General features: G+C 45.1%; 1 protein-coding gene across 2 annotated transcripts; it reads right to left on the bottom strand.

Moving 5' to 3' along the window:
* Positions 1 to 23,974: 23,974 nt before the first annotated feature.
* On the bottom strand, positions 23,975 to 107,801 carry RABL6 (RAB, member RAS oncogene family like 6). Of its 2 annotated transcripts, none has more exons than XM_082264422.1 (15): positions 107,620 to 107,801; positions 82,347 to 82,481; positions 79,276 to 79,323; positions 75,849 to 75,904; positions 75,439 to 75,530; positions 72,148 to 72,288; positions 63,883 to 63,988; positions 57,915 to 58,018; positions 53,522 to 53,847; positions 48,024 to 48,177; positions 42,847 to 43,044; positions 36,994 to 37,213; positions 28,124 to 28,289; positions 27,389 to 27,447; positions 23,975 to 24,189 (listed from the first exon to the last, which is right to left on the bottom strand). In XM_082264422.1, the coding sequence occupies exons 1-15, from the start codon at positions 107,747 to 107,749 to the stop codon at positions 23,995 to 23,997; spliced, it is 2,130 nt and encodes a 709-aa protein (XP_082120548.1). In that variant the 5' UTR covers positions 107,750 to 107,801; the 3' UTR covers positions 23,975 to 23,994. The 2 variants fall into 2 exon arrangements, with proteins under 2 accessions (XP_082120548.1, XP_082120549.1); XM_082264423.1 differs by having other exon boundaries at positions 48,024 to 48,174.
* Between the last annotated feature and the right edge of the window lie 12,835 nt (positions 107,802 to 120,636).

Below are 120,636 nucleotides of genomic sequence, written 5' to 3'. Positions count from 1 at the left end.
CTCTAACAGTGATCATGGCTGCTCTGCTGCACCAGCTCTGGAACAGGCTCCATTTACAGATCACCTGGCATTTTTCTCAATGAATGCAAGGCGTTCTCTGATTGGATGAGGTAAAGGGCCAGGGCGATGACGTCACGATCTCCACCTGTCGGAGAACGGTTTGCATTCACTGAGAAACATACAAGGTGTGCGTTGAATGGCGGCTGTGCCAAGCAGGTGACCCCCCCTGTGGTTACTTTAAAACAGGGCAGCCGCTGGCACAGTTGCGATCATTTTAGTAGCGATAGCGATTGTGAGCCTTCACAGGGATCTCACAGATATGGAATATGTATATTTACATTGATCCTAATTGGGACCAGTGAAACTATGCAATAAAATCCATTTATATGGCACGGTGAATGATCTTTTCGATCTTGATATTTTTCTTCAAGACACTAAATTGATTGACAATACGATTGCGCATAAAATTGTTGGTGTACGACCACCGTTAAATAAAAGCTGCTTGATCAGGTTGTTTTTGATCTCATGTTTTGGGGGATCCCACATCCAATCACTGGCCGATCGCTCCCAGAGAGAAAAACCGACCAATATTCAGTACCTGATTTATAAGGGGGCAAAACAGACAATAACCCCACGTCCTCTACTACAAGCAGCCCCCTGATAAAATATAATTAATAAAAAATGGGTTTCCTTTGTTAAAAATTTACCTTGGGAATCAATCTTTGGCCTGCAATCCTAAAAGTTTTTCTTCTTATATTAAATACGTTTTAAATACATTTCGATGGCTCAAGCGAACCATACTTAAAGTGGAACTTAACTCTCCCAATCAACATTGATTTTTTAATCCTCATTCTGCTAGCATTAGCAAATAGATAAGAAAGTATTTCATAATTAATTGTTTTAAACTTTTTTTTTTTTTTTACATTTCTTCAGTTACTTCCTAGATTCTTGCTCCTGATGACGTCAATGCTGACGAAACGCATTGAGCTGGACCGTACGTCACTCAGTCACTTCCGCTAGAGTGGTCCCGCACTTTGGAACGCATCCATACCCGGACATCCGGATCGTACGCTATACAAGCGGCTTGCACAATCAAAGTAAAGTTGTGAGTGGATATTTACTTTTATTAATAAATACATTGAAGTTACTACACTATGGTCGGTCTATCTTCCTTTATGTGGGGCACCGTATGAGGCACCCCAGAAACATCGGGAAGGGTTTGAGTGTAGCGTGGAGGCATCCATCTATACCAGGACCAGTACCAGAAACATAGACCGGTTGGAGTTTCTAGAGGGATAGCCGCAGGATCACCTGGATCATCCATACTGCTGTGCAGAGCTTGCTACCCCATCACAGGGGAAAGCATTGCGGTGAGTGCAATTCCAATAGGGGCAAGGTTATCACCACACTGAGCACAGCCAAGTAAGAGAAAAGCACAGCACCACCGTCTCACTTACCTCCCTTTTGGCTTCTTATATATTTGGGAACACCACAAGCACCATAAGGACCACGAATTGATAACACTTATTCTTTTTGGACTGTTTTGGCACTATAGCAACTTTAAAGAGTAACATGGCTGATTGCATATTTCAGCACACAGAATTAGGACTTTGGTTGTATTTGGATTGAAGGACTTATTTATTTATTTACTTAATAATTTATTTATCACCATTACTAATTCATCAATTTTTTCACATATAACACTGCAGCACCTTATTTTCTTTTTGATATTTCATGTAAAGGAATAATTCAGCATTATCACTGGTTTTGACATACACTACTTATTTATAATATTTGTTTGCTGAACCATATGTGGCAGCACAGAGCACAAGAGCACTTTATAAGTTAAATTGTATGCTAATTGAATGCATAAGTGTGTTTTACTATATGTTGTACCATATGTTATACATTACACCACTAGCACCTTAATATTTATCTAATATATATTTATTTATGCATTCAATTCTATTATAACTGATATCATGCACTAGTACTAAATATACAGGAATCTTATAGATCAGCATACATCAGAAGAAGCACTCACATCGTTTATCATTAACATTTCAGTTTCATACTTCACACCTGGGTGAGAAGTATTTAAGGAAGGCTGCAACTTCAATTCTCTCTTTTTAGTATATTCATTTCCTATTTGCGCGGGATTACCACACCATTATCAGTACTGCACATTTCCCTGGGATGCAATTTTGACAGCACATTCATTGAATGGGCTGCAAATCGCACTGGAACAGTAGCACTACTTTTTCAAAATGCGCTGCACCAAACCGCATAGTATTGCAGCACCATGCGATTTGGTGCACGCAGATGCGCTTCACTTCCAATCTGCATTTGGAGTGCCACTAACCACTTGCTGACTGCCCCATAGCAAATTTACTGCTGCAGGACAGCCGATCTTTGCAAAACCACGCAAATATACAGTACGTAATTCTGCACTTCTGGGTAGGGGGCCGCCGCGTCTGCTGTGATTAGTCATAACAGAAGCCGATCAGCAGGTGCTAGCCAATGGATGTCCGCCGGCACCTGCTCATCGTCGAGGACGGAGGACAGACGATGTAAACAAGGCAGAACTCTGTCCTGACAGTGGAGATGCGATGGATTTTGTTTCCCTGCGAAGCAGGGAAAAAAAATTATCGCATCCCTTAGTAAACACAGCACAATAGTACACAAAAAACACTGGTTAGGCAGTGGCACACATTTATCCCTTTGATCACCCTAGATGTTTAACCCCTTCCCCGCCAATGTCATTAGTAGAGTGACAGTGCATATTTTTAGCACTGATCACTGTATTAGTGTCACTGGTTCCCACGAAGTGGCAAAATTGTCAGTTAGTGTCAGTTTGTCCGCTGCAATTTTTCACAGTTCCACTATAAGTCGCTGATCACCGCCATTATTGTTATTAAAAAATAAATAAATAAAAATTCCAGTATGTATCCCCATAGTAGATGCTATAACTTTTGCACAAACCAGCAGAATGCATATTAGCCTAAATTTACAGTGCTTTAAAAAAGTATTCATACCCCTTGAAATGTTCCACATTTTGTCATGTTACAACCAAAAATATCAATGTATTTTATTAAGATTTTATGTGGAAAGTGACACAGATTTGTTTTTTTTACAAATAAATATGTGAAAAGTGTGGCATGCATTTGTATTCAGCCCCTCTTTACTCTGACACCCCTAACTAAAATCTAGTGGAACCAATTACCTTCAGAAGTCACCTAATTAGAAAATAGAGGTTTTTTTTTGTATAATGTGTTCATATTTGAACACAGTATTTGATTACCATTGTGATATTGTCTCCCTTTAGATTTTTGATGCCTTTGTGAGCTAGAAAATGTACACATTGAATCATTTTGCCCTGTCCTGAGGAAGCGGTAAAGCCGTGAAACACGTCAACGACAAAGTTGGACATCAGTTCATATAGATGCTCAACTAACCTTTTATGTAGATACTTACCATACATTTATCAATAGAGGATGGTGCCCCCAGGAAACAGTCTTGGTTTGAATTAGATTCCACTAAAAATCTCTGTTTCTATAGATTGTATTTAGTCAGCTGTGTACCCAGCTTTCAAGTTGGGATTTTGACAGCAATGAATGGAAGTGCTCAGAGCTGAGCGCTTCCAATTCACAGTACTACAGCAGAGAAGATCAGAAAAATGGATGTTTCCTTATCTCCCCCTACTCGTCATTCTGATAGTAGTACATCGAATACTCCCCTCCCCCCAGGCTGACAATGCTGCTGTACAAAGGTGCTCCTGTGCTCCTTCATGCAGAGTGGAGGCACTCTAAAGCAGGAGGGGTGTTACTGGCAGGATCACCAAGTAAAATCAGAAAAACACCTAAAAAAAGAAAACTAATGCAGCCACCACATTTGAGGATAATCTGACTTTTAGGAAGTCAGATTACAGCAGCTGAAAAAAAAAGGAATTTGGAGATTTGGAGGAGGCTGAGGGCAATAGAAGGGACTTTCCTGAATTGAGAATACATACTTGTAAAGATTTGTTTAGTGTCACTTGAAGGGAAAGCCCAAATTGGCAATCGGACTCTGTCTGAATACACAATATTGTCATAAGTATTGGGACACCTGCCATTCCACACACATGAACTTTAATGGCATCCCAGACCCTGTCCGTAGGGTTCAATATTGAGTTGGCCCCTTTCTTTGCAGCTATAACAGCTTTAACTCCTCTGGGAAGGCTGTCCACAATGGTTTAGGAGTGTGTCTATGGGAATGTTTGACCATTCTTCCAGAAGCACATATGTGAGGTCAGGCACTGATGTTGGACAAGAAGGCCTGGCTCGCAGTCCCTGCGCTAATTCATCCCAAAGGAGTTCAGTCGGGTTGAGGTCAGGACTCTGTGCAGCCCAGTCAAGTTCCTCCACCCCAAACTCGCTCATCCATGTCTTTATGCACCTTGCTTTGTAAACTGATGCGCAGTCATGTTGGAACAGGAAGGGGCCATCCCCAAACTGTTCCCACAGAGTTGAGAGCATGAAATTGTCCAAAATGTCTTGGTATGCTGATGCCTTAAGGCCCCTTTCACACAGGCTTTCCGATCATGTCCGCCTGTCAGTTTTTCAGGCGAACCTGATCGGATGCTGCCCTATGGAGCAATGGATGTCATCAGTGACATGTCCGCTGACACCTTCTGTTATCCAATCTGATCCTGTCTGTGAAATCCGGACGGATGGAAACCCTATTTTCCATCGATCATGTGGATCGGATCAGATAGGATCGGATGAAAATGGACAGGCGGTGGGGGGAGGGGATTTGACAGGGGAGCTGGGATTTGACAGCTCCATCTCAGCACAGTGAGCGGAGACGGACCTGTCATCTGCCTGCTCAGCGGGGATTGGCAGATCGATCCCCGCTGAGCAAAACGGAGTCCGCCGGACGGAAAGCCCGTGTGAAAGGACCCTAAGAGTTCCCTTCACTGAAACCAAGGGGCTGAGCCCAACCCCTGAAAAACCCCACATCATAATCTCCCCCTCCACCAAATGATTTGGACCAGTGTACAAAGCAAAGTCCATAAAATCTGGACCTCAACCAGATAGAACACCTTTGGGATGAATTAGTGTGCAGACTGTGAGCCAGGCCTTCTTGTCCAACATCGGTGCCTGACCTCACAAATGCGCTTCTGGAAGAATGGTCAAACATGCCCATAGACACACTCCTAAACCTTGTGGACAGCCTTCCCAGAAGAGTTGAAGCTGTTATAGCAGCAAAGGGTGGGCCAACTCAATATTGAACCCTACGGACTAAGACTGGGATGCCAATAAAGTTTATGTGCATGTAAAGGCAGGCGTCCCAATACTTTTGACAATATAGTGTAGAATCTTTGCACTTGTGTTCCTTTGACAATGCTTGCACCTTTGGTATTATGAGAGCGGGTACAGAACATGTTTTATTGGGTTACGATGTGCCTCCTATTGTGCTGCTGGATCAGTACATTGACATGTGATCTGTAAGTGACATTAGTCGTACGGATACCCCATACAGCCGGAGCCTCCCTCCAACACTGTGCAGGAGCAGCCTGTGGGGGATCGGGTCTCTGCTAATGTGTGACAGCTCAGGATTGTGTAATGACTTGCTGGCACTGTATTGTGTTTACCGGGAGTCCAGGCAACGGCAGGCCTGGGCTTGTGCGCTGGAGCTGTATGGCTTACACTGTACACGGCCACTGCGGACAGTTCTCACGCACCGTCCAGTACAAATATTTGATAAATGTGACAATGTCCTGGCAGCGTCCCTTCATCAGCCGCAGATTTATAGGTAAAGCTGGACTCCGGGCAAACAGAAATACACAGATAATACTCAGGAAAAATAAATATTGTTGTGCTGCTCCTTTAAATAAATACTATTCTGATGTATAAATGCCATAAATGTGCAAATATGCCAAAGTAATAATAAATGCACTGTGCCTTTAAATAAATCACATAAAATGTCCAAAATTTGAAAAATTGTGCAAATATGCGAATAAATAAATGAAAACAGTAATTTATCAAAGTTCATACCATGTGTCTTCAGATATCCACTTGACCTCCAAAAGGATTACCTCCCTTAATGACCAGGCCATTTTTTGCAAAACGGCACTGCGTTAGTTTAACCACTTTACCACCGGAGGATTTTCCTGCTTTACGTCCAGGCCACTTTTTGCGATTCGGCACTGTGCGACTTTAACTGACAATTGCGCGGTCATGCAACGCCGTACCCAAACGAAATTTACGTCCTTTCTTTCCCACAAACAGAGCTTTCTTTTGGTGGTATTTGATCACCTCTGCGCTTTTCATTTTTTGCGATATTAATAGAAAAAATGCGACAATTTTGAAAAAATAACAATATTTTTTTACTTTGACAGTTAAAAAATATCATATATATTCAATTTTTGTCATATATTTAGGCCAAAATGTATATAGCTACATGTCTTTGACAAAAAAAATTCTCAATGAGCGTATTTTTAACCGCTTTAAGACCGGAAGATTTTACCCCATTCCCGACCATGCCATATTTTGCGATTCGGCACTGCGTTAATTTAACGGACAATTGCGCGGTCGTGTGATGCTGTACCCAAATTGATGTCCTTTTTTTCCCCACAAATAGAGCTTTCTTTTGGTGGTATTTGATCACCTGTGCGATTTTAAATTTTTGCGCTGTAAACAAAAAAAGAGCGACAATTTTGAAAAAATAACAATATTTTTCTCATTTTTTTATATGAAATTCCCCCCAAAAAATGTAAAAATCAAAATGTTTTAACATTTGAAGCCAATTTGTTTTCTGCTACATATTTTTGGTAAAAAAAATCGCAATAAGCGTATTTTGATTGGTTTGCGCAAAAGTTATCGCAGCTACTAACTACGGGAAATTTATGTCATTTTTATTGTTTTTTTTTTTTAAACTAGTAATGGCGGCGATCTGGCGGTGATCTGCGACATTGCAGCGGACAGATCGGACCCCTAACTGACATTTGACACTTTTGGGGGTACCAGTGACATTACTACTGTAATCAGTGCTATAAATATGCACTGTTACTGTAAAAATTACACTGGCAGGGAAGGGGTTAACTTTTATTGGTGATCAAGGGGTTAATGTATGCCTGGTGCTTACTGATGTGTGTGGGGGGAGGGGACTGTGTGACACAGGCACAGATCGCAGGTTCAGCTATGCTGAATCCTGCAATCTGTCCCTGCCTGTCACTTAGGAGATCCGCCTGCTTTGTTTACACAAGTGGGCGAATCTCCACACACGATCCCCGACGATCGGGGAAGAGCGGCGGTGATCACCGCCTCTCCTCCCCTGGCCAAACTCCCGCTGTGACTGAATACAGCTGGAGCGAGCCTCCGGCGGCACGCGCACGCCGCCCACAAGGGGAGGAGTCCAGCGACGTAGGTCTACGTCGCTGGACAATATCAAACCACTTTGCCGCAGTAGAGTCAACGTGAGCGGTCGGCAAGTGGTTAACTGACAATTGCACAGTCGTGCGATGCTGTACCCAAATAAAATCAATCTCATTTTTTCACACAAATAGAGCTTTCTTTTGGTGGTATTTGATCACCTCTGCCTCTTTTAATTTTTTTATTTGCACTACCCAATAAAAAGATTTAAAACATCTAATTTCTTCATAAATTGAGACCAATATGTATTGCGCTACATGTTTTTGGTAAAAAAAATCCCAATAAGTGTATATTGATTGGTTTGTGCAAAAGTTAGTGTATACTATGGAATAAAAACTGGAATTTTAATTTTTTTCTATACTAGTAATGGCGGCAATCAATGACTTATAGCGGGACTGCGATATTGTGGAGGACAATCTGACACTAACTGACACTTTGTGGGAACCAGTGACACTATTACAGTGATGGAAAGGGGTTAAACATCTAGGGCCATCAAAGGGTTACATGTGTGCCTAGCAATTGTTTTTGTGTGTACTCTGTGCTGCTTTCACTAAGGGATGTGCTGGGTTTTATTCCAGCACATCCCAGGTGACAGGACAGGGCTTTGCCTTGTTTACTTAGGCAGAGCTCCATCCAGTCTGTCTCCTGGCTGTTTAGCGGGTGCCGCCGGGCATCCATTGGCTGGCACCTGCTGATCAGATTCTGCTGTAACTTCTTCAGCAGAAGCGTCATGCCCCCTACCCGGAAGATCAGAATCACACATACAGTATCTCCCAAAAGTGAGTACAGTACACCCCTCACATTTTTGTAAATATTTTATTATATCTTTTCATGTGACAACACTGAAGAAATGACACTTTGCTACAATGTAAAGTAGTGAGTGTACAGCTTGTATAACAGTGTAAATTTGCTGTCCCCTCAAAATAACTCAACACACAGCCATTAATGTCTAAACCGCTGGTATCAAAAGAGAGTACACCCCCAAGTGACAATGTCCAAATTGGGCCCAATTAGCCATTTTTCCTCCCTGGTGTCATGTGACTGGTTAGTGTTACAAGGTCTCAGGTGTGAATGGGGAGCAGGTGTGTTAAATTTGGTGTTATCGCTCTCACTGTCTCATACTGGTCACTGGAAGTTCAACATGGCACCTCATGGCAAAGAACTCTCTGAGGATCCAAAAAAAATAATTGTTGCTCTACATAAAGATGGCCTAGGCTATAAGAAGATTTATATATAAAGAAAGTCCCGCGCTATGGAAATAAAAGGGAAAAATGGGGCTGCAGCCTCCCTAAAATATAGCCAAGGCTTTATCAAGGATATAAATAAGCAGGGGTAGGGAAATGGCGCTGCCCAATTGGGGTGGATATAATAAAGATGCACTCTAGTGGGTGTCACAGGTAAGAAAATTAATATATGTATATCACATCAATAAATTTGAAATTATACATTATAAATCATACATGGAACTCATCAATAGCCACAATATAAAATAAAGTGCTTAGTGCCGTGGTCTATTGAAGTAAGGTGACTATGTGACATAAAGTGCAAACCATATAAAGGTGATAGTATTGGTGGCTCGTGGGAGATGTAGTAGGAACTCAATATATAATCAAATACAACTGAAGACAAATACCATATAAAGTGATGGTATTTAGTAGGAACTCAATATATAATAAGATACAACTGGTGACAATACAAAAATAAATGTAAAATATTAGAATTATATTAGAATGGAACAAATTCAATTTCTTTAAGGAGGGAAAGCGTGTGGGAAAGCGAGATGGTATAGAGCGGGGATTTGAATGTGGAGGGACGGAGCAACTGCCGGGATAGAGATCATGCTATGTTGCCTACCGGAGTCGCCATGGATAACTCAGAGTGAGTGGACACCTAATTAGAGGGACCACTGCTGTGGTGTCGCAGGGTCTGATGATAGCGCCTTGCGGCCATTACTCGTTGCTACCACTAGAGACTGAGCCCTTAGGAACTACCTAAACAGCTACTTTGTAGCTCCATTACTGCCTGCAGGCCTTACTGACTGTCTACAAGCACACCAACGGTTATTGGGCCCCAATGATTAGCCAGCTGAAGAGTCAGAAGTAAGGACTGCCTCTTACCGGTTGCTACCCAGAGACCTTTTGCCCTCTTTTACTTAGTTGAAGAGTCTAACAAAAATAATATCTGCGCTTGGTATTAGGACTAAATATAGTCAGCCGGCACCAATAGGTAAGATTGTAAACCCACAGCAATATAGTAATAACGGGGGTGCAGCGGCAGTACTGATAATGTTCAGTCCAATAAAGGAATGTCTATATGCAATGGTAACAGAAAAGACAATCCCCACACCAAATGCTGTGAATCCTGAAAGCACACGTCACCACTGTGTCGGGAGAGGAGATCCTCCTTACCAGAAAGTAATGACCCGATCGTCCGGGATCTAGTGAGGAGATCCGCCCGCTTTGTTTACACGATCTCCTATGTGACAGGCAGGGTCAGATTACAGGATTCAGCATAGCTGAACCTGCGATCTGTGCCTGTGTCACACAGTCCCCTCCCCCTACACACGTCAGTAAGCACCAGGCATACATTAACCCTTTGATCACCAATAAAAGTTAACCCCTTCCCTGCCAGTGTAATTTTTACAGTAACAGTGCATATTTATAGCACTGATTACTGTAGTAATGTCACTGGTACCCCCAAAAGTGTAAAAAATGTCAGTTAGGGGTCCGATCTGTCCGCCGCAATGTCGCAGTCCCGCAAAAAAAAATCGCAGATCGCCGCCATTACTAGTTTAAAAAAAAAACAATAAAAATGACATAAATTTCCCGTAGTTAGTAGTAATCAAAATATGCTTATTGCGATTTTTTTTACCAAAAATATGTAGCAGAAAACAAATTGGCCTAAAATGTTAAAAAATTTTGATTTTTAAATTTGGGGGGGAATTTCATAAAAAAAATTTGAAAAATATTGTTATTTTATCAAAATTGTCGCTCTTTTTTTGTTTATAGCGCAAAAATTTAAAATTGCACAGGTGATCAAATACCACCAAAAGAAACCTCTATTTGTGGGGAAAAAAAAGGACATCAATTTAATTTGGGTACAGCATCACACGACCACGCAATTGTCCCTTATAGTAATGCAGTGCCGAATCGCAAAATATGGCCTGGTCGGGAATGGGGTAAAATCTTCCGGTCTTAAAGCGGTTAAAAATACCCTCATTGAGAATTTTTTTGTCAAAGACATGTAGCTAATTACATTTTGGCCTAAATATATGACAAAAATTGAATATATTGGATATTTTTTAACTGTCAAAGTAGAAAAATATTGTTATTTTTTCAAAATTGTCGCTTTTTTTTATTAATATCGCAAAAAATAAAAACCGCACAGGTAATCAATAACACCAAAAGAAAGCTCTGTTTGTGGGAAAAAAAGGATGTAAATTTTGTTTGGGTACGGCGTTGCATGACCGCGCAATTGTCAGTTAAAGTCGCACAGTGCAGAATCGCAAAAAGTGGCCTGGACGTAAAGCAAGAAAATCCTCCGGTGGTAAAGTGGTTAATAGAAAAAGTGCCTTTACCACTAAACAGGCGTGTCTATTTTCTAGTAGTAACCCACAGCCAGGTAAACATATTTATACTTGTTTCTTTATACGTGCATTTAGTGATTTTTATTCAACCAGGTGAGTTAGAGGGGCTGAGGTTGTCCTTTGAGTTGAGGTGCAGAACAGAGAACTTAAAATTACAAAGCTGCTCCTTCAGGGGTAGCGCCAGTCTTATGGGAAAACTTGGGTGGAAATGAATGATCTGGCAACGCTGTCTATTTAGGCCTCATGCACATGGGCGGATTGGCCAGTACAGTGTACAGAATGGGCATATTGCCACGCCTGGGAGTCAAAAGTGCAGCATACATCTTGATGCCAGCAGCCCTTCAAAATCAATGATAGGCTAAAATCAATGGTTGGCTGTACGTGGTATGCATACAACTTTGTACATAAGTACCGCTTTGAATAGGCAGTATTTCAGCCTCTTTTTGATTTTCATAGGCTGTTGGCAGCACTTCTGGGGCTGTACTTCACATGTGCGACCAGGAGCATCCATACTGAATGTAAACAAACAATGGAGGCCACAGCCATTGGATCTCTGTAGGCCTACATCTGTAGAGGGTGGGAATGTTTCGGTAAATTCAAAGGGCCAAGATGGATGAGTCCACTATGTCTGGAAGTGTGTTCATTCTTTAACCTTTTGCTGCCTGTGTTGTGACGGGAGTCACTTTGGTTGAGGGGCCTGTGCACCGCAGCTTACCTTAGAGAGGTTGGGGAATCCCTATCTCAGCTCCCTAGGCCCCTCTTATGTGTAAGTCACCCTGTGCCTATTAGTGACACAGGGTGACCAAGGAAATGATAGACAGCTACTTAAGGGACACTGAGAATGTGGTTTGGGTTGCTTCAAATGGGACAGTAATATTTGTCAACCATATATCTATGTGAAGACTTTTCCTGGCCTGTTTGATTCTGAACATGTTCATTGAAGGAGCTAGTCACATTGGCCTCTGTTCCATGTTCGTTAATGTCAGAGATGGACAGTCTGTCACTGGTGGTCTCTCCCTGTTGTCTGTGTATTGAGGTGTGATGTGTATTCTGTTAAGCCTGTCGGTCCCATTGTTAATTGTTAATGAGCTCACATATTGTTTCTGTCCAGATGGCTAAATAATTAGTTCAGGTTAATTCTATTTCTGTATACAATTTCATCTGCATATGATAATGTAATCAGGCACGTGACCTGATGGGGTAATTTGATCAGGAGGGGGAGGTCCTCATGTGTGTATAAATTGTGTGAGACTGTCAATAAGGAGTTAGTTGTTTTCAGATACCTACAAGCTAAGTTGTCGGCTAGTTTTGTATGTAGGGCGGCTGGAATATCTGATACAGTATCTTTGTTCAAGACTGGAGGAAGCCATATACTGACGGAAGCCCACAAACACAGTGTGGGTCGTGGTTCCGTTACAGCAAAAAGGGTGAGCTTTGCAGCCAACAAACCACACGTGTGTCCATGGACAGCCAAGGTTTTTGTGCTGAGAGCACCACTCACTGCATGCTCCCAGCACAGTGACTGAGCTGTCATTGCTCCCGATCTCCAGATTGATTGAGAGGCGGCGACTCAACGAGATGGGTTCCCGGTCATGTGACCACTATGACAGCCAATGACAGTCTCCACTGGGCCTAAAGACCCTGTTAACGGGGATGCCCGGGAAGGGGTTGAAGGTGCAGGCTCTGGAACAGTATTTCCCTCTTTTTCAGAACTGCCCTACACAAGCGTGGGCTCAAGGGGTGTCCTAACATCTACTATACACTCTGTGGATGTAGGGTTTGCGTGGCAACCATAGCAACAATTATATAGGTTACATCATTATTTAAAAGGAAGAAATAAATGTGTCTAATTACACCATGCACAGCCCCCGGCTAATTAGGCACTTCCAGAAACTCTTGGCTTGTTCCTGGCCCTAGAGTAAAGCCGTTTAGAGCTATTGAATCAGCCCTTGTCGGGGGCTTGGTGGAATTGCCGATATTGTATAAAAACTAGTATTTTCCAGCGAAACTAAATTTAGAGCCAGTGGAAGGAGGGGTGTTCCCAGACCGAGAGAGAATCCAATGTTTCCATAGCAACAGGTTCCTCTAGGCTGCTGCACAAATACATAAAGCAAACCATGCCTATTTATGAGGACAATCCTAGTGCATGGGGTCCCGGCCAAGAGCGCCAAGGTGTCACCAGGCGGGAGAGACTCCATTTTAGTTCAGGGCAAAGCTGCGGAGCAAAGGATGCTGGGACATGTCCTTCACACCTGCATTCTGTAACATGGTTAATTAAGAGTAATGCTGTGTGAAAAAATCTTTTAGATGACTCACTAGAGTTAATAATCAGAACAACCCATAAAAATAATCGGTTTTCTGCCACGTTATGCATTAAGTGGATATGGTTTGATGTTCGAGTGATCCTGTGCTTTGTCCATGTAGGTACGCCTGGAATTACACCCTGCACTATAAGGGTTAAAGGCCCAATAAGTCAAGGGCAGCGTTTCTAAACCTTTTTTCAGTCACGTCCCAGACACAAAAGATCAGCTCTGAGGAAAAGGGCTTAACTCCCAAAATGCATTAGCTTTTCTATCTAAAGCAGGGATCCTCAAACTACAGCCCTCCAGCTGTTGTGGAACTATACATCCCATGAGGCATTGTAAAACTCTGACATTCACAGACATGATGGGAATTGTAGTTCCTGAACAACTGGAGGGCCATAGTTTGAAGACCCCTGATCTAAAGTTTTCACAATGGGACTTACTGGAGCATATGACTTACAAGCTTGATGATCTTTTGTGTTTGTTAGTATCCATTTGTTATTTGGAATTTAAAAAATGTTATGGTGGTAATGTAAGAGGAGTACCTTCTTCTGTGTGTTTTATGCTACATTTTTGGCTGGGAACATGTTACCACCCCCCCCCATCCATGCATCCAGCCCCCTAATCTATATGCGGGGCGCCGGAGGCATGGAGTTTAATGGGGCTTTTTTTTTTTTAACCATGTGATTAGAGCCAGAGGTTCTCACAGGCTAAAAAAAAGGGTGGACTCGGGGCGCAGAGCAGTGCGCCCTGAGCCCACCCAGTTGTGTGACAATAGCGAATGAAAATTCGATATTGTCACACGGATCCTCCTCCTGGCCAATCAGGAAGTGGGTTTTGAGACCCGTTTCCCGATTGGCCGAAAGTAGAAGCCATGCTATTAGGCACGGAGGGGGAGGGAGGAGACGCAGAAAATGGGGGAAGAAGCCAAAGCCGCCGCCGCCTGCTGCTGCATCCAGGGTGAGTGAGCAGTGGGGGGGGGGGGGGTCCTGCCTTGTCTTCTCTGTCCTCTCCTGTCTCACTGTGGGGTGGGGATGGTGTGCGGCCTGGTGTGGTCCGGGGGGGTATGGTTCGGACGGTCTACCGCCCCCCCTACCTGGCCCATGGAGACCCAGCCGCCACTGTCTATCACCCTGATCAATGTTCCCACTACAGGCTGCTGAGGTCTGCACATAATTTACCAAAGGGCGCAGGTTGTGTATCAGGACTTTAAGAGATTGTTTACACTGGTGGCCATCATTACCAACCCCCTGAAAAACAATCAGCAGTAGATTACTTTTCAGAAACATTTGACAGAGGGTTTGGAGGTGATTTGTCATCTCCTGGATGCCTCGTTTAACTCATTGAAAACATGCATTACACGCACTTTGCAGCAGGGGGTGGTTGCACAGTCCTGTTCACTTAAATGTATCACAACTTACAGTAGTGGTGCAGTCCAGTCAAGTTCCTCCACCCCAAACTCGCTCATCCATGTCTTTATGGACCTTGCTTTGTGCACTGGTGTGCAGTCATGTTGGAACAGGAAGGGGCCATCCTCAAACTGTTCCCACAAAGTTTGGAGCATGAAATTGTCCAAAATGTCTTGGTATGCCGACGCCTTAAGAGTTCCCTCAAAGAGAACTAGGGGGCCAAGCCCAACCCCTGAAAAACAACCCCACACCATAATCCCCCCTCCACCAAATGATTTGAAGCACAAAGCAAGGTCCATAAAAGACATGGATGAGCACGTTTGGGGTGGAGGAACTTGACTGGCCTGCACTGATTCTAGACCTCAACCCGATAGAACACCTTTGGTATAAATTAGAGCAGAGACTGCAAGCCAGGCCTTCTGGTCCAACCTCAGTGCCTGACCTCACAAAGGCGCTTCTGGAAGAATGGTCAAACATTCCCACAGACACACTCCTAAACCTTGTGGACAGCCTTCCCAGAAGAGTTGAAGCTGTTAGAGCTGCAAAGGGTGGGCCAACTCAATATTGAACCCTACGGACTAAGACTGGGATGCCATTAAATTTCATGTGCATGTAAAGGCAGGTGTCCCAATACTTTTGACAATATAGTGTATTTTCTATTAATGAGAAACCTGACCCTGGTATGATGCACATAACCACCCTATTCTGGCAGGGATGGATAAGAGGCAGACAGAGCTCCGGTCCGGTAATATGATTTGGTCTCAGTGACGACTTGAGTGTAGAGAAGAGGCAGCAGCTGTCCCTCCTCTACACTGATGATTGGGTCCTATGCCAACTTATGAACGGAATGGAATGTCCTCAGCATAGGCAAGTATAGGCATCTTTTCTTTCACAGGGTCAATGTAATAGTCTTAGAATAAGGTGGGTGAAAGGTTTAGCCTAAGGCCCCTTTCACACGCTCCGTCCGTCGGAGCCAGTTTTTCTCAGCGGGGGATCGATCCGGCGATCCCCCGCTGAGCAGGAGGATGACAGCTGTGTCTCCACGCTGTGTGCGGAGACACAGCTGTCAGTTCCCCATGCATCTCTATGGGGGAAATCAGATTGGAACGGACCGTCGGTCCGTTCTCATCCGATCCGCTGGACAGATGGAAAAACGAAATTTTTGTAAAATCTTACCGTAAAATTCCTTTCTCTGAGTCCTCCGACAGTCGCCGCCCACTCATTCAGTCTTCACTCAGCCCCCATAGGTGTGTCTATGTAAATTACTGTTTTTAACAAGTCTTATGCCTAGCTTGCTCCTATGGATAAATGAGTAGGCGGCGACTGTAGGAGGACGTAAGAGAAATAGGGTTTCCATCCGTCCAGATTTGAAGGATCGGATGTCAGCGGACATGTCTCCACTGACATCCGATGCCCCATAGGGATGCATGGGGGGACCGTTCAGATAAGCCAAAAAAATGGACAGGCGGATCTGAACAGTCCCCCTGTGTGAAAGAGCCCTTAGTTAGAATTTGACTGGAATTAAACTGTAAAGGGTAATTCCACTTTCGTGGGGGGGGGGGGGAATCAGCAAATAAAAAAAAAAAAATATAGCGTATACAATTGCGACACAAATCATATTATAATTGAATGTTATTAAAAATGACCTTTCCTATCATCTGTAGCTGTTGTAATTTTCTGGAAATGCAATGCAAAATGCAATAACCTGGAGCTGTTCTATACACATAATGTGTACTGACCACACCCTAGAAACATCATTTCCTGCTTGTGTGATTGGCTCACTGATTTTCCCAGAAGTCTGCACTAAGATACAAGTCAGATTTCTGGCATCCCCTGCAACATAAATGTCATTTTTGGTGAGATACTCCCAATAGGAACACGTTAAGCTTTAAGGCTGAACTCCAGGTATGATCTTTATTGCATGCTTACATTGGTTCCGCTTGGCACAATATATTTATGTAAATGTCAAGCCTGAGGAGCTGCTCTGAAAGCTGACAATCTCTGTAAAAGTCAGCGCTAATACAGCGATGGCCGCAATCTTCCAGGTCCTGTGACAAGCAGCTTCCCCTCTGCACTTTGACAACAGGGGGTCATTTTTCTGGGCACTGCTGCCATTCATAGGACATTTTCTATTTTTTTTTTTTTTTATTAATATACAAACCAATCCAATCAGAGAATGCCTTATATTGATTGAACAAAATAAAAATACAAGGCATTCTGTGAATGGTGGCAGAGCCAAGTGAGCGACCCCTTGTGGTCAGTAAGCAGTGGTGCAGTCACTCTCATAGAATCTGAACAGGAACCTGGAAGCAAACGGCTATCACTGTAGTAGAGACGATTACTACAGTGATTACTGGCTTCCCCAGCAGCCCCTCCTTTGTGGGAAATGCATACTTACATTGGTCCACCTTGGCTCTATGTATGTAGTAAATATCATACTTTTGGTTAAGCTTTAATTTATCCAGTGAGATACAAGGTTAAACCTAAACTGATTTTCAGTTCGACTAGAGCTACATGGGTGATATTCAGTAGCTCAATCACACCACAAAAAATGCCAAGAGTAGTGATCAATTGCTAGACAGATAAAACCCCCCGCTCCCAGTGATGGGAGCTACACAAGAAGCGTGAAGTAGCAACTGGAGCACTTTGTGAGATTTATCGCTACTGCATGCTACTTCTGAAGATTGCCTATTAGGAAACCATATGTTAAAACTGTTTAGCAATTAAAGTGGAAGTAAAAGCAAAACCTACTCTCAGCCACATTCCACAGTATCTCACAAAAGTGAGTACACCCCTCACATTTTTGTAAATATTTTATTATATCTTTTCATGTGACAACACTGAAGAAATGACACTTTGCTACAATGTAAAGTAGTGAGTGTACAGCTTGTATAACAGTGTAAATTTGCTGTCCCCTCAAAATAACTCAACACACAGCCATTAAGGTCTAAACCGCTAGCAACAAAATTGAGTACACCCCTAAGTGAAAATGTCCAAATTAGCCATTTTCCTTCCTGGTGTCATGTGACTTGTTAGTGTTACAAGGTCTCAGCTCAGGTGTGAACGGGGAGCAAGTGTGTTAAATGTGGTGTTCTCGCTCTCACTCTCTCATACTGGTCACTGGAAGTTCAACATGGCACCTCATGGCAAAGAACTCTCTGAGGGGGTCGGTGCTCAGACCATACGCCGCACACTGCATCAAATTGGTCTGTCACCCCAGAAGGAAGCCTCTTCTAAAGATGATGCACAAGAAAGCCCGCAAACAGTTTGCGGAAGACAAGCAGACTAAGGACATGGATTACTGGAACCATGTCCTGTGGTCTGACAAGACCAAGATAAAAATTATTTGGTTCAGATGGTGTCAAACGTGTGTGACAGCAACCAGGTGAGGAGTACAAAGACAAGTGTGTCTTACCTACAGTCAAGCATGGTGGTGGGAGTGTTATGGTCTGGGGCTGCATGAGTGCTGCCGGCACTGGGCAGCTACAGTTCATTGAGGGAACCATGAATGCCAACATGTACTGTGACATACTGAAGAAGAGCATGATACCCTCCCTTCGGAGACTGGGCCGTAGGGCAGTATTCCAACATTATAACGACCCCAAACACACCTCCAAGACGACCACTGCCTTGCTGAGGGTAAAGGTGATGGACTGGTCAAGCATGTCTCCAGACCTAAACCCTATTGAGCATCTGTGGGGCATTCTCAAACGGAAGGTGGAGGAGCGCAAGGTCTCTAACATCCACCAGCTCCGTCATGAAGGAGAAGAAGAGAACTCTAATAGCAACCTGTGAAGCTCTGGTGAACTCCATGTCCAGGAGGGTTAAGACAGTGCTGGAAAATAATGGTGGCCACACAAAATATTGACACTTTGGGCCCAATTTGGACAATGTCACATAGGGGTGTACTCACTTTTGTTGCCAGCGGTTTAGACATTAATGGCTGTGTGTTGAGTTATTTTGAGGGGACAGCAAATTTACACAGTTATACAAGCTGTACACTCACTACTTTACATTGTAGCAAAGTGTAATCTCTTCAGTGTTGTCACATGAAAAGATATAATAGATTTACAAAAATGTGAGGGGTGTATTCACTTTAGTGAGATACTGAAAGTATGATCTATCTGTGTACTGGAAAAAAAAATCACTATACCTTTCTGTACTGTGGCCTCCTGTCCCACACTGAGCTGTCAATGGCTTCAGTGTGTGGGAGTGTGCAGGAGAGGCAGAACGGAAGCCCCATAGTAAGTCTATGAGTGACATCACTTCCCAGGCACTGTCGGCTTTCTCTCTGTACACAGAGGGCGCCGCTGGAGACCAGCCCGGAGCGGCTGCATAACAGGCAAGTATAGCAATTTTTTCTTTACAAGGCTAGATAAATTAGTCTTAGAATGTGGCTGAGAGTCGGTTTAGCATTAGTCAGGTTTTGCCTTTACTTCCACTTTAATATCTAGCAAGACTGAGCTACTAAGACTTGCCATGCATCGTTAGCCTCAGCTGTAATATTTTATCTGAAGTCCATTTTTTAAAAGACCAACATTGGTATTTGTTTTCTGCCCCATATTTAGATTCCTGGTCTTGGGTTCACTACTTGGAGATTCACTGACCTGAAACAAGGATGTAGGACTGGAATGCAAACATCACCAGGTGCATGCATGTTCCAGGGCAATGATTTCTTGGGTAGTGAAGTCAGGATCTTGATGAGCAGGGCCTATAATTCTATTTTCACCGGCTCACTTTAGTGTATAATCCTTTCCTGGCAGAAATATGGGTACAACTTCTGAACATTTTTGCATGGGTGTCCTGAAGAACCTTTGGGTTCAATACTTCTCTTACCCTGCAGGAAAGTCAGTAGTCATTATCTATTTGTTCAGGCTCAGTGGCTCAAAGAATTGAAGCCAGATGATCAGCATTAAAGCTGGGTAGCTAGCATTTGCAGAATGAGAGGTTGACAATGGAGGTCTCCAAACTTTCTAAACAAAGGGCCAGTTTATGGTCCTCCAGGCTTTAGGGAAACCAGACTATGGCCAGTGGGAGTAGAAAATGTCCCAGCATCAGCGTAAGTAAACAATGCACCATTAATAGGAGAAATAGCGTCCCCTCACCGGCGCCAGTGGGTGGAATGGCGTTCCCTCACTGGCGCCAGTGGGTGGAATGGCGTCCCCTCACTGGCGCCAGTGGGTGGAATGGCGTCCCCTCACTGGCGCCAGTGGGTGGAATGGCGTCCCCTCACTGGCGCCAGTGGGTGGAATGGCGTCCCCGTCATGGGCGCCAGTGGGTGGAATGGCGTCCCCGTCATGGGCGCCAGTGGGTGGAATGGCATCCCCGTCACGGGCGCCAGTGGGTGGAATGGCATCCCCGTCACTGGCGCCAGTGGGTGGAATGGCGCCCCGTCACTGGCGCCAGTGGGTGGAATGGCGCCCCGTCACTGGCGCCAGTGGGTGGAATGGCGCCCCAAGGGCTGGATAAAGCCAAGCAAAAGGCCACCATCTGGCCGTGGGCCACAGTTTAGAGACCACCGGCCTAGGCTATTGGTCATATAAATTCTGCTGGGAGGGTTTCTAGTACAGATCGACTATTCCTCCCGTTCAGCAAAGATCACATGGATAAATGCTTTGGCCTTCACATGTCTTTAGTGGTAAAGAGAACCTAGAACGGCATTTTCCTTTTTGTTCCTCTTTATTCAACCTAGAAAGCCTTTTGAATTTAGGTCCTTGAGTATGTTTTCCTTGTCACTTTAAATCTGCATCCATAGCTTTCAAGTAAAAACTGTATGAATCATAGGATGGTAAGAAGAAAGACACCAGACATTACACACAATGTATTTAATTTATTTTGCCCATTGCGCAATGACATACAGTTGCTTTGACACCCAGGACAGCCCTAGACTGTGGATGCCATAGCTATCAAAAGATGAACAAAATGGCTACCTTGACTCAATCCACGATTGTACCATGCCAAATCGCAACCACCGATCAACCCCTGGGACCAAATAAAACTCAACTTTTTATGGAAATAGAACTCTCCTTTTCCCACTCTGATCAATGAAATGTTCAGAATCCTGTATCAAGAACATTATGAAAGGGAATGCACACTGATACAGTCATCTGCCACCATCACCAGGGCCTGAAACATGTCTGAAGGAGAACAGTCTGTGCTGCCAAAAGTGACCAATCACAGGAAGGACCTAGTTTCTAGGGACAACACAGACATTTTCGTATCAGACCCTTTGATAAAGGCTGCCCACTCTGTGGTTTTGCTAAGCGGTTTTGTTCTCCAAGCTGGGACAATAAGACAGCATCAAACTCAATTGATAAAAGGTCAGTAAACACAGCAATATGATAGAGGGAACAACTGTCCAAAATGAACATATAGTGTAAAGAAGTCTTTGAGAGAAGGTGGAAGATAGAAGACAACTAGCCAGCTACAATAATAGGAAAAACATATATATTCAGGAATTGTTTAAAGATTTGTAATACAAGTACACCTGTCCCCTCCTCCCCCAGGACATAAAGAGGGTGTCAACACTTTTCAAAGCCTGCCAATCTGCTGACTCCATGCCACTGTCCCAACTTCTACTTGCATTTTGCACAACTAAGAAATGCCCACCCCAAAGTCTTGTGTATGCCCATTTAAGTGCCCTTTCTTTCTGCTTATCAGCTTAAGAACCACTGGCCTTTGATCACATGGAGCTCCTTTTCTCCCTATACATGTCAAAAGGAATGCAAAAACAGCTTAGGAGTTCAAATTCAGGGGAGAAGCTCCTATGAAGGAACTCCAATTAAACATAAGGGGTTGATTTACTAAAACTGGAGAGTGCAAAATCTGTTGTAGGTATGCATGGTAGCCAATCAGCTTCTAACTTCAGCTTGTTCAATTAAAACTGGAAGCTGATTGGTTTTTAAGCAGAGCTGCACCAGATTTTGCACTCTACAGTTTTAGCAAATCAACCCCTTAGAATAATCCCGATGTAAGCAGAATCACCTGAAAGCCTGCTGCATTTGCCTAAGCCATCACAAAAGTGTCCGCTCCCACTGCAAGTGTGATTTTAACTTTCAGTTGGTGTGCAACAAGTCAGACTATTAGCTATATATATCCCCGGAAGAGTTCAAGCAGGGACTTGATAATGGCCTGCATTACCTACAGTAAAACAAATATAAGGTGCTGTCTGTACACAAGTAGTCGCTCAAGAAGCTGAAACGACTTCTAGGAGCTGAAGTCAAAACAAAGATAAGAAGTAATGTGTGCCTCATACCTCTGTGATAGCTTTAACTCCTAATAAGCGTTAAATCTGCTATTATAACATAAGCTGAACTGCATCTCCTAATTCTGATATTCACAATTTGGTCATTCTTTGCACATCTGAATAGTAAAGAATGCATGTAAAACCATGGATTGGCTGCAGTTTTTAAAGACAGGCTGTGGCTACTATAACTGGCTAAAAATACTAATTATAGAGATATTTAACAGCAAAGAAAAATCTGGAAAATTCTGTGAACTAAGGAACAGACTTCAGCAGTTTTGGAATGTTGGCTATACTCCATAGACTCAAACTGAAACGTGGATTAGGGTTGAGTGGATTATGCCTTTAAATAGACTGATCTAATTAAAGTGGTTGTAAAGGCTCAAGGTTTTTTATCCTCATGCATTGTATGCATGAAGGTATCTGTGTGTAGCAGTGCTCTCAACCCCCCTAATACTTACCTGAGCCCCATCCTGATCCAGCAATGTGCACAAGAGAAGCAGCTCTCCTGGCTCTCTGCCTCCTCATTGGCTGATATAGCAGTGGTAGCCATTGTCAATCACAGCCAGTGAGCCAATGAGGAGAGAGCAGGGGTGTGCTCCGTGTGTGAATGGTCGGAAGCAAGCCTGCTTGGTTGCAGGAGGGAGGAGCCAGGAGAGCAGTCGTCGAACCTGAGAAGAGGAGAATCAGGGCTGCTCTGTGCAAAACCATTGCACAAAGCAGGCAAGTATAACATATTTGTTTTTTCAAACCATATCCCTTTAAGGCCAGGGGATTCCCTGCCTGTGGGCCAATCAATAGCCCACATCTACTACGATCGGGGTTAAGAACAAGCAATGGTGGTGGTTTTATATGGAAGGAAGTCAATACAAGAAAAACTGGAATGAGTTTATAATTTCATACAACCAGAATGAATGAAAAAAAATGTAGGAAACATTATGGGCCAAAAAATTAAAATTTGGTCACCAGTAAACGTATTTCATCACTTCAAACGCACATGAGAGCGAAAACAGTCAAATGTAACTAGGGACAAACAACCACAGGACCGCACCACAAAAACAAAGTTGAGAGAAGGAAAAAAAAAATACAAAAGAAAAACCAAAAACACGAAATCTTATAATTCAACGGCTTTCCCACACCATTGTGAATTTAAAAGAAAAACCAATAACTCTCTGCCTCCCCCCCTTGAAATCTTCATCCAACTGGGAAGAGCCTGGAAATATTGGTGGCAGATTAAAATGTCTGCCCTGATGTCAAGAAGAGATAACGAGTACCGCCTGCAGAAAGTTACAGTCTCCTGATTTAAATGCACTTCCCTGGTGTAAAGAACAAAAAAAAAAGCACTTAAATTAGGGAACGAAGGAGAACGGTGGCCTTAAAAAGAAAGGAGTGACCTACAGAAGCAAACTTGTTGCAATAAAAACGAATGTCAGTTGTGGATATGCGGCGGTCAGACACATGCTGGTAAAAGTGACTTTGGCCCTTCCAAAGACCACCAAAGGTTAGAACTATTCAGAACCAGGCAAGTTCACTAGTGAGACCGCAGTGTTACATGGAAGTGCAAAGAGTTTTCAAGCAGCATGTGGTATAGTGCAGAAACGGCCAATGTTGTGTTTTTGGTTTGTAAAAGTATATGATCATGGACAACCATCCATTGACTCCCGTTAATTATCTCTGCTCACACTGGTGATAACCATTACAGATCCAGGCAACGTTCTCATTTGTTTTGTCCATGAGTAGAAAGAGAATAAGGTCTTTTTGAGTGGGCAATAAAAATAGGTTCCTCCTGAGTGTGACTGCCACTCGAGCGTTCTTCTCATTAGCTGAGCTCTGGGTGAAGTGATATGATCCATGGAAGAGGAAGATGAAGAGAAGATGAAAGAGTCTGGTTGGTAAATGGTTCTTCTCCACCTATTAACTCTCGTACTCCCCACTGGGGGTGCCATCATACAAAAGAACAAGGTTGTGCTTGCTCTAAAATAAGTATGTGGTGAGGGAGGCAGAGGATCAGGATCCATGAGCACACATCTTGATGGACCACCTAGAGCTCCTCGTATTCCCCACCTGCGCGTGGCAGACTTGGAGCTGCTCCACCAAGAAAGGCCTCCAGTTCATCAAAGTCATCTTTTTCCTTTGTCTTCTTCGATTTTTTCTTTTTCTCCTCTTTCCCCTCTTCTTTGTCTTTGCTTTTCTTGTGTTTACTCTTTTTCTTGCTAGATTTTTCCTCTTCTGGAGCCTGGTAGTAAAGAAGAGAATCTTTATTGACAAAAGACTTGCACCCCACCAGTGTTAATTTCGTCGACTAAAACCGACTAAAACGTTTTCGTCGACTAAATTAACACTATTTTAGATGACTAAAATACGACTAAAACTATAATGGCATTTTAGTCAAAAGACTATAACTAAAACTAAATCGAAATTTGCTGCCAAAATGAACACTGGTGCATGTTCAAAGCTTAATACCATAAATAATAACATATTAGATTTTTCACTCCAGGACCAGCAGTAGTATATAATGAGTTTGGAAATTGTAGAGAAATGCTTAAATAATGCATTACAAATTACAATTGAACTACACCCATTCCATTATAGATGACTAAAATGTACTGGAGTTTTAGTCGACTAAAATGTACTGGAGTTTTAGTCGACTAAAATGTACTGGAGTTTTAGTCGACTAAAATGTACTGGAGTTTTAGTCGACTAAAATGTACTGGAGTTTTAGTCGACTAAAATGTAGGACGTTTTAGTCGACCAAAATGTAGGACGTTTTAGTCGACTAAATACGACTAAAATTAAAACACTTGCAGAAGACTAAAATGGGACTAAAACTAAAATGCCATTTTAGTCCTAAGACTAAAACTAATTTGAAATTTGCTGCCAAAATTAACACTGCACCCCACAGTAAAAAATGTTGAAGGGCAAACATCCTTAAAAGTATGGGGTTAACTTTTTTCCCAGAATCATACTTGCCTAGCTGGACGCAGCATCTGTCCCCCGCCACCTCTATGACTGAGAACGCAGCCATTTAACACTGCAGATCGCTCAGTACTCATAGCTCACCCAGCAGAGAGCCGCTGACTCTGCTCTGCACCACCCCCCCCCCCCCCACTGTCTCAAACGTGCTCTGGGCTGTGGAGGGGGCGGGAGCAGCTGGCTCAGGCTCTCAGCGGCTCACTGAGAGGCTGAGCCGGGTGGCGGTCCAGGCATGTGGGCAGATCCAGACTCTATTGACAAGATCCTGCCTGAGCCTGAACCGGCTCTGTGACATCAGCAGACAGCAAATTTCAGCCTGCTCTCTGCTAAAAATGGGTCACAGGAGTGCAGAATGAACTGTACTCCTGTGACCCACAGGAGAAGTACAGCCTAACATGTTTTGGTTGTACTTCTCCTTTAAAAAATAGAATCCATAGATAAATTTAATTGCAACTAGCTAATTATTCAATTGGCACATAAACTGAATTAGTTTAAATTTTGCTTCAAGTAGTTGTAGTTCAGAAAAGTCCTACCAGACACCACATCCAAGTCCTTCGCTATGCAAGACCATAACCTGGTCTAGAACCTACTCCAGCCTTTGATTGGGTAATTAATTCAAAGCAGCAGCACAGTGATGAGATTACCATTCTGTGCTCTTCTCCAGCGCACAGCGTTGTGTGATGTTGTACAGCAGGGGGTCTCCAAACTTTCAGAACAAAGGACCAATTTACTGTTCTTCAAACATTGAGAGGGCCAGACTGTGGCCAGTGGGAGAAGAAAAAGCCCTGGTCACAACAGGAGTAAAGAATGCCCTATCACTGGTATTAGTGGGAGGAGTACTGCCCCATTGTTGGTATTAAGAGAAGAAATAGTGTCCCATCATTGGTGTCACATGGTGCCACATTGTTGGTATCAGAGGACAGGATATTACCCTATCATTGGTATTACTGGGAAAAAAATAGTACAAATTCTGGATGGACCCTCTGCACACTGTTATACATCCTTTCCAGCAAACTATGCCATGGAAAACAGGGAATTTTTAGTTCACACATATTGCAATACATGCTTTAAGCTGGCCAACTGTGTCAAAGTAATCCCCCTAAAGGCCTTATGGCCCTCTCCCCACCTTGTGTTATTATGCTCCAGGTTGGCATGGTGTCCACCATAGCATTTACTGTGATAAAGAAGTGTAGGACTAGCCATAAGAGGGATTACTTTGGCGCAGTTGGTCAGCTTAAAGCATGCATTTCAATATATGTGACCTATATATCCCTATTTTTCATTGCATAGTTTGCTGAAATCGATGTATAGCAGTGTGCAAAGGGTCCATCAAGAATTTGTAGTGTTAATCTGTGATCACACCCCTTTAGCACCTGATAGTTTGAATACATGTACAATCTACTGGGATTTGAGCACAAGTATATCTTTTCTCTAGTGGAAAAAAAAGGACCCTAAAGTTGGTGTGAGTGGGAGGAAGTGTCCCTATCATTGGTGTCAGTGGGAAGAATAGTGCCCCATTGTTGGGGTCACTTAGTTATAGTGCCCTATTGTTCATATCAGTGACAGGAACTATGCCTCGTTGTTGGTGTAGAAGGAATATTGCCCTGTATCAGTAGGAGGAATAGTATCCCAAGGGCTGATAAAGGCAAGCAAAGGGCCACATCCGGCCCCCTGGCCTAAGTTTGGAGACCACTATTGCACAGTCCTGATTGCCTCTCCCTAGAGTTGTGTTGTGCAGATAATTATAAAAACCTAATATCAAGAGCAATGTGGATAACTTTTGTCAAATTCTTTAATGGATCCTTAAAATAGAGAGAAGATATTACAACTTTGTCCAATTCCAGGCTGAAGAAAAGGTCGGAGGGAATGCAGGAGTTGGATCTCCTGTCTGGCTGGGGTGGTGGGGCACAAGACTGACTGAACAGAAAGGATAATCTTTTGGGGAGTCAAACTGTTCTTATATATGTAGTACAACATTGGATAAAAGGAAGCTGTCTGACGCTTGGCCAAAAGTGGGCCTGTCACTGTGAGCCCATTCGTTCTACCCAACAGCTAAGCCCAAATATTCACTCTCCTCAAAATGTTATATGCCCAAATCTATTTCTGTACATCCTTACTAAATAAACTACAGCAATAGTTCCACCAGACTGATTTACATCACTTTGAATAATGGTATGCTAAACAAGCACATGAAGATACGCTCATCCTGCCACTATATTTAGGTCTGTAAATGGAGGGCTACATTTGGACGTAATTCTTTATAGAATGAAATCTGCTTAGTCTAAATCGGAGTGGCAGCTCAGCAGAAGCTGAGGACAGGTCTCCATGATGGCAGCTTGTTAACTGTCTGCAGTCTTACATAACAGTGACAAGAATGCCAGCAAGTGAAGGCAGCAAGCTGCTCCAGAGACATCATGATTTAATCAGAATGAATGCTTTATTTCATTAACAGGTTATGTCACCTCTTTGCTCTTCTTCTTCTTTTTCTTCTTCTCTTTGCTTATCTTATTACTTTCTTTATCTAGGAGAGAAGATTCAGATATGGATCAGTTCCACTGTATATTTACTATACATATACACACAAAATCTTTGTCATTTATTAAATGTTCACTAGTAAACGAAATTTTTCCCAAAGCTCTATGTGATCTTATAGAGATAGGAGTCTTGCGCTATCACGGATTGATTTATTTAAATTAAAAATGTCTCCCTGATGCAGCAAGTACAGAAATCTGTTACCTTTTACAGTAAGCGAAAGAATATATTGTGGGGGGGGGGGGGGGGGGGAAGCACTGCGCTTCAGAGATCTCCAAGTATATGGTATGCTAATATATTACATAAATATTATTCATGTTGGGTGTAATATATATATATATATATATATATAAACCTAAGAGATGTTGGTGTAACAAAATTATCATGTGATCGCTAGATAGCAATGCCAACGCAGCTTGCTTTGCAGCACCCTTTGTCTTATTGAAACGGTTGAGCTTTCTCACTAAGGATGAGTTACAGCTGCGATTACTCACTATTGTATTGTACTAGGAGTATTGTAAACTCCTAAATGAAGGAAGGATTATATCAAATGTAAGCCCTAAGCCAAATGGTAGATCTAATGAAAGGTTTGTGGCACTTGATGCTGTCAGTAAGAATAAAAGAAGGGCACACATTATGCAAGAAGGATGCAGCTTCTATCTTACCTTCCTCGCTGTCCTTCGGCTCTTTCTCCTCAAACCCTAAACCAAACAGATCACCTTCTCTCATTTTAAAAGAGGCTGTTGGAGGCTTTACTGGCTCAGAAGGACGAGAGGACATGGTCTCTTCACTGGAGCTGTCTGACAGGTTATTCAGCACAGGTAATGAATCCTGAAGAAATACACAAAGCCAATAAGCAAAAAGAGAGATACAATAGATACAAATTTACGTAAAATTTGCATTTATTCACATATACAGTGCATCCGGAAAGTATTCACAGGTCACAGCGCTTCCGTTTTTCCACATTTTATTATGTTACAGCCTTATTCTAAAATTGATTAAATTCATTATTTTCCTCAAAATTCTACAAACAATATCCCTTAATGACAACGTGAATGAAGTTTGTTTGAAATTTTGGCAAATTTATTAAAAATAAATAATGAAAAAAATCTCATGTACATAAGTATTCGCAACCTTTGCTCAATACTTTGTTGAAGCACCTTTGGCACAAATTACAGCCCTTAAGTCTTTTTGAGTATGATGCTACAAGCTCGGCACACCAATTTTTGGGCAGTTTCTCCCATTTTTCTTTGCAGGACCTCTCAAGCTCCGTCAGGTTGGATGGGAGCATCCGCGCACAGCCATTTTTGGGTTCAAGTCTGGGCTCTGCCTGGGCCACTCAAGGACATTCGTAGAGTTGTCCCGTAGCCAGGGCTGCTGATAGAAATCGCGGGGCCCCTCACAGACTACCTGACAGGGCCCCCCAAGAAAATATTAAAGCTATATTTAGCTAAAAATACAATAAAATCATTATTAGCAGAAACAAATACAACATAACTAACTGAATTCCAGCTAAATCTAAAAGAAAAAACTGAGTTAATAAATAAAAATGAAGATGAGATGAAAAAAATATAAAGGCTGGGCAGTTAGAGCTCTGGATCAGAGAGACAGAGGGAGAGAAACAAAGGTACAGAGATAACAAACTCAGGAGCATAGCTAACATTAGAGCCAGGGCTGGGAGGGGGGCCCACACAGGGAGGGGGATTAGTGAGGGACAACTGTCTCTTTCTCAGAAGATAAAAGCTGGCAGCAGGGAGAGACCAGCTTTCAGCTGCTGAAGGAAGAGTTCATCACTAAGCCCCCTCCCTGTTTGGGCCTCCTACTAAATCCAAAGGGGGGCACACAGAAAATGCTGAGGGTAACCTAGCTGTTTTGAAATTGCACTGGGGTGGCTCTGAAATAAATTGCCGCCAGTGATATCCCTACCCCATTTTAAAGCAGTGGTGATGGGAACTCAGGCCTCATATACATGGAGGCTAAAAATAAGCTGGGCATAAAATGTCTGCACCCGAGGAGCTACAGGTGTCACTATATACAGCCTTCTATACAAGTTAATGTTCTCTTGATAAAAGCTGATGCTTCAGATACTGTATATAGATGTTGCAGTTCATCTCACTGCTCCTCTCTGAACTCTCTTCTGTTCTCTGTCTCTTTCTTTCTCTCTTCCCTCCCTCATTCATTCTGTTCCTCTTTCTTCTTCCCTCCCTTATTTGTTCACTCTGTTCCTCTTTCTTTCTTTCGTTATCTCATCCTTTCCTCTCTCTTCATATATCTTTCTGCTCTCTCTTTTTCCCTTTCTGTCCATCTCTCTCTCTCTATATATATATATATATATTCTCTATCTCTCTCTCTGCTGTATCTCTATCTTTTCAGTCTCTCTCTCTCTATCTATCTTTATTCTGTATTATATAATCTTTATCTCTCTGTCTCTTTCTTTATCTTCATCTCTGCCCCTCTCTCTTTCTCTCATCTCTTTATCTCTCTCTCTCTGCCCCTCTCTCTTTCTCTCATCTCTTTATCTCTCTCTCTCTGCCCCTCTCTTTCTACCTACCTCTCTGCTTCTTTCTCCATCTTTATCTTATATTATACAATATATATTATATTTATCTATCTGTCTCTCTCTCTCTCTCTCTCTCTGCCCCTCCAGCTGTAATTCTTTCTATATCTTGTTTTCTCTATCTGTGGCTTTCAGAGTCTCTTTCCCCTTCCATCTCTCTCTCTCTCCTTCTTTCTCCATTTCTCTCTCTTTCTCTATCTGTCTCTCTCCATCTCTTTCTTTCCATCTCTCTTTCTCTGTCTCTCCATCTCTCTCCCCATCTATATATCTATCTCTCTTCTCCTCTCAGTCTCTCTCTCCCCATCTCTCTCTCTCTCTGTCTGGGATTGGAGTTTTTAGATAAAGTGAAAGCAGTGATTTTTAGGGCAGTGTCACAATGCTTCCCACCTCTGGCAGAGAGAACCCTCTTTCTTCATTCATTACATATTGAATTCCTGATACTTTCCCTTGTAACAGAAGTGACAGGATGCATTCAATGACACTGCTATATGGTTAGTTAGCATTTTATTTGCAACCTGAAAAAAAACGTTTCTGTTTTCAGACAGCTTGATTGAAAAGCACACATGTCAAAGCATAACTTTTTTCTATTAACTATAGAAGCCTTTAGGCTGACTTGGGAAATAATAACAGGCAAACACATATTTAGGTACAGCAATCCTGCAAATGTTCACAAAGTTAAACAAATAAAGAGACAATCTGGACTTTCCTTCCTTTATAGCCCTGCCTGACTTTATGTGAAATAAATGTGTCTTCAGACAGTCAGACACACCTGTTCTGCTATGTTAGGCACTGGCAGCCCCACCATCACCAACCTCCTCAGTTCCTTCCTGCAGTGCTGCTTCCTGTGGAGAAATGTCGGCAGTGCTGCTTCCTCTCCACCTCACAGCTTCCACGGGGAGGAGAGCTGAGTGCTGTGAGCAGGGGAAGATAGATCACTCCGCCAGGGCAGGGAAGGCAATATACAGAGAATCCTCTGCAGGGCAGGCACTGAATTGACATGCGCCCGAAATAGGAGAAGTAGTCCCTCCCACACAGTAACAGCACATCACTGCAGAGGGGCCCAGAAAAAGGAAAAACTCACCCAGCTAAGTCATTAGGAGGTGCTGCCTGGTTTTAATTCAGAAAGGCTTTTTTTTATTCTGCACTGTGTGTTTGATTTTTAGATTGCCCGGGCCCCCCTGCTGAGCTGAGGACTCAGGGCCCGGTACAACAGGGCTGGTTGTACTGGCTTATCAGCGGCCCTGCCCGTAGCAACTCTTTTCTTATCTTGGCTGTGTGCTTAGGGCCGTTGTCCTGTTGGAAGATGAACCTTCAACCCAGTTTGAGGTTCAGAGCACTCTGGAGCAGGTCTTTATCAAGGATGTCTCTGTACATTGCTGCATTCATCTTTCCCTCGATCCTGACTAGTCTCCCAGTTCCTGCTGCTGAAAATAATCCCCACAGCATGATGCTGCCATGCTTCACTGTAGGGATGGTATTGGACATACCATCCATTGGTGCAGGCAGTGCCTAATTTCCTCCAGACATGATGCTTGCCATTCAGGCCAAAGAGTTCAATCTTTGTTTCATCAGACCAGAAAATTTTGTTTCTAATGGTTTGGGAGCCCTTCAGGTTGGTAAACTCCAGGTGGAATTGGGCTGTCATGTGCCTTTTACTGAGGAGTGGCTTCCATCTGGCCACTCTATTATACAGGCCTGTTTGGTGGAGTGCTGCAGAGATGGTTGTTCTTCTGGAAGGTTCTCTCTCAACAGAGAAATGCTGGAGCTCTGTCAGAGTGTCCATCGTGTTCTTGGTCACCTCCCTGACTAAGGCCCTTCTCCCCAGATTGCTCAGTTTTGCCAGGCGTCCCTCTCTAGGAAGAGTCCTGGTGGTTTCAAAGTTCTTCCATTTACCGATCATATGGAGGCCACTGTGCTCACTGGGACCTTCAATTCTGCAGAAATTTTTCTGTACCCTTCCCCAGATCTGTGGTCTACAGACAATTGCTTCAACCTAATGGCTTGGTTTGTGCTCTGAAATGCACTGTTAACGGACCTTATATAGACAGGTGTGTGCCTTTCCAAATCATGTCCAATCAACTGAATTTACCACAGGTGGACTCCAATCAAGTTGTAGAAACATCTCAAGGATGATCAGTGGAAAAAGGATGCACCTGAGCTAAATTTTGAGTAACCTGGCAAAGGCTGTGAATACTTATGTACAAGTGATTTTTTTTTTATTTTTTAATACAAAAAATTTTTTTTTTAATACATTTTCAAAGATTTCAAACAAAGTTCTTTCACCTTGTCATTATAGGGTATCATTTGTAGAATTATGAGGAAAATAATGAGGGCTGTAACAAACAAAATGTGGAAAAAGTGAAGGGCTGTGAATATTTTCCGGATGCACAGTACATATATATATATAATTTGCAAGCATCTCAAATATTGTGCAAGTATCTCACAAGTATTTACATATTTATTATACATTCACATCAGTCCTTGCCCTCAAAAAGCTTACAATCTAAGGTCCCTAACTTACATTCATACATACACATACAAGGGATAATTTAGACATAGCAGCATAGATAGACTGGGAGAGGGATGAGACAAGATTGGAAGCCAATCACATGTGCTGCATGCAAATGTATTGACAAGGAAGTTATTACCTTTTGTATTACTCGCCGCTCTCTTTTAGATTGTAAGCGGTCTATTTGTATTGGAACTGTTCTGTTTCCCTTTATATTGTAAAGCACTGCAAAAATTGTTGGCACTATACAGTATAACGGCCTGTTCACACAAACGTGCAATAGAATGCTCAAAAAGTGGATGTGCATTGCCTTTCACTGATGTGTGTTGACATGCATATTTATGTGCATTAAATTGACATTCATTTTGCAGGTTACTTCCTCTGACACCACATCAGTTTCCTGTTTGTGGGCAAAAAAGAAACCCCACAGAGGTGATCAAATACCACCAAAGAAAGATCGGTTTGTGGAAAAAAAAGAAAAAAAAAGAGGATATCAATTTTATTTGGGTACAGCGTCGCAAGACCGTGCAATTGGTAAAGTAACAGTGCCGTTTTGCAAAAAATGTCCTGGTCATGAAGGGGGGTACAAGTTTCCGGGGCTGAAATGGTTAACAGGCCCAATTGTGACTGTGCTAGCTTTAGGAGTAGGAGGATGCAGATGACGAGACTGGGGGCAAGCCAAACAGCGCTATTGAGCGCATCCATTGCTCACACAACATGAGAGTAAAGGGCAGTTTTGGACCTTATACCAGGATTTACGATGTTATTCCTCTTATTCGATTGTGCATTTTAACGCAACGCACATTGCACCAGCACTGTGGTGTAAACAAGACACAAACAATTGTTTTCTGTGTCCTTGAGGCGGGAAAAAGACCAGGGGCTTTGATCCCACGACGCCCCCTTCAGACATCAGAAGGGAGCGTGAAGATCAGCACTGGGGTCCGGACCCCTTTACATTACACAGCCCCTGTACCTCTGCACCCCTTTACATTACACAGCCTCTGTACCTCTGCACCCCTTTACATTACGTAGCCCCTGTAGCTCTGCACCCCTTTACATTACACAGCCTCTGTACCTCTGCACCCCTTTACATTACGTAGCCCCTGTACCTCTGCACCCCTTTACATTAAACTGCCCCTACACCTCTGGACCCCATTACATTATAACCGCTGTACCTCTGCACCCCTTTACATTACACAGCCCCTACATCTCTGCACCCCTTTACATTAGGCAGCCCCTGTACCTCTGGACCCCATTACATTAGGCAGCCCCTGGACCACTTTACATTACGTAGCCCCCACACTTCTGGACCCCTTTTGCAGAGGGGAAGACACAGGAGCGGAGCAGGACAGAGGCAAAACTGGAGAGAGAAACAGCAGTGCCAGTGCTAAATATACAGCAGGAGCTGCTGGTGTTAACTTTCCAAGTTAACCTATTAGCCCTGAATCCCAAGGCTTGCAGTTGGCCGGGAAACTCAGGGCTATAGTATGCAGTTTGCACATCGTGATTGGTTGCTAGACGGTCCTAGAAACCAATCACGGTGTGCAAACTGCATACTATAACTCCGAGTTCCCAGCCAACCCCAGGCCTTGGGACTCAAGGCTAATAAGTTCTCATGAGCAATATGGGACCTGTGGCTTTTTGAGGGCCCCCTTGGGGTTAAAGCCTGGGTCAGCCCCCCCCCCAAAGCCTGGGTCAGCCCCCCCCCCCCCATGCCACTGGCCTTAGTTCAATATAATAGTACAAAAAAAAGGTAGGAGAAGGCAGCTTAGAGAGTAGGGGGCAGAAGTCATTAGTCTGCTGCTGCTCCTTCACTGTTCAGTCAGCAGGCTTCAGGTGAAAGAGCATTTTACTGCATTCCATAAAGTGTCACTAAACCCAGGACCCTGCATTTACTATATCTGGTCTCCCACAGTACACAGAACATGGAAATGCAATTCTTTTCATAGATATAAACTGCTAAATACCTTTTCTTATCAGCAGTTAGAGCAGTCAATGTCTGCTTAAAGCTTACAGGAGGAGTTTTCATTCTTCCCTGATTGTCCTATGAGACTGCAGGACCCCTGACCCTCTTGTCTGGACAGTGCTGATTGGCCCTGGGCTGATCGCATGCACTCTCCCAAGGAAATATAAAACTCTCTAGCAATACACACCAAACTGAGCATGTGCTGCTTGCCCCCAGGGCCCTGTTCTGTCAGCAGATGGATTGGGGACAGTGGAAGGAGAGGATCAGAGAAGACAGGATCAAACAACCTTTTTACACAAAACAGGGGATTAACCCCTTATGTTACACAGGGAGTATAACAAGCATGCTTTACTGCATATACAGACTGATTTTACTGTTGTGGGCTTAGTAACACTTTAATTGTAAGAGGTGATATCCAACTGGCTGCGTTGTGTAAATTGTAGGACTGTATGCAAATTTATACAAATTGTTTGGCATGTAAAACTTTTTCCATATATACCGTTCAGCTATAACCTTTATGACCACTGACAGGTTGAGTATGCAACATTATCTTGTTTTAATGGCATCTGAATGTCTGTGGGATATTGTAGGCAGCAAGTAAACATGTCCCTGAAGAAAAATAGGCATCAGTTTGTTGTGTATGGGGCTTTGTAGCCGCAGACTGGTCAGGGTGCCCATGCTGACCCGTCTCCACAGCCAACATCTAATGGGCACTTGAGCATCAGAACTGAACCGTGGAGCAATGGAAGAAGGTGAAAGGAAAAGGTGGGGGGCTACACTCAATACACTACAGTCACTAAATCCCAGTGCTACTGTGCATATACATCTGTATGACTCAAAATGTAACTGCTCAGCTCATGCCCAGGAGCTGGCATGCATGAGCGGAGGGGCAGCGTTCTCATCCAACATACAGGCAGGTTGTGGCTTTTTCTAATGCAGGCAGTTTGTATATGGTTTTTAACAATGCTATGTCAAGGAAAATTCCACACTATATAGCATTTTTTCTTGGGTTCTATGGTGGAGTTACCATTAGACATAGACAACTTATCTTCATAGTAAAAGTGCATATTGACCTTTTTTTTGTCTAAAGAGGTCACATTGGACTGGTGAGTGTTTTATGTATAAGAGCAAAATTTTTTTTTTATGGTGAAGGTGCAATAGTGAAAGAGCACTGAAGATTTATGGACTTAAAGCGGAGTTTCACCCTGGAATACTTTTTTTTAATAAAAATACAGTCAGGGCTAGTACATTCCACAATGGATAGCCTCTGATCTGTCCCGGGTTGCACTTACCTTTTAGGAGAAATACTTACCTTGAAAATGTATTGTCCAGCGCTGCCATCTCAGGTGTGGGCAGCTTGAATCCAGCGCGATCCTCTTCTGTGTCCTCTTCCTTCTTCTTCGGTCCCACGATGCACTGCACCCACCCCGCCGTCACTTACGGTGCCGCAACGTCATCCCTCCACAGCTTCTGGGCATGCATAAGTTATGGATAATCTTCGTATGTATTTAGCCATTTGCCTTCACTTAAGCTTAATGTGTATCTACTGTCAACATTTAAGATCATATATTAATTTCCACATTAAAATTCAATTTTTTCTAGCCTACTCCTATTAATCAGAATCTTGAAGTTTGCAAAATTACTTTGTGAAGATCCCCATACATTTACTTCCCTGGATTCTTTGACACACAATTACTGTATCCTGCGAGTTGCACTGCTGTGCCTCACATTTCACAGAGCCTGCCTTCTGAAAGACAAAAGGCGCTGGGAGGAGGAGTTTCAGGAGGCGGAGTCAGTACAGGAATCACTGCTTGCAGATAGCAAGGTACCATGGGATATGTAGTCCTCAGAAATTGAACGTAAACCAAAGGAATGCGCAGAGAAGCTGCAAAGCATGCACAGAATCCAGGAAATTGTAGAAAGAGATGGCCAGCAGACAGGGAGAACTCATGAAAGGAACATTTTCAAGTAAGCTTATAATGGATTGTCAAATAAAACTATTGTTTGTATTGACATTACAATGCTGATAAAACAGGAATGTATGCTGTGACAGATCTTCTTTAAATCTGAAACCCAAACCACCAGAAATATGAAGGCTGCCTACCCTACTGGTGGAAAATTATGCAAGAAGCCTTAACATTCCACATTTATAACTGCCTCCTGAACGTGATGGTGATCCTCTGACTTCAAATGTACAACCAAGGACAAGTATGTGAAGTCTAAACATTTGGTCTGCATACTTCTGTGACAGTGACTCAGTAAGTACTAAACCTACTGAATCACAGTGACAAGCAATAATTTCCAGACCAAATGACCAATGCCCCCCATCCTGCCCACATAATACATTTCAGGCGCTATAAAACAAACAAAGGTGTTTAAATTATTACAGTTAATTTGCTTTAGAAAGCAGCCACAGGCTGATTAGAAAAGTCTGTTCCCTGCCAGAATGTTGCAGAGGTGGACCCTTGGAAGCAGTGGTTTAACCATTCTGGCTTCATCTCACCTGAGACTTGGAAACATGGTTTGAATCTTCACTATCAAAATCTGGGTCATCCATGACAAAGGAAAGCATTTGTGTGGCTATCGGACCCTCCTGGTCACTGTCTGAATCCTCTTGCACCTTGACTTTTGCTTTCCTGGATTTGCTAGATGCCGGTGCAAGGGTGGAGGCCGACACTGGTTTTTCGGGGTGAGTTGAAGGTGCTGAGACTTTAGAGGGATTCCTGAAATATAAAAGAACTACAAAATAATCAACTGGAAGAACAACAAAATTCCTTTTGACAAAAAGAAAAAAAAAAACCTGGGAGATAAAATTGCTCCCCAGTTGCTCTGCAATTGTTTAGATCAAGGCACCCTGTTATCAAGAATAAAAAAAAATAAACATTTTAAATAAATTATATTTCTAAGTTGAAGAAAAATGACAGAATGTATATATAAGGTATATGTAGACTTTCATCCAACCAGTAGGTGGAGCACTATCCACCTTCACACACAAGGGAATCAGAGCAGCTACTCCTCCCTTATTGGATAGGTGCTCTGGGGGGGAATTCTCTTATGTATTTTTTTTTTTAAAGATATAAATATTTACAGGGCTTTTTTTCAGGGGGAACGTGGGGGAATGCAGTTCCGGCACCTCCAACACCGAATGTATTTAGGTGCAAGGGGTGCTAGGGTGTGCTGGTCTATTGATGATGGCCGCTGGGGGATCTATTGTCGCTAGTGGGGATTTTTGCGTGGGGGTCTATTGTTGCTGGGAGGGATCTACTGTTGAGAGCGAGGTCTATTGCTGCTGGAGTATCTAATGTTGCTGCCGTAGGTCTATTGTCGCTGGGGTAGATCTATTGTTGGTGGGGTGGTATGTTGTTGTTGGGGGCATTGTTATGTGGGTGATCTCTTGTTCTCTTGTTTCTGGGGAGGGGGGTCGACTGTTGCTGGTTGAGGGATCTATTTTGCTGCTTTTATTGTTATAATTAACAAGTTCAATACAAATTACTTAGCACCGCAGAATGAAACTTGGTTCTGTGTTCTCTAAAAGGGGCAGTACTGGGAGGTGGATAGGGGGTGGGACCAAGGGATGTGCTTGGGGGTGGGTAGGGGGTGGAGACAAGGGGCGACTCTGAAGTGGGGAGTTCCTGCACCTACTCCTACTCTCGGAGGCATAAAAAAGCCCTGGATATATATATATATATATATATATATATATATATACACACACATACATATATATACACACATACATATATACACACACACACACACACGCACACCACAATATATCTATCTATACACACATACACATATTATATTATATATCTCTCTCTATCTATCTCTATATATATATATATATATATATATATATATATATATATATATTTATATACATAGAGATAGAGATATATATATATATATATATATATATATATATATATATCTCTATCTATAGATATATTTATATATGTATCTCTCTATCCATCCATCCATCTATCTATCTCCATCTATAGATTTAACTATCTCCATCTATAGATTTATCTATCTATATCTCTCTCTATCACATATATATATATATCTATATATCTATTATATATATATATATATATATAATATATATATATGTGATAGAGAGAGATATAGATAGATAAATCTATAGATGGAGATAGTTAAATCTATAGATGGAGATAGATAGATGGATGGATGGATAGAGAGATACATATATAAATATATCTATAGATAGAGATAAAAAAAGATAAAAATATAGAAGTGGATTATTATTGCACATCATACTACTATAGCAGGGATCCTCAAACTATGGCCCTCCAGCTGTTGCGGAACTACACATCTCATGAGGCATTGTAAAACTCTGACATTCACAGACATGACTAGGCATGATGGGAATTGTAGTTCCTGAACAACTGGAGGGCCACAGTTTGCAGACCCCTGTACTATAGCTTCCCTTTAATATAAATTGCTGTCCAGCTAATGTGTAAGGGGAATTAATGTAGAATTCTGGATTGCTATAACAGATCATTACTGCCATTTCCTGTGTCCAGTGAAGATTTAAGAGCCGACAAGATGTTGGTGCAGTAGTACAAGATATTACCAGCTGGCAGGACAAAACGCAGCAATAAATTCTGTAAGTGAATTACTATGATCAATACTGTACTACATTAAAGAATACAGCTCAGAGGTTGTCCTAAAGAGACCTGCATTCAATGCAGTAGGTTATGCCCTCTGTGTATCCACAGAGTTATTACTCCTCGTTAGTGGCTGTGGATAGGAAGGGATGTGCTGATGCCTTTCAGTGCAGAAGAGAAGGAAAAGCCATTCTGCAAAATGATAATGCTAAAACGGATCAGTGAAGCGTCAAGAGTATATTGTACAATATTTTCAAGGAGTTTCTCCATAGCTGCAAACCTTACAGAGAAGTTGTTTCCTGAAGCATGAAAAAGCGGTCTCTTAAAAACGGAAATTATTGCTTTCCACTTTCCAGTTCAACATACACTCCCGGAATGTGTAGGCTGCAGAAAATGAAGCTGGGTACCAGGATGATATAACTCCAGGGTGCATTTGCAGGAGTCAACATCAATAGAAGCCACCCAACGACCAGGAGAGAGGTCTCTGGTCTCAGAATTGCCAGAGGGGATGACAGAAACAGAGGAGAGAGGGAATGTTGACTTGACAGTGCTGGAGGAAAGATAATTCATTTTTACTGTAAAGCCACAGTCCACCATTGCCCACCTACCTTTAAAATATTCTCTCTATGTTTTCCTTAACCACTTGCTACCCAAGCCCTCTCCTATATGTAAAAATCATCATTTTTTGCTAGATTACGCAGAATGTCCAAACATTATATATGTTTTTTAGCAGAGACCCTAGGGAATAAAATGGCAAAGCACCGTCCCCCCTTCTCATGATTGTTTTTACATGACAGGGAATCACCGGCAAAAAAAGAGAATATCTGAATATCATCATTTAGATATCCCCACTCAAAGTCTATGACGTCGTTGGGCGAAAAGTGGTTAAAGTGGATGTAAACCTCAGACATTAAATATGAACAAAGCAGATCACTCGATTCAGAGCACTGTCATTTCTGGCTGCTGCCTCGTTCCTCTGCTATCTGCATGGATCACTTTTGACACGTTTTCCAAAAGAAAAAAGGTGACAGCGAAGGGATCGCCAGCATACAGCCTGTTATCAACAGCCTCAGCTCTGTTCCTGTGTACTGTGTGAAGGGGGGTTTCTCTCTTTCCTCCAAATCAGAGATCTGCAATGTGTAACGTCAGCTTCCAACCCCCTGCTTTTCAGAGCTGAGAGATCCTGTGTAAATTCTGCACTTTGAATGCCTGTAGAGAAGATAAGACTGCAGATAAAAAGGTACAACTTATGCAGGAGGATTTGTTTCATCTATGTGTATCACCTGAGGCCAGTCACTTCACTAGGTATATGTAAGGGTTTACAACCACTTTAAATCCAGTAGTCTTTTGGTTGGTCATGTGACATCACAGGTCATCTCCTTCATCTGGAGTAGGTGGTTTTACCCCAGCACAGAACGTGCAGCAGAACTGCAAGCCTAAGTTTTTTTGGACTGCTTTTTTCAAATGACATGATTTTCTCAGGATCCAAAAGAGAAGACTGACTCAGTAGTGATGCAGCAAAAGAAGACCAGCCAGTGCACACACATATGCAACACTAGGTTACTAATCCCTTGCACCAGGAAACAGCGCTTGCCATATACCTGAACTTGGATGAGTAGAAGTCTGCTCCAGAAGGTAGTTAACCGCTTGAAGACTAGGCCTTTTTCGGACATTTGTTGCTTACAAGAAAAAAATCTGTATTTTTTGCTAGAAAACTACTTAGAATCCCCAAACATCTATATTAATAAAATGCAAGTGTCTCTGCATCCAGATTCCCTGTGTCCGTGGGATTGCCACACTATTAAAAGGGGACTCTGTCCACACTATTATTAAAGGGGACTCTGACCACACTATTATTAAAGGGGACTCTGACCACACTATTATTAAAGGGGACTCTGACCACACTATTATTAAAGGGGACTCTGACCACATATGTTCTAGGGCCCGTTAATTTAACGGGCTTAATGTCTAGTTATATATACACACCGTATTTTCCGGCGTATAAGACGACCCCCAACATTTCCAGTTAAAATATAGAGTTTGGGATATACTCGCCGTATAAGACTACAAGCCGAGCCGATACAGCTCACCTTCCTTTCCTCTCTGCCCTGCTGTAGCCATGAAACTGTGTATCCCCATTAAAGCTGCTATCTGAAAGCTGCTATCCCTACATGCTGATCCAGTGTCCATCTCCCAGTACTCCACACCGCTCACCTTCCTCTCCTCTCCGCCCGCTGTAGCCATCCATCCATGCAGCTCCGTCATCTAAGGGATAATATGCGGCTGTATCGGCTCGGCTTGTTCTGCCAAAATCCGGCGCATGCGCATTTGCGGCAGGGATACCAACTCTCACAGGGAGACCTAGCAGGCCTCAGGAGCGAGACGCAGGGACGCAAAGAAGGTAGAGTAATAGGATACAAGGGCGGGCGGGTCAGACGGGTGAAAGAGGCATGTGTTCCCGACACATCTGCTCACATCGCCGCTCTCTCTCTCTTTTTTCCATACCCCGGGCATACCGGTGATGTTTTTGAGCCCCCCCTCCACCGCATATTCTCCAGTTTCGGCCTATAAGACGATACCCGGCGTATAAGATGACCCCCGACTTTTGAGAAGATTTCCAGGGGTTAAATAGTCGTCTTATACGCCGGAAAATACGGTAATATATATATTTTAGCAGAGACCCTAGAGAATAAAATGGCGGTCATTGCAATATTTTATGTCACACTGTATTTGTGGACTGGTCTTGGAAATGCAATTTTTTGGGAAAAAATACACTTTAATGAATTAAAAAAAACAAAACCCTAAAGTTAGCCCATTTTTTTGTATAATGTGAAAGATGATGTTACGCCAAGTAAATATATATCCAACAACCAACATGTCATGCTTTAAAATTGCGCACGCTCGTGAAATGGCGACAAACTAAGCTACTTAAAAATCTCCATATGCAATGCTTTAAACATTTTTACAGGTTACCTGTTTAGAGTTACAAAGGAGGTCTAGTGCTAGAATTAATGCTCTTGCTCCAACGATGGTGGCAAAACCTCACGTGTGGTTTGAACACGGTTTACATTTGTGGGAGTGACTTACGTTTGCTTCTGCATGCGAGCACGGAGGGATGGGGCACTTTAAATTTGTTTTCCTTTTCTTATTTATTTTACTTTTTATTTTTTCACTGTACTCTTTATGGAGGGATCTAGACCCCAAACCCCTCTTCTGCACTTGAAAGTATTCACGATGCCAAGATCAGCATTTATGAATACTTTCAAATTTTTAAAACTGGTGCCTTTAAGACTCCAGTAAACCCAGAAGTGACAAGGCTTCTGGGTTACTACATCAGAGACCCGTTCAAAGCAGATTCCAGCTTTGTTTGGGTCTCCAGCCAGCCGGCAGACATGCCGGCTAGTCACTCGGGTCTCCCGGTGGGACAGGAGATCCCGGGGCAGAGCAGTGGGAGGGGGGACGTCCCCTACCACTGCTTGTAATAACAGCTAAGCGGCTGCTTAGCTGCATCGGTTGGTATTACAAGAAAGCTGACCATCGGCCCTAAAAAATGGTACCGGGGTGATGCCTGCATCTACAGGCATCACCCTGGTACAACCACTTAAAGCAAATGGTTAAAACTTTTTGCCTGGACTTGGGCTTTAATCCAAGTCCTCAACGCTGCAATTTAACATTTCGAATTAGCCACCATGCAATGGGATCTCACCAAAAAAAAAAAAACTCACCAAGAATATAACTCAGAGTCTATGTCTTCGTCTCCAGCTACTTGCACAGAGGAAATGGGTCCTTCCTCGTCGCTGGACAGAGTGATGTTCTTGCTGGGGATGAGAGCGAGTGTAGATTTTGGGGCTACTTTATCATCAGGATCCAAATCATCCTGGAAGCCAGCCACCATGGGATTTGAGCCCGGTACATCCGCATCACTGTACAGAGATAAAGAAGTTTCAGTGCAGGGAAAAAGCATTTAGTAAATTATGGAAGGTTTGAGTCACACACCAAGATGGGGTAAAAGGGAGACATGACAAAGGACAAATATTGCAGGACATAAAAGAAAAAATACTTGCTATTGCAGCCAGTATTCACATTTTAGCTACAATCAATTCATTCAGCAATAGCTTTGACATTACTTATGTTATTAAAGTGAAAAATGCATTATTTCTGCCCTATATTTACTGCGACACAATTTTTCATAGTACGAAGCAAGGAGAAGTTATGTTTGACTGAAATAAAAGCATTTTTAAAATGTTTGTAAGGCCCCGTTCACATTGCCGCGATCCGACTTGGGGGGGCGACCTCCGAGGTCGCGGTGCGAGCAGAGCGCCGCGACCTCGGAGCGGCCGCCACGGACTTCATAACATTGAAGTCTATGGCGGTCGCCTCCGGGTCGCCCCAAAGAAGCTCCGGACCCTTTTTCTAAGTCGGAGCGACTTGTGTCGCTCCTATTAGAACGGGTCCGCAGCTTCCCTATGGAAGGCGACCTACGGCGACCTGTGAGGCGACCAGGTCGCCTTAGTGTGAACGGGGACTAAAGGTTCAAAATTATAAATTTTTGTTTAAATAACAAACATGTCATACCCACCTGCTTTGTGCAATGGTTTTGCACAGAGCAGCCCCAATCCTCCTCCTCTCAGGTGCCCTGCCAGTGCTCCTTGCTACTCCCCCCTGCTGAGTGCCCCCATAGTAAGCTGCTTGCTCTGGGAGCACTCATGCCTGCTCAGTCCTGAGCGGCCTCTGTGTATCTTTGAGACACAGAGTGTGGTTCAAGCCTCGCCCCCCCCCCCCCCACTCCATCCAATGGCTCCCACTGCTGTGTCTCAGCCAATGAGAAGGCAGAGACCTGAGACAGCTTCTGCTCTTATGCACATCACTCGATCAGTAGGGGGGCTGCGGGGGGAGCTGCACACTGAAGGTTTTTTACCTTCATGCATATCTTCAGCCTTTAGAACCACTTTAAACAGGTTTGTCATTGTATTACAAGACTACAAAAATCCAACCTCGAACTAATGAAAAAAAAAGGGTGGAGAAAGGAGTCAATAAGGGTTATAGTTAAATATGGGTGTTTTAAAGTTGTTGTAAACCCACTTTGATGACTTTTACCTATAGGTAAGCCTATAATAAGGCTTACCTATAGGTGCTTTAAATATCTCCTAAATTTGCACTGTTTAGCAGATATTTACAGTGCATGCAGCCGATGACGTCATCGGCGCATGCACTCTGAAAAAACGGCCGCCCGTGCCGTTTCTTCAGAGCCCTGTGCCATGCCTGGCGGCTCCCACGCGCATGCACAGGAGTGATGTCACGCAGCTCCGGCCAGTAATACAGCCGGAGTCCACAGACCTGGAAGGAAGACGGGCGAAGATGGATGCGGCCGGCAGTGGGGACATCGCGGGCTTCGTTGCAGGTAAGTGTCACATAATGTGCTAGTAGTATGCATTTACTTTGCAGGGAAAAAAAAAAAAAGGAAGAGTTTACTTCCTCTTTAAATAGATTTTATTTTTTTTATAGGCACCCTTTGTAGCACATCACAACAAGTCACTGAGATAAGAGAGGAATGAGAGGATGCTGCAAAGGGTGCAGTTAAACAGCATTGTCACTGCTAATTCTCAAACCTGTAGCTTGTCAATCAGTACCTGGCCACGCCTAGTCCTGCCCACTGTTTTCAGGATTGACAGCACTGCCTCTGCTGCTAAAACCCTCCCACTGTGAGCTGCAGTGACTGACAGTGGGAGCGTGAGACACAAAGGAGAATTAAACTCAGGGAAGGTAAATGTGTAATAATTATTTTATCTCTTTGTGTCTCATTAGAAAGTAACTGAAATTTGGACCTGTTTTGACTGTCGCACAGGAGACTTTAAATGTGCTTTACCTGAAGCCCTAGTACACCCATAGTGCAGAAATGGTTAATAAACACCTCCCCCAGATTAAATTAATACATTAAAACATTAATGACGGACCAATAACCCTATGCAAATGCTGACAAGTTTGCACAGTACATTCTCCCTAGTCTACACTTTCTTTCCATATTTTACTCTGCATTAACAAAATATGCTTCTCTTATTGATGCAGACAACAATCATCTGTCAGTGTTGAACAGAAGCATCAACTCCTATTATATTCCAAGCCATTCTGGAATTCAGTGATAACTCACAAAGCCATCACCTGATATCCATCCATACCAATCTGTGTTACCACTGAGGTCTCTGAAACATTACCGAATCCCTCAGTCTGTCTTCCAAGACCAATTAAAATATCAATTTCTGGTTCTATCCTTGAGTATTTCCTTTACCCGGTGCAATGTCTAATACACACAACACATAAATCACATTTAAATCTACCAATGTTGCTAAAGGAGAGATCTATTTCTAAAGCCACGAATCAAAGGGGTGAAAATTTATCACTACTCTCGTAATGATAAATTAAGATTCATAAGGTGAACTAAAGAGGAGTAGCTAACAAACCCTCTGAGAAAAGTGGGTGGAAGGCGGATCTGCGGTCTTGCCACATGTGATCTGTGTGAAAACAATAGGTCACAAACATTTAATACACGTTGCTTCTGTGACATTAGCAGAGAAAAGTTCTAGAATTGCTGCACTCCTCGAAATCCTTTATCGTATATCATAAAAACATCACAGACACCATGGGGATATGACAGAGGGAACATGTTTCATGCTAGAAGCAGCGCTTACCCCAACGGATGAGAAAGCGCTGCTACTAGCGTGAAACATGTTCCATCTGTGATATCCCCATGGTGTCTGATGTTTTCATGATAAACAATAAAGGATTTCGAGGAGTGCATCGATTTCAAACTTTTCTTTGACGGCATTAATAGACGGGCTGTACTGGCACCCTTGAACCACTCTTGCAAGGTGTTTCTTTTTAACTCACCTGGAGCTGCTATTTGGAACTTTGTTTTTTGTGACATTATGAATGCACTGCCTGCAACACTTCTGACTGCTTCTGTTAAAAAGCTTGGTTCACCTTTTCAGAAAAAATGAAAAGCTGGACACTGTACACCCTCTGCACTCCCCGCTGTACTTACCTCAGTTGACGATGAGCGGTCCTTGCCCACGTAGCTGATACAGCAGCCTGGGAATATGAAATCCCTGCTCTTCTCCTTCTTTTTGCAGCGTTTCTGGGACAGATCAGAGCGATTCTCATTGGTCAGCAACAGCACAGAGCATCGCTGAGATCCTTTCAGGAAGCACTGAAGAAGAGACAGGAGCAGGGTTCCAAATCTCAGGACTGCTGCGCCAGCTGTGTGGGCACTGACACTAACCCACAGAGGTAAATACAGTGAGGACCTGGGTGGTGGTGGGGAGGATATACAGTGTTAGTTCACCTTTTCATTTTATAAAAATGTGAACCCTTTAAATTATATTTCTTGGTGCTGAAAAACAAGCAAATAAACATTTTGATGTTTGGCAATCTGTAATACTTTATCAACCTCAACAAGACAGAATATAACTAAATGCTTCAGCTAAACCCCCCACGGTTATTGCCTTTTGTTTCACTTGACTCTCCCTTCTAGACTGTAAGCTCTAACGAGCAGGGCCCTATAATTCCTCCTGTATTGAGTTGTATTGTAACTGTATTGTCTTCCCTCACATTGTAAAGCGCTGCGCAAACTGTTGGCGCTATATAAATCCTGTATAATAATCTAATAATAATAATAAACCCAGTGGTATACAGTATAAGTGACGCAGTTCATCACACAAAAATCCAACTAGATGGCTACAGGAACCTCATATCCCTAGCCTAATGTCTTTACTTTGGGCCTCTTTCACAGTGCCCTGCTGCGGTTACCCTGCAAGTTACCTGCACTTTCCGATAGACTTCTATTAAGCCCCGTACACACGCGTCGAAAATCGGCAGGGAATTTTCGTCCAACGTCCGATCTGCCGATTTACGGCTTGTTAGTATGATGCTCCGACAACCGACTCCAACTTTTCGGCCAAAGAAAATCTGGTGTGCCGGCTATAAAATTTTTGTCCGCCGTCAAAACACGCCCGATTTTCGTGCAGTCAGTACAGTTCGACAGGGAAAAGTCTTATGAGCAAGTCTGGGAATGCTCAGAGAAGAAAGAACACAAAGAAAGCAAACCAACACATGACATCACTTCTGAAGCAGATTTTTGTTGGGCGAGAAAATTTGTGTGCAGTCTAGGCACATTCCAACCAACAAAACACCACTCTGGACAAAAGACGGACGATCGGTCGGCCGATAATCGTTGCATGTGTACGGGGCTTTAGATCGGGTGTTTTTGGTGTGTTTTGAATATGCACCAAAAACACCAAATTTAATAGAAGCCTATGAGAAAGGGTGGGTAGCCTGCAGGAAAACTGTGGGTACAGTGCGCTGCGAGGAAGCCCCAGCAGGGCAAGGCGAGAGAGCCCTTACTCTACAAAAGCCACATCTGACCTCAATATTACGATTGAAAAAGACTGGAACACACATGGACAACAAAATTCTACTCTTTGAGTGTTGCAGCCATACAAGCCAATTTTAAAATATCGTACTACTGTTATCTGGTCTCTGGCACATAAGCCAAATTTGTTCTTGAACACACGCCTACGGTTTCAAAGGATGCAATAAACTGGACATTCAGATACACATATGGTGGTAAATGCTTAATTCCGCACAGCTACTGGATCAAGGTTTTCAATATCCAGAAATTGGAGGAGATGCGACCTCTCCAGATCCCAGAAAAACACATAAAGGTCTGTCAGGCATTAATAATGCCCAATTCAGGTTTTTTTTACATGCCCCCACAGCAGCTAAACAATCAATCTGTGGGCATAGACATTACCTAAAACATGTTAAAATATTAGGCTGGAATTGGGCTTTAAAATGCAAATTTTCTGATACAAGCAAAAATGTTGGTTAATATGGCATAGCCACCTACCTATCGCTGTCTCTCCTGTCTCGGGGAGGGGGTCTTTCTGGTTCCTTTGGAGTTGCGCTGTCCTCCAGGAAGCTGCGATCTAAGCTCTCATCAGGAACGAAATCCTCCACACTCTGGACTTTCACTAGATGATCAGCATGAGTTGGAGTTTCTACTGGTGTAGGAGAGCAAAAGATTATGGGTAATGAAACAAAGCACAATAACAAAGCTTCAAAAAAATACCTTTTTCGTTACTTTTAGGATTTTTTATGTAATTCATAGGCGATAAATCCATGAGTGGCGACCGCTGTAAAATGCTACCTCAAGAATCTCACCTGCTCCTAGTTAATCATTAAAAATCATTCTCACCTTGCAAAATGGCTGCTTGACATTACTAGTTTTTAAAAATGTACAGGCTGTTTTCTCCCCACAAAACCAATATTACAGAAATTAGAGATGTACTGAAATTTTGGCTGCCGAAACATATCGGCTGAAAATGGTGTTTTCGGCATTTTGCCGATAAAGAAAAAGATGCCGATAATGGCGCAGAAAAAGCAGGTGATTTTGCTGTAATTTTACTGTGCCTACGGTTTGTTTTTTATAGTCACGGGACTCAAAAACCACATCAAAAACATAACACGTGCATTATTGATGCGTTTTAGATGCATTTCAATGGGGAGGTGTGTTTTTGGTTCGGTGAAGATATACATAAAAGGGATGCATTTTTCTTGAGCTTTTCTTGCGCTAAAGGTGCCGATAATGGCCGACAAATATTCATTTAAATTCATGATATTAATTAAAAAGTCAAATATAATACAATTTTTAAAAAGAATATATATATATATTTCTTTATAAGAAGCTGTAATTTTCGGTTCTTGGCCGAACGCATCCTGAATTTTTGGTACCAAGATTTCCATTCGGTGCACCTCTAACAGAAATGTTCCCAATACCTTTAGGACCTTCCTTCTCTTTCACAAAATAGCTGTCTGAAGGATGTCACTAAAACTTAACAGCGATAAATCCTTTAGATTTACCACACTGACAAGGCCCCCCGAGATACCTTCCATCTATATGCCCAGCTAAGTACCTCCCCTTCTTGGCTCGAGGTCTAAAGAGCAGTCTCTTCCCTTGCAAGCATGATTTCAACAGGTGAACTGCAAATCCAGGAAAATAAAAAAAGAGGAATTTTGAAAGTACCTGTAAATTCCATATTTTGGAGTATAGTACATGACACAGGCAAAATATTCATAGACCCTGGCTTGCAGGCTCGTACTTCAGGTGAATGGACACTGGCATACCCTATTGATTCTGCACCCTCTTGGACTGGCATAGCAGGGTTCGACTCTGGTTCAGAAATGTGAGTAGGAGAAGAGGCAGTGCGTTTTTAAACCCTGGACAAAGATGGCTCTACGAAGGCCATAATATGTCCAAGAAATTGTGACGAAGATGCAGATAATTCTTCTTTTGTCAGGTAGACTGCTTGTTGCGTGCCTGAAATGGAGCTAGATTCTAGCTGCTAGAATCTGATACGGAGGCTGAAATTAGAACCAGTCACACTGAAATTGAATGTTGTATGATCCTTCAGCAGAACAAATGTTCACCTGCTGTTTTGAATTGGGTCAGTTTCCCCTGGTCTAGGCCAAAGCTACAAGGTTATTTCCCCGTGGGGTACTCACCGAGTAACTTGTGGAAGATAGGGTAAGAGTGTTCAGAGTATGCGATGACCAAGGGGTAGACTGTCCTACAAAAGGGATGAAGTGCCTGAGTACCTTATTAGGGCTCTAGGCGGAAGAGGCGTTTGTGCGACCAGTGGTGTGATGTAACACCTGTTGAATTTTAGCGCCAAGTTTGAAAGGTTTGCACCGTGAAATGAATACATTCCAAACATAGCCCCATTTTAAAAGTAAGGGTGAGGGATACAGGGTCACCCTGTCTTACTGTCCATGAAGCTACACTGAACATGAAGTCCAATTTTTGCCTGTAATGGCGGGTATACCCCAAAGGGGTCTTTCCGACACTGGGTTGCATAGTGATGGATCATGGCCCTGGACCTGTATAGCACCCTGTGGCTAACAATGTGTGAGCACCCAATGCAGGATCCAGGGCCTGAAGAAACAATACGGGATTTGCCCACAGCGTGGGGTATGGGTACAGCTCCCACGGTTTTACTGTGGTTGCATCGACACTGCTTCTGTATAAGCAATAGACGACAGTGAAATGTTGATTAGGGCATTCTAAGAAAAAAATAAAGAAAAATAGAAAACTAGCAAGGCAGAGAGAGAAAAGAAGGAGAAGAGGTCCATTACCTTTAGAAACTAGCATGGAGCGGGGCAGGGTTCTAGGGGGGTGTGTCCTTAAAAGCTTGCTAGTATCCAATCACCTGAAGGCACAAGCCTATAATGGTGTATGAACAAGTTGCCTGTCCTATAAAATTAAGAAATAATGGGCTCCACTCACAAAAGCATCTCGCATGCGACATTGAGGTGTCCAGAAAAATGTTGCCTAAATATCGCATGAAATCCTGATCCTGTCAATTCACTAAACTGCTTTGAGGCATTTACCCCAACACGCTGAAAACGCTCGATTTATACCACATGAACAGGCGTTACACTCAATTCACAGAGTAATGCGATTTGGGTTTTGAGCTCTAGAGAACCAAGGTTTTTTATAATAATAGGTTAATGATTCCTATGTGTGGTTGTGCCAACATCCCTGGTAATATGACAAGTGGTTATTTGGTTCCTCGGACCAGTGTGTGGGACTTTGAGGCAGTAAAGTAAGAAGCAAAAAGCAATAATATTGCTTTTTGCTTCTTACTTTACTGCCTCAAAGTCCCACACACTGGTCCGAGGAACCAAATAACCACTTGACACTCAATTCACAGAAGAAAATAAATAATTAAATGCATGTAGTAATTAAAGTTGTTCTAAAGGCAGAATTTTTTTTTATCTTAATGCATACTATGCATTAGGATAACAAACTTTTAGCGTGCAGCAGCCCCCCTCATACTTACCTGAGCCCCATCTCGATCCAGTAACGTTGCACGAGAACCTCAGCGGCCCAGGACTCTCCCTCCTGATTGGCTGCAAAATTGGCTCCCGCTGCTGTCAATCAAAGCCAGTGAGCCAATCAGGAGAGAGAGGGTGGGGGCCAAACCGAAGCTCCCTGTCTGAATGGAAACACGGTGCAGCGGCTCAGCTTGGGTGCCCCTATAGCAAGCTGTTTGCTATGGGGGATACTCAGCAATAGGGAGGGGCCAGGAGCACCGGCGAGGGACCAGAGAAGAGGTTTCAGGCTGCTCTGTGCAAAACCACTGCACAGAGCAGGCAAGTATAAAAAGTTTGTTATTTTTAAACAACGAAAACCAAGACTTTAATATCACTTTAAAGCGGAGTTCCACCCAAAAGTGGAACTTCCACTTTAAGTACTCCTGACCCCCTGACATGTCACATTTGGCATGTAATTTTTTTTGGGGGGGGGGGAGCAGGTACCTAGTTTTGACAGGTACCCGCTCCCACTTCCGCTCAGGCCAGCTAGGCTGCTCGAGCGGAAGTTCTCCCTCCCTGCAATCTTCTGGGACACGTCAGAGGTCCCAGAAGATTGCACGGCCATTCAGGACGCGCAGCCGCAAGCTGTTACACCCGGGTGCTCACACTAGTGATGCTGGCACCGCCGAGAGGAAAGGGAGAGGATCGGTGCTTCGGGTGGCCGCATCGCTGGATCATGGGACAGGTGAGTGTGTTTAATAAAAGTCAGCAGCTACACATGCCTACACTTCCTTGCAGCATCTAAGGAATGTGTAGGCTTTACTGGGTTGTTAAGGAGCAGGTGGCCGCGGGAATTGGAAAAAAAAAATGGGGTGGTGTTCCCCTCAAAATCCATACCAGACCCTTATCCCAGGGGGGGGGGGGGTGAGCTCCCCCCATCTGACAGCTTCGCTGCTAAAGGAACTATCTTGCCACCCCCTAATTTTTTTTTAGCAGCGAGAGGCGATGGAGCTGTAAGACGGCGGGGTCTAGTATGGATTATTTTTTTTTACTTATGGCATAGGGTTTCCCTCGAAATCCATACCAGGCAAGAAAAGGCCTGGTATGAATTGGGGGGGGGGGGGGTTTGGGGAACTCCTGCGCTCTTTTTTCACAATTTTTCACTGTTGGAAATTCTTTTATTTATATTCAGCTGTCGGTGGGGAACCCCGGTGACAGCTGACTCATCAGTTGGTAAGGATGCAGCAGCTGCCCACTCTAACAACCAGCTATTTACTAATAGTTATATTTCTGCAAGCTTTTACTACTAGAATACCGCATCACGTCAAAATAGTGCATGTGGTATTTTAGTAGCTTTTTTTGTGAATGTCAAGAAAATTTGTATAAAAAACGCTGAGCGGTATCTTACTGCATTTCTTAAAGTGGTATATGCCGCTTTGTGAATGCAGCCCTTTATTCTTTGTCAGTAATATGCAAAAACACACAAAGTTAACTCCAAACAGATATGAAAAACACCAATTAAAATTATGTATTCATAAAATATATATAATTAAACATCTATTTAAATTCTGCTAATGCACTTTGTATTCGCCTCTTGTAATCCTCCATAAAGCAGCACTTGATAGCTACATGCACATCTGCTGACAAGAAATATGGCAACTCAATGAGAGAGCAAACGAATGAGGTCTTTACCATGCAGATGACCCTTCACTTTCCAATCACAGGCTGGAGACAGAGAGGTCATCAGGCTTTAATGCTGTCCCGGTTCACACTTGTGCGATGCGGGAAGGCTGCGAATTTGCAGCCTGTTCGCACATCGCATCCGCACATCTGGCAGTTCACATTGCCATATGCGATACGCAGGGGGTGTCAAATAAATGTTAACGACACCCCCAGTTTGATCGCATATCGCAGTGCGATCTGACAGTTCGCACAGGATCGGATCGCACAAGTGTGAACCACTGTGCGATCCGATCCTGATGCGGCTGGAAAAAAGGGTCCTGTGCGTCTTTTGTGCGGGTGCAGTGCGAATTTCAGCCATACAAAGTGTATGGTTGAATTCGCACCGCACATCCGATCGCATGTAATGAAGGAGCAGTACGCTCCGATATTACATGCGATCGCCGCACTCGCAAGAGTGTGAACCGGCCCTCAAACAGACTCTAGAAAAAGGTCACAAACCTGGCTGTTCAGAGCGATAGGGTTGGGTGCATCTCGGGACTGGAAGGACCTAAATACAAATCCTTTGGCATGTTAAACCTTTTTAATATATGAATTTAAATTGTGCATGCAGCTACTTGTCTGGAATTCAGCTTTTTAAATATGCCAATCTTAAGAGAAATACAAGGGCTGAAATTGCATGAAATGTGAATTTTCTCCTGTCTGTTGCCTTAAAACCTGGCAGTCACAGACCACAGGGAGGCAACTAGGATTTTCAGAAAGAAAGGTCAGGAACAACTGCCTACATGCTTCTTGCATGATAGCTTTTAGTTTACCAAAAACATTGGCTTCCCTGCCGGTCTAGGGACCCACCTGGTTTGGCTGGTGGACTCTCGGTTGTAGAAGATCCAAAGAGCCTTGACATGAAACCACGCTTCTGCTGAGACTGCTGGGACAGCGGTGGAGAGGACACTGTAGATGGAGATGGGCCAGAAGTGTCAGCGACTTCAGCTGCTGGAGGTGGCGGAGAAGCAGCCAGAGTAGGAGTGGGCATCTGAAGTGGAGTGCCAGCGCCAGAGCTGTCCGGAGACCCAGAGGTGATGGGGACCACAGGAGACTGTGAGCCGGAAGACGGACTCTGCCCATTGGTTGCTACTGGAGATGCCAGGCGCATAGTATTCTCTAACATCTCTAGAAATCTGAGGGGAACATACAGAAAATATTGAACATTTATCTGACAGATTGTGCAAATCTAAAAGACGTCATCAGACTCTCAATAACTAAACAGAACGGATGGAGAGAGAAGATCATCTCGCTAATGAGGCCGGTGTGAGTGGGAGGACGTGGCGCATGCCTGAAGATGCCAGATTGGCTAAAAACACACAGAAAAGTAGAACAAATGCAGAACATTTACACACGTCTATAATAATTAAGCCCCATACACACAGGTGTCAAAAGGTTACCACATGCTACCAAATGCTTCGGATTTGAAGAGGACATAGAGCTGAATGACTAAACTTAAAGGAAGCCTTATTTCTATCTTTTACCGGATAAGCACATATTTTAAGTTATTGCTGCAGTTAATTATACAGTCATTCATTTTAGATATGATTTTCGCATGTTGACATACTTTTTACAATTACGGTTATTATATTTAATGAAAACTTTTTTTAGTTTACCCACATATTCTCCACTACTCTCTGCTTAAGTGCCGGTTGACACTGTTCCGACTTGTCAGGCGACAAGAAGTGGTCCATGCTGTGCAACAGTAACCGTTCTAATAGGAGCGACTCAAGTCGCTCCGACTTAGAAAAAAGTTCCTGCACCTTTTTTTTTGCAAAGTCGGAGCGACTTGCATTGACTTCCATTATGTGAAGTCGTTGCAAGCAGCGCCGAAGTCGCGGTGCACGGACAACAGCATTAGTCGCCCGTAGTCGTGTCTAATCAGTGTGAACCGACACTAACAGTTTAGATATTAAAAGAGAAGTTTGGGATTAGAAACTTAATATTAGTACTCACCTAGGTGGATGCAGCATCAATCTGATGATGTATCTATTCCCCACCACCTCTAGACCGAGAACTGAGCAATCAGAGACCACTGATTGCTCAGTTCTCAGACTTCAGAGAACCAGTGACCGTCAGTCTATGGCTCTCTGCTCTGCCCCTCCAGAACACCCCGGAGTGCTGGGCTGTGCAGGGGGTGGGAGCAGCTGGGCTCAGGCTCTCAGATGTGTGCTGAGAGGCTGAGCCTGCTGATGGTACAGGCATCTGGTGATTCCGACATTAAAGTCGAGACCTCTCCAGAGCCTGGACCAGCAGAGTGACGTCAGCCAACAGCAGGTTTTAGGCCACGGTCGGCTAAATGTGTGTGTAGAACAAAGTGCATTCCTGTGATCCCCAGGAAAGGAAGGGCTGAAAGAGATTTGGCCCTACTTCTCCTTGAACTACATGGGTAGTGCAATGTTTTTAGTGACCCAGCAGATTAATAGACTTGTATTGTGAGAAGGTGCTCTCCTGTAGCTCTGTTTGTCTGCTGGAGCTCCCAAGGCCTCCAGTTATGGAGTAGCATACGGCCTTCTTTCCTTTCTCCCAAGAAGCAGTGATGGGGCTTAAGAATGGGGGAAAAAAGTCAACCAACCTGTGTTGATTCAGACATAGACCAATTCAGATCTTACAACCCAGATTTGATTTAGGGATCCAGCCGGTGAACAGGGGGGAGCACAGGAAAGGTAGGAGGGGTGTCTGCATGCTTGCTCGCAGCATGGCTACAACTAAATCCAGCCATAGTCTTTATTTAACTTAATTTAAAAAAAGTTGCTAAACAGGGTGGATGGATAGATCTCCTGAGTGGGAACTGTGGAACTGGGAATGCAGCTGATTGGCTGCAGTTAATCGTCTACCAAAATGTATCTGTCTTGCTCCTTCAATTATCAGATAGATAGATGTTGGGCATTAGGCTGGCCATACATTATACAATCTTCCTGAAATTTACCTTCAACTATGTAGTACAAAGACCTGCCTAATTGGACACAAGTGAAAGTGTTGCTTAGCTTTGACCTCATATGTGGTTTGTGGCAAATCTAACAGAAAATTGTACCTGCAAACTGAACATGTATGGCCTGCCTTAGGGCACTGTCAGGGCTTCCAAATAATCAAATTCCAAACATTTTATCAGAAACCAGAGGAAATAGGATCAGTGATCCAATCTCTGCTCGATAAAGACAGGGCGTGTTCCCTCTTCTGTTACTCACTGCAGTCTTTTTAACCTAATCTCTATTTCACAATGCAGGTACAAATCAGCCTTCCAAAGGCTGCTGTTGCTACCAGGAGACCACTACCTGCTAAAAGCAAGTGGTAAACATGAACCGCTTATATGTATTTTTGATTCAGTTGACTGAGGAAAAAAGATTTAATTTCATAAAATAAAGTAAAAACATAAAATATGTACAGCACATGCAAAAAAAAACCAACTATACAAATCTGGCTTTTTTTACAGTATCTAGTATGCAAGCCCAGCATCTGGCAACCTTGCTTTATGAATGCCACTTATGTCGCGTATAGTGAAAAGGTTTTACGCAAAAAAAAAAAAAAAAAACTTTTACTTGTCCCGCTGCCCACACTGCCAAACTCTGCTACATTGAAGAGTTTAAATCTGCAGAAAGGTCTTCAACATCCTGTTTCCGGTTGTATAGGATGTTGGCTGTGCTCTGTGGTTTCTTTTGCACAAAGGTGCTGGCAGAAAGAAACACAGAGTACAGTGTGGAAAGCCAGGATCTAAAATGTTGAATGTTCAACATTTAGAAAGCTTAGATCTTCAATTCAATGGAGTTTGGTAGCATGAGCAGTGGGACAGATAAGGAATGACTGCTTTGTTTCCACCTGCTTCACTTCTTCTTGGTGCCATATTGTTAGCTCAAGAGCAAAGGGATTTATGTTATATGTCACACACTTCCAAACTGAAAGTAAATAAACAGATTTTATTAGATGACAAAAAGGTAGGGGCGCCACACACCGAGCCCTGCTAGTGTGTAGATTATGGCTTCAGTCTATCTCCTCTTGGCCAAGCCCCCTCTGACATGTTTTACCCAACTCACTGAGCCTAATCAGAGGTCCTCTGATTAGGCCCCGTGGGTGGGACGAAATGCGTCAGCAAGGTGTGGCCAGGAGGAGCTAGGTTAAAGCTGTAATCTACACTGTGTTGCTCACTAGTTGGTTTCGGTGTAAGGCGACTCTACCTTTTGTCTTCTGATGTGCCTGCAACAGCGTGGATGAGCTTTTCTCAACGCCGACACCCGACAGCACTATGGATCGCAGAGGAAAGTTTGTAGCGGTGCTCTAAGCCAGTGGTCCTCAACTCCGGTCCTCAGGGCCCACTAACAGGCCAGATTTTAAGTATTACCTTGGGGAGATGCAGACTAGAGTACTGCAATCACTGAGAAGCAAATGATATCACCTGGGATGTATTTCAGTTATCTTGCAATCCTGGCCTGTTAGTGGGCCCTGTAGGCCAGGGTTGAGGACCACTGCTCTAAGCCATTTTGCTCAGAGGTCACAGTGAACAGATTTTATGTTTAGTTTGCAAATGTTGTCAGCACATTATCCAGTGTCGTAAAAGCTTGTGATCATGTCTAAATGCAAACAACTCAACCTGCCACATGGGGGGACCCAAACTGATCTCTTTTGCAACACCCCATCAAGAACCTGTCCTGACATTTTTCTGAGCCTCACCAAATGGGCCAAAAATAGCTCCAAAACTCTCATTTTTAGACATTTAAAAAGTTACCATAAATTTCTGAAAATATTGGACAAACATGCTAGCGACCTTTGTTCGGTATTCTGATGGTTGAGACAGGCTCAGCTACAAAAGTCAAGGAAATGATTTGCCTTGCAAGAAGAAATAAGCTGATACATAACCCAATATTCCTAATTTTCTGAAACCGTGGGGTTTATTTACTAAAACTGGAGTGCGCAAAATATCTGGTGCAGCTCTGCACAGAAACCAATCAGCTTCCAGGTTTGTTTTTTTTGCCAAAGCCTAAGTGAACTCACTGAAGTTAGAAGCTGATTGGCTACCATGCACAGGTGCACCAGATTTTGCACTCTCCGGTTTTATTAAATCAACCCCACTGCCTCCAAGGAAGCAAACAGGGAGTGTCCCTATTTCATCATGGGAAACAAGTCCTTCCCCCTTCCTCTAATATTCCTTGTCATTCAGCTACAAAATACAGCAGAAAACCCTTGAAACAGCATGTGAAAGTTAACCTACATTTCGTAATTCTGATCCTCCGTCTCTTGTTGCACATTCAGCTCTTCCAGAGTAGCATCAATGTCCAGCTGATTTGTCTCTAACTGTCGTAACAAGGTTTCTCTCTGCAAGATGCAAGTTAAATGTTCAGAATCAGGATGCAGGATGCCTGTAGAGCTTACCGCCAGTAACCCTGTCTGTATAATACAAGCGCACAATGCTATACCACATTATGAATGAGGACACCTTTGACCCGTTCCTTTCCAAAAGGGCAAGAGGTGGAATTCTGTAACAAGTCGATACAGAATTCCAGCCACACAAGGGTTAAGAGTGTCAGATTCCAACCACATATTAATAAATAAGCTAGAGCATGTATCACTTCTTTGGAGGACGATCGTTTTACAAAGCCACTTACAGGTACTGCACAAGTAACTAGCTAGGTAACTCCATACAAGGAGCAGATCTCAGGTGTACACAGTAAAAACACCAGTCACTTGTCTATCTGCAAAGTCCATCATATGTGGGCTTAATTCTAAAACCCAGCGTAAAGATAGGTATGCTGCCCCAATGTCTGCCACTGTTCAAGTGAAAGCAAACATCTGTAATTGCAACGTCATCAAATGGGAATAAAGGTGAAGAAGTAAAAGGGAAGAGAGAGTAATGGAAGGAAGGAAAGGATATGGAGACGTGAGAATGGAATAGAAGCTCTAAGTTGAAACTCTGGTATCCAGAAACGCAATGGGGAGATTTATTAGGGGCCAATTCACATTATATGCGGTGACAGATGTTTTCCGCATGGTAAAATGTGCGTCAACGCAGGACCACATGAAAAAAAACACAATTGTTTCCTATGTGTCCCATTCACACTGCAACACAGCTTAGTGCTGCGATAAGATGTAGAAATGCTTCCTTTTATCCCCAGGCCAAATCGCACTGCAATGTCGCGCGACACCAGACATTGCAGTGAATGAATGTGTACATTTTGTACTCTTCAAATAAAGATCCTTTGCACAGCTGCACCAATGATCTGGTAACTTAAGCTTGTTCAATTAAAGTGATGGTTAAGCCACTATAGTATATTCATGCCGTCCCCTGTTAAATAATGATGTGTCCCAGTGTCTATTCTATATAAAAAAGTGGCCAATTTCTACCTTTTATCAGGGTGTATTCCGGCGTTAATGTGACTCCTCGCCTCTCTCCTCTCCCAGGCTGACAGTGGGAGGGTCCGAGAACTCCTGCTGTTGTCAGCCAGGGATGAGAGAGAGCCGAGTAGTCACGTGAGCGTCAGGAGACGCTCTGATATAAGGTAGCAATTAGCAACTTTTTATATAGCACAGACACTGGAACACACATTGTTATTTAACAGGGAATGGCATAATTATACTATAGTTCTTACTGCAGCAGGAGGGGAGCAGAGCAGCACTGTCACAAGCTGACAGGAAGGGAGGGGGGGGAAGAGGACAGAGCAGGGCGGTTTTTTTAGGTAATACAGGGGGCCAAATTACACAGCACAAACACGGTGCAGTTATTCATGCTTTAATGAAACCGGATCCATTTTTTTTTTTTTTGGGGTAACGAACGCATTAGGCTTTGACAGTAAAACCTAGAAGCTGATTGGTTACTATGCACAGCTGCTCCAGGTTCTGTGTGCACAAGTTTTAGTAAATCCCCCCCCCCAAATGGTCACTTCTCTGCTGACTTAGGGAATTCCAGTAGGCGTGAGCCAAAGCTCTGACTTACAGTTATAACGCAAGGTTGCAGAGAAAAAACTCTGCTGAGAATTAAAGTTATTTGAACGTGTTCAATAATGTCTGCTATCGCATAACGTTTTTTTCTCAACAAAACTCACTACAACTGCATCGCATGCTAGTTTCTGTATCATGCGATTCGGTGTGGGCAAACGCAGTTCAAGAAACCTGGTGTGAACTAGCCCTTAAAAGTAGAACTTTAGGCAAAAATGTGTTTTTTTACTTACCGTAAAATCCATTTCTCTGATGTTCATTGACGGACACAGCTCCTGATCTTCTTAACAATTAGGTATACTGCCCCCCTACAGGAGTAGGACACCAAGCAGAAAAAAAGTCTGGCTACGCCTATGGGCAGTCCCAGGGGGTATACACCCACTCTCAGCTATAGGCAGTCAGTTTTGTTGCAAGCAGTGTCAGAAGAAATCCAACTCCACAGAGGGGTGGGTGCTGTGTCCATCAATGAACATCAGAGAAATGGATTTTATGGTAAGTCAAAAATACCAATTTCTCTTTCCTTCATTGACGAACACCATTAGGTGGTGGGAACAGCGAAAAATAACTACCTAAGGCTAAACTTTAGCCAACCAGCTAAACAGGAGCTCAGCCAAAACAACTGGAGCCCACCTGAAAAGAACAATACACCCTCAAAGAGGACCAGGTCCTCTAAACAGCAGCCTGCAAAACTTTGCGGCCAAAGGAAGCATCCGCAGATGCCAACACATCCACTTTATATAACTTTTTGAAAATGTGCAGCGACGACCAGGTGACCACCTGCATCACTGACGCCTGATGACAGAAGGCCTAGGAGGCACTGAGCCCCTGAGAAAAATGGGCTTGGATCCACCAGAGGAGGCCCTGAACGGCTTTGATCCCTTGTCAGTCGCCCGAGGGCCGAAAAAAACTTCTTACGAGCCGAGAATGATGGCCCACACCTACGACAAGGGTCCTTGCCCTTCATAACCTGCAGAAGAAAGGTACTCCCCCCCCCCCCCCCCCAGTGAGACTTTTAATGATGTCATCCAGGGTAGCTCCAAACAGGCAATCTCCTTTAAAAGGAAGATCAGTCAAGGCCTTCTTAGAAGTCTGGTCCACAGACCAGCATTTGAGCCAAAAAATACGCCGGAGGACCACTGCTGAAACAGAGAGCCTAGCGACTAGGGGAGCCGCATCCAAAGAGGCATCACAGATAAAACTGCAGCCCCTGGCCCAACTGGTCCCCCAGCTTAGCAAAGGCAGGGGGGAACTGCTCCCCCTCCAGGTCACGGTGTAAAAGCTTAGCCCACTCCATCAGAGTTTGTGACACCTCTGTAATGGTAAATATCGGCCTCAGTGACAAACCAGCCAGGATGTACACATTGCGGGCCACAGCCTCCACTTTCCTGTCGTCTGGGTCCTTAAAGACCAGGAAATCTTCAACCGGAATCATGGTTGCCTTGTTCAATCTTTAAACCGGAGGGTCCACCATCGGTGTAACAGTCCATTTTTTAAGAAGGGACTCCTCATAGGGGTACTGCATAGCAAATTGCTTAGGGACCACAAGGGGACGTTTTGTACATTTCCACTCTTTAGAAACAATTCTGTCAAAATAGGAGGGGAAAGGAAACACCTTTCCTGCTCTGGATGGCTTGTGAGTGCCAAAGGGAACCAACACCTCTGTTGCAGCTTCAGCTGCGTCCTCCATCTTTAAGTTCTCATGCACAGATACAATCAGTGCATCCACCAGCACCTTTTTGTGCGCGGTTGCAGAAGTGGAGGAATCTTCCTCACTATTTGAGAACTTAGGGCACGTGGTCGCAGACCCAGCAGAGTGTCCCACGACCACGGCAGCCAAATCAGATTCAGGATCTGGAGGAGACAGATGAGACCCAAAAATCACCTCCACCCGGGACCCAAAGGGAATGCAGTCAGTGCATCGATGGATGGTAGGGACCCGGAGGGCCCCACAGCCTCTGAGAGGGGATCAGGTGGGGAACTGTGCTCCAAAGACTCCATGAGTCAAAAGGTGGAATCAAAGTTAAAGGTATAAAAACACCACTAAGGGACACCCCCACCGCTCCGGCAGCACCACTCGGTCGCCAGTAACAGAGCACCTAATCGATCCTCAGCAGAGAGAGAGAGGACCCCACCAGACTCACCACCCAGCAGAAACAGACACCTGCAGCCACCAGGAAAATCTGCACTCCACGTGCAGCAATCAGGAAGTGAAAAGATCCAGGAGTCAGCACCAGGGGATGACGAGCGGCTCCCACCTTCAAAATAGCCGTCCACAGGGCTCAACTGTCATGGCCGCCACTATTTTCAATGGCAAACACTGCAAAATGGCCATCGGACCACACAAACATGGCCGCCGTGCATTGAGCACACAGGCTACACCAAAATGGCTCCCAGGGAATCAGGAGGCACCATGAGGCTCCCAGGAGGGATCCCTAGGGCTCAGAAAATGGGACAGGCAGGAAGGGGGGCCCCTGGCAGGAGCCCCCACCTGGGAAAGCCCCCCCTCCCACAGCCGATCTCCAGCAGCGCACAGCCCCCTGATCCCGTCTCCAGCACAGCACCCTGTCCCCACCCCAGGCGGTGGACAAGGCCACCCAATAGCCCAAGCGTCAGTAAAGAGGGGGGGGGGGCGCTTTGGCCAACAGAGACCGCCAGACTGATGAGGGGGGTGCCTAACGGGAAAGAGGGGCCCACATCCACCCGAAAACCCACCAGGTGGAGAGGGGGAACAGTCACCACTTACCATACCAGGTGGGCACAGCTCCAGACAGAACCTCCTCTCCATCAAAATGGGGGGGGGGCTGTCAGGCCAGGAGGAACGATGCGACTCGGGACAAGACCAGGTTGTATGCGACCTCGCAAGGCGTTTAACTCACAGGCAAGCCCCTGTCCGGTGGGGCGATGTCGGGACTGACCTAGTGCGGAGCTGAGGTCTGCGCACATTCACTAGCCAGACTGGGGTGACCACTGGCTCTAGATTATCCAGCCCATCACCCAGTCCAGCAGAGTTGATTGTAGATCTCACAGGAAAAAAAATCAGGAGAAAAAAATCTACCTAAAAAGAAAAAATTACCAGAGATCCCAGCAAGGAACTAGGGTCCTTACTCCTGACTAGGCAGAAAAAAACTGAGTACCTATAGCAAGAGAGAGGGAGTATATCCCCTGGAACTGCCCAAAGGCATAGCCAGACTTTTTTTATGCCTAGTGTCCTATTCCCGTAGGGAGCAGTATAACCCAAAGGTTAAGAAGAACAGTAGCTGTGTCCGTCAATGAATGAAAGAGAAACAGCCTTTTTACACAATGCAGAGGATTAACCTCTTAGGTTCCACAGTGAGTATAACAAGCATGCTTCACTGCATTTTTTTGGCTAAAAGTAACGAAATTTTGTGAAATTTCCTTGCTCTCTGCAGTGGTTTTGCACAGAGCAGCCCGGATTTCCTCTTCTCGGGTACCTCTTCAGCTCTCCTGCCTCTCCCTCCTGTTGAGTGCCCCCATTGGGGCACCTGAGCCGTACCACATCCATGCCCCCTCTCTCTATCGATTGGCTCACTGACTTGGTGCCATCTCAGCCAATTAGGAGGGAGAGTCTCGGGCAGCCGAGACACTCCTGCAACATCGCTGGATAGAGAAGGGCTCAGGTAAGTATTGGGGGGCTGAGGAGGGCTGCTGCACACAGAAGGTTTTTTATCTTAAAGAATAGAATGCATTAAGGTAAAAAAACCTTTTGACTTTACAATCACTTTAAGCTTAAAAAAAAAAAAAAAAAAAAGAAGGTCCTACTTCCTGTTTTGCCCTCCATGCCCCTAAATATTTACCTGTCTCCTCTCACTGATCCAGCACTGTCGCCAGCTACAGCACCACTGCTCTCTTCCTGGTCTCACAGGAGACACAGGCAGCAGCAGGAGCCCTAGGCTCCTGATGCTGTCAGTCAAAACCTGTGAGGAGGGAGCAGGGGCATGTTTATGGACGCACACATCCTGACTTGTGAGCACTGTTGCCCCCTTATTAGCTGGCTCACTGAGGGGGCACTCTGACGAGACAAGGAGCGGAGAGCTCCAGCAGAGGACCTCAGAGGAGGAGGAAATAGGAGACCACTCTGTGCAATATCATTGCACGGAGAAGGTAAGTGCAACTTTTTTATTTTAAAGGAAAAAAAAAAAAACTTTGCCTTTACTAATCACTTTATTTTTGAAAAAACAGAGAATGAATCCTAAAGGATAAAAATGATTTAGGTATGAGGGTCTTACCTGGAGCTGGAGGAAAGGGATGTTAAAGAATTTGTGCAAATATTTCAGCCCAAAGCTGTTCTTCATGGAAGACTCAGCATAGCGAATATAGGAAGAGCCAGGCCGTCTGTACAGAGAAGCAAAGGACAAGGGAGAGGATGATCATCCAAGGCAGCAATCTCCAATGGCAAGAAAATCAAGACATAAAAAACATTACCTGATAACATAGACAGGATCAGACAAAGGAAAACAGCAACTCACATAAAGGAATTACATAGGGCAGTCATGTCACAGTCCCCCACCTGGAATGTTCCAGCTCAAATCACATGGCACTGGGGTTGGGAAGGGCTTGTACATGCTTCTATTCAACAATAAAGCTTTGAAATAGTTCTGAAAAGTAACCTGTCAAGCAGGAATATGGATGTGCTGATCCGTTTTGGAAGGTTCAGTCTGCGGGGCTGCCATCATTTCCCGTTTCACTACCAACTAAGTAACTGACCTAGAACAAGCCTGCGCATATCAGCAACATGTGACTCAGGCATGACCCAAGGATAGAGAAGACAGCTCCAGAGCTTGCACATTAAAAAAAAAGTCAATTGTCATACTTCTTGACAGGTTGTTAAGCCCTTTCCTATCTCTTACTTCTATTTAATGCTTGCAAAAGAAAAAGAAAGTCAATGAGCAACCCTAGAGTGTAAAATCGATCTGTGAATAGCTAATGCCATCCAGAGAAACCTGCAACTGCACTTAATTCTATCACAAAGAAAAATAAATATACGCTGACAGTTACAAAGGCCAGGTAACAACATGGGCACCTACCGACTGCAGCTTTTAGTCCCTAAAATCTATTGAATTGTTGGGCCGTTCTTTCTTGGTAGTGTCAAAGTTTGCCTGACCCTCTCCCCTATATTACTATTGGCCCGTGTGACTTTAAAAAAGGGCTCAGCTTCTAGATTTGCAGTCAAAGATTGTGCTTTACTGCACCTTATCAAGTCTGAAAAATTAACCGACTCTCTGAAAACAATGCACTCACTCCTTGTGTAGATAATAATGTATCTGAACATTTAAAAAGAACTTGAAGTGGGATAAATGCATGGAATTACATCATTGGCCTTTTTTTTTTTTTTTTTAAATACTAGAGGTTTGGTTGTTGGCTTCAGTACTTGGAGACAGTACCCTATAGACAGTGCCCTATAGGGCAGTGATGGCGAACCTTGGCACTCCAGATGTTTTGGAACTACATTTCCCATGATGCTCATGTACTCTGCAGTGTAGTTGAGCATCGTGGGAAATATAGTTACAAAACATCTGGAGTTCACCATCACTGCCCTATAGCATGCATACTCAGAGGCAGCAACTTAGAAAACACTTTAGCCACACATACCATCTCTTTAAATTTTGTATGCACTTAGACTGGGTTCACACATAAGTGATGCGGGAACCAGTGTGATCCCATGTCACTCGCAGGCAGTTCACACTGCCCTCTGCGGGTGTCAATAGAAAGTTAATGACACCCCCAGATCGGTTCGCAGACGGCAGTGTGAAATCCTATGCGATCCGATTCCAGTGTGGACCAAAAAAAAAAAAGGGTCTTGCACCATTTTGGTGGTGCATTTGGTGGCTCAACTCGCATCGCACAGACATTGCATGTGATCTGCACAGCAATGAGGTTCGAATCACATGCAATGTCTGTGTTTGCACCAGTATGAACCCAGCCTTAATGTGCGTGCCACTTCTCTTACTATATCTTTATTAAGGTTATGCTCTTTAACATGTACCAATGCTGTTTTACCGCTTCCCACGCCTGATTATTCTTTTGTTCTTCCAATAAAGAACCCAAATAAACCCTTTGTAAAAGAAAACACTTTATATGAGGCAGGGAACCAGTATTTAGGGATTAACAATGTCATCCCCGATGCATCCTTACTCCTTTAACCACTTCCCACAAACTGACGTACGTGTACGTTGGTTTGAAGAAGTGGTTGTACCAGGGTGATGCCTCTAGCTACAGGCTACCGTTTTTTAGACCCAGCAGTCGGCTTTCTGAAAACAACAACCAATGCGGCTCAGCAGCTACTCGGTCCTCAACCCAGTGAGCGGGAGGGGATGCCCCCTTCCCGCCGATCTGCCTGGGTTTTCCGTCCCACCAGGAGACCCGAGCAACCAGCCGACACGATCAGCTTCGATTGGCTCTCCGATCATGTAAAGTGTCAACGGCGCCGATTTAAAAAACTGTCAGTATTCAAAAATGCAGATTTAGGGTTTTGAATACTTTATAGTGTAGTGGAGGGGTCTGGGTTCTTTTAGACCCCAGATCCCTCTATAAAGAGTACCTGTCATTGCCTATTACTGTCACAAGGGATGTTTACATGCCTTGTGACAGTAATAAAACGTGATCAGATTGTTTTTTTTTTTTAAAACAGTGTTAAAAATAAAAAAAGAAATATAATAAATAGGAAAAAACGGAATTTTTGTAAAATCTTACCTGTAAAATTCCTTTCTCTGAGTCCTCCGACAGTCGCCGCCTCTTCATATTCGTCACATATGGGGGTATTAGACTTTGCTCCGAAGGAGTAGCTAGGCAACAGAATATGTTAATAAAGCTTTTAACATATCCAACATATCCCACCCTCAAGGGGTGGTCCCCTCAGTCAATACCCTCCTACTTCCTGCAACCATATCTCAGTTTTAGTGGAATAGCAGTAGAGTATACAACCAAACCCCAAAAGAGGGGCGGGGGCGGCGACTGTCGGAGGACTCAGAGAAAGGAATTTTACAGGTAAGATTTTACAAAAATTCCGTTTTCTCTTACGTCCTCCGACAGTCGCCGCCTCTTCATATTCGTCACATATGGGGACGTCCCAAAGCAGTGCAAACATGAGGGGTGGGAAACACATCCGCGCCGAAAGGCAACGCAGTTTCCACATCAAGAAAGGAACCTTACCAAAGATAGGAAACCAGCTGGGCAACAGCAAAAAACAAGTGCTCAACAGGAGCAACAACCCAGGAAAAGGCAAAAACCAGGGGATACAAAACTCATCCCAACAGCCAGGAGTCCCCAACAAGGGACCCTAGGGAACAGCCGCACTAAGAACCTTGCGGCCAAAGGAAGCATCCGCCGATGCCCGAACATCTACTTTGTAGAATTTTGTGAAAGTGTGCACGGTCGACCAAGTCGCCGCCTTACACACCTGGGCTACAGAAGCCCCATGACGACAGGCCCAAGACGTACTCAGAGATCTAGTAGAGTGCGCCATCACAGGCACAGGGGGAACCTTCCCCTGCAAGGCATAGGCCTGTTCAATGGTCTGTCTGATCCATTTAGCGATGGTAGAGGCCGAAGCCGCCATGCCCTTCCGAGGACCCTCTGGAAGAACAAACAAGGAGTCCGTTTTACGAAAAGACTCAGTCGATCGAAGGTAAACCCTGATCGCCCGAACAACATCCAAAGAGTGCAATCTCACCTCCTGTGGATGTTTAGGCTTCGTGCACAACGAAGGCAAAACAATGTCCTCATTAAGACGGAATTCCGAAACACGTTTCGGAAGAAAGGAAGGATTAGGTCGCAAGACCACCTTATCCAAATGAATAACCAAGTACGGAGACTTGCAGGACAAAGCCGCCAGTTCCGACACTCTGCGAGCCGAAGTGATCGCCACCAAAAAGGCGACCTTTTTGGATAACATAGACAACGAGATCTCCCTGATCTGTTCAAAAGGAGCACGTTGTAACACAGATAGCACGAGATTCAAGTCCCAAGGGGGCAGAGGATCCCTCCTAGGAGGAACCAGATGCCGCACACCCTGAATAAAGGTGCCAACCAAAAGGTTGGATGCCACGGGACGTTGAAACAGAACGGCCAGAGCAGACACCTGACCTTTTATCGTAGCCAGCGCCAAGCGCTGATCAACACCCGCTTGAAGGAAAGACAGCACACGGGACACCGAGTACGTGCGGGGTGAAAACCCCCTGGACTCACACCAGGCAAAATAGGCCTTCCAAGTACGGTAGTAAACCTTCCCAGAGGAAGACTTCCTCGCGTTGATTAAAGTATGAACGACCTCCGGAGAGAGACCCCTCTCCTTCAGGACCTCGGTTTCAACAGCCAGGCCGTCAAAGCCAGCGACTGTAAAGCAGGATGGTATATCGGTCCTTGAGACAGTAGATCGTCTCGAAGAGGCAGACGCCACGGGGCGTCGACCGCCAGATTCACGAGGTCTGCGTACCAGGACCGGCGAGGCCAGTCCGGTGCCACAAGAATCACCGTGTTGCGTTCCGATTGAAACCTGCGAAGGAACCTGGACAGCAACTGGATCGGTGGAAACGCATACATCAGTCTGTACTGATGCCACGGGGCCACTAACGCGTCCGACGCGTCTGCCCGAGGGTCGCGCGTCCGTGCCACGAACCTCCCCACCTTGTTGTTGAGACGAGACGCGAACAGGTCCACATCTGGAAGACCCCACTTCGCGCACAACATCTGGAAGACAGCCGGGTGGAGAGACCATTCCCCCTGATCCAGGGTCTGGCGACTCAGATAGTCCGCCTGCCAGTTCTCCACCCCCGGAATGTGAACCGCCGTTATCGCCGGGACATGAGTCTCGGCCCAAGATAGAATGTCGGCCACTTCCCGAGCCGCTCGGGCACTCCTGGTGCCCCCTTGGTGGTTGATGTAGGCCACCGCCGTGGCATTGTCCGTCTGCACCCGAACCGGGCAGCCCTGCAGCCGGTCCGTCCAGCGACGAAGACAGAGACTTATCGCACGCAATTCCAGAATGTTGATCGGAAGGGAGGACTCCCCCTCCGACCAAGTTCCCTGGGCGGACAGAACGCCCAGAACACCACCCCAGCCCGACAGGCTGGCATCCGTGGTGATTACCGTCCACGAGATAGGACGAAACGACTTGCCCCCGGACACCATCGGGGACTGGAGCCACCACAGAAGGTCTTTCCTGGTGCGATGACTCAACGAGATCTGAAGATCCAGAGATTGAGGTCGCCCGTCCCACTTGGACAGGATCTCCGCTTGGAGACCCCGCGTGTGAAACTGGGCGAAGGGAATCAACCTCGAAGGCCGAGACCATCAATCCCAGACATCTCATGTACGTCCGTAGAGACGATTGCGGAACATCCCGGAGGGACCTGACTTCCTCCTGAAGAGTTCTGAGTTTGTCTTCCGGCAGGAAGACCTTCGCCTGCACCGAGTCCAAAATCATTCCCAGGTAGGGAAGACGAACAGACGGACTCAGTGCCGACTTTGGAAAATTTATCGTCCAACCAAACTCCTGCAGAGTTTGCATCGTGACAGACAGGTCCTGCTCCAGACCCTGGCTGGTCGCAGACCGAACCAGAATGTCGTCCAGATACCCCAGGACAGAAATGCCCTGGGCCCTCAATAATGCCAGAACCGGTGCAAGCACCTTGGTGAAGACCCGCGGAGCCGAGGCAAGGCCAAAAGGCAACGCCACGAACTGGTAGTGATCCGCCGCAATGGCAAATCGAAGGTACCTCTGGTGACCCTCGAAGATGGGGATGTGAAGATACGCATCCTTCAAATCGATGGAGGCCATGAATTCCCCCGGAACCAGGGCAGCCACCACCGACCGCAGGGATTCCATGCGGAACTTGCGAACCCGCACAGAGCAGTGCAGAGCCTTCAAGTCCAGAATCGGACGAACCTTGCCCTCCTTCCTGGGCACGGTGAACAGGTTTGAATAAAACCCCCGAAATCTGTCCCGATGAGGCACCGGAACCACCACTCCCTGAGCCCTCAGGTCCTGCACCGCCAGGTGTAGGTCCCGCAGGCGCTCCGGAGACAGTTGAAGATTTGAAGGAAAAAATCTGCTCTCCGGCCGAGAGAGAAACTTACTTGGTACCGCAAAAGGTTTGCGCAGATCGCGCCATTGATCCTTAACCGCGCGCTGAAAATCAGCATTGCAGGGGAAAACCTGTGGCGTCCTGCGTTTCCTTTGCGTCCCATAAGCCGCCAAGGCAGCGGGGGGACACACTTCGTCCTGCAAACGCAGCGTTTGCTTAATAGAAGCAATCAACTCATCCATGATTGCAAGCTCTTCAGGCGAGCCAGGGGGAGAATTATCAACCCCCTCAACTTCAGCCTCCACCTCAGACCCCACTAGATCAAGAGAGGAGCGGGACCCCGATAGGGAAGCCCCTGCTAGAACAGCCCCATCACCTTCCCCTCAGAATCAGAGGAGAGCACAACTCTGGGCCTTTTGGTAGATTGAGCAGCCACCAGCATTTGCACCTGAGCAGCAAGGCCAGCCACAATAGTGGCTAAATCCCCCCCTGGGGGGGAAGCAGCGGTCCCCTGGCTTTCCACCAATACTGTAGGAAATTTGCCCTCCTGAGAATCCATTGCCCCTGTAATGCCAGACAACCAAGGGTTAACTGCCCCTTTCAGCAAGCGCGGCAAGCGCAGCCCACCGCGTCACACTAAGCACAATGAGACCCCCACAGGGATATGTAAACTGAACACAGGCAATGGATAGCAAGAAACAGAAGGATAAAACCTGAGGAGACCCTCGCCGCTGCTGCTGCCTCGATCGGTGTTCCTGGGAAGAGGAAGTGATGCTGCTAGGGCGCTCTATGTAAACCTATGGAGGCTACAAGAAAATGGCCGCCATGCATGTAAAACATGCGGCCGGAGCGAGGGCAGGCAAAATGGCGTCTTTTGGCGCCGAAACCGTCGCCCCACAGTGCAGTAATGCACACATGTCTGTATGTAAAAAAACAGAACCGATCGCTGCAGCGATCGCTGTAAGTGCCCAAACATGCCATAAAACATGCCCCACAGCACACAGCTTTCCACACTGATCATGCTGACACCCATAGTGCCACACAACTCCCCCCCCCCTTGCAGCCCACAGCATGCAGCCGAGAGATAGGGAGACAAACAGTGTGAATAGAGGCAGGTTACACAGTCCCAGACTGACACCCCTCCAGACAGACAGGTCCCCACATAAATACACTTACCTCACCACGGTGTGGGGGACCCGCACAGGCGAACAAGCCGCTACACATGAGGCAGGGAGAGTCGCATACAAGACGCTCCGAACGTGGGTTAAGAAACCGCACAGCGTCCAGTGAGGTAGCCACCTCACCAAGCATCCCTGCACCGAACAGGGATGGGTCGTTCACTATGCCAGGAGCGTTACCTGGCTGAACGCTCGATGGCAGACTGGGAAGCCACTGACCCACGACCTGCGACCAGGGGGATCAGCCCGAGACCCAGTCCGCATGATCCTCTTCGTCCGAAGAACTAACTAACGCTGAAAAAACAACAGCTAAGTAAAGGTAGAGAGAAAAACTCAATCAAAATATTAAAAAGAAGAAAGAGTCTGGGACATAAAGTCCCAGCACAGAGAGAGCCAGCCACTCCTGACAAGCTAGACATTAAAACTGAGATATGGTTGCAGGAAGTAGGAGGGTATTGACTGAGGGGACCACCCCTTGAGGGTGGGATATGTTGGATATGTTAAAAGCTTTATTAACATATTCTGTTGCCTAGCTACTCCTTCGGAGCAAAGTCTAATACCCCCATATGTGACGAATATGAAGAGGCGGCGACTGTCGGAGGACGTAAGAGAAAACAGTATTTTTTGCTAGAAAATTACTCAGAACCCCAAAACATTATATATATTATTTTTAGCAAAGACTCTGGAGAATAAAATGTCGTTGAGATGTTTTTTGTTATACGGTATTTGCGCAGCGGTCTTTCAAATGCATGGTTTTTGGAAAAATACACTTCACTGAATTAAAAAAAAAAAAAAACTAAACAGTAAAGTTAGCCAAATTTTAAAGTTAGCACACTCGGAGAAAGGCGACAAACTACGGTACTTAAAAATCTCCATAGGGGACGGTTTAAAATGTTTCACCAGTTACCAGTTTAGAGTTACAGAGAAGGTCTTTTGCTAGAATTATTTTTCTCGCTCTGATGATCGTGGTGATACCTCACATGTGTGATTTGAACACTGTTTACATTTGCAGGTGCGACTTACCTATGCGTTTTCTTTGGTGCGCAAGCTCAAGGGGATGGGGACACTTTAAAAATATATATATTTTAACTTGTAAACATGTGCCAAAAATAGGCTTGGTCTTTAAGTGGTTAATTAGAGTACATGCATTGAGCAACAAAGTTGTTTCTAGTGGTTAATCAACAAAAAACTATATTTATTGCAATAACAAAAACACCTAAAAAAATAAATAAATAAATACTTGAAGGATAGGGAAAAATTTTTTTTTGCAACATCACACAACATCTCTCACCTGTTAAGGCCCTGGATACAATCCCGCACATCATCAGGCAAAATGACGCGGTGTTCCCCCATGTCCCGATAATTGCCAAGAACACACACTGGCACATGGCTTGGTACCTTGGGCAGCTCCTTAATAATGTAGTTAAATGTCCTGAAAACCCAACAGGGCAGAGAATCAGGTCTGAGGAAGAATAAGTGTTATCCACAATGTTCCTCGATGGTAGAACCCACCCAATGAAGAGGAGCATCTTTACAGCAACCAACCACTGTTGGGATTCCAACCACAGGTCAGTGGGGAACCCACACCTCCCCGATACTACTAATTCTAAAGCCAACTGGCAATGCGGAAGCTGAATAATTAGGCCGTGACGTGTGTTGTCTCTACTTCTCGATTGTTGCTGCACTAAGCTAGTCTTAGCATAATTGTCACTCACATAGTTAAACCCATACGGGACTACTACAGTTGCTAGGTCATTGAAAAGCAGAGGGATCTTAAAGTGGAGATCCAGTCACTTGTAAAAATAAAAGTCAGCAGCTCCAAGAGTTGGCGGCTGACTTTTAAAAAAGAGCCCATCACCTGTCCCAGGATCAAGCGGTGAGCATACCCCAGGCGGTCTCACCAGCGGTCTTCGGTCCCCCGTGCTGGCATCACTATGGGCACCCAGCTGTGACAGCTTGTGGCTTCACAGCCGGGTGCCAACTGCCCATCGTGAGTGATAGATATAGTCTTCTGGAACCTGTCAAGTGTCCCAGAAGACTGCAGGGGGAGGAAGGAAGGAGAACCTCTGTAGCCGAGCTCAAACGGAAGTGGGAAGCAGGTGCCTGTCAAAATCAGATACCCGCTCCGATCCCCCCCCCGGCTCCTGAAAAGTGCCAATTGTGCAAGAGGAGTGGGGGACGAGTCCTTAAAGCGGAACTTCCACTTTTGTGTGGAGTTCTGCTGTAAAGCAGAGCTCTAGTCAAATGTTAAAAGAAAGATAAGGTAAAGCAGGGATCTCCAAACTACGGCCCTCCTGTTGTTGCATAACTACACCCATCCAATGAGGCATTGTAAAGCTCTGAATTCACAGACATGACTAGGCATGATGGGAATTGTAGTTCCTAAAAAACTGGAGGGCCATAGTTTGCAGACCCCTGTGTTAGAGGGTCAGTTCAACTTTACTAAAAAAAAAAAAAAACTGCCTATGCAAATAAGGGATGTCTGAAGATAAAAAAAACCTGCTGTGCAGTTTTGACCAAAATTGAATGATGCCCTTGTGCTATAGGTGTAGGCCATTTATGTACCTCATGAAGCCTGGCCTGATAACTCCCAGAATGTTGTTAGGATGTTGCTAAGCAAGGCCTAGCTATTACTGTTCATCTTCACAGTAATGCGGTAGCTCTGAGCTCACTCCTATGATTTTGTCAAATGGGTGCCCAAATGAAAGACAGTATGGCAGTGGCAGGAGTCCGCATGTTCTGTGTATGCCATGGCTTGTACATTCTCCCTAGGTTTGTGGATGTCCTCCAGTTACTCTAATTTCCTCCTATGATCTAAAACAGGGGTAGGCAACCTTTGAGAGGTGGAGATTTACCTGAACTACATGGTAGCGATCAAAGATCACCAGGTTGCAACAACCTTTTCTTTCACCCTTTTTTTTTTTAAAGAAATGAACTAGCAAGGCCCTAATAAAAAAATCAGTGGCATGAAAAAAGTATATAAACAAATGTCACTGCAAAAAAAAAAAAAGGTATATATTTTTATGTATTTTCAGCCTGCCCCTGTCCAGTCATGTGATCTTCCCGTTATCAGCCAGTGGTGGCTGCAGAGGACAGAGGACTTGTGAACGCTAAAACCTGGAGCGGTGATGTCACCCATAGGTTTCCATGTCCCAGCCATTGTTCTTCAACCACTTTAAGACTGGCTAATGTAAATATACAATGGCCGTTTAAAGTGGTATACCAGGATGATGCCTGCAGCTACAGGCATCATCCCAGTATTTTTTTTTTGGGCAGGCAATGCTGCTTTTTTTTGTAAAAGTCATCCAAGCGAGTAATTAGAAAAAATATGTCGATCTGTACCTAAATCAGAGCAGCTCCCGGCACTTAGCTGACTCCTTGCTCTCTCCTCTGCCCGCCTGGCAGCTCCAGCGGGCGGGGCAGAGCACTTCCACTGACGTCAGCCGGGGAGGAGGGGAAAGGAGGAGAGAGAGAGCCGAGCGGTCAGGTGATCGCCGGGAGCCATTCTGATTTAGGTACAGATCGGCATATTTTTTCTCTAAGGCACAGGGGCACTTATTGTTATACTACAGAAAGGATGGCATACACTTAAATTAAATATAAGAGCAGCAGGAGGGGAGGGGGTGGGGGACAGAGGACAGAGCAGGGCTGCAGCTGACGGAGGCACGTAAACTGACCACGGTGTCAGGGCTCAGCAGCCATGATATACCGTGGTCCGTTTACAGTGGGGAGGGTAGAAAATGGTAGGATCAGCCAGGTTTTTTAGGCGATACAGGGGGCCAAAAGACACAGCACGAGCACGGTGCTGTATAAAATGCATTAGCTGTCACTGGTCACTAATGCATCAGTGACCAATGGCAGGACATTAACTCCTTCATACAGCACAATACTATGTCATTATAACCCCTTCACCCCCCCAATCATTTAACCAAACATTACCCTTGTTATTACTTATATTTATAATGCTCCCTCACGGTGCCGCTCTCTTCCTTTCCTACCTCCCAGCCTCTGAATGACAGCGAGTCAGAGGCCAGGACTAGACATCATCTGTTGGGTGGAGATCACTGCACCTGACAGAATGTATTCCTTCTACGCTAGTGCAAGAGTGCACTCGGCACCCCGCTGCAGCTCTGCATGTGTGCTGTATGATCTGATTTGGGTAGCGGCTCAGCTCAGCTCGGCTGTTGCTGTAGATTGCTGCTCTGATGTGACATGTGGCAAACTCGATCAGAAGCTGGCAGCATGTCAGGTTGCGATCTGTCAGATTATTATTATTATTATATAGGATTTATATAGTTTACGCAGTGCTTTATTGGTCCCGATTGACAGGTGGCCGACCCCTGATCTAAAATATATTGAAAGGTTCTTAGACTGTGTGTAACTTTATTGCTGTAATTGAGATATAAAACAGTAAGTTGTTCTAAAGCAGACAGATATCAGATTCACATTCTCTGTACAATGCTACACAGTTAGTTTGATATTATGAATTTAGAAATTAAAAACTACAATGACCCAGTATGTGCTTGAAAAAGGGATAAGGGCGAAGAATAAAGCATAGAGCATTTCTTATTAATATACATACCACTGCTTGGTAATGTCAAACATCATGATCACCCCATTGCAGTTCTTGTAAACATCCAAAAACTCTGCATCCAGCGCCAGGTCAGCATCCCCCTGGATGGAGAAAAGCACACACCATTGACATTCAGATATATACGCCTTCTTCAAATGTGGAACACATGACAGTAGTCCAAGTCAATTGACTTCTATTCTACCAAGCATTGTTAAAGGTCCTGTTACCTTTCCTATATCAGAAACTGGTAATAATGCCAGGACAGAAGGCTGCAAGAAACAGTTACACAAGCCCTGGATACCTCATGTTCTGCACAGTTGTGTACCTTGATGGTCAGATTTGTATAAATTATAAGCTGCTCTTCTGCAAAGTATTTTTATTTTTTTGTCTCCAGTGGATGTAAACTCATGAGTCCTCACCTCTTGAGGCTCGTTTTCCAACTTCAGTCCACCTTCTCCTCGCTTCTTGCCTTTCCCTGGGCAATAAAAACAAAATAAATAAACCCTTACACAGATACAGAAGACATCTATATCACCCTGCTTTTCTATATAGCTCCACTGTGGCCCTCAACATACAGGGTTTTTTTTTTGGCTTTTTTTTTTGAGTAGCAAAAATGTTATACTCACCTGCTCTGTGTAATGGTTTTGCACAGAGCAGCCCTGATCCTCTTCTGTTTGAGTCCCCCACTGGCGGTCCTGCCTCCCCCCATGACGAGTACCCCCAATAGCAAGCCTCTTGCTATGGGAGCACCCAAACAGGCTCACTCCTGAGCCATACTCCTGTGTGTCTATTTACACACACAGCTCAGCTTGGCCCTGCTCTCTCCTCATTGGCTCACTGGCTGTGATTGACAGCAGCATGAGCCAAATGGCATGGAATGCACTAAGGTAAAAAAAACCTTGAGCCTTTACAACCACTTTAAAACATTTTTTACCCTGCAATAAGGTAAAAAAAATGCCTCACTACCTGATCTTGCCCCCCCCCCCCCCCAATTCACCTGACTCCTCTCACTGCTCTAGCAGTGTAGCTACAGCACTGCACTGCTCACTTGTTGTTCCTCAAGAAAACACTGAGAGGCTCCTGCAGCTTTCAGTCAAACAAATGAGGAGAGAGTAGTGGGGGCTTGGCTTACCAGTGCTGTATTTTTCAATAGATGTACACAGCCTAGCTTGGCAGCATGCGTGCATGGGTGCTCCTTTAGCATCCGGCTTGCTAAGGCGGCACACAGAGGAGTGGACAGTGTCAGCGTGGGGCTACCAAAAAAGAGGTAAGGGACCACCCTGTGCAATATCATTACAAAAAGCAGGTAGGTATAACATCTTTTTTATTTTAATATAATATTGTTTAAAATCACTAAAAATATCTTAAATCAGTAGGCAACATAATAGGTTCACATTGAAGCAGGCAGAATAAGCCTTTTGCAAGCATCCCCTGGTTATGCATGGATCCCCCCCACCGACCTCAGGGAGTACAGTGGTAATGGCTTGCAAGAGGGTGGAACCAATGCGCTATCAATGGAGTAAACTGTGTTTAACTGGACTAATAGATATCGGAGGGATGGTGTAAAGCTCATCAAATAATGAAACAGATGGATGAAAGGAATGATAAAGGACCAAAAAAGGTGCTGCCAATCTTATAGTGTCCCCACTATCAGTAAAGTATGAAGAAAAATAGGAAATAAATTGGCGCTCCTTATGAAGGTAAAGAAATTATATGATACTACAAACTGGTGCTGAGATGAGAAGCACACTCAGGGTATCCAAAATGTAAAAATGGAGATAATATCTGTGCAAGGGGCACAGTAGCATAAACACAAATGTGTGGTGTTTGTGGCAACTTAAAACATGAATAAGATGTAAAACAGTATTTGGCAATAGATGCAAACAATGAAAAGTGCTCAGGTGCAGTATATCAAAAATACAGGCCTAATGATAATGAGAATAGTGTCACCATTGAGTGTGTTGTAAAGTGATCAAGTGCAATCAATCCATGAATAGGCCAAAAATACGTGCCACTAAATGATAGATAAATAACAAAAAAGCAAAGTGAAAGCAATGAATGCAATCTATATAGACAGTAAAAAAATCAAGGAATGAATATAATATATAAATCATCCAAAAGTGCAAAATAATGCAATAAGGTGATGTGCTGACAATAGAATGAGGTGAATAAGGTGATTTTAGTGACTCTTCTTTATATAGGTGGTGACTCTTGTGGTTTAAATGTTGTCTGTAGAGACAGCATATTCACCCAGGTGAGCTAAATCCTTATCTGAGTGTAATGGCCGCTCACCTCCAAAAACACTCAAATGAGCGTTTTGTGATGTAAAGCACTGGCTGAAGGGAGAAGATGGAACCTAGTATTTCTCCACAAAGGTAGAATTGGGTAGAATCCTCTTCAGCTTCTCCCAATTCACAGGGGCCAAAGAGCGGGGACCTCTCACTTCTGTTAGGGGGGTGCTGTCATTGATCTGATGATGCACCGTCTCTTTAAGGATGTTAGTCACAGATGGTGGTCCTCCTGTATGGATCTCGCTTATTCAAGGGACAATGAAAGGGGGGCTCTCATAGTGTAGTAGTTAAACAATGCTTTATTAAAAAATGTAGACAATCACAGTAAAAAACACAGCGTGATAGCATCCCTTGATAAAGTCATGAGGTTGTGACGCAACACGTCGGGAGGAGCCGGTTAACGTCACTTCCGGTCTACGCCGAGACCGGAAGCATCGGATATACCGCATCGGCGGATCTGCAACGCTGTGTTTTTTACTGTGAGTGCCTACATTTTTTAATAAAGCATTGTTTTTTAACTACTACACTATGAGAGAGTATCATAATTTCTTGACCTTCATAAGGAGCGCCGATTTATTTCCTATTTTATCAGTGGTAATGGCTTGTCTTTCCCTATAACCAGAAATTTTAGGGCTTTTGCCTGGCTTCAGTACTGAACTGTGTCATCAAGAAAATGTGAGCAAGGTACACTTTAATCTGCCTGCTCTGCTATAAAGTCAACCTGCTATTTTGCTTAGTACGGGCACGTTAAAGGGATTGTAAAGGCAGAAGGTTTTTTTTATCTTTATGTATTAAAGAGGAGGTAAACCCAATGAAAAAAAAAAAAAACCTGTAAAGACCTGCTTCCTGGATCGCGTCCTCCATCCACCCGATTGGCCGGAGGCGCGATTACATCACTCCCGCGCATGCGCGCGGGAGCTGTCGTTCACGGCACTGGGCTCTGAAGGAACGGCACGGGTGGCCGTTCCTTCAGAGCGCATGTCCCGATGACGTCATCGGCTGCATGCACTGTAAAATATCTCCTAAACGGTGCATGTTTAGGAGATATTTATAGCACCTATAGGTAAGTCTTAATTTAGGCTTACCTATAGGTAAATGTCAACAAAGTGGGTTTACAACCTCTTTAAGATAAAAAAATAAAAAAAAACGTTCTGTGTACAGCATCCCCCCTAATACTTACCTGAGCCCATCTTTATCTAGCAATGTTGTAGGAGTGTCTAAGCAGCACAGCACAATTGGCTCCCGCTGCTGTCAAAGGCAGTCAGCCAATAATGAGAGAGAGGGGGCGGGGCCTGGGTCGCAGCACTGTGTCCGAATGGACACAGGGAGCTGTGACTCGGCTCGGGTGCCCCCATAGCAAGCAGGAGCACAGGAGAGGGACCCGAGAAGAGGAGGTTCCGGGTCACTCTGTGCAAAACCACTTCACAGAGCAGGGAGAAAAACATGTTTGTTATTTAAAACACAAAACAAAAAAAACAAGACTTTACAATCAATCACTTTAAGTAAACTTCATTGCCAAAAAATAAACATGTTATCTAGTAAAAGAGGAACTCACCTTTATCGACCACATCCCAAACCTCCACTTTCACTATGTCATCAGTGGCTGAAAATAAAATAAACAAAAATACATGTTTTATACATGAGTTTAATCCAGTCTATCTGCAGCTTTCAATAAATTAATATGTGGAGATGTATGATCCTGTAATGAAGGTCCTTGTTCAGGCACTTCCTGGTATAGGGCAAAAGCATTATGTTCCCATTTCCCAACTGTGGCTCTTGGTTGTCCCCCTGCCACATCCATGCCTGGTGGAGACGATAAGCAGCTGTGCCAACACACATTGTGCAAGCATAGTCAACTGTTGTCACTATAAGAACAAATGGCCTGGGATTTTCCATAGAGCAGGCATTACTAAATGGTGGACCATGGTTCAGATCCAGACAGTGGTGGTCACCACTTAGGAGCCAGCTCTTTCCCCTAGCCTCCGCCACTGTAATTTTCACAGCAGAGAGGAAGGAGAGAGCGGGAGCTGCCAATGTTAACTTTTCATGTAACTGGTTGCTAGGACTGCCCTGTATGTTAGCAACCAATCACCAGCTTGTTAATATGAAAAGTTATCACCAGCAGTTCCTTCCCTCTGTCCAGTGCTGCTATGCCTCCCACCCTCTGGTTCTGTTGTGTGCCTCTGTGAGGTAAGAGAATGAGAGGCTAGGACATGGCTGTGAAGGAGGCCACAAGAGGACACCTCTGTGGGGGGGGGGGGGGTGAAGGAGGGCAGAGGAGGACACTACTTTCGGAGGGTGAAAGGGGGCAAAAGGAGGTCATTACTGTTGGAGGGGGGGGGGGGGGGAAGGAGGTCATGACTGTGGGAGGGGGCAAAGGAAGTCATGACTGTGGGAGGGGGCAAAGGAAGTCATGACTGTGGGAGGGGGCAAAGGAAGTCATGACTGTGGGAGGGGGCAAAGGAAGTCGTGACTGTGGGAGGGGGCAAAGGAAGTCGTGACTGTGGGAGGGGGCAAAGGAAGTCGTGACTGTGGGAGGGGGCAAAGGAAGTCGTGACTGTGGGAGGGGGCAAAGGAAGTCGTGACTGTGGGAGGGGGCAAAGGAAGTCGTGACTGTGGGAGGGGGCAAAGGAAGTCGTGACTGTGGGAGGGGGCAAAGGAAGTCGTGACTGTGGGAGGGGGCAAAGGAAGTCGTGACTGTGGGAGGGGGCAAAGGAAGTCGTGACTGTGGGAGGGGGCAAAGGAAGTCGTGACTGTGGGAGGGGGCAAAGGAAGTCGTGACTGTGGGAGGGGGCAAAGGAAGTCGTGACTGTGGGAGGGGGCAAAGGAAGTCGTGACTGTGGGAGGGGGCAAAGGAAGTCGTGACTGTGGGAGGGGGCAAAGGAAGTCGTGACTGTGGGAGGGGGCAAAGGAAGTCGTGACTGTGGGAGGGGGCAAAGGAAGTCATGACTGTGGGAGGGGGCAAAGGTAGTCATGACTGTGGGAGGGGGCAAAGGAAGTCATGACTGTGGGAGGGTGGGGCAAAGGAGAAAACTGCTGTGGAGGGAAGAAAGGGGAGGGGCAGAAGAGGACATTGCTGTGGGACGAGGGCGGGGGCAGAGGAGCACACTGTTGACACTGTTGTGAGGGGGGGGCAGAGGACAACACTGATTTGGGGAGTGACGGGGGGGGGGGGGGGGAGGAGGACACTGATTTGGAGGGTGAAGGGGCAGAGGAGGACACTGGTTTGGAGAGTGAAGGAGGCAGAGGACCCAACGGGGGGGGGGGGGGGGGAAGTGATCGGAACAGGGACAGGGAACACAACGTTGGGGGGGGGGGTGATAGGAACAGGGACAGAGGACACTGTTTGGGGGGGGGCGATGATGTGAATGGGGTTGAGGACACTGCTGTGAATGAAGGGGGGTGTGATGTGAGGGGGGTTCAGAAGACTACTGTGAAGGAGATGGAGAGTGATGTGAAGGGGGCCTGCCTGAGAACACTACTGTGAAGGATGAACTGTGATATAAGGTGATTGTGATATGCAGGGGGACCTTAGGACACTGAATTGAGAATGGGATTGAGATATGAGGAGGGGGGGGGGTGTGAGGTGAAGGATCTGAGTCATCGCACGAACATGCAATTCGGGCCTCTGCTGTAAGAATTTTTTTCTGAACGGACCTCTGAATGGAGTTCATGTAGACAGGAAATAGCCGCAAGAGATTGGGAGCACCCAAATGGAAGAAAGGATGGTAAAAATGGAAAACCAATATTTTGTGAGGGGAAACAAAACGACGATTATTTATGATGCCGAGCGGAATATCATTCAGAAATGGATTTACATCTACTTAAAAAGGGCAGCATCAATCCATACAAAAATTATATTTAGTTGGTGTAGTCACTTAACGGCTTCATATGAATTCTTATACTGTAACAACCGCAGACCTTATAAAAATAATTATCCATGGACATCATAGCATAAAAAATACATCCATTATAGAGAAAAATGGCCACCCTGTGCCATCTCCAGTCACTGCAGACTATGCAGATCTGTAGCACTGCGATCATGCATGCTTGAACAAGCCTTGTCACATCATTCAGTCAGTGTGTGGGAGGACGAGCCATAGGGGCTCAGTGGAAGGGTGACGGCATCATGAGAGATGCTAGTAAAGAGCTAGGAGTACAGGACACAGAGAGAAATGCATAAAGGGAGGGGGCGGAAAACAATACCAGGATAAGCAATCCAACTGTAAATTATATGAAGACAATGAGGACAGAGAATGGGAAAGACAAGTTCTAGCCTGTGGCCAGGGGAGATAAAGCAGAGACAAAATAAAAAAAGACCGTGGGAGGAAAAAAAGACGGCAAAAGTTAGAAGAAAAACAAGAGAGGCAAGAGAGAAAGAGAAAACTAAAAAATAGTGTAATAAAAGAAAAACAGTAAAAAAAAGAACAAATTATAGCGTGTGTGCACTGGAGAGCGATAGAAAGAAGAGGAGAGAGAAAGAAAAACTAAAACTGGAAAAGATCCAAATAGAGGAAGAGAGGTGATGAAAGTTACCAAATTAATATAACGAATACTAGTGAAATGCAAGAGTCCACCAAAGGAGCAGATGACAGAGGCACAAGACAGGCTGGACACAGCACTTACTCTTGTAGTTCCAATGTATGCTGGTGACCTGGATCTCCTGAGTGGGAATATACTCCTCTACAAACTTTTTTCCCTGCAGCCGATGCCATAGAGTTGTCTTTCCGGTGTTCCTGTCCCCCCGAATAACTATCTTCACTAGAAAACAAGAGAAGCAAAAAAAAATTAAACACCCAAAATGCCAATGACAGAGTTCAGTTCACAGCTACATATACTATATATATATATATATATATATATATATATATATATATATTCTTGTGCATTCTCAAAGCAGTCACTTGTACTTATGCCTCGTACACACGCAACGATTATCTGCCGACCGATCGGCCGTCTTTTGTCCAAGTTGTGTTTTGTTGGTTGGAATGTGCCTAGACTGCACACGAATTTTCTCGGCCAACAAAATTCTACTTCAGAAGTGATGTCATGTGCTGGTTTACTTTCCGTGTGTTTTTTCTTCTCTGAGCATGGATTTCTTCTCTGAGCATGCATCAGATTTTTGTCTGCCGAAATCTGTACTGACTGACCGAAAATCGGCCGTTGTGTGGATGGCCAACAAAAATTTTATAGCCTGCACACCAGATTTTATTCCGCCGAAAAGTCGGAGTCGGTTGTCGAAAGCATCATACTAACAAGCCGAAAATCGGCAGATCGGACGTTGGACGAAGATTCCCTGCCAATTTTCGACACATGTGTACGAGGCATTAGTAGGAGGTTAGGGTGTTGGAATTTTATGGACATAGAACTAGCCCAAACAACCTCGAAGTGAGAAGCAAACCTGCCCCTTATTGATGTGGCGACACCTTTATCTTCAGGATCCGTTAACCATGAAGCTGTTCCTTTTGAACTACAAATTGAGGCTGGCCATCATGAGGCTATCAGCTGATTACATCACCAAAATTTCCTATTATCTTCAGCATTCCTTGGTTTTCTATTCATAATCGCTCTATCAACTGGATCCAACCATTGCAAGGAACATTGTAAAGAAATTTGCCAAACAAGTCCTCCACTGACCAAAAAATCACAAGTAGGGATGCACCGATCCGACTTTTTTGCACCCGATACCGATACCTGGCGTTGTGAAATCGCCGATACAGATACCGGAACCGATTCGGAGCTACACACAAAGCAAGCGGCTGCAGTACAGAGCAAAGCCGCTGCTTCATGTGTACGGCTCCTCCATTCACAGGCGGAGTGCATCTGATATCACTCCGCCTGTGAGCCGGACCTATAAAGGAAGTAGCGGCTCCCATCCCATACTACTACTGCACCTAGTAAGGGATGGCTGAGCCATTACCAAGCAAAAACCGGATCGGCCAGTGGATCAGTCAATGTTACCGATCCCTTGATCCATCTAAAATGGCCATATCGGCACCGATATCCGATCCAAATATCGGATCGGTGCATCCCTAATCACAAGGTGATGTGGTAACTACCTAGTCATATTACAAACTGCCTCTACAGTACCATGAGGGCATCTGTTATAAAAAAGAACGCTGACCAGTCGCGTCCCTGTCCCACAGAACTGCTCCCAAAAGCAAAAAACTCTTTTGGTCGCCTCTACTCTCTGTCGGAGCCTGAATTTAAGGCACTCAAGAGTTCCTTGATGAGAACTTAAAGAATGGCTTTATAACACATTCCATGCTTCCTAGGGGCTATGGGTTCCAATAAATTGCTTAGGATCCTCCTAAGCACATTAATCCCAATTACACGAATGGCTTTTTGAATCCGACAAATGATTTTTTGAATCTGCTCAGGTGGAAGCCCTCAGGTTGGTTTAGGATTCCAAACTTGCTGGTCATTTTGGAGTTATTTAAGAAAGAGGAACTTTTATAATGTTCCTTTTGGTGGCCCGGTTACAAGAGAGATGTCAAAAGCTTTGTGGCCTTGTGTCTGACCTGTGCAGGCAGTAAGACATCCCGATCTTTTCCTTTGGGGTTACGCCAACCACTCCCTGGTCCATTAAGACCATAGGGATGATGAACTTCTATTGACTTTGTGGTCATTAAACCTCTTTCGAAAGAGATAACTAGTATTTTGGTTGTTGACCATCTCCCTAGGTTTGCTCATTTTATACCAGTTAAGGGGTTCTCACTGATGAACAAAGTGCAGAGCTGATGGATCGATAAGTCTTTAAAGTGTTGCTAAACCCAGGACCCTGCATTCACTATATCTGCTTTCCCACAGTACACAGAACATGGAAATGCAATTATTTTAGTAAATATAAAAACTGTTAAATGCCCTTTCTTATCAGCAGTATATTGCAGTCTCATGACTTCTATGAGTGTCTGGTTGAAGCTTGTAGGAGGAGTTTTCATTCTACTTTGACTGTCTTAGGAGGCTGCATGACCCCCGACCCTCTATGTAGACAGTGCTAATTGGCCAGGTGGTTATCACATGCACCATCCCAAAAAAAAAAAAAAACTGCATGTGCAGAGTGACTCCAAAGGATCTGTCTGATCAGGAGATGAATTGGACTGTGTAAGAAGGGGAGGATCAGAGAAGACAGGACCAAACAGCCTTTCTACACAATGTGGATCAACCCCTTAGGTTCCACAGTGAGTACAACAAACATGCTTAATTGCATAGCTTAGTAACAAGGGCTCGACAAACCCCAGGCACCAGGTCACATTGGCGACTAGAATTAGCAGCCTGGCGCCTGGGTTACCCACTGCGGCAGGTGTCTTGTCGCCAGACATCCAACATCTCCTGCGAGGTGCGGGAGACTCCAGCATGCGGGCTGCGGCTCCCTGACACCTGCAAGTGCCGGGCCCACAACATGCGGGAGACTCCTGCACATAGCAGGAGACTTGGGATGTCCAGCGACAGAACGGTGCCTGTCAGCTGTGACAGAACGGAGCCAATGCTTCCTGTATAGTTCCAGCTATGTCCTGTCACAGGCAGAGTGATATCAAATGCACTCCGCCTGTGAGAGAAGAGATAAAGGAAGCATCAGCTCTGTATGCTTCCTCCAGCGCCGCTCCTCATACTCTCCGCCAGCAGTACCCGCCAGCAGCACCAGCCAACCAGCCTTTTTTTGTTCAATCTAGAGGTTCAAACACCGGTCGGAGCCGCTGTACTAATTATGAGGTTAGTATAGCGATCTCCCCTGCTTGGCTGCTGTGTTTTGGCAAGACAAGATTGACAAGAGAATTCCACCGGAGTTTTCCCTCACAAACCTGGCCCTAAATTGTCCAGGGGCCGACCTGGAAGGAGGGAAGTACTTTCAGGATCTGGATCTTAACCCATGGACCTCACATGCTTCAGGCAGTAAGCTCTTTTGACTATGCCACTTGAAATCTTATCTGCTTGATCCCTTGGAAAATCTTACTTTATATCTTGTTTCTAGTGAATCATGAACTCTTTACTCCTTCCATGAACTTCCTACTTAAGCCATGTCTCTGTACATTCTGTTTTGTCAGATTATTTTGCTCCTTGCGTTCCTGCTGCGGTCTGTATCTTCACTACCATGCGCTACCGACATTTGGCTTGCTCATCAGCTATGCTTCCACTCGACGCCAACTTGCAAGCACTCATTACCAACCTTTGGCTTGCTCTTTAACTATGCTTCTGCTTGATCCCAACCTGCTACATCTGTTACAAGACCCCGGTTTGCTCATCTCCTGGGTAGGGTTATCCTGAAGACTATGGCCTGGCACTACCATGTTGTGAAACCAGCTCTGATGACGGCCAGTACGTGCTAAGATTCTGTACCTCGGGTGAGCCCACATCACCAGCCAGGGGCCCTGCTTGCATACTGCTGCTGCGGATTACTGTGTGAATCTTGCTACTGCAATAGCTACTGGCCTCTGACGGTACAGACAACACACAACAAAAAAAAAGGAAGCACAGACGTGCTGGAAAAAATAGCAAAATTTCCCCTCTATTACTTTTCTGGTGGCAACCCAAAATTTGGGATTTTCTTTTACTTTCAATGATAATGGTAAAAAGCAGGGCTCAACAAACCCCGGGCGCCAGGTCGCATTGGCGACTAGAATTAGCAACCTGGCGTCTGGGGTGCACTCCAAGAGGTGTCCGGTCCCTTTTGCGCCCCCCCCCCCCCCAACCACTCACCGAGTGCACAGACTTCCGCGCCGTCTGAAAATTGAGGCCGCGGCCTTTCGGCCTTCTTCAGTGAGAGAACGGGGAACTGGCACCCTCTTGTGGTGGCTGGGAGTTTGACAAGCAGAAACTAATGGCTATTTCCCCTGCCTGTCCATCTTCTTCCCCAAGAGGAGATGAGAGGGAAGTTTTTGCAGGCTTAATCTCCCTGTCCACTTACCTTTGCTTAAAAGGTAAGTGGACAGGGAGTGTGGCGATTATTACTATTATTATTATTATTAATTATTATTTTTTTTTAACTTATTAAAAAAAATCTTTTTTTTTTTTTTAATTAAAAAAAATTTTCTTTTTTTCAATTATAAAAAATATATATTTTTCTATTTTTTTTTTATCAATTATTATAAAAAAAATTATATAATATAATTTTTTTTTTTTCCTCATCGCCATGCCACAGCTGAAGGCCCCTTTCACACGGGCTGTCTGATCAGGTCTGCCTGTCAGTTTCTCAGGCAGACCTGATGGGACCCTTCAGTCTCCTATATGGAGCGGTAATCTGCCACCATCTGATCATGTCTGCTAAAAACAGACGGATGGTGATTCTATTTTCTATCCATCCCGACCGTGGATCGGATCAGATGGCATCGGATGGAAACAGACAGACAGTCTGTTTCCATCCGATTGCGCTATAGAGGAGAGTGGGGTTCTAGTCGTCTTTGTGTAAATTTAGTACATTATTTTTTGGAAATAAAGCTTGGTTGTTTGTTCCCTCTATTCAAAATTTAAAAAAAAGTTTTGTTATATTTTAAGATCCAAGATAGGATGGAGATACCCTTTTTGTTTGAGGGCTGCAAACGGGTTGGAGGAAAAACCAGTGGGATCATTTCACCACAGAGAATGGTGCAACAGCTACTCCAGGATAGCCTGGGAATTTGATAATGTATAGTGACACAGGTAGGTTGAAAGTAATGAATAGGGGAAGGGGCTGAGAGAGAAATTCTAGTTTTTAGCCCCTGGAAACCATCTCCCACAACCAAGCATCCGAGCTGCAGGTTGCCCAAATGTCCACAAAAGCAAACAGATATCCCCCCATTTTGGAAAGAGAAGGTGAGACCCTTATACTGAGGAAGACTTATATAATAGTTTGGAGAACTTGGAAGTCCATTGTTCGTGGGCGGACAAGGAGCCAGACTTGGATTGGTCTTTGAAGATTGAGGCCTGAAAGTAAAGAAAAGAGCTCTTCTTGGTCTTTGAGGAGTGAACAATCCCAAGCTGAGCCCTACAGTATGCTTTTTCTCTTAAAGATGATGGGTACTCTTGCCTACAGTGACATCCATGCTAAGGGTATCCAGGGTGACCTTGAAAAGACACTGTCCCCTTAACCACTTAAGCCCCGGAAGATTTTACCCCCTTCCTGACCAGGGGGTATTTTGCGATTCGGCACTGCGTGACTTTAACGGACAATTGCGCGGTCGTGCGACGCTGTACCTAAACGAGTTTGACGTCCTTTTTTTCCCACAAACAGAGCTTTCTTTTGGTGGTATTTGATCACCTGTGCGATTTTTTGATCACGCGCTATAAACAAAAAAAGAGCGTCAATTTTGCAAAAATAACAATATTTTTCACATTTTTTTTATATGAAATTCCCCCCAAAAAAAAAGTAAAAATCAAAATTTTTTAACATTTTCGGCCAATTTGTTTTATGCTACATATGTTTAGTTAAAAAAAAAAAAAAAAATCGCAAAAAGCGTATTTTGATTGGTTTGCGCAAAAGTTATCGCGTTTACTAACAAAGGGAAAGATTTTTGTCATTTTTGTTGTTTTTTTTTTTAACGCGTAATGGTGGCGATCTGCGATTTTTTTTGCGGTACTGCGACATTGGGGCGGACAGATCGGACCCTTGACTGACATTTGTGACACTTTTGGGGTTACCAGTGACATTTCTACAGTAATCAGTGCTATACATATGCACTGTTACTGTAAAAATACACTGGTTGTGAAGGGGTTAACTTTATTTGGGAGGGAGGGGCTGTGTGTATCCCTAGGGGCGTGCTTTCTACTGTGATTGGCTGTGGCTTGAGCTGTAAGGACACTGATCAACGGATCTACATACTAGATCCGTTTGATCAGTGTCTTTACAGCGAGGAGAATGACAGGCAGCTTGTTTACACAAGCTGCCTGACATTCTCCCTCTCCCCCGCTGAGTGACCGGCGGACATCGGGTCCGCTGGTCACACGCGCGGGGGGGTCCGTGACCACACGGGGGCGCGCGCTCGCTCCCTAGACCCTCACAAGCTAGTGACGTAGCCCTACGTCACTTTGCCTGTGAGGGGCTGACTGCCGACGTAGATCGGCGTTAGGCAGTCGGCAAGTGGTTAAGAACATGCAAAACAGATGTTTTCTGTGCAAGGGTATTACAGCCCAATACTTCAGGCCGAGGTTTTTTGTCATGTTCATGGAGAGGAGGCCCACCCTGGAGATGTGATACGAAACTCAATTTGTACACACTAATTCAAAGCTGTGGGCTTGAGATCCAGACGCTAAGTTTAAGGCTCCATTCACACTAACGCGACTTGTCAGCCTGACAAGTCGCGGTCCATGCAGTGCTACAGGACCCGTTCTAATAGGAGCAACACAAGTCATTCCGACTTAGAAAAAGGTTCCTGTGCTACTTCGGGGCGACCTTGGAGCAACTTGCATAGACATTCATTATATGAAGTCCGTGCAAGTCGCGCCGAAGTCGCGGTGCACGGGACTTCACAGGTCGCCCCCGAAGTCGTACCGCTGCAGTGTGAATGCTGTCTAAGTGATCCACTGCCGTGGTGATCAGGTCTCTTCTACTGGCCTTGCCCAATAAACTAGGGTCTGACAGACTGATGTCATAAGCAGGACAAGTCAAACTGCAGGACTGGTCAAAGAACACAGCTCTAAAAAGGAGCATGAGAGACTCTGAAGAAGAAGGGACATCATACCGAAACTTGTCTGTCTTTACTAGTGGTACTATTATGACCAAGCTTACAATTTTGATCTCCTCTCAGCACTAGCTTGAGATGTCTGTACTTTCCTTTTTATGGCTCTCCAAGTGATCTCAAAGGCCTCCCAATTACCACAGAGAATCCATCTTGGCTCATATCCTCTACAAGTGTCATTTACCCAGTGGGTGAGTTCCAGCATCTGTTAGTGTTACCTATGTTCCTTGAATAATTGTGCAATTTAAGTGCATTTTTATCTATTTACTTATTAAAGTGGTTTTACATGCACTATGAAGCATGCTCTGTCTCTAGCATGGGGAGAGAGGGGCAGCAATGTTGTAAGGGGCTTACAAGTTTAGAAACACTTTATGCTTATTTCCATAAAGAGTTCATGTTAACGATTTCAATACTGGGCATGTTTCACCTCTTTCTGCCCAGGCCAATTTTTATCTTTCAGCATGGTCACATTTTGAATGACAATTGCACGGCCATGCAATATCTTTTTTTTTTTTTTTTACACAAATAGAGCTTTTTTTCAGTGGTATTTAGTCTAGTGATGCATCAAAATATTGGCCACTGAATATCAGCTAAAAATAGGGTTTTTAGCATTGTGCCGAAAAAAATTAAATAAATGCTGGTGCGTTTTTTTTTTAACTGCCCAAATATGCACCAAAAATGCAGCACGCAGTATTTTTAACACTGCTTCAAAGGGTGAAGATAATGGCCTACAATAAATTCATATTCATTTAAATTCATGATAAGAATTAAAAAGTTAATATAATAAAATTATTTATAAAAATATTTATTTTTTAAAAACCGTCAATTACGGTTTCAGTACATTCTGAATTATCGGTTTCTGCAGTGAAATTTTCATTTTAGTGCACCACTAATTTAATCCCCACTGGGTTTTTCTTTTTTGCTAAATAAAAAAAAGATCGAAAATGTATGTTTTTGTTACAAAAACTTTGCAAATAAAAAACCTTTCGTCATAAATGTAGGTCAAAATGTATTCTGCTATTGTATTATATAATAAATATATTATATTTATTATATGTATTTTGTGTATAAGTGCCGGTTCACTGAAGCGGCACGACTTCGGGGGCGACTTGTAAAGTCGCGTGCACCGCGACTTCGGCACGACTTGCATGGACTTCATAAAATGAATGTCTATGCAAGTCGCTCCAGGTCACCCCGAAGTAGTACAGGACCCTTTTTTTAAGTCGGAGCGACTTGTGTCGCTCCTATTAGAACGGTTCCTGTAGCAGTCAATGGACCGCGACGGTGCATGACTTGTCAGGCTGACCAAGTCGCCTGACAAGTCGTACTAGTGTGAATGGAGACTAAGGGTCCTTTCACATGGGCGCAACCGCCGACCGAGTCCATACTGCTCAGCAGGGGATCGAGCTGAGCAGGTGGATGACAGCTCCGTCTCCGCTCTATGTTCGGAGACAGCGCTGTCAGATCTGTTCTCTATGGGGAGATCGGATGAGAACTGACCTTGTCTGCCTATCCATTCTCATCCGATCCCATCCACCAGACAGATGGAAAATAGGGTTTCCATCTTTCCGGATTTCACAAACAGGATCGAAGAGCAGCGGATGTCACCACTGACATCCGCTGCCCCATAGGGATGCATGGAGCATCCGATCAGGCCCGCCTGGAAAACCGACAGGCGGATCGGATCGCCCGTGTGAAAAGACCCTTAGTCTGTAGTAAAGTTATAGAGTCCACAAACTATGGTACATATCTGAAATATGATCAATCCTGATGTACTGATGGCATATCTCATTTCTTGAGGCCACCAAAACAGTACAAATATTCCCCAAATGACCCCTTTTTGAAAAGCAGACAGCCCAAGGTGTTTAGCAAGAGGCATGACGAGTTTTTTAAAGTTGTAATTATTTTAAGAATAAATTAAAAAAAAAATATATTTTTTTTACATACTGTAACCAGTGCAGAACACCGTCATAATATAACTGGTGTGGCTGTGAGGTATCCTGACTGGAGAGATTATGAAAAAATAAAAAAAATCATAATTTCCTTTCAATTTCTTTTTTAAAAATGTTTTTTTTCTTAGCACACTGTCATCAAAGCAATAGTGTTTTCAAAGTAACACTGTACTATCATAGGGTAGTGTTCAGGATTTTTATTTTTTTTTTCTAGAATTGCTTATACCAATGAATTTCATTGGTATAAGTAACCATTTTTACTGAATGAAAGGGATTCATTCAGTGTCTTTTGTTGAGATTAGCTGTAACTGGTCAAAGCTAATGATTGGCCTTGTCTGTACCTTGTGATCACTGTGTCCAATACCAGTAGCAACACAATTGTATACAATGGAAGGCATTGTGACCTACAATGGAAGGCCGGTATAGTGATCAGTCATCGGCTGTGAGGCGCCTTCTAAAATTACATCATAGGACGTCCACTCCGAAGAAAAAGTCCCGCCCAGCCATCAATCTGGTAAAGGCCAGGTGGAAAGGTGTTAAAGTTACTCCCCAGATAAATGGACACATAAGAATGTTTTTTTTAAAGCAGTTGTAAACAGCGGCTGTTGTAAAAAAAAAAAAAAACACACCTGCAAGGCAATGGCATAATGTGCTAGTATGCATTGCATACTGGCACATTATGAAATACTCAGTTTGGAACTAAGCTTTCCAGCGCTGTACTGTCGCTGAGAGAGCTGACATGTTCCCCCGCTCTATCTTCCTGGTTTGCTCACTGCAGCTATGCAATTGGCCAGAGCCGTGCTGACATCACTGCATGCGGGAGCCCCCTGTTCCGGCACAAAGCTGTGAAGGTACGGCAAGGAATGCAGGACCTTCAGAGCGCATGCGCCAGTGAGGTGTTGGGGATTTTGGAAGGTTTATATCAAGACAGATTTGGGTACTATGGCAAACTATGTGTCAACAAGTAATTAAAGGATTACTAAATGCATTATTCTGTTTTTTGGTTTTTTATTGCCTGCAGTTAATTTCACTTTATAATTTAGAAAAAAAAAGGTATGTGTTGATCAGGGATGCCTGCATTATTACACACAACTAAGTATCAAAAAAGATCAAAAAACCCTACCAGACTCCACAACCCTACTGGGGCTCCCCGGTTCCGCAACCCTACTGGGGCTCCCCGCTTCCGCAACCCTACTGGGGCTCCCCGGTTCCGCAACCCTACAGGGCTACCCGGTTCCGCAACCCTACAGGGCTACCCGGTTCCGCAACCCTACAGGGCTACCCGGTTCCGCAACCCTACAGGGCTACCCGATTCCGCAACCCTACAGGGCTCCCCGATTCCGAAACCCTACTACTTGTTCACAGAACGTGTTGACTCATTCTACGCTATATATATATATATATATATATATATATATATATATATATATATATATATATATATATATATATACACACACACACACATATACACGTTATGTTTAAATATATGGACACATAGCACAAGATAGGGAGTATTTTTTTTTTTTGTGTTTTAAACTTTGTTGATAAAAACATATGTTGTACACTTATATTGACTGCATTCTCTCTGGCGGCACACTTAAAGTCCCATTTTATCTCTCGGTCTCCTCCCCTTCCTCCTTGGTAGAGGTGAAAGGGGAAATTTTCTAGTTGGTTTCACACTAGGGATGGTGCCCCATTGAGACAACTGAATACACCGTGAGGGTCCCACCACTACTAGTACTTTATTGCCTTTAGAAATGACAACACAAGAGAAGCACATGAGTTGCCATTGTTGTCCTACTGAAAATCTCCGATCTCTCGCTACCTCTGGCTTCAATACATTCAGAGTAACAGTCTACTAACAGAATTTTGTTTGCTTCAGAACTGCATCTCACCCAATCCAAGTCAATAGGAAGGCAAAACAACTTGAAGCAGGATGGTGCAGCTTAGAAGGGGGTCAACTGCAAGTCAAATGGACCAGTCAATGAACTAAGAGACATCTCAAAGTGGTCTCAAAAGAAGAATTCACCTGAAAGCAAGATGCATTTGCACATCAACACAAGCCCTTACTTATACAGTGCCTTGCAAAAGTATTCGGCCCCCTAGAACTTTGACCTTTTGCCACATTTCAGGCTTCAAACAAAGATATAAAACTGTAATTTTTTGTGAAGAATCAACAACAAGTGGGACACAATCATGAAGTTGAACAAAATTTATTGGATATTTCAAACTTTAACAAATAAAAAAACAGAAAAATTGGGCGTGCAAAATTATTTAGCCCCCTTAAGTTAATACTTTGTAGCGCCACCTTTTTCTGCGATTACAGCTGTAAGTCGCTTGGGGTATGTCTCTATCAGTTTTGCACATCGAGAGACTGAAATTTTTGCCCATTCCTCCTTGCAAAACAGCTCAAGCTCAGTGAGGTTGGATGGAGAGCGTTTGTGAACAGCAGTTTTCAGTTCTTTCCACAGATTCTTGATTGGATTCAGGTCTGGACTTTGACTTGGCCATTCTAACACCTGGATATGTTTATTTGTGAACCATTCCATTGTAGATTTTGCTTTATGTTTTGGATCATTGTCTTGTTGGAAGACAAATCTCCGTCCCAGTCTCAGGTCTTTTGCAGACTCCATCAGGTTTTCTTCCAGAATTGTCCTGTATTTGGCTCCATCCATCTTCCCATCAATTTTAACCATCTTCCCTGTCCCTGCTGAAGAAAAGCAGGCCCAAACCATGATGCTGCCACCACCATGTTTGACAGTGGGGATGGTGTGTTCAGGGTGATGAGCTGTGTTGCTTTTACGCCAAACATAACATTTTTCATTGTTGCCAAAAAGTTTGATTTTGGTTTCATCTGACCAGAGCACCTTCTTCCACATGTTTGGTGTGTCTCCCAGGTGGCTTGTGGCAAACCTTAAACAACACTTTTTATGGATATCTTTAAGAAATGGCTTTCTTCTTGCCACTCTTCCATAAAGGCCAGATTTGTGCAGAGTCTCCCAAAGTTTAGAGAGACGGCCAGTTCTTCGTAGATTTGCAGTCGTCTGATACTCCTTCCATTTCAATATTATCGCTTGCACAGTGCTCCTTGGGATGTTTAGAGCTTAGGAAATCTTTTTGTATCCAAATCTGGCTTTAAACTTCTCCACAACAGTATGGGCTCTTTCACACGGGCGGTCCGATCAGATCCGCCTGTCAGTTTTTTAGGCGGATCTGATCGGATCCTCCATGCAGCTCTATGGGGCAGTGACCTCCGCTGACACCCGCTGCCATCCGCATCCGATCCTGTGCTGAAATCTGGACGGATGGAAACCCTATTTTTCCATCCGTTCAGTAATCGGAGCGGAGCGGATCTGATGAGAGCGGACAAGCGGTCCGCTCTCCTCCGATCCCCCATAGAGGGCAGCGGGGGCTGAGACACCTCCCTCTCCGCTCTGCAAGCGGAGACGGAGCTGTCATCCGCCCTGCTCAGCGGGGATCGATCCGCGATCCCCGCTGAGCAACACGGATCCGCCTGCGGAGGCGGACCGTGTGAAAGAAGCCTATCTCGGACCTGCCTGGTGTGTTCCTTGTTCTTCATGATGCTCTCTGCGCTTTAAACGGACCTCTGAGACTATCACAGTGCAGGTGCATTTATACGGAGACTTGATTACACACAGGTGGATTCTATTTATCATCATTAGTCATTTAGGTCAACATTGGATCATTCAGAGATCCTCACTGAACTTCTGGAGAGAGTTTGCTGCACTGAAAGTAAAGGAGGCTGAATAATTTTGCACGCCCAATTTTTCAGTTTTTTATTTGTTAAAGTTTGAAATATCCAATAAATTTCGTTCCACTTCATGATTGTGTCCCACTTGTTGATTCTTCACAAAAAATTACAGTTTTATATCTTTATGTTTGAAGCCTGATATGTGGCAAAAGGTTGCAAAGTTCAAGGGGGCCGAATACTTTCGCAAGGCACTGAATATAACAAATCCAAAACTGCATATTCATTTTGAGTCAATGACACAAAGTAAGACTGGCAAGGATCTAACATTTTAGGAAAGAGGTTAGCAATGGAATGCTCCCTTTTTCTCTTTAAGACCCAGACTATGTCGGTGTTTGTTCTGTAAGGTGGAGTATCTGGAACCAGACGTCATTCATTTCATCCTTGCACAGACAGGTCAGGGTTTTCCATCTCTAATCTCACGCTGTGTGCTATCTTTATTTACTTCCAAGGGCGAAGAGCTTTCTCTGAACCTCAAATCGATTTAAAAAACTTGTAACAAGAAAGTATGGAAGCTCAAGCTGCCATTGCTAACCTCTCCTGAAAATGCTGGATGCCTGGCTGTCATGCTGGTCTAATAGCTTCAGTACTTTGACATACTGACCAACAAGTATGCAAATAGGGAAGTTCTAACTTCAGTCTGGGCTTCAAATCTGAATTCTTGTCATGGATCAGTGACTTAAAGCATTAAAGCCAGAGCCTAACTCCAGCTATTCTATATTACAGAATTAACAATTCCTTCTAGATTTTTATTTGGGTTTTTGACCCAAACAGATTTTCCTTCACATTCTGACTCAGTGATGCCCATACAAGAAGTAGGTGGAATGGTTGGCCTCAGAATGGGAGGACATAACATTGCGAGTAGGGCTGCAACTAGCAAATATTTTCATAATCGATTAGTTGGCCAATTATTGTTTCAATAATCGAATAACCTTAAAAAAGTGTCATGTATAATTTAGTTAATATGTAAAGTTTAGAAAAAAGCTATTTATTCTTAAATATCTACATGCATTGGTAAATATAAATAACCAAATATATGGTTGGGGAGCAAAATCTCTAATCCACTCTGAGAATAACAGACAGAAGAGATATACTGTATATACTAGGCCTGAAACAACTAATCGATTATGAAAATACTTCAACTATAGTATTTTCATAATCAATTAGTTTGTCAGCCGATTAGTTGGCCTGCATATAGAATGCATTATTTGTTTACATATCAGGAAATACAGTGCAGCACACATACAGCTCAGTACACCATCCATACATGTCCGTATACACAGTGCAACACACATACAGCTCAGTACACCGTCCATACATGTCAGTATACACCCGGGGTCCTCAATAGGCGGACTCCGGGCCACCTCCGGACCCATACGGATTAAAATCTGGACCGCCGAAGCGGTCTGCTTCCTTCTGTCTCAGCGGGGGGCAGAATCGGGAGGATCGGAGTGGCTGTGTTTAGCGCTGCATGATTACAAAAAGCCGAGGACAAGTTCTTCTGCGGCGGAGAGGATGTCCTGCAAAGTCCCGCCTCCTGGGCCGGCTCTTACCTATGATAGACAGAACACTGGTGACGTCTATCATAGGAGCCGGTGTTCAGGAGGCGGGACTTTGTAGGACATCCTCTCCGTCGGGTAAGAAGAACTTGTACTCGGCTTTTTGTAATCATGCAGCGCTAAACACAGCCACTCCGATCCTCTCAATTCTAACCCCCCCGCTGATGACAGAAAGAAGCAGACCGCTTCGGCGGTCCAGATTATTGGGGGCACACACACTGGTCAATCTGCAATATTGGGGGCACACACACTGGTCACTGCATTATTGGGGGCACACACACTTTTCACTCTGCATTATTGGGGGCACACACACTGGTCACTGCATTATTGGGGGCACACACACTGGTCACTGCATTATTGGGGGCACACACACTGGTCACTGCATTATTGGGGGCACACACTGGTCACTCTGCATTATTGGGGGCACACACACTGGTCACTGCATTATTGGGGGCACACACACTGGTCACTGCATTATTGGGGGCACACACACTGGTCACTGCATTATTGGGGGCACACACACTGGTCACTGCATTATTGGGGGCACACACACTGGTCACTGCATTATTGGGGGCACACACTGGTCACTGCATTATTGGGGGCACACACACTGGTCACTGCATTATTGGGGGCACACACACTGGTCACTGCATTATTGGGGGCACACACTGGTCACTGCATTATTGGGGGCACACACACTGGTCACTGCATTATTGGGGGCACACACACTGGTCACTGCATTATTGGGGGCACACACTGGTCACTGCATTATTGGGGGCACACACACTGGTCACTGCATTATTGGGGGCACACACTGGTCACTGCATTATTGGGGGCACACACACTGGTCACTGCATTATTGGAGGCACACACTGGTCGCTCTGCATTAATGGGGACACGCTCTGCATTAATAGGGGCACACACATGGTCGCTCTGCATTAATGGGGACACGCTCTGCATTAATAGGGGCACGCACATGGTCGCTCTGCATTAATGGGGGCACGCACACTGGTCAATCTGCATTAATGGGGCACACACATGGTCGCTCTGCATTAATGGGGGCACGCACATGGTCGCTCTGCATTAATGGGGGCACGCACATGGTCGCTCTGCATTAATGGGGCACACACATGGTCGCTCTGCATTAATAGGGGCACACACATGGTCACTCTGCATTAATGGGGGCACACACAATGGTCGCTCTGCATTGGATGGGGGCAAGTTTTGGGGGAATGCCTTTTTTTGTTATTGGCGTTCTGTATTTGGAATTTGACGGACACTTTTCCGGACCTCGGACTGAATGGAAAATTTGTAAGTGGACCTTTCAAGTTTACATTTGAGTACCCCTGGTATACACAGTGCAACACACATACAGCTCAGTACACCCTCCATACATGTCAGTATACACAGTGCAACACACATACAGCTCAGTACACCCTCCATACATGTCAGTATACACAGTGCAACACACATACAGCTCAGTACACCGTCCATACATGTCAGTATACACAGTGCAGCACACCTACAGCTCAGTACACTGTCCATACATGTCAGTATACACAGTGCAACACACATACAGCTCAGTACACTGTCCATACATGTCAGTATACACAGTGCAACACACATACAGCTCAGTACACCCTCCATACATGTCAGTATACACAGTGCAACACACATACAGCTCAGTACACCCTCCATACATGTCAGTATACACAGTGCAGCACACATACAGCTCAGTACACCATCCATACATGTCAGTATACACAGTGCAACACACATACAGCTCAGTACACCCTCCATACATGTCGGTATACACAGTGCAGCACACATACAGCTCAGTACACCCTCCATACATGTCAGTATACACAGTGCAACACACATACAGCTCAGTACACCCTCCATACATGTCAGTATACACAGTGCAACACACATACAGCTCAGTACACCCTCCATACATGTCAGTATACACAGTGCAACACACATACAGCTCAGTACACCCTCCATACATGTCAGTATACACAGTGCAACACACATACAGCTCAGTACACCCTCCATACATGTCAGTATACACAGTGCAACACACATACAGCTCAGTACACCCTCCATACATGTCCGTATACACAGTGCAACACACATACAGCTCAGTACACCGTCCATACATGTCAGTATACACAGTGCAACACACATACAGCTCAGTACACCCTCCATACATGTCAGTATACACAGTGCAACACACATACAGCTCAGTACACCCTCCATACATGTCGGTATACACAGTGCAGCACACATACAGCTCAGTACACCCTCCATACATGTCAGTATACACAGTGCAACACACATACAGCTCAGTACACCCTCCATACATGTCAGTATACACAGTGCAACACACATACAGCTCAGTACACCCTCCATACATGTCAGTATACACAGTGCAACACACATACAGCTCAGTACACCCTCCATACATGTCAGTATACACAGTGCAACACACATACAGCTCAGTACACCGTCCATACATGTCAGTATACACAGTGCAACACACATACAGCTCAGTACACCGTCCATACATGTCAGTATACACAGTGCAACACACATACAGCTCAGTACACCGTCCATACATGTCAGTATACACAGTGCAACACACATACAGCTCAGTACACCGTCCATACATGTCAGTATACACAGTGCAACACACATACAGCTCAGTACACCCTCCATACATGTCGGTATACACAGTGCAGCACACATACAGCTCAGTACACCCTCCATACATGTCAGTATACACAGTGCAACACACATACAGCTCAGTACACCCTCCATACATGTCAGTATACACAGTGCAGCACACATACAGCTCAGTACACCATCCATACATGTCAGTATACACAGTGCAACACACATACAGCTCAGTACACCCTCCATACATGTCGGTATACACAGTGCAGCACACATACAGCTCAGTACACCCTCCATACATGTCAGTATACACAGTGCAACACACATACAGCTCAGTACACCCTCCATACATGTCAGTATACACAGTGCAACACACATACAGCTCAGTACACCCTCCATACATGTCAGTATACACAGTGCAACACACATACAGCTCAGTACACCCTCCATACATGTCCGTATACACAGTGCAACACACATACAGCTCAGTACACCGTCCATACATGTCAGTATACACAGTGCAACACACATACAGCTCAGTACACCCTCCATACATGTCAGTATACACAGTGCAACACACATACAGCTCAGTACACCCTCCATACATGTCGGTATACACAGTGCAGCACACATACAGCTCAGTACACCCTCCATACATGTCAGTATACACAGTGCAACACACATACAGCTCAGTACACCCTCCATACATGTCAGTATACACAGTGCAACACACATACAGCTCAGTACACCCTCCATACATGTCAGTATACACAGTGCAACACACATACAGCTCAGTACACCCTCCATACATGTCAGTATACACAGTGCAACACACATACAGCTCAGTACACCCTCCATACATGTCAGTATACACAGTGCAACACACATACAGCTCAGTACACCGTCCATACATGTCAGTATACACAGTGCAACACACATACAGCTCAGTACACCGTCCATACATGTCAGTATACACAGTGCAACACACATACAGCTCAGTACACCGTCCATACATGTCAGTATACACAGTGCAACACACATACAGCTCAGTACACCCTCCATACATGTCGGTATACACAGTGCAGCACACATACAGCTCAGTACACCCTCCATACATGTCAGTATACACAGTGCAACACACATACAGCTCAGTACACCCTCCATACATGTCAGTATACACAGTGCAACACACATACAGCTCAGTACACCCTCCATACATGTCGGTATACACAGTGCAGCACACATACAGCTCAGTACACCCTCCATACATGTCAGTATACACAGTATACACAGTGCAGCACACATACAGCTCAGTACACCATCCATACATGTCAGTATACACAGTATACACAGTGCAGCACACATACAGCTCAGTACACCATCCATACATGTCAGTATACACAGTATACACAGTGCAGCACACATACAGCTCAGTACACCATCCATACATGTCAGTATACACAGTATACACAGTGCAGCACACATACAGCTCAGTACACCATCCATACATGTCAGTATACACAGTGCAACACACATACAGCTCAGTACACCCTCCATACATGTCAGTATACACAGTGCAACACACATACAGCTCAGTACACCCTCCATACATGTCAGTATACACAGTGCAACACACATACAGCTCAGTACACCCTCCATACATGTCAGTATACACAGTGCAACACACATACAGCTCAGTACACCGTCCATACATGTCAGTATACACAGTGCAACACACATACAGCTCAGTACACCGTCCATACATGTCAGTATACACAGTGCAACACACATACAGCTCAGTACACCGTCCATACATGTCAGTATACACAGTGCAACACACATACAGCTCAGTACACCCTCCATACATGTCGGTATACACAGTGCAGCACACATACAGCTCAGTACACCCTCCATACATGTCAGTATACACAGTGCAACACACATACAGCTCAGTACACCCTCCATACATGTCAGTATACACAGTGCAACACACATACAGCTCAGTACACCCTCCATACATGTCGGTATACACAGTGCAGCACACATACAGCTCAGTACACCCTCCATACATGTCAGTATACACAGTATACACAGTGCAGCACACATACAGCTCAGTACACCATCCATACATGTCAGTATACACAGTATACACAGTGCAGCACACATACAGCTCAGTACACCATCCATACATGTCAGTATACACAGTGCAGCACACATACAGCTCAGTACACCATACATGCCAGAAGACATAGTGCAGCACACATACAGCTCAGTACACCATCCATACATGTCAGTATACACAGTGCAGCACACATACAGCTCAGTACACCATACATGCCAGAAGACATAGTGCAGTACACATACAGCTCAGTACACCATCCATACATGTCAGTAAGCTTGTGAATGTGTGAGGAGCAATGCCTCATGGGACATGTAGTCCTGGCAAGGAGAAGGAAGTAATTTAAAGTGATACTAAAGTTAGATTTTTATTTTTTTTATTTACCTTGCTATATAAGGGAACTTAATATTATACTTTGGGGATTGCTATAGGGGCACTCTTAAGGCAGGAGGAGCAAAAAGCGCCGACAGGGCACCCCAGAAGAGGAAGTAAAAGTACTGATACTTTTTCTCAAGTACTCCTGATATCAATTACCGATACCAAATTGTGTGTGTGTGTGATATAAGCAATATTATTTGTTTCACTGTTATAAATGAACCTCGCTTATAGTAGCGGTTATCTGCTCTTTTTGTACTATAAAGGGCTTATTTAATTTTTTTTTTAACCCCATTTCACACCTATGCATTTTTTGGTGCTTTCTGCAGAAACGCACTTCAGTTCATTGAACATGGTTTCCTATGAGACGCGTTCACCTCTATGCTTTTTTCAGATGCTGCATATTTGGAAAGGGTCAAGGACTTTTTTCAACTTCAATTGGAAAAGATGCAGAAAAGCATGTAGTGCGTTTTTGGCGCGATTTGCGTTTTTTTAATCTGCCCAACAACAAATTGGCCAAAGAAAAGCATAAAAAATGCAAAACGCAAAAAGCACTGCAGAAACAGACAAAAGCAAACTGCATAGGTGTGTACCGAGCCTTATGCTGGCCATACAAGTATCGATTTTCGGACGAGACTTTTCATTCTAAAAATCTTTGTACATTTCGCTGTATGAAAGAATGTCCATTGAAAATTTCACTTGCTTTTAACATTTAGTTTTAAAATGAATGTAATTTCTTTTTAACAAAAACCACATACACTGTCTGAAATTTTCTTTGACCAAGAAGTTTTCTTTTCCGCTCCTTCCTACTTTCCCATCAGTGCTGTCGAAAACAAAAGTCGATTTGACCCCATTAATGCAAACAAACGTTCTTAACCACTTCTGGACCGGCAGATCTTCCCCCTTAATGAACAGGCCATTTTTTTGCAATTCGGAACTGCGCTACTTCAATGGACAATTGCGTGGTCGTGCGACGCTGTACCAAAAAAATCCTTTTCTTCCACCCACAAATTGAGCTTTCTTTTGGTGGTATTTGATCACCTGTGCGCTTTTAATTTTTTGCGCTATAAACAAAAAGAGAGCGACAATTCTGAAAAAAAATAAAATATTTTTCACCCAAAAAATCTAATTTTTTCATCTTTTTAGGCTAATTTGTAGTCTACATTTTATTAGTAAAAAAAAAGAATAAGCGTATTTTGATTGATTTGCGCAAAAGTTCCCACGTCTACAAACTAGGGGAAAGATTTATGTCAATTTTATTTATTCATTTTTTTTTTTTTTACTACTAGTACTGTAAAGGCAGCGATCTGCGATTTTTAGCGGGACTGTGAAATTGCGGAGGACAGATCGGACCCCTAACTGACATTTTTGACACTTTTGGGGGGGGGGGGGGGGGGAGGGAACCAGTGACATTACTACAGTAATCAGTGCTAAAAATAGGCACTGTTACTGTACTAATGACACTGGCATGGAAGGGGTTAACCCAGGGGCGATCAAAGGGTTGAGTGTGAGCCTAGGGGGTGTTTTCTAGCTGTGGAGGGGGATGGGCATTTGAAATCAATACAGAGACCTGTGTTCCTAAATAAGAGGAACACAGGAGCTCTGCATTGATACCAGAGAGAACAACGGTCTGCTGTGTTTACAACAGCAGGCCGCTGTTCTCTCTTCAAGGAGAGCGATTGCAGGTGCCCGGGGGCAAGGTACGGCAATTCGCGGGAACCTGCCGCCGTATAACTGCCTATGACAAGACCTGCCTTTGACAAGGGAGTCCGTCAAACATAATATATTACAGTTCTGTTTGAAAATCGGCAAAACAGTCTTTAATTTTTTTTCTTTAACCACTTGCTGACCGCCCCACGCAGATTTACTGCAGCAGGGCTGCTCGGCCGCGCATAATCACGTAGATCTACGTGATTATAGGCATGCGGTCTTGGCGTGCGCTGCCAGAGACGCTCTCCCGCTGTGATTAGACACAGCAGGAGCCAGACCGCTGGAGGAGCGGGCACCATCGCTGCCGGCCTCCCGCAATCTTCAGAGAAACTAACAGGAGAGCTGCCTGCTTATGTAAACAAAGCAGGTGGCTCTCCTGTCAGACAGGCACAATAAGATTGTGTGTCTCAGCTAAGCTGAAACACCGATCTCTGTGTGTCTGTCACAAAGCTTCCCCCCCCCCCAGTTAGAAAGCACAATTTAGGAGCACACTTAACCCCCTGATCACCCCCAGTATCAACCCCTTCCCTGCCAGTATCATTTATACAGTAACGGTGCTGAAGGAATTTAGGACAAAAAAAGGTAAAATCATTTAGGTTACTGCTGAGGCACAATTTAACTTTTTCTACATTTCTACAACATATAAAATCTTCAATTTTTGAGTTCTGGTCCAATTTATCAGGGGGCCTGATGCTTTATTGTGCCGCATACAAAAATAAGAGCTCAAGATTTTAGTTGGTAAAACTGAATAGAGAAAATATAAGAGCCCTGGCAGAAAATTAATTTTTTTGTGCTTTAAAGGGTACCTGCAATACAGACATAACCATTGCAGATTTCCTTCCAAAAACACCAGTTGTCTCACCGTCATGTTTTTCCAATGGTTTTAGTACTGGGCTGGAACAAGCAAGCAGATGAGGAAAAGTTAGAATCCTGATCTGCACACTTTCACTGGACCAGTGATTCATAGGGTGAGATTTACTAAAACTGGTGAATACAGAATCTGGTGCAGTTGTGCATAGGGAACAATCAGCTTCCAGGTTTTTGGCCCATGTTCACACTGGGAACCATTTTTAAATAGTGCAAGTTCAGCTGAACTCGCACAATTTCAAGCCGATATTTCAGTCTGACTTTGGAGGGGGAGCAATTTCTCAGACATCTGTGTGGGTTCCTGCACAGATGTCTATGGAAATAGCCCCCCCCCCCCAAATCGCCAAAAGTAGTACAGAAACTACTATTGGGAATCGGTACGGCACCTCAAAGTCGGCGTCGCACCGATTTGGCCTCTGCCATTGCCGGCAATTGCCTCCGATTTGACATGAAATTTGAGATGTCAAATCGCATTTCATATCGGACCAATGTGAGCGTGGGCATGAACAAGCTGAAGTTAGAAGTTAAAGAGGTTGTATACTCCGTTAATTTTTTTTTTTCTTTTTACAAGCTGAAAGATAAACACATAATGAGCTAGCATGCACCGTATACTAGCTCATTATGAAATACTTACCTTAGAACGAGCCCCCGTCATGCCGTCCGCTCACCTCTATGACAGGCGACATGTCCAGTCGCCCGTCTTCCGGGATCGCGGCATCCGCCCATCTGATTGGCCAGAGCCGCGGTGACGTCGCGCGCGCGTGAGCCAACAGTCACTGCGCGGATTTCTGAAGAAACGGCACCAGCGGCCGTTCCTTCAGAGCGCATGCGCCAGTGACGTCACTGGCTGCATGTAAGGTAAATATCTCCTAAACGGTACATGTTTAGGAGATATTTACAGTACCTATAGGTAAGCCTTATTATAGGCTCACATATAGGTAAAAGTGTCAGAGGAGGGTTTACTTCCTCTTTAATTGGTTACTATTCACAGCTGCACTGGACTCTGTGTGCACCAGTTTTAGTAAATCTCCCCTATCTATATTCTCAGAAAGGCCCTGGATCAGTATGACAGGCAGGGAACTTGTATTTTCAACATGAAAGGTCAGCAAAAATGAAATGGAGAATCTGTTTTGATTCCATTATTACTTTTTAAGTGCCAGAAAAAGAAATTCTTTACACATATATATATATATATACACAAAACTTTGTGTTTATGGACAACACCCCTATTTTTCCCGCTATTTAAGCCTTTTATAATGACTGCAGGGAAGATTCGTAATCAGAACAGACTTTGTGCGCTGTCAAAAGAATTCCATTGCTGCACAGTCACATGCAACTCATAAGATATCCATAGCCAATGCTTCCTTTCAGAAATAGTCATGGTATTTTTTGTTTTTAAGTTCCATAAATCACCAGAACACTGGGCGATATGCTCACTGCATTTCCTATTGTACCAGACTGTCAGAGTGACCTTCCATTATGACTTCAGCCTTGTACACACGATCAGATTATTGGAAGAATTTTTGTCTGTTTTTTGTTGCATGCTAGTCTCATATCGAGAGTAAAGAGGTTACTTTCATATGAAAATTCTCATATGACAGAATTCAACTTCAGAAGTGATGCATGTGTTGAATTGTTTTGTATGTGTTCTTTTGTTTCTAAGCATGCCTAGTCTTGCTCTTACAATTTTTTTCAGATGAAAACTGTACTGATTAAATGAAAATGAGACGTTGTGTTCACATAGGATAACATTTTTATAGCCTGCACATCCAGTTTTTGTCATCTGAAAATCCATAATAGGCTATCGATAACACTATAATATTGATCCGAAAATCGGCAGATCATTAGTTGGATGAAATTTTACTTCCGATTTTCTTATCTTGGGTACGGGCATTAAGTCACTAATTCAGAACAAGCATGCATACCAGGAAAGGCCAAGGTACCCCTCTGTATAATTATTCTAGGTCAGTTATGAAACCAAAGGTTCAACACTGCAGCCATGAAATTAGCATTTGTGAATGGATGAATTTAAATAGAGCGGGCAACTGGTATAGATAAAGGTGAATCTTAACTCCAGGAAAGCAGCTACCTACCAAAGGATCTATAATTTAGATGATTCAGACTTGTGATCCAGGCACCCCTGAAAACCCAGTGGGGGTTCCCGAAAAGTTCCATTAGGAGCAATCGGAGGCTGACAGCTCCCGCAGCTATCGCCGTCGCTCGCATGCAATCGCTCAACCAGATATTAAATGTAACTGATCAGCCCTGACACAGACAGTCTGCATCCAGCACTGATCACTCACAGATTAACCGATTAATGAGCGATTAAATGGGAGTGGGCCCAATTAGTTGCAGGAGCTGTCAACCTCCCAGTGCTTTTAGTGGGGCTTCCACCCACAGCTAATCAACTGGAGCCCCTGCTGGGTCTCCAACATGTAAGCGCTAATGGCCCCAATTGGCATGTGTAAATGGGGCCTCTATAAGGCAATATTAAGACACATTCAGGTACTTGCACTAGTTGAGTTCTTAGTACAATCATATTCTCCTGTGCTTGAGTGGTGTTATGGAGCTGAATGTATCACAGGTTCTTGGTGGTTCCAAAGCAAGCACAGGTTCTGCTGACCTCTGAGTCGGGGGGGGGGGGGGGAACCCAATGGAAACACTGTAAAACATAGAAAAGAGGACGCACCAGCCTTGCGCATTACTAAAGTGGTATATTTAATAATGTATAAAAAGAAGCATACTCACAAACACACTAATGATAAAAGCACATCACGGTCCATAGAAGACACAAAGGGACCAGGTTCCCTCGCAAGTCTGAGGACCTTTCAGATGTCTGACGTGTTTCGAGAAGGGTCCCCCTCTTTCTCAGCGCCAGTCTGAGATGTTGCATTGAAGCCTGTCAATGTAACATTTTAGACTGGCTCTGAGGAAGTGGGGATCCCCTCGAAACACGACAGCCATCTGGAAGGTCATCCAACTTGCTAGGGAACTGGTGGCCTGGTTGCTTTTTGGACCTTAATGTCCTTTTATCATTAGTGTGTTTGTGAGTATACTTCTTTTTATACAATATTAAAGATACCACTTTGGTAATGCGCAGGCTGGTGTGCCCTCTTTTCTTTGTTTTACTAGTTGAATAAGATGTTCATATGATCTGCTCGGAGTTCAACTTTAAAAACAAAAGAAATGTGGTTCAGCAAACAGTATATGCCTCTTACTATTATATTGTACTCCTTTGGCGAACCGCCTCTGTAGCACCTGGTTCATGGACTGAAGTCCAGCGGGGATATTCTTATCTCTAATGGCCGATACATCTGACCCGACCAGTTTCTTTAAAGCCGAAAACATCTTCTCTTTTGTCGACAGGGCGAGCCCGCAAGATCAACACAATATTTTGTTGGATTACTGCGAAATGTCTGAAGAGATCTCAAATACTAAAAAATCTGCTGGAAGGAAATAGCAGATAGCAGACATTACAAGACGTGGGTAGCCATGCTTTAAGGATGCTTTGTAATTTTTCCTCCGATAACAGCTTAAATATGTTCAGGTTTCCAAGTAGTTGAAAAGTGTAACAGTCAACAGGAAGGAGATGATGGCTCCAGGATTCCCAAGTCATCACTCATATTTGACCCACAGCTCCTAAAAATTGGAACAGAAAATAAAAATTAGTGAATGTTATGCATTAAAGGGAGGAATGAGAAGCGGTCATTAGGACTCATTCACACAGGCAGCAGCCCTTGCTACCCCTCTGAAAAGTGATCCATGGTGGATCACTTTTTAGAAGGTGGGAAACAGCAGCCGCCAGGCATTCAGAACGTGATACTGCCACCTTCTGAATGCCTATGTTTAACAGACAAAAGGAAATTTTATATATAAACACCAAGCCCCGACTGCGTGCCAAGTGTTTGACTTGTGGCTGCAGCGCCGCCTCATTTACTTGAAAGGGTCTCGTTTGGCGGCAGTATAATTTTTGCCACACTGTGTATAGCCCCAAGCGGCTGCATGTCCTCTTATAGGTGGCTATATTTACAATATAAACCCGACACGTGTTCTAACCCTTCAACATTGTACGCAAAACTAGAAGAAAAAATAGTGTTGGCTTTACATACACTTTAAGGGCTTATTCACGCTCCTTACTCCATGTGTGATAGTGAGTTTGTACACCGTTCCATTTTTTGATGAGGACCAGGAATGGGGGGGGGGGTGATACACAGATGATCAGGTATGGGAGGAAGAAAACACAGAGGATTAGGCATGGGGGAGGAGTGAGGAACATACAGAAGATACAGTATGAAAGGGGGGGGGGCAAAGGAGAGTAGGTGTGAGTGGAGGGGGGTGAACAGGCACACAGAAGGTTAGGTATGGGAGGTGACACAATGGAGATCAGACATGGGTGGAGGGGGTAATACACTGGGGATCAAGTATGGATGGAAGGAATGGGTGTGATACACTGGAAATAGAGTATAGAAGAGGGTGGGTCCGAGGACCAGGAATAGGTGGGGGTGATGGACAGGGGGATCAGGTATGGGCAGAGGGGGTAGGAGTGATGCACTGGAAATCAGGTATTGAAAATTAAAGGGGGGTACATAGGAGCTCAGGTATGGATGGAGGGGGGGTGGGAGAGAAACACAGCAGGGAATCCGGTAAGGAAGAGGGGGATAACATGTAGGGAATCCGGTACAGAAGAGGGGATAACATGCAGGGAATCCGGTACGGAAGAGGGGATAACATGCAGGGAATCCGGTACGGAAGAGGGGATAACATGCAGGGAATCCGGTACGGAAGAGGGGATAACATGCAGGGAATCCGGTACGGAAGAGGGGATAACATGCAGGGAATCCGGTACGGAAGAGGGGATAACATGCAGGGAATCCGGTACGGAAGAGGGGATAACATGCAGGGAATCCGGTACGGAAGAGGGGATAACATGCAGGGAATCCGGTACGGAAGAGGGGATAACATGCAGGGAATCCGGTATGGAAGAGGGGATAACATGAAGGGAATCTGGTACGGATGAGGGGATAACATTCAGGGAATCCGGTATGGACGAGGGGATAACATGCAGGGAATCCAGTATGGACGAGGGGATAACATGCAGGGAATCCAGTATGGAAGAGGAGATAACATGCAGGGAATCCGGTATGGACGAGGGGATAACATGCATGGAAGATGGGATAACATGCAGGGAATCAGGTATGGAAGAGGGGATAACATGCAGGGAATACGGTATGGAAGAGGGGATAACACGCAGGGAATCCGGTATGGAAGAGGGGTTAACATGCAGGGAATCAGGTATGGAAGAGGGGATAACATGCAGGGAATCCGGTATGGAAGAGGGGTTAACATGCAGGGAATCAGGTATGGAAGAGGGGATAACATGCAGGGAATCCGGTATGGAAGAGGGGATAACATGCAGGGAATCAGGTATGGAAGAGGGGATAACATGCAGGGAATCCGGTATCGATAGGGGGGAGGGGTACACAGAGAAACAAAGGTAACGGCACATCCAGCATAAAATCTTTATATTTATTGTAGATCCATTAAAAGCGTGGACATGACATGCACTCACAACTCAAGAAACAATTTAGCAGACGCGTTTCACACACCTGTACTTAGTCATTGCAATGACTAAGCACTGGTGTGTGAAACGCATCTGCTGAATTGTTTCATGAGTTGTGAGTGCATGTCATGTCCACGCTTTTAATGGATCTACAATAAATATAAAGATTTTATGCTGGATGTGCCGTCACCTTTGTGTATTCATCCTTTGGCCATTGACCTTGGCAGGCACCCGGCTCTCTACAAGCAGCCTTCTCTGGTTCCTACTACAGCGGTGGAGCATTACATGGTCTGCCTTGAGAGGTGCCAACCTCTCTTTTGTCTCATGGACAGGGGGGGAATAACAGGTAAGGAATGAGGTATATAAGGGGGTTAACACGCAGGGAATCAGGTATGGAAGGGGGGAAAACATGCAGAGAATTTGTTATGGAAGGGGGGAAAACATGTTGGGGGATCAAATATGGAAGGGGGGATAACACAGAGCATCAGGTATGGGGGGGGGTTATACACAGGGGATAAGTATGGGGGGGGGGGGTGCTATACAAATGGGATCAGGTATGGGGGGGGGGGTTGTACACAGGGGATCAGGTATGGAAGGGGGGTTGTACACAGGGGATCAGGTATGGAAGGGGGGTGGTATACACAGGGGATCAGGTATGGAGGGGGGGTATTATATACAGGGGATCAGGTATGGAGGGGGGGTGTTATATACAGGGGATCAGGTATGGAGGGGGGGTGTTCTATACAGGGGATCAGGTATGGAGGGGGGGGGGGTGTTATATACAGGGGATCAGGTATGGAGGGGGGGGTGTTATATACAGGGGATCAGGTATGGAGGGGGGGGTGGTATACACAGGGGATCAGGTATGGAGGGGGGGGTGCTATACACAGATCAGGTATGGAGGGGAGGTGTTATATACAGGGGATCATGTATGGAGGGGGGTGGTATACACAGGGAGTCAGGTATGGGGGGGGGGTGTTATATACGGGGGATCAGGTATGGGGGGGGTGTTATATATGGGGGATCAGGTATAGAGGGGAGGTGTTATATACAGGGGATCAGGTATGGAGGGGGGGTGGTATACACAGGGGATCAGGTATGGAGGGGGGGTGCTATACACAGGAGATCAGGTATGGAGGGGGGGTGCTATACACAGGGGATCAGGTATGGAGGGGAGGTGTTATATACAGGGGATCAGGTATGGAGGGGGGGGTGGTATACACAGGGGATCAGGTATGGAGGGGAGGTGTTATATACAGGGGATCATGTATGGAGGGGGTGGTATACACAGGGGGTCAGGTATGGGGGGGGGCGTTATATACGGGGGATCAGGTATAGAGGGGAGGTGTTATATACAGGGGGATCAGGTATGGAGGGGGGGTGGTATACACAGGGGATCAGGTATGGAGGAGGGGTGCTATACACAGGAGATCAGGTATGGAGGGGAGGTGTTATATACAGGGGATCAGGTATGGAGGGGGGGTGGTATACACAGGGGATCAGGTATGGAGGGGGGGGGGTGCTATACACAGGAGATCAGGTATGGAGGGGAGGTGTTATATACAGGGGATCAGGTATGGAGGGGGGGTGGTATACACATGGGATCAGGTATGGAGGGGAGGTGTTATATACAGGGGATCATGTATGGAGGGGGGTGGTATACACAGGGGGATCAGGTATGGAAGGGGGTGGTATACACAGGGGATCAGGTATAGAGGGGGTGGTATACACAGGGGATCATGTATGGAGGGGGGGGTGGTATACACAGGGGATCATGTATGGAGGGGGGGGGGGGTATACACAGGGGATCAGGTATGGAGGGGGGAGTGTTATACCCAGGGGATCAGGTATAGAGGGGGTGGTATACACAGGGGATCATGTATGGGGGGGGGGGGGTGGTATACACAGGGGATCATGTATGGAAGGGGGGTGGTATACACAGAGGATCAGGTATGGAGCGGGGAGTGTTATACACAGGGGATCATGTATAGAGGGGGGGGGGTGGTATACACAGGGGATCATGTATGGAGGGGGGGGGGGTGGTATACACAGGGGATCAGGTATGGAGGGGGGTGGTATACACAGGGGATCAGGTATGGAGGGGGGTGGTATACACAGGGGATCATGTATGGAGGGGAGGTGTTATATACAGGGGATCATGTATGGAGGGGGGTGGTATACACAGGGGGATCAGGTATGGAAGGGGGTGGTATACACAGGGGATCAGGTATGGAAGGGGGTGGTATACACAGGGGATCAGGTATGGAGGGGGGGTGGTATACACAGGGGATCATGTATGGAGGGGGGGGGTATACACAGGGGATCAGGTATGGAGGGGGGAGTGTTATACCCAGGGGATCAGGTATAGAGGGGGTGGTATACACAGGGGATCATGTATGGGGGGGGGGGTGGTATACACAGGGGATCATGTATGGAAGGGGGGTGGTATACACAGAGGATCAGGTATGGAGCGGGGAGTGTTATACACAGGGGATCATGTATAGAGGGGGGGGGGTGGTATACACAGGGGATCATGTATGGAGGGGGGGGGGGGGGTGGTATACACAGGGGATCAGGTATGGAGGGGGGTGGTATACACAGGGGATCAGGTATGGAGGGGGGTGGTATACACAGGGGATCAGGTATAGAGGGGGTGGTATACACAGGGGATCATGTATGGAAGGGGGGTGGTATACACAGAGGATCAGGTATGGAGCGGGGAGTGTTATACACAGGGGATCATGTATAGAGGGGGGGGGGGTGGTATACACAGGGGATCATGTATGGAGGGGGGGGGGTGGTATACACAGGGGATCATGTATGGAGGGGGGGTGCTATACACAGGGGATCAGGTATGGAGGGGGGGGTGTTATACACAGGGGATCAGGTATGGAGGGGGGGGTGTTATACGCAGGGAATCAGGTATGGAAGGGGGGAAAACATGCAGAGAATTTGTTATGGAAGGGGGGAAAACATGTTGGGGGATCAAATATGGAAGGGGGGATAACACAGAGCATCAGGTATGGGGGGGGGTTATACACAGGGGATAAGTATGGGGGGGGGGGTGCTATACAAATGGGATCAGGTATGGGGGGGGGGGGTTGTACACAGGGGATCAGGTATGGAAGGGGGGTTGTACACAGGGGATCAGGTATGGAAGGGGGGTGGTATACACAGGGGATCAGGTATGGAGGGGGGGTATTATATACAGGGGATCAGGTATGGAGGGGGGGTGTTATATACAGGGGATCAGGTATGGAGGGGGGGTGTTCTATACAGGGGATCAGGTATGGAGGGGGGGGGGGGGTGTTATATACAGGGGATCAGGTATGGAGGGGGGGTGTTATATACAGGGGATCAGGTATGGAGGGGGGGGTGGTATACACAGGGGATCAGGTATGGAGGGGGGGGTGCTATACACAGATCAGGTATGGAGGGGAGGTGTTATATACAGGGGATCATGTATGGAGGGGGGTGGTATACACAGGGAGTCAGGTATGGGGGGGGGGGTGTTATATACGGGGGATCAGGTATGGGGGGGGTGTTATATACGGGGGATCAGGTATAGAGGGGAGGTGTTATATACAGGGGATCAGGTATGGAGGGGGGGTGGTATACACAGGGGATCAGGTATGGAGGGGGGGTGCTATACACAGGAGATCAGGTATGGAGGGGGGGTGCTATACACAGGGGATCAGGTATGGAGGGGAGGTGTTATATACAGGGGATCAGGTATGGAGGGGGGGGTGGTATACACAGGGGATCAGGTATGGAGGGGAGGTGTTATATACAGGGGATCATGTATGGAGGGGGTGGTATACACAGGGGGTCAGGTATGGGGGGGGGCGTTATATACGGGGGATCAGGTATAGAGGGGAGGTGTTATATACAGGGGGATCAGGTATGGAGGGGGGGTGGTATACACAGGGGATCAGGTATGGAGGAGGGGTGCTATACACAGGAGATCAGGTATGGAGGGGAGGTGTTATATACAGGGGATCAGGTATGGAGGGGGGGTGGTATACACAGGGGATCAGGTATGGAGGGGGGGGGGTGCTATACACAGGAGATCAGGTATGGAGGGGAGGTGTTATATACAGGGGATCAGGTATGGAGGGGGGGTGGTATACACATGGGATCAGGTATGGAGGGGAGGTGTTATATACAGGAGATCATGTATGGAGGGGGGTGGTATACACAGGGGGATCAGGTATGGAAGGGGGTGGTATACACAGGGGATCAGGTATAGAGGGGGTGGTATACACAGGGGATCATGTATGGAGGGGGGGGGTGGTATACACAGGGGATCATGTATGGAGGGGGGGGGGTATACACAGGGGATCAGGTATGGAGGGGGGAGTGTTATACCCAGGGGATCAGGTATAGAGGGGGTGGTATACACAGGGGATCATGTATGGGGGGGGGGTGGTATACACAGGGGATCATGTATGGAAGGGGGGTGGTATACACAGAGGATCAGGTATGGAGCGGGGAGTGTTATACACAGGGGATCATGTATAGAGGGGGGGGGGGTGGTATACACAGGGGATCATGTATGGAGGGGGGGGGGGGTGGTATACACAGGGGATCAGGTATGGAGGGGGGTGGTATACACAGGGGATCAGGTATGGAGGGGGGTGGTATACACAGGGGATCATGTATGGAGGGGAGGTGTTATATACAGGGGATCATGTATGGAGGGGGGTGGTATACACAGGGGGATCAGGTATGGAAGGGGGTGGTATACACAGGGGATCAGGTATGGAAGGGGGTGGTATACACAGGGGATCAGGTATGGAGGGGGGGTGGTATACACAGGGGATCATGTATGGAGGGGGGGGGTATACACAGGGGATCAGGTATGGAGGGGGGAGTGTTATACCCAGGGGATCAGGTATAGAGGGGGTGGTATACACAGGGGATCATGTATGGGGGGGGGGTGGTATACACAGGGGATCAGGTATGGAGGGGAGGTGTTATATACAGGGGATCAGGTATGGAGGGGGGGTGGTATACACAGGGGATCATGTATGGAAGGGGGGTGGTATACACAGAGGATCAGGTATGGAGCGGGGAGTGTTATACACAGGGGATCATGTATAGAGGGGGGGGGGGGTGGTATACACAGGGGATCATGTATGGAGGGGGGGGGGTGGTATACACAGGGGATCAGGTATGGAGGGGGGTGGTATACACAGGGGATCAGGTATGGAGGGGGGTGGTATACACAGGGGATCAGGTATAGAGGGGGTGGTATACACAGGGGATCATGTATGGAGGGGGGGGGGGTATACACAGGGGATCAGGTATGGAGGGGGGAGTGTTATACCCAGGGGATCAGGTATAGAGGGGGTGGTATACACAGGGGATCATGTATGGAGGGGGGTGGTATACACAGAGGATCAGGTATGGAGCGGGGAGTGTTATACACAGGGGATCATGTATAGAGGGGGGGGGGGTGGTATACACAGGGGATCATGTATGGAGGGGGGGGGGTGGTATACACAGGGGATCATGTATGGAGGGGGGGTGCTATACACAGGGGATCAGGTATGGAGGGGGGGGTGTTATACACAGGGGATCAGGTATAGAGGGGGGGTGCTATACACAGGGGATCATGTATGGAGGGGGGGGGGGGTGCTATACACAGGGGATCAGGTATGGAGGGGGGGTGGTATACACAGGGGATCAGGTATGGAGGGGGGGTGTTATACACAGGGGATCAGGTATGGAGGGGAGTTGTTATATACAGGGGATCAGGTCTGGTAGGTGTGGAGGGTGATGTGTACATGTGGGGGAGGGGGACACCTATATTGTGGAATGTGACAGCTGGGTGGTCACGTGATACAGCTGGTGATGCTGGCAGTGCTGGTTGCCCTCTCAGCTTTCCCCCCTCTGTCTCCTCCTTACACCCGGACAAGGTGTCCATTCCGGCTCAGCCCGCCACCCTCTCATCCTTCTCCTCCGAGCGGCTCTCTTACTCTGTGCTTTCCTCCACCAGCCCAAGCCGCCGCTCCGCCATCTTTCTTCCTCCTCTCCAGAGCATCAGCGGGGCGGAGTCACTGCAGCTGCTACAGAGGCCGGGGAGGTCACAGCTCCGCAGAAAGCGAAGCCAGATGTGCGCAGCGCGCCTGCGCATTTGTGCCGCAGAGCTCCCGCCTAAGAGTCCTGAGTAGAATTCTGCATCTGCAGATATCCAGAAGGAGCTGAGGCCGTGCCGTTATTCCCACCTCAGTATGTCTTTCCCTCCCGGACACTGGGTCAGTGAGCCGGTGAACAGTGAACCTCCATTGAACGAGCTCAGGTCTGTGTGGGGCTTTATCTGGACACTGAATAATGATTATAGGCTGCAAACTCCTAAACTGACCTCAGACTGATCAATAAACACCACATATACTATAACCTTTCTGCTGGTCTGGGCCTTCCAATGTCCCCACAGGCCGCTTCCCAGCCATTGTGTGTGTCCTGTACACCTTCCCCTGTGCAGCAGGACAGCTGCCATCCTCTGACACACCCGGAAGTGTCAGACTTCTCAGCTCACCACACCAGCATCCATTGTACAAACCCATGGAAGGAAGTATATCCCTGACTCCAGCCACCAGACCAGGACAAGCCTGGTTCTTATGGGTCAGATGTATATGACTTTCCAGAGACTGAGCCTGCTTCTTCCATGCTACCAGATTGTTGGTCTGAAATTGGGCATATGGGACTGCTTCAAAAGAGGCCGCCATTAAAGGGAAATATGTCAAACACAAGGCCGAACTCCATTCCATTACCCCCGCCTCCCATCCTATGCTCCTGTTTCCTGCTGTGACTTGTAAACAGCTTTGCTCTCTCCAGAAAGAAAGAGAAGATCTTCCTGCTGTGCCACCTACACAGGGAGGTACCAGAGCCGGGTCAGGTAGGAGAGAGATATGCAAGGAAACTTTGGGGGGGGTTTGCACACCCGGCATTCTGTACATAGTGTACCCCTGGACTCTGTACATTGTGTACCCCTGAACTCGGCACTCTGTACATTGTGTACCCCTGGACTCTGTACATTGTGTACCTCTGCACTCTGTACATTGTGTACCTCTGCACTCTGTACATTGTGTACCCCTGAACTCTGTGCATTGTGTACCCCTGAACTCTGTACATAGTGTACCCCTGAACTCTGTACATTGTGTACCCCTGAACTCTGCACTCTGTACATTGTGTACCCCTGAACTCTGCACTCTGTGCATAGTGTACCCCTGAACTCTGTACATTGTGTACCCCTGAACTCTGTATATAGTGTACCCCTGAACACAGCACTCTACATTGTGTACCCCTGAACTCTGTATATAGTGTACCCCTGAACACAGCACTCTACATTGTGTACCCCTGAACTCTGTATATAGTGTACCCCTGAACACTGCACTCTACATTGTGTACCCCTGAACTCTGCAATCTGTACATTGTGTACCCCTGAACTCTGTACAGAGCACACCCCTGAAATCTGTACATAGTGTACCCCTGAACGCTGCACTCTGTATACAGCGCACCCCTGAACTCTGCATCTGTACACAGCGCTCCCCTGAACTCTGCATCTGTACACAGCACTCCCCTGAACTTTGCACATAGTGCACCCTTAAACTCTGCATCTGTACATAGCGCACCCCTGAACTCTGTACACAGCACACCCGTGAACTCGGCATCTGTACACAGCGCACCCCTGAACTCTACATAGTGTACTCCTGAACTCTGCACTCTATACAGCGCACCCCTGTACTCTGCATCTGTACACAGCGCTCCCCTGGACTCTGCATCTGTACATAGTGCACCCTTGAACTCTGCATCTGTACATAGCGCACCCCTGAACTCTGTACACAGCGCACCCCTGAACTCTGTACACAGCGCACCCGTGAACTCGGCATCTGTACACAGCCAACCCCTGAACTCTACATAGTGTACTCCTGAACTCTGCACTCTATACAGCGCACCCCTGTACTCTGCATCTGTACACGGCGCTCCCCTGAACTCTGCATCTATACACAGTGCACCCTTGAACTCTGCATCTGTACATAGCGCACCCCTGAACTCTGTACACAGCTCACCCGTGAACTTGGCATCTGTACACAGTGCACCCTGAACTCTGCACTCTGTATACAGCGCACCCCTGAAGTTTGCACTGTGTACACAACACATCCCTAAATCCTGCACTCTTTACATAAAGCACCCATGAACTGTACACAGCACACACATAAACTCTGCACTCTGTACATAGCGCACCCCTAAATCCTGCACTCTGTACACAGCACATATTTAAACTCTGCACTCTGTACAGAGCGCATCCCTGAAGTCTGCACTATAGCATACACATAAACTCTGCACTTTGTGCGTAGTGCACCTCTAAATCCTACACTCTGTACAGAGCACACCCCTGAACTCTACACTCTGTACAAAGTGGACGCCTGACCTCTGCACTCTGTACACAGCACACACATAAACTCTGCATTATGTACACAACACACCCCTGAATTCTGCACTGTACACAGCACACACATAAACTCTGCACTATGTACAAAACACACTGCTAAATTTTGCAATCTGTACACAGAGCGCCATTGAACTCTGTACGTAGCGCACCCCTAAATCCTACACTATGCACAGCACACCCCTAAACTCTGCATTCTGTACACAGTGCACCCCTGAACTCTGCACTCTGTACATAGCACACACATAAACTCTGCACTATTTTCACAGCACACCCGGAACTCTACTCTGTACATAGCACACACATAAACTCTGCACTATGTACAAAGCACACCCCTAAATCCTGTACTCTGTACACAGATCACCCCTGAACTCTGCACTTTGTATGTAGCGCACTGCTAAACCCTGCATTCTGTACAAAGCGCACCCCTGAACTTTGCACAATGTATGTAGTGCACCCTTAAATCCTGCACTCAGTACACAAAGCACACCTGAACTCTGTGCAAAGCACACACATAAACTCTGCTCTCTGTACATACCACACCCCTAAATCCTGCACTCTCTAAACAGCACACCCCTGAACTCTGTACACAGAACATCCCTGAACTCTGCACTCTGTACACAGCGCTTCCTGAACTCTGTACACAGCACACCCCTGAACTCTGTACACAGCACACACATAAACTTCACTATGTACACAGCGCACCCCTAAATCCTACATTCTATACACAGAGCACCCCTGATCTCTGCACTTTGAGGGCAGCCATACTGCTGACGCGGCCCACAAAGAAATTGAGTTTGACACCCCTGGATTAGGAGCAGGAAGGCTACTATGGCAGAAGAGACGAAGGGTAAAGGGTCAGTCATGATTATGTGGAATTCTGAGATGGATGAGGCACTTAGGAGGTTGAAGCAAGCTTTGTGTGCTCAACCGGTGCTTGTGACCCCAGATTTCACAAAAGAGTTTGTAGTGCAGACAGATGCCTCTGATGTGGGTCTGGGCACTGTACTGTCCCAAATCAGAGAAGGGGAGGAGGAGCACCCCGTGGACTATCTCAGCAGAAAACTTAACAAACACGAGAGAATTTATGCCATTGTTGAGAGAATGTTTGGCTATCAAATGGGCCCTGGACACCCACAAGTATTACCTTTTGGGTAGACAGTTCAAACTGATCACTGACCATAGCCCCCCCTCAAGTGTATGTGTGAAAATAAAGAAAGGAACAGCCAAGTTACAAGGTGGTTCTTGGCTTTACAAGCATTTAAATGTACAGTGGAACACAGAGCAGGGAGACTTCAAATCAATGTAGATTTCCTCTCGCGTGTCCATTGCCTCTCCATGGCATTTGCTCAACCACGGTGGCTTGAGAAGAGGGGGGGATATGTGACATAGGGAAAGGGGCGATATTTTTCCCCTCGCTTTCTGTCCTATATACAGGACTAGCGGGAAACCCAGACCAGGTTTTCGAGACGACTTTGGGTCTGAACATTCGAGCTCGGGTTGTGTGTCTCTCGCCTGGATTGTTAATTGCTTAATGATTGATTATCCAGGTGAGATAAAAGGGGAAGGCTGAAGCATGATGTTGCTCTGGCCTAGGACTCAGACAGCATTCTGAGAGAGTGATTAGGTGGGATGTTTGTGAGTAAAAAGGTTGCTAAAGTACTTTTGTTTCGTGAGGTGGCTGGGAGAAGCTCACCACCTGGTAGAGAGGAAACCTGCTTGTATAGTTAGAGCCAGAACGGCAAGAATTTATTTTCTGTTTTGTTTTGTTTCATTACAACCCTTTTAAGGGCTCTTTCACACGGCCGCTCCCGCTGCGGGACTTTTTTTTTTTTTTCACGGAGCGGATGACATTTGTGTCATCCGCTCCGTATGCCCGCATATCATCCCATCCGTTTGTGGATGATATGCGGACATAATGTAAGTCTATGGCATTGCGGATGACACCGCTGACATCCGATTTTCCTTCCTTTCCGTTTTTTGAACGGATGAAAAAATACGGTTCTGTTCCGTTCCAAAAAACGGAACAGAACTGAAAGGAGGAAAATCGGATGTCAGCGGATGGTATTCCGCTGACATCCGCAGTGCCATTGACTTACATTATGTCCGTAAATCATCCGCAAAAAAATAGGATGATTTGCGGACAAGCGGAGCGGCCTTGTGAAAGAGCCCTTAATGTAAAAAAACTGACTGCTAATCAGCTTGGAAAGAAACTTTGCA

Source organism: Pelophylax lessonae, assembly GCF_965119305.1.
Source record: "Pelophylax lessonae genome assembly, chromosome: 7".
Taxonomy (NCBI): Eukaryota; Metazoa; Chordata; class Amphibia; order Anura; family Ranidae; genus Pelophylax; species Pelophylax lessonae.
Note: the sequence above shows the minus strand (reverse complement) of the source record. Positions and strands in the feature narration are given on the sequence as shown.

What these genes read in the sequence shown, in the direction of transcription:
- RABL6 (XM_082264422.1), bottom strand. Translation starts at nt 107,749, where the DNA reads ATGTTTTCGGCTTTAAAGAAACTGGTCGGGTCAGATGTATCGGCCATT. An exon ending in TTGGGATGTGGTCGATAAAG is followed by an intron (nt 75,905 to 79,275) that starts GTGAGTTCCTCT and finishes TTTATTGCCCAG; the next exon opens with GGAAAGGCAAGAAGCGAGGA. An exon ending in GCCGAAGGACAGCGAGGAAG is followed by an intron (nt 27,448 to 28,123) that starts GTAAGATAGAAG and finishes CTTCTCTCCTAG; the next exon opens with ATAAAGAAAGTAATAAGATA.